At 37.8% G+C, this 122500-nt stretch overlaps 6 protein-coding genes, 1 long non-coding RNA gene and 2 pseudogenes across 21 annotated transcripts; 5 read left to right on the top strand and 4 right to left on the bottom strand.

Annotated features, from left to right (window-relative positions):
• Positions 1 to 513: 513 nt before the first annotated feature.
• Positions 514 to 4192, bottom strand: LOC149050878 (uncharacterized). 4 transcript variants are annotated; one of them, XM_089197898.1, is made up of 7 exons: positions 4068 to 4192; positions 3756 to 3865; positions 3322 to 3562; positions 2924 to 3016; positions 2698 to 2798; positions 2050 to 2480; positions 1929 to 1957 (listed from the first exon to the last, which is right to left on the bottom strand). In XM_089197898.1, the coding sequence occupies exons 3-6, from the start codon at positions 3452 to 3454 to the stop codon at positions 2409 to 2411; spliced, it is 399 nt and encodes a 132-aa protein (XP_089054024.1). In that variant the 5' UTR covers positions 3455 to 3562; positions 3756 to 3865; positions 4068 to 4192; the 3' UTR covers positions 1929 to 1957; positions 2050 to 2408. The 4 variants fall into 4 exon arrangements, with proteins under 4 accessions (XP_089054023.1, XP_089054026.1, XP_089054024.1 ...); XM_089197899.1 differs by lacking the exon at positions 1929 to 1957 and having other exon boundaries at positions 2050 to 2169; positions 2328 to 2480; XM_089197897.1 differs by lacking the exon at positions 2050 to 2480 and having other exon boundaries at positions 514 to 1957.
• A 17014-nt stretch (positions 4193 to 21206) lies between these two features.
• Positions 21207 to 28210, top strand: LOC113678540 (G protein-coupled receptor GRL101-like). 6 transcript variants are annotated; one of them, XR_016184111.1, is made up of 13 exons: positions 21207 to 21620; positions 23150 to 23221; positions 23335 to 23406; positions 23785 to 23856; positions 23981 to 24052; positions 25322 to 25393; positions 25657 to 26656; positions 26920 to 27004; positions 27275 to 27343; positions 27480 to 27527; positions 27627 to 27686; positions 27976 to 28044; positions 28150 to 28210. XR_016184111.1 is itself a non-coding variant. In XM_089197892.1 (10 exons), the coding sequence occupies exons 1-10, from the start codon at positions 21532 to 21534 to the stop codon at positions 27551 to 27553; spliced, it is 1677 nt and encodes a 558-aa protein (XP_089054018.1). In that variant the 5' UTR covers positions 21207 to 21531; the 3' UTR covers positions 27554 to 27922. The 6 variants fall into 6 exon arrangements, 4 of the variants coding, with proteins under 4 accessions (XP_089054018.1, XP_089054020.1, XP_089054019.1 ...); XR_016184110.1 differs by having other exon boundaries at positions 27480 to 27686; XM_089197892.1 differs by lacking the exons at positions 27976 to 28044; positions 28150 to 28210 and having other exon boundaries at positions 27480 to 27922.
• LOC149050877 (uncharacterized) lies at positions 28011 to 35432 on the top strand. Its single transcript, XR_016182827.1, has 4 exons — positions 28011 to 28044; positions 28687 to 28749; positions 33504 to 33564; positions 34128 to 35432. It is a non-coding gene; the product is annotated as an uncharacterized LOC149050877 (long non-coding RNA).
• Positions 35433 to 43136: 7704 nt separating this feature from the next.
• LOC113680416 (alpha-1A adrenergic receptor) lies at positions 43137 to 49106 on the bottom strand. Of its 2 annotated transcripts, none has more exons than XM_089197890.1 (2): positions 47409 to 49106; positions 43137 to 44070 (listed from the first exon to the last, which is right to left on the bottom strand). In XM_089197890.1, exons 1-2 carry the CDS (start codon positions 48309 to 48311, stop codon positions 44062 to 44064), a joined length of 912 nt encoding a protein of 303 aa, XP_089054016.1. In that variant the 5' UTR covers positions 48312 to 49106; the 3' UTR covers positions 43137 to 44061. The 2 variants fall into 2 exon arrangements, with proteins under 2 accessions (XP_089054016.1, XP_089054017.1); XM_089197891.1 differs by having other exon boundaries at positions 43137 to 44036.
• Positions 49107 to 50966: 1860 nt separating this feature from the next.
• On the bottom strand, positions 50967 to 71358 carry LOC113680418 (phosphatidylinositide 4-phosphatase SAC2-like). Its single transcript, XM_089197889.1, has 25 exons — positions 71134 to 71358; positions 70945 to 71025; positions 67000 to 67136; positions 65845 to 65979; positions 64857 to 64913; positions 63751 to 63873; positions 63150 to 63206; positions 62592 to 62769; positions 60763 to 60830; positions 60495 to 60606; positions 59827 to 59894; positions 59476 to 59514; positions 58948 to 59033; positions 58635 to 58712; positions 57890 to 58010; positions 57173 to 57301; positions 56600 to 56670; positions 56427 to 56473; positions 55879 to 56074; positions 55393 to 55464; positions 55209 to 55282; positions 54496 to 54618; positions 53991 to 54078; positions 53449 to 53779; positions 50967 to 53040 (listed from the first exon to the last, which is right to left on the bottom strand). The coding sequence occupies exons 1-25, from the start codon at positions 71228 to 71230 to the stop codon at positions 51859 to 51861; spliced, it is 3750 nt and encodes a 1249-aa protein (XP_089054015.1). The 5' UTR covers positions 71231 to 71358; the 3' UTR covers positions 50967 to 51858.
• A 1526-nt stretch (positions 71359 to 72884) lies between these two features.
• On the top strand, positions 72885 to 79302 carry LOC113680417 (uncharacterized). 4 transcript variants are annotated; one of them, XM_027197451.2, is made up of 6 exons: positions 72885 to 72985; positions 74433 to 74547; positions 75114 to 75209; positions 75878 to 76191; positions 77465 to 77677; positions 78344 to 79302. In XM_027197451.2, exons 2-6 carry the CDS (start codon positions 74448 to 74450, stop codon positions 78671 to 78673), a joined length of 1053 nt encoding a protein of 350 aa, XP_027053252.2. In that variant the 5' UTR covers positions 72885 to 72985; positions 74433 to 74447; the 3' UTR covers positions 78674 to 79302. The 4 variants fall into 4 exon arrangements, with proteins under 4 accessions (XP_027053252.2, XP_027053251.2, XP_089054014.1 ...); XM_027197450.2 differs by having other exon boundaries at positions 75875 to 76191; XM_089197888.1 differs by lacking the exon at positions 72885 to 72985 and having other exon boundaries at positions 74438 to 74551.
• Positions 79303 to 88579: 9277 nt separating this feature from the next.
• Positions 88580 to 90733, top strand: LOC149050876 (uncharacterized). The gene has a single exon (XM_089193427.1). It carries the CDS (start codon positions 88667 to 88669, stop codon positions 90731 to 90733), a length of 2067 nt encoding a protein of 688 aa, XP_089049553.1. The 5' UTR covers positions 88580 to 88666.
• A 350-nt stretch (positions 90734 to 91083) lies between these two features.
• LOC149050875 (uncharacterized) lies at positions 91084 to 92118 on the bottom strand (annotated as a pseudogene). Its single transcript, XR_016183631.1, has 2 exons — positions 91773 to 92118; positions 91084 to 91510 (listed from the first exon to the last, which is right to left on the bottom strand). The product of XR_016183631.1 is annotated as an uncharacterized LOC149050875 (transcript).
• A 481-nt stretch (positions 92119 to 92599) lies between these two features.
• Positions 92600 to 114904, top strand: LOC149050874 (uncharacterized; annotated as a pseudogene). The gene is made up of 8 exons (XR_016184106.1): positions 92600 to 95579; positions 95877 to 95986; positions 99451 to 99560; positions 104219 to 111440; positions 111706 to 111809; positions 112337 to 112385; positions 112621 to 113646; positions 114077 to 114904. The product of XR_016184106.1 is annotated as an uncharacterized LOC149050874 (transcript).
• Positions 114905 to 122500: the final 7596 nt, after the last annotated feature.

Below are 122500 nucleotides of genomic sequence, written 5' to 3'. Positions count from 1 at the left end.
TTTATAATTAACCAGAAATCCGATTTCAATCGTTACACGAAGGCGCGCTATAAAAAGAGAGGTGCCTTGGGTACCTCTGGATCATTTGTCAATCAACCGTCGTGGCAGAGGCGCATTTCTCGATAAATTTCTACGTTTTCATCACAATGGAAGAATTTTTTGAGGTTTGTATTACCTTCCTCCGATCGAGACCTTCTTCATTTGTAGCGGTAAATTTGAAATTCGAAATAATTCGCTTCGCCATCGCCTAAAATTGCCATGGCGTAATTTCACGTCTGTTCTTAAATACTGGATGTAGATGACCGTTAGAATAAAAAGAAAAGATGAAGAAATGTTCAAGGCATTTCTTCAATAATGCCAAGGGGAAGTGCTGTTAACCCAACGGAAGAAAAATAAAAGCAGAGTGACCATTGCAGGCGAAGTTCTGGAGCGCGCGAGTGAACCGCCGCCAACCACCGATTCACTTGGACATGTCCAGGCATCGATGTCGCCAAATGAATCATCTGTACGGGCTTCCTCCACAAATGGTGCGATTTCTTTTTCTTTTTTTTTATCTAACTAAGTATAATATGATTACAGCAATACTGAATGATCTTTAACCTTTGGAACAATACATTAGAAAGGTAACTTAGGACTACAGTTCGATACCAACAATCACTGTGATAATGTATCACCAAGATTGAAACACTCGCGTAACGCAATAATTTTCTAGAAGTAACTAATTGCATATTTTTTTCTAACTAGGAAATACTAGTTAGAATATACTTGCAAACCACATATTTTTTCGTATGATGCGACAGTTCATGTCTAACACTGCTTCCTTTTGATGCCTTCATTTTCCGAAATGCAGCCTTGCGTGACACCTACGAAACGTTTTGTCCTGCCTGAGAATGTTTTGTCCCGCCTAAGAATGTTTTGTCCTGCCCAAGAATATTTTGAAAGGAGTTATTTCTTTAGAACTACAAGTTATATTTATTGCGATATTTTATGCTACACCATGGGCAAACGTGTCAATTAAACATGAAAAATGTACATAAAAATTGTCCAAAATAAAATGTAGGCGGGAAGACTAGTTGTACGATCATATCAGACTTCATAACCGTTCAGTTGCGCTTTCGCTCTAACCGTTATCTCACTTTGTCTCCACAATAGCTGATGTAAGAGGGGACGAAGTTCTAAATGTGTATTTACTGTCGGCAAACGCCATGTGTAACGACCGACAGTCGCGAATACCTTGGCTATCGCGAAGCACATATTCAAAATCACGTGCGACGTAGAAAAGATTACAAGACGTACTGGAGAACATCGAACAAATGTGGGCTTTGGAAAGACCCTGTTTACCAGGCTAAAAAAGTCGAACTGGGGGACCGCGTTAATGCAGTGCTGGAAAGGATGCCCAATTGTGTTATAAAAGATGTGAGGTCAAGGTTTCCTAACCCTCCTGGTATTCCCTATATGGGGCATAAAAGGGAATAATAAAATTCTCACACAATTGCCCACGTCAAAGAGAGCCCAAGTACCCAATTTTTTTATGGTCCATTTTACAATGTCGACACAGCAAATTATAGTGACTTTCCTATAGGTTAGGAAAAGATATACAGTGCAAAGAAAAGTAACAGGAGGAAACAGAGAATGAGTCTGCTTGGAACTACCTTGTGTCAAACCTAATACTCATGTTTTCATTGCTTGATACCAGCAGTTGTTAGAATTGGTCCTCCCTAATGACCTCACATATTTTACAAAACGTTTGGGCTCCTAGTTGTAATTATCACAGAAACTGTGGTGCAATGGAAAACAGAAGAGACATCATTTGTCTATATTAAAAAAAGGTAGACCAGATAGTTTCTCTGAAATTAAATGTCTTTGAAGTAAGCACCCTGGTCTCTGCCATGCAGTTTGGATGCCTGGTATGTTGGTGCATCTGTAGAGACGATGCTTCTCGATTCACATTTTCATTCTGTAAGACAAATGAGTCAATGAGCAAGAGAAGGCAGTGAATCCAAAAAGTGCCAAAGTAATTGAGCAGAATTAACAACATAAGTTTCTTACCCAATCAAGAATGGCTAACTCCATGCACATGTTGTATGTGTCATCCCCATAATGAATCCGCTTTGAAGCATAAATGAGCATCACTGAATGGAGAGACTCAATCCAATATGCTTCCCTGCACTGAAGAAGGCAACAAATTATGGGTGATTTTTCTTTAACTGGAAAATGAATTTGTTCAACTCATTTATGGCCCTTACCTCAACATCATTGATTTGGAAGAAGAGATAAACTTCTTCATGCAAAGAAACATAAACGTACAGCATGCGTCAATTAATTACCCGCATGTAGTCCGATGCATGCCTATAAATTGAAGTGCCCATAATGGCTTCCCTGCGTGCAGCTATTACTTCAGGTTTAGTTTAAAGTTTTTTGCTCATCACATAGCCATTCTGCTTGCACCGTGACTCCGCATGGCATCTGACATGATTTCCCTGAGTGATAAATACACCAAGTAATAGGAAAATAGATTAATAAATCAGTAGTAATAATTGTAGTAAGTATAATGTCTCTTGTTCACCATTATTAAAGAAATATGTGCAATCTTTGAGGTTATGATCATGTCATATCTTACTAGAATAACACAACAAAAGGTACTTACAGAAATGAAAACAAAATACTATGTTCTCAATAAACAGTCACTCAAATTACCTGGTAATGGTCAACTACATTCAACAGTGTACCCTGAAATTCTTCTTCATTGGGTGGACTGTTTTTCATGCAGAAGTATACAAGAGTCCTTGTACTTTTCACTGTAAAATATTCAGAATTATTATATTCCATTATAGTCATCTTATATCAAGAAGGAATTTGACATCTGCAGGTAATTGTGGAGAGAAAGTAGCTTTTGATGACTCTCATAAGAGAGATATCTTACCTTTGTCTAACAATTCAAAAAACCACTTTGAGCCCTTATCCCTCTGTGGTCCTGAGGCAACTTTCTTCATTGCTTTAGTCACAGACTTTGCACCTGAAAATAAACAAAAAATTTAATACCAATAAAATGCTAACTTTTAAGAAATAGTCATAATCATCAAGACAAAATGAACTAAAAAATACAAGTGTGGATTGAGTACCATGCCAAGAGTCAAAGGAATTAAGCATTCCTTTTGACAAGATCCATGTTTTTAGCTGAAATACAAAGTCATATGCCACCTCTGCAACATGGAACCTGGAAAAATAATTACTTTAGCTGCATTATAAAAGATACTTCTAACCTCCATATCTGTATTACATATGCGATATGATATTATTAAGGATGCAAATTTATCATACCTTGTGTCTCAGAGAGATAAGTCAGGAGCTCTTTTGTCAGAGGGACCTCACGGCTTACTGCTGAAGTTTCATTGGCCCTACTCCAGTTGACAACTGCTAACACCTTGTGTTGAACATACCAGAGGTTCAACATATCATACAAAGAGATCAAGTAGAAACCATCTTACCAGAAAGAAAGGGCTGACACTGTTGTGTGTGCTGTTGCTCGACTGGAATCATGCCTTGCATCTGTTATAACTCACTGCAGGAAGAAATGGTAGAAATCAAAACATAAAAATGGTCACATTTCTCTACTCACATATATTTTCAAGGTTTACAATCTGATATAAGATTTTATATTTTTGTATGTGCCAGTCTACATAATATATTCCGAGTATGGCAGGTGTATAAGTATGTGGCCAAAGACAAAATGAAATTAAAATGACAACTTGTACCTCTCCATTCACAGCATATGCAGGGTTACTCTTCACTTGTTCTTGAGTAGCCAACATCGACTCATTGGAGACCCTCTTCATGACTGTCAAGTAACTGAGCTTTTTCAAGACTGTTGAAGTGATTAAAAATAGAAGTATTTTAGAATTGCATCTGGTAAGGCACAAACCAAAGAAGGAACAGTTCAGTCAGTTTGAGCTATCTTGGTAGAACATTCATGATTTAGCAACCTGCAAACTGCTGTTGACTGCCTTCTCCTTGCAAGGAGAAAGACTACATGATTTTCAGAGCATCTGCGCATGTGCATTGCTAACCTGTGTCGGAGGTCTTTTCTCCCTCTGACCCGATGTTGGCTGCTTGACAGAAACTTGTGTATTATGTCTCTCTCAAGCCACAGGACAATACTCCATGAATCAATCTATGAAAGAGAGACAGAGAAGTGACCAGTTCCAAAAAACAAAAACTGTAAAATACCGAGATAACAAATTTCTGTAAATTTCGAGCTAAAATAAAAGAGTGCTCACCTCAAAGTTACACATTACTTTGGAGGAGATCCTCCCATGATAGGGGAGGAGAGACACTTGAAAGAATCTCCACCAACACATGAAATTATTACTGACACTACATGACTTTGTCGATTGAAGACAAGTGACTCACAAGGGAGGGGTTTTCCACAATAACAACATGATGTCGTAGCGTATTAGAGAAAAAAGAAAACAGAGTTCGCGGAGATTCTTCACTGCAGTGATTCTTCACTGCAGAGATATATGGAGTCGTTCTCTGCTGAAGATGCAGTGATTTGCATTCTTTGTGGCGTACGTTCAGCTTGTGGAGGAGAAATTGGAGAAAAAGGATCAGCAAAAGGCAAAGAAATACGCGAAGATGGAGTGGAAGAAGCTGAAGGAATTGAAAACCGTGCAGTTGTGGATGGTGTATTTCGGACTTCCCGTTGATGATAAGCTCAGATCGCTCGATGTCAGTCATTTCCTCTCAATTTTCTCCTCAAAAGCTGACAGAAGAGCTTCCATCAAATCTGCATTCTGTGTGCTTGTCGTCGCTTTTGTAAGATTCAACGAGCCTTTGGCCATCTTTATGCGGTCTTTGATGCCGAGAAGTCAGCTCTCCTGAGTTCGAGGAACTTCTATGTTGAACGAGAACTGTGGACCTCGATCCTTTGGATGCTTTTTCTTGGGTACAGATGGCTTATTTCCCTCAGCCATAACGAATAAATTTCTCAATAAATATATCTTTCGAGCAGTGACAGCCAAGACTATTCTCCAAACTGAACTAAAGTTGTGAAATTCTGTCTCAAAACTTACTTGTGAAATCATCCCTACTTTAGAGGTTTTATCACAGAATTGTCACAGATAACAATAGTCTGAGCATTGCGCATAGAATGTATCATGAATCCGCTAGTTTCACTGGGAATAATCTGAAGGCTCGATGAACCAGTTTGTATCAGGGGCTTGGGACATAAGCCGAAGTTACACGGCTCGAATTTTGAAAAGAACTGTGCGAGTGTCTCTTCGACCGCAGATAGCGCTTTGAGCGGCCGAACGATAAGTTAGTGCCAATTAATATCAAAATGAGTTCAATTATGGGAATGAGAGTCAACAAGACGCAATATCTTCTAATTTATTGACACAAAAAAACACTTAAAGTGTGTCTTCCATGCAGACCGTTTCACTCATGGTGGGAACTTTGGTCGCCATATTGGATGATTTTTGCATTTGAGCTGAAGCAAAGGGGAGGAGCCAACCTATTTATAACGCGCCTTCGTGTTAAAATTCACCTTTCACAAAGCCTTTCATGGAGCCTTTCTCCCAACGCAAGCAATCATCAGGAAAAAATAATCAATTCGGACTTTTTTCCATAAAATGAATGTTCAAAATTAACATTCCCACTTCCCCCCTCCCACTTAGAGAACACACTGTTTGGTCAAAAAGAGATATTTTTTTATTAAACTTGAATCATCAACAAACAGTATTATGTCAAAACTAAGGTTCTCTTCTTTGCGCAAGTATAGGCTGTGTATTTTTTTTAAAAAATTAATTTCTTTGGAGCTGCCGATGTAAATTTAAAGAAAGGCACCATTCTCGCAGGCGAGCCGCAATTTTAAACCAAATCCTCTGACTCTTCCCTTCCGGCCTCTTAAGCGATAAATGATGACCGGTAACTAAGGTCTCGAAGGATTTGGCCGAAATTCCAAGGGTCTCCCTCAGTAGAAGAGGAGTCTGGAAAGAAGTTAAGAATTAATTTCTATTCCTACAGATGTACTTTGCAAACTCTGTAAGTCTTAAAACTTCATGAGATGATTAATTTGCTTTATTGTCTTTCTTAATATCGTTTACGTAGGAACTTAGGAGACAATCAGATAGCAGAGCTACCACGTGGAGTCTTCAGCTACAACACCAAGTTGATTGAACTGTAAGTAAACAACATTTATTGCTTATCACATGAGACTGATTTTTAAGAAGCTTATACAGACCCAGTCACACGTGTAAACTATAGCATTGGTAATGTTGGGACTCAAATCCAATTTCTCAGCTCATGTACTTACTAAACCTTGGTTTCAAATTTCAATTGCCCTTAAGTCCATGCGTTGCAGAGGGGCCAGTTTACACTCCATAATGGCAGGATCCAAATCCTATATCCCAACTGGCATATTTGCCAAGACCCCGTTTCAAATTTTAATAAAAATCCCATCGCCGTTGTTATTAGTGGGAGTGAGATTCAGTTTCTATTAAAATTTTATTAATCCCACTAGCTTCAAAACGGGTTCAGAGAGACGCAATTTACCGAAAGATGGAGAGTTTAAAACTCAGCCAGTCGAAAAGAAATTTGAAGTTAACAAGAATAGCAAAATCAACAAATTCCAACCTCCTCCTTCCCACTTCCTCCCTCCCACTTTGAGAACATGTTGTTAGTTCGTAATATTCAGATCAAAATCGAACAAATCACATCGTGTATTTGCCAAAACTCGGTTCTAAATTTTATTGCCCACTGGCCCATGCGATCGGCCGCATTGAAAATCCGATTTCAATCGTTACTAATCCCATTTAAATTCACATTTCATGGAGCCTTTCTCCTAACGTAAGCATTTATCAGGAAAAAATAATCAATTCGGACTTTTTTTCATACAATGACTGTTCAAAATAAACATTCCCCCTCCCACTTTGAGAACACATGGTTAGGTCAGACAGGGATATTTTGTTTATTACACTTCAATCATTTACAAACAGTATATTGTCAAAACAAAGGTTCTCTTTTTTGCGCAAGTTTAAGCTGTGTATTTGTAAAAAAGAAAGACATGATCCTTGCAGGTGAGCTGCAATTTTACCAATTGCAGAAAAGGAAGAATAAGAAAAATTCAGGCTCGGACGGGATTTGAACCCAGGCCTTCCAGAATATTACTGCCAACTGAGCTACAGAAGTAAATGTTAACTCTTCCGCCCTTATGCCTACTTACTTTTATAGGACGCTCCATAGCCCCTGAATATTTGCTTCAGTTACATTCTGGTCATTGTGCTTCAAATGTTTTCTTAAGTGCGTATAACAAAACATTTAGAAACATTTGATTGTCGAAACGAAGGCTCATTTTACTGCGTGACTTTTCGATATGAATTTGTGATTAAATAAGTTAACTTTGACTTGCGGATTAAAATCAAATAAAGACATGATCCTCGCAGGTGAGCTGCAATTTTACTAATCACAGAAAAGTTGACTAAAACAAAAAGTTCAGTCTCGGACAAGATTTGAACCCAGGCCATTACATTTCAAGACTAATAGTGGAACAGAATTTTCCTAATTATCTTTTTTGTTTTTCTTGGACCTTAGCACTAAAAAAAACAAATAGTAGATGTGGACTTATGTTGCCGCACATTTCCAATACGCATCAGTAGATTCCCATGGGAAACGTAGTTTCTTGATAAAATAGGCAAAATTATATTCTTAAAGCCATAAAGCGAAACAGCTCATGTCAAGCGTGAATGACTTACAGCGACTTACGGCGTTTTATTTAAGGGACTTCACAATAATTTTTAAAAATTATTTAGACTCATTTCCACTTTAACTTATCCCACCAGATTAAAAAAAAGAAAAAATGATCAAATGAAAAACTCGTAATCATGTGTTGTTCAGAATAACAAAATTGACTTATCATCCTAAAGTCACGGTTCTGAAGGTTATTAGAAATCCGATCTCAATTGCCGTATATGTCAAGACTCATCAGAGGAATAGAAACTACCATCGTGACAACGAGAAAACGAGAAAATCCTGTAAACACGGCCCAAAAAATGGCAAGCAAAAGTTCAACCAAATAAGACGTAGAAGCGACAACAGAAGAAGTGCCAGGGTCAATTATCATATACAGAAGAAGAAATAAATACCTGTAATAGCGATGTTAACCTTTCAGTGCTTTCGCTTGGACGCTTCATTTCTTTCAGTTTTGCCACCAAAGGATAAAAGGTGTAAATTGTTTTCCTTGGGAAAGTTGGAAAAAAGATGTTAAAGATAAATGGCTTGGAAATTCAGTGAAATACCACTATAATCCTCAGGATAGTGAGAAGTTTGTTTAAAAAGTTTGAAAACAAATGTGAAACAAGCACAAGGTACAGATAAAGTTGTCGAAGATTCAAACGTGTACGACTGACCTTGATTGCTATTCGCTAACGCAGTAACAGTTCTGACAGTTGACTTTGAAATGGCTTTCAAACAATGTTATAACTGTTTTTTTTTTTATTTTCATTCTATTATGCGAGTCAAGGAAATCCTTTACCTGACTCGTGAATTCCGCGTTAAATTGCGCGCAAAAGCCGATATCAGGATTCATGCGATATCGGTTTTCGCGTGCAATTTAACGCGGAATTCACGAGTCAGGCAATGAATTTTCTTAAAAGTTGATTTAAAGTAGCCAAAAACGGTGAGCATTTTAAAATCACCTTGTTTTTAATAACCTTCTCTGACTCGTAGTCAAATAAGCGTTTTATTTTCCAGTCGGATACACTAAAAGAATTATTTTATGCTCAACCTCAATGATATTTTGCTACATTTTTATCATATGGAATTAAGGAGACAACCGGCCAGAGAGGCTACCACCTGGAGTCTACAATAGCAATACTGAGTTGACCGAATTATAAAAAAATAAAAGCATAAGTTCATGTTTGATAGTTAAAGAATGTATTCGTCTCTATTTGTGTTCAAACACCACTTACACATATTTTGTCAATTACCGAATGTGAGTTAAATTATATTCACACCGTTTGTAGTCAGTCTTGAAGCTAATTTATTGCCGGAATAAGGTTAAGGTTGCCTTATTATTTGCTTAAGATGTAATTATTTATTTCATCAATAAGAGACCAAATTCTCAAAAAACACATTTTCTAGGGTGATTTGGAGGAACAAGATTAAGAAGTTGCATGGTGATTTATTTACTCCATTGGTGAAGCTACGGACTCTGTAAGTCAGGAAGCTCACTTTTATAACGATCTACATTAACTTCAAAGGATATTAACTTGTTCTGTAGATTTTTCCACGCAAGTGACAAAAGGAATGGCCGTTTTTATGCTAGAGACGTTAAAGTTGTCTAAGACGTTAAAGTCGTCTCGAGAGCCAATGACTTACACTTCGCGCCCAACTCGCCCTTGCCTCCGTTCTACTAAAATCCCAAAAAGTCATGCCGATGATTTTGAAAACGATCGATACGCTAGAGAATGTAAGCCAACACCTTGAGTAGGAATTGGTTTCAAAAGTTATAGAAATTAACCACAGCGTTGCGTGAACATTGTGAAAACGCTAAGGGAAAAAAGTCCATGTTGATAAAATTGCCCTATGTACTGTGATTTGCGTTCTTAGTGTTCGTTTTTACCCGCCAAAGTCGTCAGGTTATTTTGGAAAACTAATGAAGCTGAATAGGGAGAGATCAGAGATGTCTTTAACGTACTGTATGGCAACTATACGCATCCTTTCGAACTTTTAAGAATGAAAAAAAGCCGATTAGTGTAGCCATCTTGAGTGAGAACTTTGCATCTTATTCTATCTTGTCTCTAAATTTGTCCCTTTTTTCGGTTTGTTTCACACTTATGCATTCGTTTAGTCGTTGGTGATATGATGTGCGATTTCTCAGGGGAGACTGATTTTTGAGCTTTTAGCGCAAAAACTATTGAATTGCGATGTAAAATAATTTCATCCTTTGAAAAATAAACAGTTTGCTTTAAATAGAGTTAGTAGTGTCCTCTTTTAACTGTGGTTTATACTCTTTTTGTACAATTCCATATTCGAGAAGAACGCGATCGCAAATTGAGACATTTAGCGTGCTTCACTAGCTCCATGACTCATTAAATGTATGCACTGAGACAATTGGATTCAAAATTATTCGTAAGGTTGTCCACGAGCATGAGCTAATAACTGCACTTTGTTAGGTTTCTTATGAATGAGAAATGCGAGTGTCGAGACTTAGAAGATGAACTTGCACTGCTTCCGCTTTCCTTCAAACAGTTTCTTCCGACTGCATGAGTTCACTTGAAATCTGAATAAACTGATTTTAGAATGAAGTTTCTGAAGAGAAAAAAAAATCGTGGAGCGCTTACCCGATCACAATCATTAATGCTTCGATGAAAAATTTTATGTGCTTTTAAAAATTAGTTGCCAGGCGCTTTACCAAATTTTCTTAATGTTTGTTTTCTCGATCTCAAATGCAGAACGCACAAAATTAATTTGTTAACGTGTGTGCTGCGGGCTAAATGCTCACCTAAAATATCGTTTTAATCTTCATATTGGGATTTGGGTCGCATTAGTTACATCAGCCTCCTGTAACTATTTGATCACGTATGTGATCCTGTCTAATCTTGGACCCAATTTTCACGCACATCCATAGATCGTTAAGCATAAACGATATCAAAAAGTTGTCTAATAACTTGTTTGCTGAATTATTCAACCTGCTAACTCTGTAATCTATTAGCTTTACTTCAACTTTTCCAGGATTTTACTAAAACACACGTTCCTACATGAATAATGAATATCACACAGTTTCTAGAACTCCAAGCTATTAGCATAGCAGGTGGCGTAATACACAAAACGATCGCAATGCTACATTATGTAACAGCTCAAGTTCAACATAAAGACAATTATCATCGGAAACATAGTGTTCTTAACAATATCAAGCAATCGGCATATAAAGGCACTTGTATTTAAAATAGCATAAAAGAAACGTCTAAACAACCCAAAGTGGATGGACGGAAAAACTCTTAAAATGATGCCCTTCCTCAGTAGAGAGAGAAACAACAACAATAAGGACCACAGGGACAAAAACGGCAAAAAAACATTAAATGCTCAATTAAATGATCTTTGTATTCTTCTTATTAGGATTTGAATTCTATCCAGTTTAATCACTTTTTTTTTTATATGCCTAATCTTTGTAGTGACTTGTCTGACAACCAAATAGAAAATCTACTACCTGGAGTCTTCACTAAAAACACCAAGTTGACTGGACTGTAAGTAAAACATTTGTAGCTTCATATTTGATACTATCCATGCTATTTTATTTCAAACTATAATAATTGTGTTTTGCACAACATTTATTGTTATATTTTGTAAGCAGCTAATGTTGGTTCCATCCCACCCATAATACAACACGAGTTAAACTGTGGAGATCTAAATTCAATTTATTCAGAACATAATTTTACCCAGTCCAGGGTAGTAACATTAAGAATCCCATCTCCAAAGTTATCACCCCCATTACTTGTCGAGAAGTACATGATTTATCTCTTATCTTTAAATCACCTTTCTAAACTTCACTAGAGATTAGTTCTCGATTGTTCCTCATCTCATTACATTTATCTAATTTTCTGTTTTGTCTTTCTTTGACATAAGCAGTTAAAAAAAAGAAAAATTAGATATCGACCTTTTGCCATACATTTCCAATACACACCAATGAGAAACGTAGTGTATTCTCAACACCCTCCAGCGGAAGTAAGACATGTTTGACGCGAAAGAGTACCGGAAGTCCAATTAAAATCAGCGAGTGCAGAAATGTTGTCCGATGGTATCCATCGATATCTATTTCTCGAATGGACTTTGACTTGAATATATACCTTGTTTTTCGAGCCTTTAAACAAACTAGCAATTCACGCCAGCAAATGCAGTATGCATGAAATATGGCCCATTCTTTAAGCCATAAAGCTAAACAACTCATTTCAAGTGCGGACAACGGAAAAACCTCGCTTTTTTACTTAAAACACAGTTAAATGCAGTGTACGTAGTCAATGCCTCGTTTTTTAAGGCAAAAAGCGAAACAGCTCATATCAAGCGCGAATGACTTAAAGCGACTAACGCTGCTTTACGTAGGCATATGCGGCAAGCGTGGTATATGGCTAAATATGCATCGATTTTAAAGTCAAAGTATATATTAAAGTCATGGAGAGGAACAGCCCATATCAAATGCAAATAATTTGAAAGATACCTTGTTTTCAAGCGCGGATGACTTAAAATCTCGTTCTTCAAGCTTTAAAGCGAAATACGCTTTACACAGAAATATAATGTACAGTATACGGGAAATATAGCTCGTTTTTAAATCCTTGAAGCAAAATAGCCCATTTCAAGCGCGGATGATGGCAAGCTTACGTAAAATATGCCTCGTTAGTAAAGTCATGAAACAAAAACGACTCATTTCAAAGGTTAATCACGTGAAATATACCGTGTTCTTCGACCCATGAAGTAAAACCGCGTTTTGCACTGGCATGTACAGTATATACGGAATATGCCTTTTTTCGCCAGGCCATGAAACGAGGCTATACTGAATTCGATAGAAGTGAAATCTGTTTTATTTTTTCATGAACCATGAAGTGAAACCGCGTTTTGCACTGGCATGTACAGTTTATACGGAATATGCCTTTTTTCGCCAGGCCATGAAACGAGGCTATACTGAATTCGATAGAAGTGAAATCTGTTTTATTTTTTCCCTTTCGAGGTGAACGAAGCTGGTAAACAGAAATATGATATTGCTTAATGTCAGTCACAAGAGATCGCTCTCTTAAAGTATGTCGGCAGTTTCCTGCATTCCTTCTATTTTTATGACAATCGATGTGTCGAATAGCTCGAGAGTGAAAAAAGGCCATCGAGTTACTCTTCCGAGTCAGCTGAGTGGAAGGTATTGTATGAAAAGAAAAAGAAAAAGAAAAAGAAAAAAGAAAAAGAAAAAGAAAAAGAAAAAGAAAAGAAAAAGAAAAAGAAAAAGAAAAAGAAAAAGAAAAAAGAAAAAGAAAAAGAAACAGAAAAGAAAAAGAAAAAGAAAAAGAAAAAGAAAAAGAAAAAGAAAAAGAAAAAGAAAAAGAAAAAGAAAAAGAAATAGAAAAAGAAAAAAAAAAACAAACCTTCATTTCTTCATTTGGTCAGTTTCACAGAATTCCGTCCATTCTACATACGCTACTATTCTGTTTCAAGTCTGGGAATTTGCCAAAATCGTACCACGGGCTATTGGTCTTTTTAACCTCTTGAGATCGCGACCCTTTTTGTCCTGGCTATGTCTCGCTTGTTTATTTCCTCTAAATGTTTCATGATAAGAAATTAACCACTTTATTGTTATTTCCTTAGACCATAGTACAAATGCGTTTGAAAACAGAGTTGAGTTGAAATAGGGTTTGGTTGTGAAGCGTCTTCAGCTGTCCCGCGGCAAAGATTTAGTCAAGTAATTATTGAGTCAGTACTATTTTTTTGGTTTATCGAATTTACGATAGCGTCAAATTCGTCACCACCCTACATCATTCAAGGTCATCATTTCATACTGCCCAGAAGCCCAGTGCGCTCGACTTTGCCTTCGTCTATCTTATTCTGAACAGACTTTTTATTTCAGTGCACATCGGTTTTGCACACTGGAGTTAATTAGTTAGTTAAAGGGAAGAATAGACGTACTTCATACTCACAAAAAGTATTGGAAAAATTGTTGTAATGTACGCCCTGAAAATGTTTCTCATTAGGGCCCGGTGATTTCCAAGGGTAAAGCTCAGAATTCAGATTCCGATGATTTTGAAACCGATCTATACACCAAAGAATGTCAGCCACCAGCTTGAGTAAGATTTGATTTCAAAAGTCGTATAAATCAATTACAGCGTTGCGTGATCATTGTGAAAACGCCAATGAAAGAAAAGCCCATGCTAATGAAATTGCCTTACGGAACTGTGATCTGCGTTCTCAGTTGTCGTTTATCCGCAAAAGTCGCTGGGTTATTTTGCAAAACTAATGAAGCTGAATAGCGAGAATTAAAAAACCATTAAGTCGCGGTGTAAAATTCTATCCTTAAAAGAAAAAAACAGCTTGGTTTAAACAGAGTTAGTACTCACCTCTCCTAAATATGGTGTATACTTTTGTGGTAATTCCATATTCGAGTAGAACGTGATCGCAACTTAGTGCCAGCTTCATGACTAAATAATTATTTTAAAATGTATGCAGTTAAAAGACTGCACGCGCGCAAAACGCAAACTGCGTGTGCTACACGCACTTGCAAGTCTGACTATGAGCTGAGTGTAAATTACACGAAATAAGTCAACTGCAACTCATTCAATGTGTTTACTGAGACAATTAGATACGAAATTATTTGAAAGATTTTGACGAGCATCAGCCAGTAACTGCACTTTGATGGGTTTCTTATTAATGGAAACTGTGAGTGCCGGATTTCCTGTTTGAGTGGTATGCACCATTTGAAGTTACGTGGCATTTTTTTCAGAGTCAGGTACTCGAGATTAAGAATGCCATCCCATAATTCTATAAATGTACATGTACCAAGTATCCCGAAGTTTGGAAAAAACACCATGGGAGACATTTTCAGTACAGAAAGACATCAGCTATGTAAGGAGGGAAAAATAGAATCCCCTCGCTTCTCCTGAGTGGAAAGCCACGACAAACCAACACGACAGCAATCATGGTGAACACCACCTACACTATTTCTGGGGTTTCTACTTAATTCAAAGCCTCGACCCGAATTATTCACTATTGTAAAAAAAAACAAGAATAAAAAGAAAATGGAAATAAAGGGAATAAAATAAAAGAAAGAGAAATAAAACATTTTCAGACAACCACAACACCAAACGAACTTAATAGTGAAGAGCTGATGTATCGAGCAAAGGAATGGAGTTGCATCACTGCAGCAGGAGTTTAAAAGTGTGATTTTAGAATTATCATTAAGTGAATTTTAAGGTAGCCTAAGCGGTGAGCGTTTAAAAATCCTATATCTTTTTATAACCTTTTCTAACTCGCAGTCAAATAAGCGTTTTAGCTGCCCGTCTGATACACTATAAGAATTATTTTATGCTCAACCTCGATGATATTTTGCCCCATTTTTATTATATGGGATATAGCAGACAACCAGCCAGAGAGGCTACCACCTGTAGTCTACAATAGCAATACTGAGTTGACCGAATTATAAAAAAAATCCAAAGCATAAGTTTATGTTTGATATTTAAAGAATGTATTCGTCTCTATTTGTGTTCAAACACCACTTACACATAATTTTGTCAATTACCGAATGTGAGTAAATTTATACTCTCACCGGTTGTCGTCAGTCTTGAAGCTAATTAATTGCCAGAATAAGGTTAAGGTTGCCGTATTTTTTGCTTAAGATGTAATTATTTATTCAATCATTAAGGGACCAGTTTCTCAAAAAACATTTATTTTCTAGGAAGCTTAGGAGGAACAAGATTAAGAAGTTGCATGGTGATTTATTTACTCCATTGGTGAAGCTACGGACTCTGTAAGTCAGGAAGCTCGCTTTTATAACGATCTACTTTAACTTGAAGGATATTAACTTTTGCTTTAGATTTTTCCACGGAAGTGACAAAAGGAATGACTTACACTTCGCGCCCAACTCGCGCTTGCCTCCGTTCTACTGAAATCCCTAAAAATCACGCCGATGATTTTGAAAACGATCGATACACTAGAGAATGTAAGCCAACTTCTTGAGTAGGATTTGGTTTCAAAAGTTTCAGAAATTAACTACAGCGTTGGGTGAACATTATAAAAACGCTAAGGGAAAAAAAAGCCCATGTTGATAAAATTGCTTTATGGAACTGTAATGCGTTTTACCCGCCGAGGTCGACAGGTTATTTTGGAAACTAATGAAGCTGAATAGGGAGAGATCAGAGATGTCTTTAACGTACTGTATGGCTTTTGAACTTTTAATGTGAAAAAAAGCCGATAAGTGTAGCCATCTTGAGTGAGAACTTTGCATCTTATTCTATCTTGTCTCTAAATTTGTCCCTTTTTTCGGTTTGTTTTACACTTATGCATTCGTTTAGTCGTTGGTGATATGATGTGCGATTTCTCAGGGGAGACTGATTTTTGAGCTTTTAGCGCAAAAACTATTGAATTGCGATGTAAAATAATTTCATCCTTTGAAAAATAAACAGTTTGCTTTAAATAGAGTTAGTAGTGTCCTCTTTTAACTGTGGTTTATACTCTTTTTGTACAATTCCATATTCGAGAAGAACGCGATCGCAAATTGAGACATTTAGCGTGCTTCACTAGCTCCATGACTCATTAAATGTATGCATTGAGACAATTGGATTCAAAATTATTCGTAAGGTTGTCCACGAGCATGAGCTAATAACTGCACTTTGTTAGGTTTCTTATGAATGAGAAATGCGAGTGTCGAGACTTAGAAGATGAACTTGCACTGCTTCCGCTTTCCTTCAAACAGTTTCTTCCGACTGCATGAGTTCACTTGAAATCTGAATAAACTGATTTTAGAATGAAGTTTCTGAAGAGAAAAAAAAATCGTGGAGCGCTTACCCGATCACAATCATTAAGAGAGAATTTTTCTGGAGACCGCGTGAAATCAAAAAAATGTGGCACATGCCTAGAAAAAGCCCTACCTTCACACTTCGCTCAAAGATACCTTAGGGTAAGTCTATAAACGTGGTATAATTTTTTCGTTCAGAACTGTTTTTATTTTCTAGAAAATCACCAAACACTGTATCGAGCCCCAACCGCCATAACAGTGGCCAAAATGAAGCCGACGAGTAGGGCAACAAAAACGTTATTCTTCAAAAGCGCAAAAGAAAGGAAATCTTTCCGAATATTATCTATTTGTATACGAGGTATTAACAAATGATTTGAACCTAATAACGGGATTATTGATATAACTATGAATTATTGGCGAATATTTGAAAATCGCCAAAAGTTGATTGATTAAAAAATTCATTTTGGAGCAGTTTGTTCAATAAAAATTTTTCCTACTCGGTATAACTCGGAATCACTTGAGATGAGCATTTCTGAAAATTGGAAACGATGTTCTTTTCAAGGATATAAAAATTAATTTGGGGCTCTTAATTACTGCGAAGAAATAGCCCGATCTATTTCGTGCAAATCGCAACGCCGCCGTGTAAACAACCGCAGATAATCCAATTATTCTTTTATTATCGAAGCCATAATTTCTGCAAAATCTTACCGCTTTGAGCTGTGCTTTATCAGAAACTCAATATGTTACCCTTACTTTCTGAAACCAGTGATTAAGGAATGATGTTTCCATTATTTTTGTTTCAAATCGCCATGTTCACTTGAAAAGTGTTTACAACGTCCGGCTTGACCATTTACAATACTCGAAGCTGTTTATAAATCATCGCAGACCATCGCACCTCTTGACTTATCTCTGCTTCCATACAACTCCAGTATATACAAAAGTCTTTTTTGCACGATAAACCAAGATGCTTTGATTGCTTACAGTTTCAGTTAAGAAACGTTTGGCTCCCCAAATGGCACAACGATGTTCACCAACGAAGTCGTGTGTCATCACTCATGTTTGTCACGCAATCACGCTAAACGTGCACAGGACACCCAGACAGGCATTCGTCTGCAGACATCGCTGTACCGAGTGCAGGGTCAACTAATATTTATTTCTTAGTCAGTGTTATATTTTAAACAAAAACCTGCGCGAATTCACTTAAAAAACGCTGTAGATCTCTTTTGAGTGTTTTGAATCAGTGCCATTCTGAAAAACTACTTTTTGACGTTTTCGTAAATTTAGTCACCCCCTGGTACTGACTATACATGCATTGTTATCGACTCTATTTCCACGACTTCGCACTTGCAAAGATTATATTTATCAATAAGCACTTTAAGTATGACGTTTAACGGCAAACGGCAAACGCAAGCTTGCCTTTCATTTGGTTACCTATTTATGGAATTCTTAAAAAAATCCTGCACAAAAAATAAAATAAAATAAAATAAAATAACACATTCACGACAAACACAAACCTACTTAATTCCGTGTACACACGCCTAAAGACAGACGACAGAAATTGAATTTTTGACGTTCGCGGGAAAAACAAACGTCATGCGTAACCTCTCAAATGACGAACTTCCCAGTTAACTAAAACAACTGGAAGTTAATTGTCTAGTGCTCCGTGATTATATACATCACCTACGTGTCCCTAGTGGATCGATAAGGTCTACCATGACCTTCAGTGGCAGGCAGACAGGTTCCACGGTGAGGCGTTCTTTTCTAATGACACTGGAAAAATTCTACCGACTATGTAAACAGAACAACAGACTAACAATTTGGTGCTTTATCTAAGCACTTTGAACGTTAAACTTCACTAAAAACGTAAATCTTCGAGTCACAAAGTCGGCCGCTTGTATCAGGCCGCGAGACAATACGTGTTATTTGACTGTAGGTCATTACAATTACATTTTTTAAAGCTTTGTACTTAGATAATCTCTGTTTTTTGTTTTTGTTGTTGTTTTTTTTTCTAAATTTTCCTTACGATAGCGTGCTCATCAATTTAAACCTTTCGATTTTGTACCTTGATTGCTACGATGATAATGGCCATCGCTAGAAACTTGACAGTTTTCTCAACTCGAACTCGGAAAAAGTTGTTTCCCGTCCCTTAATCAAACAATTAATCGGCCATTCTTTGAGATCCCGAATTCTCGACAAGACAGAGGCGGCGTACCCTCGGAGATTCAAGAAATCAGGAAGTTCCTCCATACCAGCTAACTGAATGGGTTTTATAAAGCAAAAAAAGAAAGAAAGAAAGAAAGAAAGGAAAAGAATACAGTGTCATATACTTTAGGTGTTTTCCTGGTCAATGAAACCAATATTCAAGCTACATGTAGTTCGTCACTGCTGACAGGTACAGCTAAAACAAAGGGCTTCGATCTTGCTCACGTAAGGCTGCTTACGATGAACGGAGATATCGCTGATATCAATGCTAAAAAATAAGCAAATATCCTTCAGCACTGAAATGGAAAAGCTCTTTAACTCGGACTTTGCTGCCATTTCACAAAGATTGTACGCATTATATGTGATAGGGTGTCTAAGCGCCAGTTCCTTTAAAGCCGCATTCGACAGCTCTTGCTTCACTTGCAGCGGCCTCCAAGTCGTCATCAGACAGTTCCTCGTCATCCTGGAGGGTCTTTTTCGCAGCCAGTCGGGAAAAGAAGGCAGCTATTTGATTTGCTGTAAGAAAATCGTCGCTTGTAAACAGGCGGTTACCACTCGCATCTTTGGCGCTTACCATCGCACGTGCAACTGATGCTGGGTCTGCTTTCTGCCCTGATTGTTCCCCCAGTTTAAATTTGGCAGTAAGATAGGCCTTCTGGCTGGAAGTAAATCTCTTTCGTGGGGCACCAGCCCTTAGTGCCCAACCCATTGGTACTTTTTTGCACGAATCTGGTATGATGTCAGGTCTACTGTTTGCAATAACCTCTGGTACTGAAGGGGTCTCTCCCTCCAGTTTCTCTCCATACATGTACACCTTAACAGCTCTGTCTGTTAAGGTCTCGCGCTCTAGAGCTCGCTCGTGTTTACCACAATCTAAGTGTCGCTGCATTAAAGAATACCTTAGGAATATCCGTGTGTGGTATCACGCTTAAAAAATGCAAACAACGGTAATTTTAAATTCTGGATTTAAAACTTTTTCCTGGAAATAAAAAATAGGGGATAAGAAAAAAAGAAAATAAGAGCGTATTGGTAACCGAGCCTCCTTTCGAGTGACATGTTATTGCGTGACACCATCGCAAAAAACGAACGTCAATGATTCACTTCATCTGTCAGGATGCTCTGACTCGTTCTATAAAAAACAAACTTCCATTCTTATTGTGAAAGGAAGACTTGTAAAATGTGAGTTTTCCAAGCTGAAATATGGTTTTAACTGTCCAGCAATGCGTAGTTTCCGGCATGAACCTTCGTGAGATGTTTTCACTGTGATTTGGTATACACCGCCTGTAGTGCTGTACTATCGAAGCTGTTGTCAAGTCTCTTTATAACAAGATTGAGGCAAGGAACCAATCTTAGAGAGGTGTTTTTCGCCAAGTGAGCTTAAGAAATCCAGTTTACAATCTAGTATAGGTCAAAGCGATAAGATTTTGTTGGAATTATAGCTTCGATAATAAAAAGCCTAATTAGATTATCTGCGGTTGTTTACATGGCGGCATTGCGATTTGCACGAAATAGACCGGGCTACTTCTTCGCAGTAATTAAGAGCCCCAAATTAATTTTTATATCCATGGAAAGAACATTCTTTCCACTTTTTAAAAATGCTCATCTCAAGTGATTCCGAGTTATACCAGGTAGGAAAAATTTTTATTGAAAAACTGCTCCAAAATGTAATTTTTAATCAATCAAATTTTGGCTATTTTCAAATATTCGCCAATAATTCATAGTTATGTCAACAAGCCCGTTATTAGATTCAAATCATTTTTTAATACCTCGTATACAAATAGGTAAAATTCAGAAAGACTTGCTTTCTTTTGCGCTTTTGAGGAATAAAGGTTTTGTTGCCCTACTCGTCGACTTCATTTCGGCCATTTTATGGCGGTTGGGGCTCGATACAGTGTTTGGTGATTTTCTAGAAAATAAAAACAGCTCTGAACAAAAAAATTATACCACGTTTATAGACTTACCCTAAGGTATCTCTGAGCGAAATATGAGGATAGTGATTTTTCCGATCATGTGCCACCTCCCACGCGGTGATAAAAAAAATTCGCTCTTAATGCTTCGATGAAAAATTTTATGTGCTTTTAAAAATTAGTTGCCAGGCGCTTTACCAAATTTTCTTAATGTTTGTTTTCTCGATCTCAAATGCAGAACGCACAAAATTAATTTGTTAACGTGTGTGCTGCGGGCTAAATGCTCACCTAAAATATCGTTTTAATCTTCATATTGGGATTTGGGTCGCATTAGTTACATCAGCCTCCTGTAACTATTTGATCACGTATGTGATCCTGTCTAATCTTGGACTCAATTTTCACACACATCCATAGATCGTTAAGCATAAACGATATCAAAAAGTTGTCTAATAACTTGTTTGCTGAATTATTCAACCTGCTAACTCTGTAATCTATTAGCTTTACTTTAACTTTTCCAGGATTTTACTAAAACACACGTTCCTACATGAATATTGAATATCACACAGTTTCTAGTACTCCAAGCTATTAGCATAGCAGGTGGCGTAATACACAAAACGATCGCAATGCTACATCATGTAACAACTCAAGTTCAACATAAAGACAATTATCATCGGAAACATAGTGTTCTTAACAATATCAAGCAATCGGCATATAAAGGCACTTGTATTTAAAATAGCATAAAAGAAACGTCTAAACAACCCAAAGTGGATGGACGGAAAAACTCTTAAAATGATGCCCTTCCTCAGTAGAGAGAGAAACAACAACAATAAGGACCACAGGGACAAAAACGGCAAAAAAACATTAAATGCTCAATTAAATGATCTTTGTATTCTTCTTATTAGGATTTGAATTCTATCCAGTTTAATCACGTTTTTTTTTTATATGCCTAATCTTTGTAGTGACTTGTCTGACAACCAAATAGAAAATCTACCACCTGGAGTCTTCACTAAAAACACCAAGTTGGCTGGACTGTAAGTAAAACATTTGTAGCTTCATATTTGATACTATCCATGCTATTTTATTTCAAACTATAATAATTGTGTTTTGCACAACATTTATTGTTATATTTTGTAAGCAGCTAATGTTGATTCCATCCCACCCATAATACAACACGAGTTAAACTGTGGAGATCTAAATTCAATTTATTCAGAACATATTTTTACCCAGTCCAGGGTAGTAACATTAAGAATCCCATCTCCAAAGTTATCACTCCCATTACTTTAACTGTAGCCATCTTGAGTGAGAACTTTGCATCTTATTCTATCTTGTCTCTAAATTTGTCCCTTTTTTTGGTTTGTTTCACACTTGTGCATTCGTTTAGTCGTTGGTGATGTGATGTGCGATTTCTCTGGGGAGACCGATTTTTGAGCTTTTAGCGCAAAAACCATTGAATTGCGATGTAAAATAATTTCACCCTTTGAAAAAAAAACAGCTTGGTTTAAACATAGTTAGTAGTACCCTCTTCTGACAGTGGTTTATTCGTTAGATTGTTGACGAGTATGAGCTAGTAACTGCACTTTGTTAGGTTTCTTATGAATTAGAGATGCGAGTGTCGAGACTTAGAAGATTAACTTGCACTGCTTCCGCTTTCCTTCAAACAGTTTCTTCCGACTGCACGAATTCACTTGAAATCTGAAAATACTAATTTTGTTATGGAGTTTTTGAAGAAAAAAAATCCGTTGCCTAACGCGTTACCATATTTTTCTTGATGTTTGTTTTCTAAATCTCAAATGCAGAACGCACAAAATTAATTTGCTTACGTGTATGCTGCGGGTTAAATGCTTACCTAAAATGTCGTTTTTGCTTCTTATTGGGATTTGGGTCGCATTAGTTACCTCAGCCTCCTGTAACTATTTGATCACGTATGTGATCCTGCTCTATCTTTAACCAAATTTTCATACACATCCATACATCGTTAAGCATAAACAATATCAAGAAGTTGTCTTATAATTTCTTTGCTGAATTATTTAACCTGCAAACCCTGTAGCCTATTAGCTTTACTTTAACTTTTCCAGGATTTTACTAGAAGACATGTTCCTACATGAATAATGAATATCACACAGTTTCTAGAACTCCAAGCTATTGGCATAGCAGGTGGCCCAATACACAAAACGATTGCAATGCTACGTCATGTAACAACTCAAGTTCGAGATAAAAAAAAAATAATAATAATAATTAATTGGAAACGCAAGTGTTCTTAACAATATCAAGCAATTGGCATATAAAGGCACTTGTATTGAAAAGAGCATCGGAGAAACGTCTAAACAACCCAAAGTGGATAACGATTGACGGAAAAAATCTTAATATGATGCCCTCGCCTCTGTAGAGAGAAAAACAACAACAATAAGGACAACAGGGACAAAAACAGCAAAAAAACGTTAAATGCTCATTTAAATGGTCTTTGTATTCTTCTTATAAGGATTTGAATTCTATCCAGTTCTTTAACCTACTGTAACTATATAATCACGTTTTTTTCTTTTCGTATGCCTAATCTTTGTAGTGACTTGTCTAACAACCAAATAGAAAATCTATCACCTGGAGTCTTCACTAACAACACCGATTTGGGAGAGCTGTAAGTAAAACATTTATAGCTTCGTAGTTGATACTATCGACTATCTTTTATATTTCAACGTTTTAATAAAAGAAAACTGGCCAAGAACATATCTCTGATTTGCAATTCAACAGAAAAATTAAACATAATAAGTTAAAGGAGCTGCATCCTAAACAGTTTCGGGGACTGGTAAAGCTGTCGGAGCTGTGAGTAGTTCATAGTCATTTATGTATTGCACAAGTTTTGAATCGAGGCATCTATCAAAAGTGAAAGTATACTATCGTGCTGGTAGCATAACTTGGCCTAACTGCTGAATTTGTTCATTATTACATGCGGAAAAATGCCTACTCCGATTTACCTTTCAATGTTTTTAAAACATTATTTTATTTCCCAGAATTCCTGATTTTCATTCATGATTTGGTCTGTTATTATTATCTTTCTTCAAAAATTTCTCGTCATTAAATATCAAGTTATTAGTGAGTATTCTCATAATCCCTTGGATTCTTACGGAAACGATTACTGATGTCCCGTTCTTTAATCCTGTATGTTCAACATTCATTTCATTTTCTTCCTTTGTTCACTAGCCATCTATCGGGAAACAAACTCAGCTACTTCCCACAAGGAATTTTTAAAGGCCTAAAGAATCTTTATACGATGTAAGTAGTCTATGAAATTCATTTGGTGAGTGACGTGTTTTTGTAATAACATGTTACGCGTTACTCCTTTAAATGATCATTTACACATCAATGTCGAAACATTGTTGCACTTTCTTTTTGTTAGAGACATTGATGAAAACGAAATGACTCATGTCTCCATCGACAACTTCAAAGAAATTAAACAATTAGGAGTTCTGTGAGTGTTATAATAAATCATGTGATGACCAAGTTGTGAATCAAACCTTGTTACCTTGAGGTGTCCAAATAATTGAATATAATAAAAACACTCAAAATCGATGCTTTTATGGTAAAAGCATCTTACCTTATCTGCAACTCACCGGAAAATGCTTTCCTGCCAGCAGAATGATTATTTGCTTGGTGGGAATAAGTTTGCAAAGAAACTTTGGTGGTGCGTCAGTGTGGGGTATTTCAAGACATTTGGTGTCGTTTTACATTTAAACTCTTATTGGTTGAGAGCGTACAGCCAATATACAAAAGCGTGTGAAGTATACATGATAACCGGATATCTACATCAGGTATTGGGTTATCACGTGGAGTTCAAAGTCTGACTAGTTGCCAAGCCCCTAGTCAGTGTAACGTTCTGAAACTTTTGCAAAGTCAGAGAGAAATGTCTTCTTTTGCAGAGTGTTTTAAAAATGTACAGTAAAACAGTTATCGATTTCGGTTTCTCGTGATATCATGGATTGTAAAACCTTGTGTCTGCTTTCTATGCCTCAGCCTTCGGCTTCGGCGGATAAATCAGACCTCAGCAATATGATAATATCACGGTCAATCTCATCCAATATTCAATTATTATCAACTGAGTTGGTGGTGTAAATTGGCCACCCTGAAAAGCCTCAAAAGCCAACGTCCGAGCATTAGCCCCTCTTCCAAGAATACAGGATATGCGAGTTGTAAGTAGTTTATAGCGGAGCTCGCAGAGCGTAGCCCCATAATTATAAAAAAATAGTAGTAGCCTATCGAGCTGAAAAAAATTGGATGTACGACCGTACGACCGTACGACCGTACGACCCAACGGCCCTACGACCTTACGACCGTACAAGGTGCTACTTTTAACATGCGTGTTCAACTGTACCGCGGGCACGCCAACGCCACGGCTTTGTTCCATGTTGTTTGTTAATCCGGTGGTCAGTGCATGGGGTTCCGAGTCGGACGACCCGGGTTCTAGTCCTGGCCGGGGCAAGGCTTTGCGCCCTTGAGGCGTGCGGGAAAAAAAATGCGAGCTCCGCTTTTAGGCTTGGCTAAATCTATGTATTATACAGGAAAATGACACTTCGCGACTAGAGGGAACCTGGTCACGTGATAAACACAAATAAATTTGTTAGATGAAAGACTTCCTTAACATTGTGGGATTAAGAGAGCCTATTTGAAAGATTAATTTATTTTTGTGGAGTTTTGTGGCTTTCGATTTTTACATTGTTATCTACTTATTTTTAATTTCCAGGTATATGCAGTACAACAAGATGAGGGAGATTCCATATGGTTTTTTCGATATGTTGGAGGACATAATGCGAGTGTAAGATTTTGATAAAATTTATTCGCAAATCATTAGCTTTTGAGCAAAGCTATATATTTTGAATAAACAACATCTTCGGGAAATTCAAGTATTTGCAAAAATAATGGAAGACTTGGATTCTTAAAAAAAACATTTTGTATAAGTCAATGGATAACTCCAGCCATCAGTTACTGATTTATTCTTAAAAGCAAGTTCTTGTCTACAAGGTCTGTGAAGTTTTAATGAAATAACTTCTCTGAGTGGATGATATTTTACAATTATAGGAGTCTCGACACAAATCTGATGTGTTGTCATGTGCGCAAGGAGATCGCTGACTGTGCTTACACATACAACGACGACTTTGCCAACTGTGAGAGTATGTTTAAGAATTCTGCCCCAAGGAAGAGTATCTGGGTGATAGGAGTATTTTCTTTGATTGGTGCAGTATTTGTTATTACTTGGCGAGTGATCTTTAAAGAAAAGAACGTGGTTCAGTCCATCATGTTGCTCCACTTAGCAGTGTCCGATGGTTTGATGGGTATTTACCTGATCTCTCTTGGCACTAAAGATCTGTTGTGGAGAGGAGAGTATTACTTGCATGACTTCCAGTGGAGGTCTGGTTTGTCTTGTCAAATAATTGGAGCTATCTCCCTTCTGTCAAGTGAGGTGTCGGTTATGATGATGACGATGATATCTGCAGATCGGCTTAAAAATATTGTGTTTCCTTACCAAGGTGCTTCTCTGAAACCAAAGGCAACACATATCCTGTGCATCATCATATGGGCAATCGGCTTCCTTATGGCCTTTTTGCCTATGTTTGGTATTCAGTATTTTGAAGACCCATTCAGGTACCATAGTTTCTATGGTAGAAGTGTGGTATGTCTGCCCTTGCAGCTTACTTCTGATAAGCCGGCAGGTTGGGAGTATTCTGTGGCTATCTTTCTCGCTTTGAATTTTGCTTTTTTCTTGTTCATCATGGGTGCTTATCTAATGATACTCGTCAAGTCTTACTTGTCTAGCCGGCGACTGGCCCGTCAGGGTACTGAAAGAGAGATTCAGGCCAGAAGAGCTAACTTTAGGAGGGAAACGGCTCTTGCTAGGCGGGTGTTCTTCATCATCCTGAGTGATTGTGTGTGCTGGATGCCGGTGATAGTGATTGGTATGAGGACCATCATCGAGAAGTCTTACGAAGCGCAAGGAGACCTCGCTGTCTGGATCGCTGTATTTGCCCTTCCGATCAACTCGGCCTTGAATCCTATCCTGTACACCTTGTCAACAGAACAGGTGCGTTATGCGCTTTTAATCCATTATAAGTAGTCAAGATAATAAAATCCGTAAGTAGACTTATAATGGCTAGGTACAGGAAGGGTAATGGTTTTCAACCGACTATAAGCAGTGTATAATATTGCTCAAGACTGCTCTGTTCACTTGCAATGAACACTGACAATGTTTCAAAAGCATTGGACAACAGAAATTCGTCAGTTTCTATTTTGTCATCGGAGCTCAGCTCAAGGCAGTGAGCGAAATCTCGATTATTTTGTATCCAGGTCAGAGGTATTCTGAAGAACAAAATGGAAAAAGTCTGGAACTACTTGAAGACCGTTTTCACCTGCTGTGGTCGGGATCAGGAAGGTGCGATATAATTATTAGCTCCTGATACGAAATAAACCGAAAAACGATGTAAACCAACAGATTGCTGCAAACAAAGTTTATTGATCTATTGATTTATTCATTCAGTTTCTCAGTAATAAATCAATTCATTCATGCATGCATAGAGGCATTCATTTAATCATTTACTCGCTCGTTCGGTCCATCGTTCTTTTATTGGTCAGTTCTTTTGTTGTACGAAATAAATATTTCTTGACTCGATCATTGAATTTTCTTCGTTGTTTTCTTTAAAAGGCCAAGGAGATGGGGAACAACCGAATCAACCGGGAGTAGAAGACAATGGACAACATGGCGGTGAGGAAGGTAAATCCTAACCCGTATTTCTAGAAATATCGTGAAAACTATAAACGAGGGAAATAAAGGGCAATCTGTGACTAAAAATATTTTTTTGTGTCTTCTCTCTTCTTTGTATGGTCCCTGTTTTTTTTTTTTCTTTAAGTTAACCAGCACGGATTGGAAGAAAATGGAGAACATGCGGGCGAGGGATGTAAAAACCTTTCAGATGTCAGTTAACATATCATACAAAGTTCAAATGAGGGCACAGGGTTAGTCTGTGTACATTTTTTATCTACTTTCTCTTTTCAAGGACAAATTGAGGGTGAAGTAATCGAACTGGCGAGTATTGGTGTGTATCATCCACAACAGGGTAAGGCTAGAGTTTCTAATTTAATGTCAAGTTTTCAATGCTATTCTGTTAGTTTATATTGTACCTGTTTTCCTCTATAACTGAAGGATGTATGACTTTAGGATATTTTCATACACACAAATAAATTTTATCATTATCATTTTAATTACTCAACCTTTCTTGTCTATTACGTTTTATTAGTTTGAAATTGTAGATCTCGTTCTGTGTTTGTCACAAAAAATCCTTCGTTCCATCACTTATTTGTTTCTTGGCTCGTTCACAAACTTTTTTCTTTGCTTTCTTTAAAAAGGCCAAGGAGATGGAGAACAACTGAACCCACAGGGCATGGAAGACATTGAACAACATTGCGGCTTGGGAGGTAAGACATTTTTTTCTTCTAGTGAACACAGTACGGACATGAAAACTGTGAATGACAATACAGTGCAATCTCTGACTATATTTTTTATTAACTATTTTTTTCAAGGGGAAGTCGAGGGTGTAGTTATCGAACTGGCTCATGTTGATGTGTGTCATCCACAACAGGGCAGGCTAAAGTTTCTCCTCTAATGTCATCTTTGTGTAGATAAAAGTTCCGTACTGAAGTTTTCGTTGCTGTTCTGTTAGCTTGTATTGCCAAGACTCCACAATATGTCGTATTAATGGTAGTTTTTATTCTGTTTTCTACTTCTGGAGGGATCTGGGTCAGATGGATATTTTCGTACAAACAAATCAATACAGTTCATTTACATAATTATAGTTATCCACCCCTCATCGTTCATTACGTTAGTTCTAAATTCTACGGATCTCGTGTTCTAACACAATTTTGTAAGGTTTAAAAGTTTTGAAAAATTTCTTTGTTATTTTGTCTCCAGTTGTTGTCATTATTTGAAATAAAGAAAAACAAAATAGTCTGACTTGATTCTCAAACAATCACTAATAATTAGATAATGGAAAATAAGGTACAGTATTGTTCATTAGTTTAAAATAGAAAGAATGACAGTGTTTACCTTTTTGTTTCAAGGAGTACTTGATGAAGCCGAAAGAATCGAACCGGCACCTATTGAGAATACTGATCTAAATCAAGGTAACTTGTCTTACCTTGAGACATAGTTTGAAGCTACACTGGTTTGCAGATTTAATGAATGTAACCGAAGAAGTTACAATTCATAGACCCAAACGTTTCGACACTCCTGTCTAGTGCCTTCATCAGGGGTGATCTAAACGCTGCAACAAGAGGTCCTTTTATATGATCACTAATTAGCGGCCTTTTTTCTGACGAGGTGTAAATAGGCGTCAGGAAGCAGACCGCCATCGTCACGATTTAAAGGAGCGTGGGCGGAGTTAATGTGCCAAGCCTCCAAACAAAGGCGCTGGTGGTAAAGCCGATTAGTAGTGATAATTTTAGAATTATCCCACCCAATTGTATGGTTGGTTAGGCAAGTATGCTCCGATAAAGCTGAATTTTCCTTTTTGCAAAGAAAAACCGCTTTTTGGTGCTCTTTTAACCGTGTACCAAACTGGCGTTTGGTCTGTCCGATGTATTCGTTATCACAGTCATTGCAAGGAATAGAATAAATGGCGTCGGTTCGTTGTTCTTTCGTGACAGGATCCTTAGGTTTGGCGAAAATATGCCCCAAAGTCTGAAAAGGTTTTTGAGCAACTTTAACGTTGTGGCTATTCAAAATTCTCTTGATGGGTTCAGTAACACCCTGTATGTAAGGAATAACAGCAAAACCAGTCGCTGGTTCCCTTTCATCAAGAGCGTTACTATTTGTAACTGGTTTTTGGCAGTTACGGAGAAAAGTTTTTGTATAGCCATTTGCCTTTAGGACATTGGAAACATATTTCCTCTCCTCAGCCTTCGAATCGAGTGATGATGGTAGACAATCAGCCCTCCTAAGTAAAGTTTTGGCTACAGACTTTTTATGGCAAATAGGATGGTGAGAATCGAAAGCGAGGTATTTGTCGGTGTGGGTGGGTTTACGGTAGACACTTGTCTCTAAATTACCCTGAACCCCTCTAGACACATTTAAATCAAGAAAGGGCAAATGTCTATCCTTTTCACGTTCAAGGGTAAATTGGATCGACGGCTCTACTGAATTCAAATGCGACAAGAGGCGCTCCGCTTCATTTCCGGATACCGCAGAAATAACATCATCGACATATCGTTTCCAGAGAAAGGGTTTAACCGGTGAAGTGGCTAAGGCCCTTTGTTCCACGTCTTCCATTACCATGTTAGTAATGACAGCAGAAACAGGCGAACCCATAGCTGTACCAAAAACTTGTTGATAGTATGTGCCGTTATATGTAAATTGCGTGGTTTTGAGGCAAAAAGACAGCAAATGAATAATATCCTCCACAGGCAAAGAAGTTCTTTGTCCTAGGGAAGCATCTTCTCTGAGTCTTTCCTCCGCAACCTTAACGGCAAGATCAACTGGGATTTTAGTGAAGAGCGAAACAACGTCGAAAGATACTAATTCTTCACAAGCGTCAAGAGTTTTATCTCTTATGAAATCCGTAAATTCGCAGGAATTTTTGACAGTGTAATCAGTATTCCCAACAACAGGCGACAAGTGTTGTCCTTATTGTTGTTGTTTTTCTCTCTACAGAGGCGAGGGCATCATATTAAGATTTTTTCCGTCAATCGTTATCCACTTTGGGTTGTTTAGACGTTTCTCCGATGCTCTTTTCAATACAAGTGCCTTTATATGCCAATTGCTTGATATTGTTAAGAACACTTGCATAGGCATTTGGTAAGAGCAGAAGTAAGTAGCGTACTCAGGCGTGCTAAACCTCCTCCCAAAAACATTCAAAAGGATGTTTTCAATGCGCTTATAACTCTCAAAAAGGATCCGGACAGGCTCGTATTATCTGCTGACAAGGGTAATTGTGTTGTGGTTATGGACAAACAGCAATATCACGACAAAGCTTTGTCTCTGCTCAATGACAAGAGTACGTATGCTGTCTTAAACTCTGATCCTACCAGTAAAACTCAAAGAAAGTTAAACAAAATGTTGCTTGATTTGAAAAAAGCTGGCAGAATTAGTGACTCTACGTACAAAATGTTATACAGTAGCGACGGCTTATGTCCACGTTTTTATGGCTTACCTAAAATTCATAAACCGGGAATTCCTTTGAGACCCATTGTCTCTTTTGTTAATTCTCCGACTTATGCAATTTCTGGTTATCTTGCGAGAATTTTGTCGCCTGTTGTTGGGAATACTGATTACACTGTCAAAAATTCCTGCGAATTTACGGATTTCATAAGAGATAAAACTCTTGACGCTTGTGAAGAATTAGTATCTTTCGACGTTGTTTCGCTCTTCACTAAAATCCCAGTTGATCTTGCCGTTAAGGTTGCGGAGGAAAGACTCAGAGAAGATGCTTCCATAGGACAAAGAACTTCTTTGCCTGTGGAGGATATTATTCATTTGCTGTCTTTTTGCCTCAAAACCACGCAATTTACATATAACGGCACATACTATCAACAAGTTTTTGGTACAGCTATGGGTTCGCCTGTTTCTGCTGTCATTGCTAACATGGTAATGGAAGACGTGGAACAAAGGGCCTTAGCCACTTCACCGGTTAAACCCTTTTTCTGGAAACGATATGTCGATGATGTTATTTCTGCGGTATCCGGAAATGAAGCGGAGCGCCTCTTGTCGCATTTGAATTCAGTAGAGCCGTCGATCCAATTTACCCTTGAACGTGAAAAGGATAGACATTTGCCCTTTCTTGATTTAAATGTGTCTAGAGGGGTTCAGGGTAATTTAGAGACAAGTGTCTACCGTAAACCCACCCACACCGACAAATACCTCGCTTTCGATTCTCACCATCCTATTTGCCATAAAAAGTCTGTAGCCAAAACTTTACTTAGGAGGGCTGATTGTCTACCATCATCACTCGATTCGAAGGCTGAGGAGAGGAAATATGTTTCCAATGTCCTAAAGGCAAATGGCTATACAAAAACTTTTCTCCGTAACTGCCAAAAACCAGTTACAAATAGTAACGCTCTTGATGAAAGGGAACCAGCGACTGGTTTTGCTGTTATTCCTTACATACAGGGTGTTACTGAACCCATCAAGAGAATTTTGAATAGCCACAACGTTAAAGTTGCTCAAAAACCTTTTCAGACTTTGGGGCATATTTTCGCCAAACCTAAGGATCCTGTCACGAAAGAACAACGAACCGACGCCATTTATTCTATTCCTTGCAATGACTGTGATAACGAATACATCGGACAGACCAAACGCCAGTTTGGTACACGGTTAAAAGAGCACCAAAAAGCGGTTTTTCTTTGCAAAAAGGAAAATTCAGCTTTATCGGAGCATACTTGCCTAACCAATCATACAATTGGGTGGGATAATTCTAAAATTATCACTACTAATCGGCTTTACCACCAGCGCCTTTGTTTGGAGGCTTGGCACATTAACTCCGCCCACGCTCCTTTAAATCGTGACGATGGCGGTCTGCTTCCTGACGCCTATTTACACCTCGTCAGAAAAAAGGCCGCTAATTAGTGATCATATAAAAGGACCTCTTGTTGCAGCGTTTAGATCACCCCTGATGAAGGCACTAGACAGGAGTGTCGAAACGTTGGGTCTATGAATTGTAACTTCTTCGGTTACATTCATTAAATCTGGAAACCAGTGTAGCTTCAAACTATGTCTGATTGTCCACCTGGTTGCCGTGTGAACTTTAATATATTGTCTTACCTTCTTTATTAAAAATGTATAGCTTACCTTGTTTTTTTTTAGAAAATTGGTCGCTATTCTTTGTTTGTTTGACAACTCATTCAGTGTTACTGTGGTAGAGATAGACAAACCTTCTAAGGTCTATTAAGCTCTCCTGCGTATCGATCAGTTCAGAGTCTCATTACCTCTCTTAGGTATTGCCAAGCTCTAAATGAAGTAAATTTTTAATTTCACAGTTGGCTTTCTTACCACTATAACTGGTGGTCAAATCAAAGAATATCAATTATCCTCAAACAGGACTAAGAGATGAAATTTTTCAATGAAAATGGGCGAAATTTGGGCGCAATAAATTAAGATTTTGCATAACAGGTGGCGGCCAAAATGAACGGCAATAAGTATGAAAACATCAAGTGGAGTATAGATTCACGTAATTCTCATTTGGGAGCTTTAACATTCTTATGCAATTCTTTCAAGAAAATTGCCAAGCAAAAGATAAAAAAGACCAAACACTTAAGAAATCCCAAAGTTTGACATAAATCTATTACGTGTAATATCACAAGTGTTTGATAACTGGTAATTGAAATGTCACGACCACGAAAGCAGGTTATTTCGGGTCTTTTCTCCGTTTTTAATTTAGCTTTGGGTTTGTTTCGCAAAAAGTGCAATGTTCTGTTGCGAATTTTGATGAGTCTCGATAGAAAAGAGAAGGCAATTAAATATACCCAATGCAAATTTCTTTGGCAAAAAAACAGTTTTTCATGTACTAATTACTTCCACTTTATTATTCTATCCTCTTTGTTTCGCCGACATTTTGCAAAAAAATTGTAATTTTTTCGTTATTATTTTTATTCATTTTTCCTTTATTTGCCGTTTCATCAAATAAACAAATTTTGTTGCGAATTTATTTGGAATACCTCGGAAAAAAAACAGCAACAACAAACAAACCAACAAAACAAAACGAAAGCAGCCAATTCGGTTTATTTCTCCAGAATTACCTCGCGGATTACCCTACTGTTATCTATTTATTTTGTGATTTTCTTACATTTAGAGTGTCGTTAACCAGTTTCATCAAGTTAAGCAGTTGCCACAGCGCATTAAGTATCTTATCAAATAGGTAATTTTTACTTTGTTTTTTTAATGTTAGGAGAACGGAACAAGATTTTGAAAAAAGGGGACGGTAAATTCAGGCATTCCACCGCAAAGAAGTAAGTGGTGAGAAGGGGGATATACATAGGTTCAAATTCCTCCAGAGATATAAACTGTCCGTTTAACAAAGTTGACGGACGTTGTCACTGACAAACTAACTGCTGAATTATTTGAATTACTGATTTATTTGCAAACTAGCTAGCTCCTTAACCTACAGGCTAAACGGTTGAAAGAGTGACTGTCGCTAGCGAACTTACCTCACTGAATAACTGACTCACTAACTTCCTTACTCACTGATTAACCAGCTGACGGACTGACTGACTGAATTACTGACAAAAATGACTGAGCAACTGATAAACCAACAAACTGACTACTTGACCGACTGACTGAATAAATGCTGAACAATCGCCAGAACAATTGAGTGCCCAACCTAGCAGCCAACCGAAAGATTGATTGATAGTTTATTTTATTGACTGATTGACCGACTGATTAAATGACAGAACGGGGCTTTGTACATAAATAATTCTTTTGCAAGATTATAGCGATTGAGCGTTCCTTTTCTTTTCCTTATTTTACTTTTGTTTTGTTTGTTTGTTTGTTTGTTTGTTTGTTTTTTTAACAGAAAAAGGGAAAAATCAAGATCAATGCGTCAAAAGTCACCTTCGGCTACCGAAGCTGTCGATGAAGAACACACTTTTGAAGAGGACAAAAAATTGTAGGCAGTTAAATTCGAGGAAATTATTATGAATTCTAAACAATCTAACGAGAAGAAATGGCAATTAGAAATCGATAATCTCGTCTTTGTTTTTTATTAGGCGTATGAGATACACGATAGAAAAAAACAGTTTTGTTAATTTTGCGTCTATTTAGAGGTAAACGAGGACTTAGTTATATTGAACCAATCTGTGTACGTTACTTAGTTAAACCAAATTTCACTCGATCTTTGGCTGTCTTTAAAAAAATCCCCAACAAAACGATTTTTTTTTCTAACGATAAGTTATAAGTTTTCTGATTTAGACAATTTAATTGATGTTTTAATGGTTTATGAGTTAGTGTTTCATATCCATGACTGATATGGTCTCCGTGGCCACTTCACATATCAGTGACATCATCTTATGGATCGTGTCTACAGTCACAAGAAGTTTCAACTTTCCCTCACCTAAACAAAAACACCCATGCGGTTGATTGGGATCCTTTAAGACACCTGCTATGAGGAGTCTTTTGAGGGCAAATTAAGACAGCTGGAGATGGGAAGCGCATTAAAGGTAGAATTAAATAATTGAATTGTGTTAATTGGCTTAAAACGAGAGGATGTAATACCAAGAATTGTTATGGGAAGTCATTATCAAATATTAACTTCTAGAATGCCCTTTCACGGTGACTTGGAGGTTATGTAACTATGATGCCATTCTACCAGAATTTTAGTGTTTTAGGCCGGCGGAATATTCTAAAATACGTTTCAAGAATTCAGTAATCTAGGAGTAATTATGCATTTCAAGCTAAACTGAGAGAGAGAGCCACTATCACGTACATCAAAGATTGTGCATTTAAAAGATATTGGGTAAAAACAGTGAGTTTGTGTCAGTGGAGAACTAAGGAACAGTCTGAAGTGGTTTGTAGAAGATAATCACAGTATCGCCAAAAGGAGTCGCTTCTTAGTAAGCATTTTTACGCATTGTTTAACAACGTAGTTCGGTTTGTAGTAGTGTAGGATTCTTTCTGTCTGTTAGAAAATACCGTGACATAAGATTCCAAAGTGGTTTTCGAGAGTTTTGATTTGATGCTTGCTCATTTTTCCTGCTTGATTATGTCCTTCATTATTAGAACAATACCAGGTTTTTCTTCATATTTTCTGCAGAGTTCAGAAAATGCATGCATTCTGACTCATTGGATTATGTAACATGTTGACCCTCATTAAAAACAAAAATAATAACCTATGTGCTTATACGAGATAAGAAAACTTTAATTAGTGAAGTTTTAGCAAATTGATCCATTGGCATATCAAAGAAGGTGCAAGTTATAATCGCACCATTCAGCTCATAGAGGTTGATTAAAAATTTTCGTTCTTAGTAATTAGATAATAATATAAATGCTGTATTCAATTGGATTATTACTGTCATTATTATGATAAAATAAAAATAACGAGAGGGATCAATAACACCTTGGCTATTTGAAGTTGTGTTTATTTTGTATACTTGGATATTTGATAGCGAGTGTTTACAAACAGAAAATCAGTATGCAACAACGATGGAGTTATTTCTATTTCAGAAGGATAGCGCTTGGAGCCAATACAGTATAGTTTTAACTCGGCATTGAACTTTGGCTATCGTCTGACAAGAGTTGAATAAGAACGCTAATTTACGTTATTATAACGTGATCCTCAAAGAGAAAAGTAAATGGGCAGTCCGAGTTTTGAAGGTTTTCATGTACGAAAACAAGAATCAAACACATTTAACACTCGTATAGTATGTATAGTTTCGTGTTCAAATAAAAAAATAACAGAACAAAACAAAACAGGAAAGATGAAAAACATAGTCAAATTAGCATAAATATAAAAATTCATACTAATTACGTTGGTGTCAGAGCGACTGCGATCATGCTTAGGTCACTCATTGCGATCTCCGCTCATCGCAAAGTAGAAAGGCTCAGAAGTTACATCGGCCGCCCTTTGAGTTAAAAAACGAAGAGCTTGCTCTCATACCTTTTCCAATTTCTAAAGGAAATTTTGTATTCTATTACCAAAAATGTATCATTGTGCGTGACTAGATTTTTTCGAAAATGGCCGTACGAAGAATATCAATTAATCTTTCCTAAGCATTTCAACTAGCTACGAAGCTTACCAAGAATCTCGATTTTAAAAATTCAATCACGTTTAACCAAGTTTGTTTTCTTTTGCTTTTTTACTTTTGCTGGTAGCGTTCTCAAAACAAAGAAACTGTGTTTCAGATATAGTTAGAAAACACTTCAAAAAAAAAATTAAAAATCTATTGTAATTGATAAAAGCATGCTGAAGCTTTGCGATGTAAAATTTTACTTAGGAAAATATGACGGATTTCATATTAAATAATGAAATTGTAACAAAATTCTTGAACGTGATTGGCTATCACCAGTCCGATTTGAGCTGATAGGACAGAGTAGGCGTCATGCTTGTAAATGTACAATGCAATAGGACAGTTAAAGGGACAGTTGACACGTCATGTCCGTGTAGGTTAACAGAACGCGTCGTGTGCGCGCGCTGTTATCTCGCATTTCGCCAAGTTAACTGTTGTTTCTTTTGAAAAACGTATAACCGATGTTTAGTTTCTTTCTAAAAGTTTGTAATTGTTTTGATTGATAGGTAACTGGACTGCATGTCGTCCAATTATGTCTGTAATCATACTCGTTAGTAACACATCGCTTCGCGGTCGTCCGATTTTGTTAATCACTCGTATGATTACAGACCGAATTGGACTCCACTCGGTCCTATTACTAGTATTAATCAGGACCGTCAAAATTTCCTTGAATGTGATTGCTGGATGAATTGCCCTTTTTTTAACTAATTTTTTGCAATGAATCCGATTTCATTTTCCGGCAAGTGACCGAATTGGACAAGAAATAAAATTAAAAATTTAACCTTTACAGAGTAACACTGAAGGCAACCATTTTAATTTCCACAGATTTCTAAGTGAAAGCTGTTGTATAATGTGGACGCAAAAAGGATACTGAAAGGAAAAAAAAGTAAATTGCAAAATTAAAAATACATTATGTATTCTCTTCCATAACAGAAAATCTCTCCCTGTTTATAAATTGTCCTACTTAAGATCCTGAAAATCGTCAAAAATGAAGAGATCCAATCAATCGGATTGTGGTTTTGGTATAAGTACCTTAATGTCTCACAATGACAAGCAGTCAACGGCTTTCTCTTCAGAATTTAAAGATGTCTAAATATTTAAAATAAGAGAAGAAATCCTTAAAGTAGGTGTGATTTAACAAAAAGTGTTGGTTTCGTATTGATCAACCCTTATCGTATCGATAGCGAAATTTGTTATTAATTAGTCTTGAAGTTCGCACGAAACAAAGTATGCATGCATCAAGATTATTTAGTGATGAGATGCCTGAGCTTGACATCTGTAATCCAACATTTTCATCATAGGTTACAGAGCAGACATGCGTGTCTGCATATACAAAGGCCGTCCGAGTATTTTGCTATAATTGAGCCAGCTTATTCTGAATAATTCTAACTTTAACGTGTCCAGAGCCAAGGTTTCGAACAGAAATCGCCAAAGCATGATCATAGTTCCTTTTCGCCTCCTCATCGTGACCCTGATCATTGTGTGCGTCACCAATATTTTTATAAGTTTCTCCAACTTTAAGATGATTACGTCCGAGCTGTTTTAGGCAAATGTCCAGTGCATGTACATGGTAGTCCATTGCTTGCTGGAAATCACTTACATTTCTGTATAGAGTACCCAGGTTATTGAAAGAATCTGCGACATCTACATGCTCAGGTCCGAGCTGTTTCAGACGAATGTCTAGTGCACGTGTATGGTAGTACTTTGCTTGCTGGAAATCAACTAGATCACTGTACACAGTACCCAGGTTATTGTAGGAAGATGCGACATTTCCATGCTCGGATCCAAGCTGTTTCAGACGAATGTCTAGTGCACGTGCATAGTTGTCCTTTGCTTTCTGGAAACAGCCTAGATCACTGTACACAGTACCCAGGTTATTGTAAGAAGCTGCCACACCTACATGCTCAGGTCCGGGCTGTTTCACACGAATGTCCAGTGCACGTGCGTGGTATTCCTTTCCTTTCTGAAAATCACCAAGATCACCGAATACAGTACCCAGGTTATTGTAAGAGGCTGCCACATCTACATGCTCAGGTCCGAGTTGTTTCAGATGAATGTCCAGTGCACGTACATAGTTGTCCTTTGCTTGCTGGAAATAACCTAGATCACTGTATACAGTACGCAGGTTATTGTAGGAATCTGCGACAACTACATACTCAGGTCCGAGCTGTTTCAGACGAATGTCCAGTGCACGCGCAAGGTAGACCTTTGCTTGGTGGAAATCACCTAGATCACCGTATACATTACCAAGGCTATTGTAAGAATTTGCTACATCTATATGTTAAGGTCCGAAATGTTTCAGACGGATGTCCAGTGCACGTGCATGGTAGTACTTTGCTTGGTGGAAATCACCTAGATCACTGTATAGTACCCAGGCTTTTGCAAGAAGTTGCAAAATCTACATGCTTAGGTCCGAGCTCTTTCAGATTAATGTCCAATCCACGTACATAGTAGTCCTTTGCTCGCTGGAAATCACCTAGATTTCTATATACAGTACCCAGATTATTGTATGAAGTTGCGACAGCTACATGCTTAGGTCGGAGCTGTTTCAGACGAATGTCTAGTGTACGTGCAAGGCAGTCCTTTGCGTGGCGGAAATCACCTAAACCACTGGATACATTACCTAGGTTATTGTAAGAAGTTGCGACATCTATATGCCAGGGTCCGATATGTCTCAGACGAATGTCCAGTGCACGTGCATGGTAGTCCTTTGCTTTCTGGAAATCACCTAGATCGCTATATACAGTACCCAGGTTATTGTACGAGGCTGCGACATCTACATGCACAGGTCCGAGCTGTTTCAGATAAATGTCTAGTGCACGTGCATGGTTGTCCTTTGCTTGCTGGAAATTACTTAGATGACTGTATACAGTACCCAGCTTATTGTAAGAATCTGCGACATCTACATGCTCAGGTCCGAGCTGTTTTAGACGAATTTCCAGTGCACGTACATGGTAGTCCTTCGCTCGGCGGAAATCACGGAGATTACTGTATATAGTACCCACGTTATTGTAAGAAGCTACGACATGAGTTTGCTCAGGTCCAAGCTGTTTAAGACGAATGTCCAGTGCACGTGCGTGGTAGTCCTTTGCTTTCTGGAAATCACCTAGATCACTATATACAATACCCAGGTTATTGTAAGAGGCTGCCACGTCTACATGTTCAGGTCCGAGCTGTTTCAGCTAAATGTCTGGTGCACGTGCATGGTTTTCTTTTGTTTTCTGGAAATCACCTAGATCACTGTATACAGTATCCAGGTTATTGTAAGAAGCTGCGACATATACATGCTCAGGTCCAAGCTGTTTCAGATGAATGTCCAGTGCATGCGCAGGAGAGTTCTTGGCTTACTCGAAGTTACCCTTACATTTGTGTGTGGTTCCCACAAGGAGATAGAGTTTTGCTTTTCCGAGAGCGTCGTTTGCATCACCTGAGTGTATAATTTTCAAGGCCACTTCGAAGTAGGTCATAGCAGCTTCGTATTCACAATGGTTGAGGCACATATTTCCTAGGATCAGAAGGTCATTAAGGTAATCTTGCAAGAGAATAACACCCATTTTGCTGACTTGAGATAATTCTTGCATAGAAAACAGAGATGGCTGGATTTTAGTCTCCGGTTACTAAGAACTCAGCTAGTATCCAGCCATCTAAACAGAACAAGCTTGGTCAATAACTCCAATTTATCGACCAGTAACACGGAGCTTGCGTACTAATTTTGCCGCTGTGTTATGGTTCATAAAAAAACGAACAGTATATGCGCAGAAGTTAGGGCATGACTTATATAGAATTTTCTCGTAAGGCAACCCCCAAACACTCATTTAGGACTTGTTTCGAAACTGCTTTTCAGACCAATAGATTTTGGCAAAGATTCTAACATGTTTTGTCCAGGCGTGTTATCTATCAGCCCTTTGAAACAGTTGTCGACCTAGTTCAACTTGTCTAATGGAAATTTGTTTCGTATGGCACATTTAGGCTTCGAAACGTTTTTATCATACTGCATTGAAGATTACAACGTTCAGGTATTAAGTTTGAGTGCAACCATATTTGATGGCTTTTCTCGCCTTTACGTAAAATGCTATAGGCTTACCCTGGCCATTCCTCCTGTTTTTCGGAACAGCTTCATTAACGAGTCGAAACGCAAGTTTCTCTGATGATTTGTCATTGTGTTCTTCGCATTATTCACCCGCTGATGAGTGAATAATGTTCATTAGCAGGGGAGGGCGCACCAATCAGTTACTGACATCAATAAAATAGCTAATTTTGTATGTACTGATTCAAGTCAATCACCTTTTTTTTTTCTTAGTTGTCATGTTATTAGCAGTTTATAAACTAAATATTGCTGTTTTAATGGGGGCCTTGTTTTGGCGTTGATCATTTCTATCCGGCTTGGGTCGAACAATAATCCAAAATGTCAAAGTTTCTTGTTTTGCTCCAGTTCTTCAAAATTCTAACAGCTTTTACTATTACTACTATTGAACAATATCGCAGATCTGATGAAAAGAATAATGTTTATTTTGTCGAGCATTTGAATAGAATGCTAAACATTGATCAACTGGCATCTTACAAAGTCTACGATTCAATGGCCTGTGGCCTTCACTGCATCCGACACGAACTTTGCATCTCTGTTAACTTTGCAGTTGAAGCGGATCTAACGGGACACTCCTGTGCACTGCTGAAAGCGGACAGATTTCGATATCCCAACAAACTTAACTGGAACAACTCTTATCATCACTACAGTTTAGCGGTAAGGAAAAAGTTTATTAACGCTAAAATAATACCTAAAAACTCATATCAGATATGTTTCAGATTAAAACCTCGAGGCGAATACTATTCAAACCGAAATTGAGGATTCCGTGGAATAAGCATACTTACAAAGAACAAAAGCAAAAACAAATATTTTAAGATGAATGTGTTACTTATAAAAGAAAGAACTAATCTGGTTGAAAATGAATGCGTCCTCACACAAGATTATTTTGCAAAAACAAAGAAACGGCAAAAATTAAGAAAACATCAAGAGTTTCAAAAACGGTTTCAAATATACGCTTTAATGACTATTCTGGACAGGAAAAATATGTGTTGCTCATACATATCCATGGTTAACGTAGAGCTGTAATTTTGTTGTTGTCGGGCGGCCTAGTTTTTTCTTTCATTGACTAGGAATACCGGGCTAACTTTGACATTGTTTTTTTTCTACACATCCAGTTCTTTCTATTGCTACCACTATCAGATTGAAAATATGAACCGACATGGTGCGTGCGCCTTCACGCGAAATAATTTAACTAGTGTTAAGTTCAACTGAGCAACAACTGATAAGTTCTTTTAAGTGCCTCCTGTTGCCATAGTGTCCTGACACTTAAACAGTAAAAAGGGGCACATGGTGTTTGGTCAAGCCGTCACCTATTGAATTAATCAGTAGCGTAAATCGTTTCCTATACAAAAAGAAATTATTAAGGATGGAAATTGGTAAAAATCGCAGTGAAAACAACTTTTCAAGCAATGGAGACTGTATGAAAAGATGACCGTAATAAGAACCTTTTGTGCAAAATTAATTTTAATTTTCCGACATTCGCTCCCTTCAAAGACATTAATAGCGGGATCTGGCTCCATGAAACAATTCCCCATAACACTGATTGGCAAACTTAAATTGGGAAAGATGCACATTATGATAAGATTTGTTTCGAGTAATACCTTCAAAAAAAAGAAAGAAAAAGTGAAACAACTTCTCGCATAAACAATGTATGGCCTGCATGCAAAGAAGCAATGCCGATTTCATTTCCTCTTTGTTTATTTTCATTCCATACCTCTTTATCATCGATTGTATAATTTTCTTTTCTTTTCCCGGTGAACCTACAAAAAACCCCTTCTATCGAGGTCTTCAAATACAGTACTTTACTTATCGAACTACTTCAATCATGCTAGTTCAATTTCTTGTGGAATAATCATGGCAGCCGATCAGAACAGAGGGCGATTTTACGGAAAGCCTCATCATTTACTTAACAACTATTCACGGAAGCATAGGTGGCTAATGAGTGATATTTACATAGGCGCACGACGGCGAGGTAAATATCCACTGCTCACCACCAATACTGAGATGTAATAGTATTAGTATATACTGAAACAGAGAGATAATATAGCACAAAAATATGATTTCAAAAGTGATTAGCAAAGGATAATCGGAATTTGAGTAGCCAATCAGAGCGCGCCTTTAACGCTATCCAGTGTTTCAGTATATAATAAATAGGAATACATGGGCGCGCATAGTGAAGAGAAATTCCATATGTAAAAGCAACCATGTATTATTTTGTTTATCATGCAAACACAATAGCCCTTTACTGACTAGAAAATAATACAGTAGGTTGGCTCACTCAAGAGTAAACATTCGTTGAATCACTACAGAAAAATATACAAATTCTCAGTTATTGACTTAGTCCCTACCAAAAGAAATCTTTCAGGTAAATGACCAAAATCGGCCCGTGGCAAATCTTCCAGTTATCTTTTTTCGTTCTCAGCCGCGAGAAATGACTTTACCAAAGGCCGAATACGTAACTTTTGGTTTTTATTTCCGTAGTTTGGTTTTCTTTCTCCTCAAGGGAAGTTTGAACATCACTGTCTTAAAGCTACGCGGATTTTTCAGTGTTTTAGCAGCCATAATCCAAAAACATTGCGACAAACTCGCGATGAATTATTCCTTTTTCAGAACTTATGCGACAACAAGCCTTGTGGTGGAATCAGATGCCGTCCGTTGTATGGATCAAACGGATATACATGTGAACGCACTTCAAGAATCATTGAAAAAGGTAACATTGCTTTCAATAAAATTTATTATCTTCCACATTATGATCTTACAGATAATAACACTGATAATAATAATTATTATTATTATGACTTTGATAATAATATTATCAATAATAATGGTAATTTGATTTGATATCTATAACACAAATTTAACCGTCAAGTCTCCAAAGCCGAGACTGCGTGGACTCAAATTTGAATAACATGAATATTAATGACACTGATATTAATAATACCAATAATACAATTGTAAAAATGATATTTATAATAATCTTCATGAGGTTTTTCAAAATAAAAGTTTATTTTTCTTAAGTCTAATTGGTTTCACACGGAAACATCACAGTCAACATGGAGGCCTGAGTTACAAGGCAGAGTTTATTTGGCCATCAGAATCTTTTCTTCCCATCTCTTTCTCTTTATTTTTTTCCCCTTGTTTTGTTTCCCCTTTTCCCGTTCAAGTGAAATGAAATCAGTATTGTAATCACGTATCAGTTTGAATCGAAGTCCGGTCCAGTTTCCTAATGAAGCCACTAACAATGATTTAAGCTCGCTGGGGTTGGTATCGCTGAACGATGTTATTCAACTGGTGAAAATAATTCAGCTTGATCTACATATAACTTATAATTGGATTTGGCTCAGTGACAAAAAGCGTCCGCGATAATAAGCTTTAGACGAAGTACCATTGGCAAAAACAGAACGAACAAGAGCAAGCGATCAACATCTCATATTTTATGCGTCTTTTCAGCTTTTCCTTGGCTCCAAGTCAACCCAAATAGAGTATGCTTCGGTGCTAAAGATGACTCCTATGGAGCATTCACTGTCCCTTACGATGGTAATGTCGTATCCTTGAGGCTGGTTTACATTTCAGGATTTGTCTCTTGCCAGTACCATACAATGCCTCAAGGAAGTCACTGGGGATGTGCAAAGGAAAGTCAATTAACAACCCTGGTGACAAATGAAAGAAACGAAGTGATTTTTCCACGCTACAATGCTCGTAGAATTTATTCCTTAGCTGGCTATAACTACAACTCGCCAGAATTGATATTCAAATTACTCTCTCCTCCTCTGAAAGTGTTCTCTGGATATAAATTTCGCATATGGTACAGGCAGGATTTACTCAACTCTTCCGAAAGTAGTATGCGCTGATGTGTATGTGCTGATGAATTAATTCAACAGAAGCCGAATTGCTCCTAAAATGCCATGACGTACCGATTGTGTTCTTAGGCAATGACGACAACATGCACTAAGACCAAAAAAAAACATATATAGATATATATAAACACATATATAAATGTGGGGGTAGAGTCTACCTTGGCATAAAGTGCTCAATGCTGTGGTAGCAGAGCTGTGTATATATAAGTGAAAGAATCAAAGAGGACGCATCGATTCTCTGTTACTCTGAGAACTCAGGGTAACAGAGAATCGATGCGTCCTCTTTGATTCTTTCACTTATATAAACACATATATAAATATTAAAAAAAACCAATGAGCAAAAAAAAATACAAACAAAAGCATCAAAAAGCACAAATTAAACAAACTGTAACAAAAATAATAACAAAAACTAAAGATAATTAAGACATACACAAAACAAAAGGAAAATGACAAGCATATAATGGTGTGCATGGATTTCTCTTCTGCGCAGTTTCTTGCATACTTGGAGACTCACAGCTCATGCTACCAGGTTGCATAGGTTAGTTGCAAAATTTTTATTTAAGGCCTATCTATGGTTTATCATCACGGACTTTTTTATAAAATTCCATGATATTTACTTTGTTGTGATACATGTATGTCAATGTGATTTTCATTAAGAAACTTTAGGTCCACGATCATTCAAATGCACTCCTTAAAAAAAATCCGAGGGAAAAAATTTGTATACACTAGAAATGAAATTATGGAAAAAAAAAATTCATCCACTCCGATGGAAATGATCTAGTTTGCATATTTAGCGCAAATCGATTCCATTTTTCCGTGTCCCGTTAATTATAGATCGCGAATACGCATGAAGTAAACATATCTTCATTTATTAATATATGTATGTATATATATATATATATATATATATATATATATTTTTTTTTTTTTTTTAAATTTGGTGGATCGCAAAAGAGCACACTTCAAATTGAACACGTTTAATAAAAGCTAAAGGTCCCATACATTTGAGAAAGGTTGCGGGAAAGGATGGGAAACGGTCTGGGTATCTTTTATTCTTTCAATTATTCTTCAAATGCTCCAAATCCCTTTCATTGTGTGTCTTGTGTTCCTGTATAAATGGGTCACAATGATGTACATATAGGAAGATCATTTATCAATTGTCAAAATCTTTCTTCCGCATTTTAGTTACATAATTTTTCACATGTTTTCTTTAATTAATTACTCTTTATTGTTCTATATTTTTTAAAAACATTTTTTCACTATTCTACTATTCTATTCGTGAATAGAATCATTCATCTTATCGTGGTTTCCCATTATTTGAAATGATAACTTAAGATTACCTTAAAAGTTCGGTTTGTCTTTTTAAGCCATTAACACGTGCAATGATATCAATCATTTCCAGAAAGAAAGTGAAATCAAGTTTGGTTCAAAAGTGTACATGAACCAATAACATTTGGGGGTCTTTCATATTAAGTAACTTTATCGCGCCACGATCAAAAAATTTGGTTTGCAGATAATGGCAACGGTGACCTATTAGACTATCTATTAATTTCACTTTGCACTTTGATCGAATTTTTTAAACATATTTCACCTTCGGGTCAGCGATAACATGAATATTGCATTCACATACTGTCATTAGAAAACTTACAGAAAAAAAATAAAGAAAGAATCTCGTATTGAAACGGTTCGTTTGAAAGTTTACGAAATATGATGCCTTTAGGAAAAAGTATTACATTCGCATACTGTCATAAGAGAACTGACAGAAACAAAAAATGAAATATGACAGAGTTTCGTATTGACACGGTTCGTTTGAAATTTCACGACATATGATGCCTTTAGAATGGTAAATATATATTACATTCACACTGTCATTAGAAGACTGACTGAAACAATAAAATAAAATGAAACAGAGTTTCGTATTAATACTATTTTGTGCTAAATTTCACGAAATATGATGCCTCTAAAATGGTGAAAAAAATAAATATTGCTTTCACGTACTGTCAATAGAAACTGACAAAAAAAATTAAAAATATAACAGAGTTTCGTATTTATACGGTTTGTTCAAAGTCTTACGAAATATGATGTCTTCAGAATGAAAAAAAAAAACAAATATTGCATTCACATACTGTCAGTAGAAACTAACAGAAAAAAATGAGACATTTGCATGGAACAGAGAGAGCAATACTCATCAGGGATGTGTAAATATATTTCTTTATTTTAGATAGATCCTCCCAGGATTACATTGAAATACGAGCCTTGAATCAGAACATATTAATTTGAGATTCTACTTAAAACGCATTGGGGTATTCAAGAGAAGGATAAAACAGCAAACCGTAACAATATAAGCATATTTGTAACTCGAAAGGAGAAGCTAATAGCCCCTAGTTCATCTCTGTATTAGAAGAAATAGCACTAGTTGTGCGTTAACAAGAAGAGCGTAAAAATATATTAGGGAATATTGAAGAAAACAGGAAGAGATCTCAAGGGTTCGTCTATGTTTCGAGACACTTGAAGAAAATGGTACCAAGAAGAGTAGTTTTGGTGCATGCGTGTGATAAACCTCTGAACATTTCTAAGCCCTCTCATGCGAAAAACTAATGAAATTATGAAATTTTGCTAAGTCAGAAAGCGAGAACCTCGATGGCAAATTGTTATTGTTTTTATTTCGAAGTCAACGCTGCTTCTCCTGAGGTCTGCTTTTTTCATGCAGTTAAACAAGTCGAGCTACTCGCAAAATTGCTGTTTGGAATATATATTGTTTTCTTTACACAGAAAATTGCTTCTAAAAAGAGAAGCAACCTCCCACTTTCTAAGAAAGAATCTCCAACATGGCTAGAGTAGGATTCTGACGAAACGAGATCGAAGATTGGTATTGAAAATCCTGATATCTATTTGATAAAATCCTTACGAAATGCTTAAGATACATAAGCCATCTTATCATGTCTCTTTTACGTTCTGGTGGCAGCCGTTGTTTGGAGTTCTTCTATGCTCTCGTTTCTACGCAACAGAAATCTTTTAATGCCGGCTCGAAATTGTCTGTTGATACCACTGTAAATAAGAGGGTTGAAGAGCGAATTACAGTATCGAAGAAAGAGAATAACATGATTAATAACTGTAAATGTCTTCGTTACCTGTAAAGACGTGTACGTGTAAACAAGATAAAAAACAAACAGCGGGCACCAGCAGAGAAAGTGGGTGCCCATTATGATGGTCAAAGTCTTTGCTCCTTTAAGTTCCCGCTTCAATCTTCTTTTGGAGTGTCCCGATCCCTCGGGATCACATTGCGTCGATTGAGAGTTAATTCTTCGCGCGTGCGAGCGAGCAACGATGAACATGTTCCAGTAAGCAAACGTCATCACACAAACTGGGCTAATGAAACTCGCTATCGTGATAAAGGTCACGTACCCGCGGCTTAAGAAAAAACACTGCAGCAGATTTTTGCTATTGTTGGAATTTCTGACCAAAGATAGGAAGGCGGTGCAAGAGACAATCGCTGAGTAAGTCCAGATAAAAACCATGCCAAAAATGGCTTTACGCTGAGTGACTATCGAATGGTAATGCAAGGAATATTTCACGGCCACGTAACGTTCCAGGCTGATCATGACAAGGCACAAAATGGACGCCGTACCGCACGCAATGTCCAGAACGATCTGGGAACGACAGAGTATGATGTTTTCCGGGGCTAACTGACTTGCAACAAATAAGGGGATCAGAACAGCAGCGATTACAACGTCCACGACAGCCAGGTTGATGACAAAGTAATGACTTATTAATCGGAGCTGACTGTACAAGTAGAACACAACACACACCAACGTATTCGTCCCGATAGACACGGATGCAATCAGAAGGAGAGGTATAATCAAGGACAGAGTGGCGCCATCTTGAACAGAAGTCTCTTCCGTTGGCCAACAAAGATCTACGAAGGACTTCCAACACCCACGATTGAAATCGGGCTCTGAAATATTATTCTCATCATCAATTTTAGCGCAGTTGTTGTAAGAAATGTTACATGCGAGGCTGACCTCTTCATCCATTTTTTCCCACTTGATTTGTCTTACCAAGAGAGAAGCGGAAAATTTTCTTCGAGCATTTCACACACTTTGAAGTGTAACACGAGACGCAAATGGCGCATTGTGAAGTTCTTCGGACGTGCAGGGCCTTAAACACGGTTATCGAACAGGAAATAAACAGAAATAATTAATGGAAGACTAAGTGTATTTGATCAGCTGATTGATTGCGGGAGGAAGGCTTTCGCGAGACATGTAGTATTTCGGTAACCTGTCAAATTCAAAGCCCATATGTCAAATTCTGAGGTTTTGTATCCGAAATGCTACAAATTAAACCAAAAGAGAGCAAAAGATATTTCAAAATTTACTTGTACTTTGTCGACTGTCCCTTAGTTGACTTAGATGAGCTTTACTGACAATAAATTCAAGGCGCATGTGTTTCCTCTGATGGCTGTCCCTTTAACACTCGCCTAGTCAAAAACATGAATAATTTCGCTCCGAAATATGTATTTAACATCTGCACGGTTTGGCAAGCTATCAATTACCGAAAAGTACGGTTGCTGTTTCACTTTTTAAGTTTTGACGACAAATCTTCCATTATTTCAAAAGAAATTTGAGAATACAAACTTAAAATTGGAATATTACGATTTCTCCAAGATATAAAGCAATTTCGTTTGATATATTTGTTTATGTTATGGTTTTTTCTGGTTAAGCAAATAGTTCACTTTTCCAGACCTTTTGCGCTTTCACTTTTGAATTGTTTAACGCATGTGTCGCAAACATTTCGCACACACTGACGGTGAAAATAATTAAAACCTTCATTGTCAGTTGTCAAACCTCACTATTCGAGCTCGAGACAACCAAACTAACGTTTGTTATTCATTTGAAGGAACTATTTGTTCTTCAAAGTGCCAATATGGCATACTCGCTTTGAAAAGGCCGAAATCATCCGAAATTACTCTCGGGGTTTGAATAAACGATCTACGTTACAGGAAGTATGAAATAATATTAAAACTTCATGATCGGCAATATCAACAAAAAAGTCAGAAAATCCAAAGGTACACGCATCTTCGCCGATTACAAATCTAGCGTCATTTGAAAGCCTTAAATGATTACCCTTTATCAATTCCCGCGAATTTGGCGCCAAGTTAAGCTTGTACTTTCTTCCGTAATAAATTCATTTTCTTTTATTGGCAAAGAAGCAAAATCGCGGTACTGGAATAAGACGAATAATAAGTTACAATTGTCTCCATATACTAATACGAGGAGTCGCCTCATTCACTTTTGTTTGCTTAGTTTGTATAGTCATCGGCAAAATTTGCTTCAAAAGGGTATCTCGTGTTGGTCTCCGTGCATTTAATGATGATATTGTGCTGTTACCTAGTAATGGATTGCGGGCTCAGATGAAGTAAAAGTAAGAAAATCTTTATACCTCATGGCACTAAATAATAATAATAATGCTAATAATAACAATTACAAAAAAGTTTAAACATTGGGTTCAACGTCTTCTCACACGAAACAAAACAGGAATATTTTTTGTTAATATAGACAGCAACTGTTGTCATCAGAACGCGTAAACATAGTCTCACATTTCAAGGGCATACTTAGTTTTTCCAAAAATCATTAACTCACTCAAGAAGAAAGATAGTAAACGCTAAAAGCATTTTTGTTTTCGTTAAATGCACTTCAAGCGATAAAGGTTTTCTCATCCCCTTATCTCGGGCTTCCTGGGTCACGCAACTATGGTAGTCCCTGGAACATTATCAAAACGTTTAGAGACAAAAATCGCACAGCGAAAAGGAAACAAATGAACGAAAAAACATTAAGTATGAAAAGATATCGACTTCGCTTAAGCTTTAGTCGTAATATCAACCTACCCTTTCCAAGACCTTGGCAGTTTATCTAGTTAACAGGTGCATAAATAACCTTGAGATGATTGAATAGGATGAGGATTAAACTTCATCAATTCAAACAAACAGCACCAGTTGTTTTTATAGCTCGAGCGCAGAAGCAGGGATTCTACCCTTAGCTACTTTGCCGATTGTAAACTAAAATAAAACACACTCCTCTCCATTGGAAAATTGCATTTCTATCTGTGTATTCCGTCGGCTGCAAATTTTTACTAATTTTTACAAGAAGGACTTCAATAAACAAAATTATCTAAAGGTCTCAAAAGCTCCAGGCATTTATTAATGATTCAAGGATTAGCAGGAGGGGAAGCTATGAGATGGTTCACTTATTACGTTTGTTCATCTGGGTTCTGCAGGCAAGATGTTTATCGATATCACGGGCTTGGGTGCCATAACTGCGGATACCAAACTGTTGCAAATAACATTGTTTTTACAGTGCTCTCAAAGGTATCTCCGAGACAAATTGTGGGTACAACTAGCAAAATCTACGTCCGAGACATATTCCTGTGACAACGTCTTGTGCTTGAGGTTTTCGCACATGAGCATTCTTCTTTCTAACGCTTTACACAACCCCAAGGGAAGGCCTCTATAATCGTACCTACTACGACTTTCTCCTCCGCAGAGTTCTCCTGAAGATATCCGCTGGACACCACGACTGTAGATGCAAACCAATGCCACAGCATCATCTGCGTTCAGTGGGCATATGGCGGAAGCGCTCTTCTAAGGCTCATGATTAGATTATATCGTGAGAACGAAGTAGAGACGCACAATATCTTGTGAAAAAGGTTCCTGTACATTTTATTTTCCCCTTTACGTTTAACAGCGTTGCTTTCTATTGAATTTTATTTCGCCAGCGCAGTTCAGCAACTTAAGTGTGTTGTTGTTATTAGGAACCTATTTTCTGGTAACAAAGAGCAGCAGCTATTTTCTTTCAAAGAAAAAAAATCTATTTGATTCTCAACTAGATGTAGATGCTACCAGCAATTTTTTAACATAATCTTCAACTAAAAAGAAAAATTGCTAGGTGAATTTAAACAATGTAAAACATAGCTAATTATTTCAAATTATGATTGATGAAACCTTTCGAATTTAACCTTATTTAGGAAAAATAATTACCCGACAAAAAATTTCAGAAGTTACCCTAAATTTAAAACAATTATATGCCAACGCAAATTTTATTTAAAAACAATTTTTATATTTTACAATTAAAAATTCAACCTTTTGGAATCATTTCCTAAAATCCATAAAAGCTCGCTGTTAAAGCCACTAAATTCTTATGTCCACCATTAACATTGTACAATATCAGTTACTATCATACAAGGAGGCAAAATAAAATCGACTGCAGCAATTAAATAGCTATCCAATGTTTCAACGAATCCTCTTAACTATGGTCAAGCTAACTTCATTCAAGGACGCTGTTGCATGAGGGTAAAAATTAAATTTCTGTACAAACAAAAACGATAGACTGTAGCAATTGAAAAACATTGTAGTTGCAATATACTATTTTCATGATAAAATTATCCTGAATGTGCAAATTATTGTTGTTAAAATTTGAGTATCAATTCAAGATCTTATAATTTGTGGTCTTTCGTCAGTGCCTTTTGGAATGAACATTATGAAAATTCTACCAATTAAAATATGCCCATTAAAAGCTACGCTTGACATCATAATTCAATAATTCGAGTGCGGCATTTCTTCCTTGTTTGTTTTTTATTACTATTCGATTCACTGTCTGAGCTCTGTCGGGGCTTGGGGTTTAGCCGCGGTGACCGTGAGCGAACCTGCTGAGAAAACGACGACAACTTGTTCCGCAGCTCAGGAATTAGAGTCCGCCCTCGCGCCTGCGCAGTGGCGAATATGTTCATTTTCGGAACGCGGTTTCCAACTGAAATATTCCGAAACCGAGCCCCGATGCGCCTTCGTTCCGGGCTCTTTTCGCCATTACTCTCTCCTTCGGTGGACGCCATCCTTCCCAACTCCACGCTGGAGTGGCTATGGCCGAATTTTAACTGAGACCCCGAGCCGTGGTAGCTGACTTGGAGTCCTTCAATGTTAGCTTCGCACCCTTCCGCTTGGACCTCTCCATTAGCCTGTTTTAACTCAGTCACGTCTTCTCGCCCAATGACGCTTTTCTTGGAACTGTTGACATGTTCTACAAAGTCTTCTCCCTTACCTTCAGATTCATTTGTTAGTTTACTTGGTTCATTTTGAATCAATTGGTTCTTGCTACTCGCTATTTCCATTGTTCTCGGTCCAAGAGATTCATATTCCTTCTCCTGCAAAGGATGACTTCCTTCACTTATCACTGCTGATGCATTAGCATCGTCATTCTCTTCATCATTGGCCTGTGATACATAACCGTTCGTAATTTCACCTTGTTCAATTGGATCAAGCTGATCTTTTATACCGATTATTTCCTCCCTTTCTAAACCAGTCAAATCATTTCCTTTCACATCTGTCAGGTGAAACCCCTCACTTTTCGCTCCTCCCTCAACGATACCGTCAAATCCTGCTAAAGGATTCTCTGTGAAGACGCTTCCTCCTTCCTCACCTTGACTATTTGGCCTTACATCTCTCTGCGCTTCTTCTTCTTCTACTTCTTCTACCTCTTCTTCTTCTTCGTTCTTTGTGTCGTCACCAACAAAAAACGTGGCTTCCGTTAATGATTTGTCTTCATTATTCAAGACCTCTGTTTCACAGCTTTCCCCTTTGGCCGATGCGTCTTCGTCTTCATTTTCTGTTTGGTAACTTCCGTTTTCACTCGTCGGCGATATCGTCGCTTCACTTTCAGCGACCTCACTTTTGATTTTCGGGTCAGCAACTTCCTTCTGAGAGGAACCTTCAGCCTGTAAGTAAAAGAGTTGAATTACTATGCTTTGTTTTATTTCCCTTTTTTCTTTTGGTTTTGCTACGACATATTTGGTTAATCATGCATCAAGAGCGTACACGCCAGTATTTCTAATTTTTCAGTTTGTTTTCATCACTTGAAAGCAGGAGATAACGTTACAGTCGGAATACATTTCGGCCTTACCGAGATACAACATTGTGTAAGATTGGAATGATTAAAATGATAAAAGTAGTCTGTTACCTGGTTATCTAGGATTTAAAAAAAAACGGGATAGGGAGAAAGAACTTCGCTGCCAGACCTCAGGCATGAAACTTTTAACACCATGCAGAGTAGATTACCATTTAAGATAATATTTTTGTCCTCCCATTGGCCGGCGTGTTTTTTGAGAATTTAAAACAAGACTGACCTCTGGGTCATAATAATCCATAGGGTCAGTTTCTCCAGACGTTTTATCGTCGTCCTCACTCCCCGAGCCGCTGGAACAGCTCTGCGGTGCACTGGCACTGGAAATGTTAAACTCTTCCACGTCATTTAGTCCTCTCTTGGCAAGGCACGAGTCCGAGAAAGATGTAGGTAAACTTCCAAGTCTGGTACGGCGAAAGGAAGCGAGGGAAAAGTCGTCTTTACTGTCATGAACAAATGATTTACTTCTCGGCTTGATGTATGGTTTGGACCAGGTACTTAAGCGAGACTTGGACGAAATTTGAATCACACCGGGTGCAATCTTGGTCTTTTTCCTGAATATCGACAAAAGTAGTCAAGAACAAACGAAGACACGAAATAGACCCAACTGGACTGGTGTTCCGAAGTTTGGGCACGCAAAGGCGATGAGCTTCAACTTCGAAAGGTTTGAGTCACAGAACGTGGAACACGAAATGCAAGATGATAGCGAACGTGAAATGGATTTTTCACATACAGGCTTGAACGAGATCACTGGAAATGACTCACCTGTCTAATCGACATTCAGTAACTTTTAATCCCAGATCTAACGATGCTCGTGCCGCGGCAAATGCGTCCGCAATACTAAGTAAAACACCTGAACGAAAAAAAAAAAACAGGTATAATCACTCGCGTAAATACAGATGTAGACTGTTTCGAGTCTGATTTGTTTGATGTGCCCTCAAGGCAAAGACTTGGATAGTCTCTTTCGCAGCCGTTTATTGGTTTTTGAACGTCATAAGCCAAGGAGAAAGCGTCTAACTTGACATGACGAGCAGCAACAGAAGAGATGGACCGAAAGGGGGGAGGGGGGGGAGACTGCGGGGGCTGTAGCAAACGCATGTGTTCGCTTTCCCTTAGCTAACATGTTTGTATGGCCGCAAGCGAGCGTTACGGTCAAGGGTATTGTCATTAACAGGGGAAACGGAGTCATCTTTGTAAATCTAACAGTTATTAGTAAATGCGACAGCAAAGTAGAGATCCATGTTTTCTACATTTTCAACACCTCACTTACTTCTGGCGTCTTCCGCCGTACGGTGCTGTATGGTCCGAAGAGTATGAAAGTAACCTGAAGTACCCTGATGCCGCCGATGTATTCGAATGAAAAGGTGTTTGGACTTGACAGCTGCCTCGAACCCTATAAAATAATGATTGTAAGCTACCGGAGTGATTGTGAAGCGTAATTTTATAAGATGAACAAAGCCTAAAGCGGAAGCCCCTCTAATGTAAAGAAAATTCTGGTCTTACATTTATGACAGTCATGGTATTTTTGCAGGCAGGTGTTGCGGAGCAGCGCCCACGAGGCAAGGGTTCTCAGATGTTCTTATCGGTACTTAACTTTATGTAACGTTAGCTTAAAATCTATCTGTTTCCTTTTTTCTTCGATATCTTTTTTTTTTCCCCCGAGGTTTGTGTTGACTTTAGTTTTAGAGTTATCTTAGCATACACAGACACATTGTCTTTAAACAATTGCTTTTATGCGTCAAATAACAGTACTGTTTATATCACGCTCAAAATAGTCGACAAGAACCTCTTCCCTCATTTAACGTTTCCTGTTTGAAGCTAAAAGATGACAGAAGACACCAAAATTTTGAGGGGGAGGGGGTGAATAGACTACCTTACCAAGGAAAACAGAGATGAAAAAGGAAGTAATAGGGAGTGGAAAAAGGTTAATGTGTCACAAATTTTGTCGCCGATTGTAGGTTCGCGAATGCGTAAATTCCTCACCAATCTCGATTTTTTCTAAGTCTTCAAGGGCAATGCGTTCATACTGGGTTATTCTCTCGGCTTCATCGTCATAGCTGCAAATTGAAAAAAAATAAATAATAATAAAAAATAAATGAAGAATTACTTCCTACAGAACGTGTCACTCCTCTAAGACAATCAATCGAACAACAAAAACGGCGCTTACCTAGCAACGTAATAGGCGTGGTATGTAAGTAAAAGAATAACGTCCTGATCTTGCGTGACTTCACTATCCGTGCTAAAACCGACAAAAAGGGAATACTTAGTTTGCTCAAAAATCTTAAAAAGAGTTAAACAGACAAACACTCTCCCTGTTTTGTCACGTTTTTCTGGTTATATTTATCTAAACTCCATTACTAAAAAGAGAGACTGACTGACAAGCAGCTTAGCTGTAATGGTGACGAGAATAGACATGTTGTCAGTTAGAAGATGAGAAAGGAGAAAGAAAAGGAAAAAACAAACAAACCGAGTGACAAAGTCTGGATAAGCTTTACCTTTACATTTGCGTTTTAAAGAAAGTGGTCCAAATTTTTACATCAAGTACACAACGAGGCACCTCAAAACCGAACACTATCCCCGATTATTTTCGAGTCTCAAATCAAAATTGCTCCAGGGTCGACGCTTTTATCAGTCACCGTAGTTTGCCATTCACCTGTTGAAGGGATCAACTAACGCCCAGCCACATATACACTCCTCTTCATCAGTCAGAAGTAACTGGTTACAATGCTGTATCAGCTGTGCAACACACTCCTCTCTCTCCATTGTCCACTGCTCTTCCTCAGGTCCTTTGTTCATGGCCGCTATCAAAGCTGCTATGTCCTCTGTGACTGGGTTTCCAAGCATTACATCTAAATGAGGATAAGAATAAAAATAAGATTTATAAAATTTAAAAAAAAAAAAAAAGTTGATATAAAGGAAAAGGCGGAATTTTAATTCTACAAGTACTCAGCTCTAAACTCAAAACATGCCAGCGCTCCTCGGCGGAGATCGAGAAGAAAGATAATTTTTTTAATACATGCTGGCAAGTGTTGATCAGTTTTCCACCTTCTTGTAACATTAACTCTGCAAGAGGAACTCCCATAAACAGTCTAGACTCCACAAGTAAGCAGATGTCATGATAGCGTAACACGATGTCCCTTTGGACGCTCTTATGAGTTATGGATGCTCTCTAAATATTGATGAGTGAGTTACAATACGTACCAATTAAGGTCTGCCTATAAGCAGCCTTAAATCTGTTCAGGTAATATCTAAAGGGAAAAACAGACACATTTGAATCGCAATTCTGTAAGTACACTAAAAATTGCGCAAACCCGATCATTCCTTACAGTCATATTGTAAGCTAACGACATATATAATAATCTAGTTAAGCAAACCTGTTGGCAGAGTTGTATCCATCTTTCATTACACCAGTAAACCTTCTCTCGCCTGTCCTTGTGAAGTCTCCCTAGAGGTATGGAAAAAAAGATGGGGTGTCCTTACTCTGCGCCATAGTTAAGGGAGCTTCAATGGTCGTGGCTTGTTGATATAAACCTTTTAAATGGTCAACTATTCAAATATTCGTTGTTTCACAAAACCCTGTCCTAAGCCATCTTCAATTTAGCCGAATCTTTATTCTGAAGATTTACTGAAGCTAATTGTGTAAGGACTTGTATTTAATTATATCAACCTTCTTATAGAGAATCCCTGATGCCCACTGTTTGCGTAAAACCGCGGTTTGGGTGAGACCCCGCGTAAATAACCGGCCCTTTAAGTGTGGCATATCCAATCAGTTGCAATTTTATGTTCTCCATTCTTCCTTACTCATTCGTATTTGGTTTATATTTCTTATTTTTGGCGTGCAAAACATGCACCTTGTGTCTTCCCCAACAAGAACGGTTTTTGCCGGTTGTACCAATAAAAGCAAAAAAACAAGCAAACAATCAAACAAACAAAAACAAACAGTATACCTTCATTGCCGCAGTGCCAGCGTATTGTCGACTGATTGCATCTCCATTACTGGCCCACATCTCCTGAAAAGCCGTCCTTATAGAAGAGGGAAGGATTTGGTCTGGAAGCTGTTTGCCCAACTTTTTCAGCTGAGTTGAAAAGAAATATGTTCACTACAAACGGCCGAACAGGCCAACAAACAAACGGAAGAACGAAAAAATGAACAAACAACGACAAAGGGACTGAGGGACAGAGGGACGGGGTAACGTCCGAAAGGGTGAAGAGACAAGATGACGGACGAACGGATACATGGACGGACAGACCGGTAACAGACGGACGAACCAAAGGGGGAGAGGACAGAGGGTCGGTGTAACAAATGGACGTACCAACGCCCAGAAGTAAGAAGGCATGGACGGAGAGAGGAAGAGACGGCAAAACCGGGGGTGATAGAGGCATGGAGGCACAGGCGCAAGGACGGAAGAAGGAAATTACGGGCCGAAGGAGCCACGTAGAGACGAGGAACGAAGAAACGAATGACCAAGAGGACTGAGGAAAGGAGGGAGGAAGGAAGGAACAAATAACGAAGGAAAGAAGTATTATTGTTCAGTTAGAATAGGTTACCCCACATCTCTTAACAATCTCGTTTCCTGGAGGCTAGCGTTTTCTTTATTTTACAACACCAGCCATTTCTAAAGTACTAAATCTAGCCACACCTGTACACCTGTTTTACCACTTACCTGTTGTTCCATTATATACCGTGCTAGAGCTGCTTGCACAACATTCGTCCGGTCGAGACAATCCATACAGTTGACACGAAACACACCTCTCTGGTCACAGATGATTCCCTTATCATCAGTCCTTCCAAACAAGAGCAAAGAATCTTCAAAAAACGTACCATGAAGGAAATAAACTGCTTTTATCCGAAGTAAACAGATAAATTTGTCAATAATGACATCAATTCAACGTGCATGGGCGGAGAGAGGAACGGTAAAGATACTTCTTTGGTTTTTCACCAGTAAGTTACTTTATCATTTCCTGTTTACTATTGGCCCAAGACACACAACGACAGAAATGGACTTGCATGGGTTTCTTCTTCTCCCTAAGTAGACTAGGGCCATCGTGTATATGACTGAAATTCAACCACAGGCCTCGAGATCCCAGATTAATTCAAGTATGTCCGCTTGGTTAATGGCATCGGGTTTGAAATATGAAGGTCTTAGACTTTCTGCCACTTAATTGGATCGGTGTCTCGAACACTCCAAGAAAAACCCTTCTGCTGCGCGTCGCAAAATTTATGGCCCCCTGATTTGCCTTCCACCAATAGAGATTTTCTAATTTATTAATCAGAGTTCTTGTAAGAGAATTTGCCTCGGTATATATAGTGTTCCAAATGGACACAGGAGCACTTATATATCAACTATGAATAAAGCTTAAAATTCTTCGAGGATTAATGAAGACGTTATGAAAAACCGTTTGCCATACCAGCAGTATCTCACTTCCTTAATAACTTCTAGAATGCTCTCCACCAAAACTGACACGTTCTCGAATTTCATTCCACGACTGCGACAAAAAGCAGAAAAGCATTTTAAGTTAACTTTAACAGCATTTTGTCAAATTCAATCATCACTGTGATACGAATCTTGAAGGATAGTTCAGAACGCCCTTGACAGTAAACTCTAGTTATCACCTTATTGAGACGGAAGTAAGAGTCATCTGATTTCTGGAGTATCTTCCCTCGTGAGGAAATTTTGTTCTTTACAAAAGAAATGAAGGAATTAAGCGCAAAATAACTTACCAATACTCATGAAAATCAAAAGTAATGTAGGTGAGGAAAGGACTGTTGTAGGCCAAGATGTTGTCCATGAAGACATCACTTATTATCTGGTAAAAGCATTGAGATAATTTAAGTTACACAGCAAACCTCTCGCAATAACGTGTGACACAGAAAAAATAAATTAAGGGCTTCTTTTACTAAGTACAAACAACATATTATTTGGCTTTAAATGGAAAAAAGCGGTAAATGTCGAAAGAAACTGATTTGCCGCTTCTGTGGGTGTATTACAAGATAATTCGGTTTTAACAACTGAGTTGATAATGTAAATTAGCCACCGTAGAGAGTTTCTAAAGCTGACGGTTTGAGCGTTAGCCCTTCTTCAGAGGATTTCACTTCATTTAAAACTGGGCGGAATCTAATTCCTCTGCAATTCATATTTTTTTTCTTCAGTGCGTGTTATTTATTCTTCAATTCAACAATTTAATATGTTTATCACAGTAAGTATCTATTCATTTAATCAAAGCGTGATTTACAATCGCTATCTCTTACCTTTTCCCTTCCTGATTGATCCACTAAATTTATAACCGCCTGATAGGAAATAGCACATAATTGATAACAGCACGATAACTCGCAAGCAATACAAAACATATGCAGCATACGAGGCGTCATTTTCTTTTTTACGTTATTCAGGTTAGCGGAGACCATGGCCAGGCGAGCGAGAGAGGCAAGACAAGACTACTTTCTTTGAGCTTTCGCTTGCCTTTGATTGTCTGGGAAATGCGAAATAGAGAACGACACCTGTTCCACAGGCTACGGACCAAGTAAGAGGTCATCTAAAGTGTTTCGGTCTGTTTAAAAGTGAACCAGAAAATTGTTGTTGAGATACAAAGCTCTACTTACCACACTCTTATAAAGTTCCAATTGATGATCAAAATGCTTTCTAAAGGCGAACTGAGTCTCCCCTTCATCTGCGTGGTAGAAGGATGTCCATATATCAAACAAACGAAAAAACGAAACAAAAGACTATTGTGTTAACAGATATGTTCAGGGCATGGTGTTGTGTACAAATTTTAACCGAAAAGGCCGCCTAAAACTTCCGCCTAAAAAGGTTTCAATATAGAGAGAGTAGTTGACGTTTTATTGTAATGTCCCTTAAGAAGTCAAAGTAATAAATTAAAATTTTCACACGAGTCCCAAGTAGAGTTGAGACATTTTTATTTCAATCACTTGTGGGAACAATTTGGCCACCAAAACGCCGATTTGGAAACATTTTAACAACACAGCGAAAAACAGTCCCGTTTTAAAGGTCTTTCTTTACTTGAAACATATCCCTGCTCGTAACCGGATAAATGATGGAAGTCTCGTTAGAAGCACTACACTCTGCTACGATTAGTTCACCTCATTATTCTATGAAGACTACAAGTGTACAGCCGTAGCGTTTCAATTGACACCGGAAGTGACTGCACCCTGACGAAAATAACTTCATAATTTTTTTTTCCAATTCTACGCGTGTACATGCCCGTCTCGAGTGTCTTTGCGATTCAACACCATAAGTTTCTCCTGTGTACCTCTGTCTAATCTTGGTGGTGGTCGGTATTTGTAACCCGGTTGACTCCAGTACACGGGTACAGAGCCCCTCACTTGTGCAAATGATACATTGTGGGTTGAAGTGCAAATTATCTGTAGAACAAAAACACTACGTCAGAAAAAAAAAAAAGAAAAAAAAAACAATAACATTCTAAGACTGTGAACAGCTAGAAAATATACATTTGACAAAGCTATGAAATCGACACAGTCGGACAACGTGACGGGCCGATAAGCGTATAATTCTCAAACCTGTTCTGTTTCGACAAAATTTGCAACATCTCCATTATCATCCACACCACGTCTCCTGTAACGAGTCCCTGGAACGAAAAAAAAGCGCAGAAGTAGAATCAGTGACAAAAGTGGTTTGCACTCAAAGCAACTTTCACTTGACTGTCGGAAGTACTCTGGGATTGCTTTGGTTCCACCTTAAATCAGTAAGTGACAGAACTCTTCCACTTACAAGATCTGAGGTTAATTCTCCCAACTGATACAGGGTAATTTAGAATCGTAAACTGAGCTAATAACGACAGAGGGTAATTTAGTATCATCAACTGAGTTGATACAGGGCGTGAAATTAAATTTTTTTTTCTGATAGCCACTTGGCTCCTGAATTCTTCAAAGTGGTAGCCAATTCAAAAAAAGTTGGTCGCCATTTTCAAAGACAAACAAAATCTTTCTTTACGCTGTCAGCGTTCTAGATAGACCCTCCAAAATTAAGTTAGGGAAAAGATCTTTGACGTGCTACAAAGTGGACACTAGGATGTATGATATACAACCTTCAGGCTCATCTAAATCCAAGATGGCGTTTAGTTATCGATCGAGATACATGTGCTACGTTTTGGAAACAAACTAAACGAGGAAGTTTGCCGCGGATTTATCTTTGCAACTTTATTTAATTCACTATATATCTTGGTAAGGTTATGATGAAACGTTGTAGTCGCCAATTTGGCGACTAACTTTCAGGATTTGGTCGCCAAAGTGAAAAATTTAGTCGCATTGGGGTTGTATCCTCGTGTACCGGTACACAAAAGAAGGAAACATTAACGAACTGCGTCATAACTCCATGTATGGTTATGAAAACAATAGGAATTCCCTCGTGTACCGGTACACCAGGACAGCCCCCGCATTGGCGCCTGTATTAGGCGCAATTTCACGCCCTGCTGGTAACGTAAATTGGTCACCGTAAAGAGTTTCAAAGCTGACGTTTCGAGCGTTTGCCCTTCGTCAAAGAGAATTAGAGGAAACCTTCCAAAGGCTAACCCTTGAAACGTCAGCTTTGAAACTCCTTACGGTGGCCAATTTACGTCATCAAATCTGATCGGTTGATAATAGTAAATTACCCTATTATACTCTCCCACCGACGCAGCACCACAGTTTCTTTAGGAACTTACCACCTTCATTCATGATGACTACACATTACTAATCGCCCAGTCTTGAGAATTTCGTGTTTCATCATTAGGAAAGGGTTAACACACTTAAATTATATGTTCAAAATTAATGCCGGGAACATGGCAGTTGTACAGTGTTCTAATATATGTGTTTCATTTTTTACCAGGTATATCATCTGACTTTACTTAATACTTTTGCACAAAAATGACTAATAACCACTTTAGGAAATTATTGAAGTTTGACTCAAGCCAATCACGTCCACAGTCTTTAACCTTGGCAACGGAGATTAACACTTTGTGTACTCTTGTTGTTGCTTTTTCGGAGTCGAGTCTTTGGGGTTTTTTTTATATTGCGGAGTCGGACTCTAGCCTCCCCTTCGTAAAACTATTTTTCAGAGGTAAACGAGGAGATACATTGAAATGAACACGTAAATTGAAACTAGTGACCTCGGTGATTCTCACGAAGTAAATTATTGTCATCTAGTCATAACGACACGACACTTGTCTCTTGAGACGAGACTCTTGTCTCACAACAAACAACAAGACGAATCATTCTCTTTGGAGTGTAACAGTGTGCACATCTCAAATGTACAAAGGTGTACATACATGTACATGCTAATGTGATATTGATATGTTACTGATATGTGTATGCTGCTCACAGCTAACATAGCTATACATACAAGACCTTACCAGCTCGATGAATACTCCTCCTGGATATCAGTACCAGCTGGAACTCCTCCGGCGGGAAAGGCGCTGTTTTCTTCTCGTCATTTTCATCAGCATCCTCATCTTGGAAGGTGTTTATACAGTGCTCTATCTTACAGTAGCCTTGGATTATTGGGGTCGCCCACTTACTGGCAAGAGGATCCTGTACAAAAAGAGAAGAACATTCCATCTGTTAAAAGCCGACGTCAGTGAATAATGCCTTCATTACAGACATAATCTCAAGTTTCTCTCATCATCAATAGATGTACTAAGAATACTGTAGTCAGTTATGCAAAGATTGATATGTAATTCAAAAGATAAACACAGCTTTTAGTTATGATGGCAGCCCTGAGAGCAGTGTAGCTTATTAGAGATGTACAACAAAGGCTTCTGTCTCACTGATGCATGCCCAATCAAGAATGAGTGTCTGAGATAATGCATACATAATAGTTATACCACACGTGTGCCATAAAACAAATAAATAAATAAATAAATACAAAATAGGTAAAACAAACTACATTGCCTCGACACACTGTTACTCACCTCACTGGTCAAAAGTTCTTTTACCATAAAGTGGTTCCAGAAAAACCTCTTGTCAAACTGAATATTAACAAAATATACATTAAAAAAAATACAAAAAAAATAATCTCCCATATAAAAATTACTAATGATAGCAAAATTAAACAAATGTAATGGATGCAGTCACTCAGCTAAGGACTTCACAGTTTAAGAATACACTAAACTTATGCTGTCTATTCATTATTAATCAATTCAAAAAGAGCTTTTTCCGTGCACTTACATGAAAACATCGACAAGTGTACATGGGGTATAGGTAAAAAAAATGGCCTCCTACTTGAGAAAAATGGTCCACACAATTTGCATTCAGGATGAGAGATAAAAGCAGGAGAATGGTGTACTGTATCTAAAGAATGAGCCACACACTGTTAACTGCACCTTGTGTGAATCAATTATAAACTGCAGGTCATGCCATCAACATTCAGTCTGAGAATTTCAGGTACTGTAGCAGCACCAGAATTCTCTGATATGTACATGCTCAAAGAACACCATGTTTTGTAGTTATAACCAATCCATCTATAAATTTGGCACATACTGGGGTGCATTTACAGGGGTGTACGTTGCTTACCCTCTTCCAAACTGGATCAGCCGCATTGTACTTTCCACTGAACTGTCTCTGTAGGGTGTTAGTCAGGTCCCCAGTTGGTGAGTAAAAGAAGGAGTCAGAGTCATTGAACATCTTCTGCAGCTCCTGGACGACGAGAAAATTATTTCATTTAATTGACATGTGACAGCAACACTGTGTAAAAATTTCCATGAAACCAAGTGGAGTGCACTAAATTGTACAGCCGCACCACACCAATTGTTCACCCAACTAATTTGACAAGAAAGGAAAAAAAAAAGGACCAAACTGACCCTAATAATGATGAAAAACAATTTTCCCTTAACAAAAGAAAACTCAATAAAGATACCTGAGGGAAAGCATGTCTACAATGTTACATATTATTCTTTAAAGTGCCTCCACGTATTTATGCGCACATCAGTATTTTAACCCTTGTTCATAACCCCTTCTGACAACCAGTGATAGACAAAATTGGATAACCAAGAAGCAAGAATCAATTTTGTTTACCAGGTGAGTGATTGCAGACAGAATTTGATAACAGAAAGTCATTTAACCAGTTGATCAACACATCAAACCCACAAATTAAACTTATCGCGACCGATCACTTTTGCTTGCGAGAAAATAAACCCACAACTCTTAGACACTGCACTGTCCTTAAGGCTAGCTTTAATACACTCACTATCCCATTGGCACCCAAATTTGGCTGCTGATGACCAGTCACATTCAAGAATTTTGCTACACATGGTTTGGGTTAATAATAATGCATCATTGTGTAACCATTGTATACAATGCAGTGTAATCCAAATAAATATAATGTAATCATTAACGTTGTCTGTCCCACGTGTTGTTTCTAAGATGTACCAGCAAAACTTCACTGCACTTCACACTTCACAATTTTGCACATTAATTAATTTTTTTCCAACTATCATTCCACTGTCAAGTCTATCACTTTGTCAGCTATGCTGTACTTTGCTCTGCTTTTTGTTTCAATTTGTTAGTTGTTCTTTTTAAAGATATTCAGTTAACTATGCACTTTCATTTCAGTGGCAACTGAATGCATAATATGCAATTGGAGAATAACCTAATAATGACTCCTCACAACAATTGCTTACCTCAACAAATCTTCTTTCTAACTTCTCTTTGTCTTTCAAGTCCCTGTCTTTGATGTTCTGTAAATAAAATTTGACAGACAACTAATCATAAGAAATATGCACATGTTCATGTACTGAGTCATCTATAAGTGAAAAGTCTATCTTAGGTTACAATTGTACAGTACATGTATGTTACAAGTCAGGCTCAAATTGTTTCATTTTTTAAATTTTTCACATCATTGTGAGTTTTATTTCTTTTTGCCTAGCACATTTTTTTAAAATTTTATATCAAACCCTTAAGCAAACAGAGATAAAAAAAAAAATAATTAAGAATGAAAAATATTTACACCCAAACAGAAAAAAAAAATTGAAATGCACTGTACAGCTCACATCATACTTCATCAAATCATGTGTCTAAGCTAGCCTGAGAGCCTATAAACGCCTTAGCTGAGTTGTTAAAACAAGATTACCCCTTTAACTCTCAAGAGTGACCAAGACAGAATTTCTCCTTACAATATCAGTACAATATCAACCAGATAAGTGATGAGAATAAAGAAAATATAAATTTGAGGACAATTACTGTGTAGTTGATCCAATACTAAATTCTCTGAGCTAATATTGTAAGGATTGTATGGCTGACACTAAGGAGAATTTAAATTTTTATCTGAGAGTTAAAGGGTATTAGTGTGCGATCTGATTTCAGATCTGAAAGCTTTAATAGAAAATTTAGTCAAATTCTTTATGTCTAGAATATGATTATTGGATGCTCCTAAAAGAATGCAAAAATTTTCCTAAAAAGGCTTTTAAATGAAGGAATACAGAAACGTAGATTAAAATTTAACCTTGGGTTTGTCCTAAGCAGCCTTCAAACAACTGGGTCCTTATCTACAATTAATTAATACATGTACATGCATATTGTTTTCTTCATTTATTTACCAGACTTTTTTTTATTTACATGCATTTATTCATTTTTTTGTTTGAAAAAACATTTGACCACACAGCCTTTCACCTTTTCTTTCAAAGTTGAAGCTGCAGTTTTCAGTTTGTTCCATGTTTGTCCCAGTCCTTTTTCTGTTCCTGCCAGTCCTCCTCCAACACTTATTATTTTCCGCGCCCGGCCACCACTTTGATGTTGTTCACAAGGCTACAATAACATAGAATAAAGAACTGTAATAAATAAAAGATTCCTTAATGTACTTACATAATGTGCAAGAAGCAAGATTACACAAACATCATGTACAAAAATCAACATGAAACTTTACCAACTAAAGCTTGAGAATACAAAGTACATGTAGTTGCTAGTTGACTGGCAATATTCAATTTATTAAAGATGTCTGTCTCTTTGCTTGTTTTTTTGTTTTTTGTTTGTCATTTAGGGGAAGTTATTATCTTGCCAAGCATCACAGTAAAATTTACAATTCTGCAATTGCAATCTTTTATAAATGCACAGATGTATGATAATTTTACTAATGTACACTTTTACCGAAACATTTTTCAGTTGAACACATCCTTTATTTTTGTACCATTAAAAAGCTAGGTCAACCAATATTAATCCTTCACATTCTAAGATCAGAATTCATATTCTCCATACTGTTCTCTCTATATTTACTAAGGAACTGACAAGGAGAATTTGTCTAACAGTCAAGAGTTTCTTTTGTTGATGATCATTTCCTTTATTCTCATGACAATGCATGATTCAGTGGTGATATAATTTGTAAGGAGAAATTAGATACAAGTCATTTTTACAGGTTAAAGGTTCAAGTCTCCAAACTGTTTTCTAAACATTTCCTTAGTTGTTGACAAGAAGAATCTATTAATCTATCAAGAGGTATTTTAGACCGAGATTGTTTCACTTATACTCATGAACCTTAATGTTTCATTCAAGGGTGATATTGTAAGGAGAACTTGGATACTAATCACTGCTGGGGATTTAAGGGTTAAATGAATAAATATATCAATAAAAGTAATGGTCAGCTATCTCCCTGAACATACATGTACTATAAGAATCTCAAATATTTGAAAATTGTCAGTGGAGAGCACCCAATGGTACATGAACCAATCCAAAACAAAATGATACAGAGTCACTGAAATGAACACAACCGCCTTCAATATTTTTTAAACATGAACACTATGTATTGAAAAATTTATATGCTGTAGTGCTTACATCAAGATCAAATTCTGGTGATTCACTGGAAGATAACGTCAGTGCTGCGATCCTGTCAATTCTGTAAACTTCATGACCCCCTGGTAAGTTACCAACATGTGTTTGCTTTGATATCACTATCAGTCTCCAATCAGCACCTGATGCCATGAAATACAACAGATTAATTAGGGCAGATACATGTACTAAGAAAAAAGACATGCAGAAAGGCAAGAAATGTAGAGCAAATAAAATTTACCCAATACTACCCCAATGTTTAACCAACATTCTGCATAAATCACCAAAAAATTATGTCACATCAATATGGAACTGATTTCAAATTCAATTTGGACAAGAAGCTGACCAGCCCGCAATATGGTTGTTGGTAGTACATGCTTTTGTAGCTCTCTTCAATAGTAAACATGCAAACTTGAAGGGAAAAACTTAATGACAATCAGATATTGTCATTGCAACCTGTTTCCAGGGATTACAAGTTGAAATATCAACTGCAGAATATCAGCCATTTGTATGAAATACCATATTCAATGTAAATTAGAGCTTGAAATACAGGTGTACATGTATTAATAGAACATTTAAGAATTTCAACCCTCTCGACAGTAATCACGGTGAGATGTTACATTTTTCTTGTGTAGTTTAAAGTCAGTGCACTTAACCCTTTAACTCCCAGATGTGATTCACAAATAACTTCTCCCTATAATATCCATGTACTTATAATCCAGCAAATTGGTAATGAGAATATTCAAATGTATCAGGTAGAAGTTGTTATCTTGATTGAACACCAAATTCTTGTAACTTATTCAAAAGGAAATGACTGTGTTGTAGCTAGAGGTGAGAATTAATAAGCAGATCTTGGGAGTTAAGGGGTTAAAAAACTCTTTAAAATATCAATCTAGCATAATTATTATGAATTTATAACTATTCAACGAATTCAACCAACTTCAACCCCACCACAACAAACTGATTGACATTGCATATTCAACTGGTAACAAATGTAAAAGAAATGACAATAAATTATTAACACAGCACTTAGCTGATGAAAAGGAAAATGTACTTATAAGTAAAAACCCAGCAAAAGGCCAATAAAACAGGGTTTCATTAAATCTTTAATACTAGCCTTCTAAAACAGCATAAAGAGCATCTTATTGCTCAATGTGAAGATTTAATTTACTAACTTTAACCCTCTAACTCCCAGATCAAATTTGTAATTCTCCTCACTGTCAACGGTATAATTTTTATAATGTTAGTTCAGAGAATTTAGTATTGGATCAACTAATTATCCCCAAATTGATATTTTTCTTTATTCTCATCACCTATCTGGTTGATATTGTATTGATATTGTAAGGAGAAATTCTTTCTTGGTCACTCATGGGAGTTAAAGGGTTAAAGAGGAGAAAAATGACAACAATAGACCCTTAATCCAAAACAGCCTCGCAGTTTCAGGTGACTTGCAGCACTGGGGACATGTACATGTATGTACAAGTCTGTAATTGCAAAACCACAAAATGAATTACTCAGTCCAAAGTAAACATAGTTAATGATATCAATATCCTGCTGAAGTAACAGCACAGTAAATTCAATGCCAAGTCCTAGGATTTCAAATCTCATGGCAAACAGTCATTCAATATTCCATGCTTAAAGACCATCAAAGCAAGATAAACACATTTAACTTGAATTTTGATCAATAAGGCTGAATACATTAATTGGGAACTTAATATTCTTTCTGTAATTTTGAGAACATGGTGATGACACAGTACTAGAAACAGTTTTAAGCATGAAGTCTTAGGGTTTAACCCTTTAACTCCCATGAGTGACCAAAACAGAATTTCTCCTTACAATATCAGTACAATATCAATCAGACAAGTGATGAGAATAAAGAAAAATATGTTTGAGGATTTTCTAGTTCATCCAGTACCAAATTCTCAGAACTAGCATCATAAGAATTGTATGGCAGACAGTAAGGAGAATCACCAATGAGATCTTGGGCATTAAAAGGTTAAATGCTACATTTACCAAATTACGCAAAGAAAAAATTATGCAGTATAGAAGCACAGTACAGTACAGATACAATTACTGGCATCAGAAAAAATATCTCACCATAAAACATTGATGTGCAAATGACAGTGAACAGTACACGTGAAAGAGTGTGTTCCAGGGAATAGAAACATTTTCAAGCCCATAATTTCATTGTTATGTTAGATAAATATGAAAGGACTCTAGTGAACAACCAAAATGGTTAAGTCAGCATCAGATGCAGGAGATCTCACTTACTCAAGCCTGTTCTCCTGATGTTAAAAGCATGAAGTGACTTGGATGAATTTTCAAGTCACCTGAGGGATTTTAGGTGGCGATATTAATTACATGTGGTGGATTTTATAGGTTATCACATCAAACGGAGTTCAGCACTCTGTAACCACCAATAGATAATTTAAATATTTCAAATACACTACACAAAAAGGGAGGAAAATACAGAAATGAGAAAACAAAGATAACCGAGGTCATGACAGAAATTAATTAATTATGCCTCATCTAACCATGAAGATGTAGTCATGTGTGCTGATGAAACCTTTAACAATCAAAAATCTGTAATTTTTAGAGTTCGCAATGTCAAGAAATAAAAGAGAAATTCCCATCAGGTAAGTACTAAGAAACACATCATTAAAAGTCTGACATGCTCAGTGTGAATTGCCAAAAAAAATTATTAGTGGTGGTTGAGGAGTGAGACACATAGATAAACTGGGTACATTCCATTCATTTATATTTTATATGCTTTGAATTTTGATGTAATATTAAGATATGTGTTTTTTGTGAATGTTTCACAATCAATAAGGCAAGGATGACCAAACATTTAAAAATCAAATGATAATCGGTCACACAACAACCTTCATTGAAATGTACCAGTACTTTTCCCAGAAAATAACATAATTATGTAATCCGACTAAATCTAGTAAATTTCTGGATGTTTTATAAAAAATTTCAAACATAAAGAAAAGTCAATGTTCAACAAATGGAATAAAATTGAAAGCTGCTGAATCTAATTAGACTGTACGATTTTATTCATTCGTGTTAGCCTTTGAGTAAAATAAAAATCAACATCTGGTGTCTGGAAATTCCGGTGTAACAGAACATATGCGTGCAGCTCACATCTAGGCTTAAAAATAAAAAAAAACCACAATCAAGCCTCGTTTGACAGAAATAATGATCAAAGAAAGCATTTTCACAATCTTCTGAAGAAAATCTCGCAAAATACTTTGAGTGCAAACGCCGGAAAAAGTAAATGCACGAATAGATGGGAATTATTATTTGAATCACGAATCGAATGGCATCCCAACAAGTTCTCGATTTGCAGTTTATAAATATGGAATCATTTCAGAAACCAAACAACTTCGATTTCCTACACACTTGAAAAAGCAGAGAATTCGACTAAATATCGAATTATATGTGTTCATCTTAATAGAATTTCCAAAAACCGTTTGTAAATAAACACTACGCTTTGTTAGCCTTCTGTGATGATTAATGAGCTTCCTAACAAATTGATTGTGAGCAGAAAAAAAAAAACTACTATTTAGCATAACTCCTTCTGGAGTTGTCTACTTCAGCAAAGTTGTATTAAGGTAAATAAATCATTGTAGCGCTGAAACAATAATAATTAAAATAACGATAGAGAAAAATTTTGATGTAAAAATATTTGATGTAAGCTTTTTAGGCCGGAAAATATTTTACCGGCAATTTCAATCCAACCGGTAATTTGTACTAAATGCTTGCTCCACCTTATCACCAGTAGATCGTCCAAGATCGACACAAGAAACAACAAAAAACCGGTGAAATATTAGTATCAGCCGTGTCTTAAAAGTAAAGTTAATGAAATTTTAAAAAGTTGAACTAATTTTCTCCACACGCATATGGAATGCGCTGTACATGAATGTAGCTTAATCCTTATCAAAGATTTACCTGGGAAAAATTGTATTTTGCCAATGACCCCATACACAATTCCACGGCATTTCAATGACCAGGCCTCGCCCAAATCAACTCCTGTGGTAAATAAAACTCACATTACTTTTGTATTTGGTACACCGAGTAACAATCGATCATGGAAAGGTTTCGCCCAAACACCGGTCGACAGTCAAAACGAGGCCTTACCAAAGCGTGGCTGAAGGCGGCCGTCAAGCCTGTTACACCACAAACTATCAGGTCCATTTAGAATGATGAAGTTGTCCTGAGCTTGGAATAGTTCCATCTTTTAACCAGGAGCGAGGGACGAACTATAAATCCCATCTGCGAGCATTATCCCGACTTCCGAGTTTCTCTGTCAATGTTTCCTAGCCGCCATGTTGTGTTTTGGCTGAAGTGCCTTTGTTACCCACAACTCCCAGCGGACTTGGCAAGCTCTGTGCGCACGAGATCTCATTGTCTTCCGAGACAGCGTGCTGTTGTTTAGTTTGAGCTGCTCTCTAGGATCGTTTTCCTCCTCTAAGTAGTTTTTCCACGATGAACTGATGGATCAAATACCCTGTATCCCGTTGCTGTGTGTGAAAATTGTTTCAATCAGAATTAAAAATAGACTGGTTTTGTGACATGATATTTTTTCTTTTTTTTCGGGGGGGGGAGGTAATGTGCGGGGGGGATTCCTTTAGAGTACACTGAAATTATTCCCCCTCAAAGGCACCCCCCTATATCGAAGGTTGTTTTAAGTTTTAAGTTTTTAGTACAGAGATCGATCGATCTGTCAAACCTTTAAACAAAGCGAGAAGAGGGAATCTAGATCATTCTGGTACATTTGTAAGTTTTTACATCCCTTATCTTCGTTTCTCTGAAGCAATGATTGCTCGAAGATTGCGTCATATCTCGCTGTAATCATGTAATCACCGCTCACGAGGTGATTGTAGTAGGAAACTTGAAAATAATCAATCTTAGAGACCAAGAAAGTCATGACTCTGGTAATCTTCTGGTAAATTGAAATATGAAAAATAGGTGCCTACTTCAAATGATTAAGACATCATGAGAGCTCTTTTAAATTCCTCCGCTGAAAAGGACCGCAAGACTGAACAACTGAATTGTATCGAGACATCACGTGCAAAAAGAATAAGAAAGGACGTCCCATACCCCCCCCCCCCCCCCCCCACATTCGCAAAAAGGAAACAGTTGATATGGCAACGCACTTGTATTCTGACCTTTTACGGGTACACTCTTTTCTTCAAATAATTCTTTCTCTTTTCTTTTAGAAGATTAAAATTAATTGCACAGCAATCAGAATTTTAAATGAAGGCAATTACCGAAGCGCAAAGTTTGTCTTTCCTTTCCCTAGTTTTGAAAAAAATGGGAGGTCTTAATCATTTCAGAGAGTAGAGGTTTTCGACGATCGAACAATAACAAGATTTATACAGAAAGCCTGTAAATACTGCTTGCATATCGCCCTTGACGGGATATTTATACGAGCGCCTAGGTTGCGCAAAATGTGCGCAAACCTTATGTACCCAGTCTAAATTTCTGCCCCTCTTTCATCTATTAGTAAAATATGCTTATCTCGGCTCTTAGCTATCAGTTTCTAGACAGACCGTTATATTTTTGACCAACACTCGTCTGTCAGCTGAGCCCCGCGCAAGAATTGAATATGTCAAACCTTTCGACGGAAGTCAGTTGACTTACCAAAAAATAAGCGAAGAATGGTGCGGGGGAGGATATGGAGCCATTTAGTGATGGATAGATGAAGGGAGTTTCGGGTCCTAATCACAACTTAGAAATGATTTTCAGCTAATTTCCGAATTAAATTTGAAATGACATCTACAAATATTATAACAAGTAAATGAATTTCGTGAAGAAGAGTGTTTCGTGCATAATTATGATAAAAGGGACAACCATTTAAAAGTGATTACCATGGCCACAGCTGACCTAATTCCTTTCAGTAGCCTTCGCGTTGCATAGAGATCACTTGCTTAGCTGACTTGTTCACTTGAGTTTGGGAAATAAGGTGTTAATAACGAGCCGTTCTCAGGTATGATAAGTATCGTATTTTACACCAAGGCTTTCTCGTTCATTGCTCTGTGGTTACGCCGCCTGATATCTTTTTGTTAAAGGCCTTAGGCCAACACTTTACCCTGGGGTGATATCTGAGAGCGCAACAAAAAGGATACATTTGTTTCCCCTTTTCCGTAAAAGTGTTCTACGCCGCAGGCGCTCGCTGTTTCTTTAGAAAGCCGCTGAAATTGAAAGAAAGTTTGTAATTGTGAGTAAAGGATCTCATTTCATTGCAAATTTGACGAACTAAGCAGGATTGAAGTAATAGATGTTGTTTGTTTATACTCATCAAATGCATTTAACAATAATCTGTGTTGCGCACGACTTCTGAGACGAGGGGGTTTTATTTCACACAAGAAATAACATCATTTTCGAGGAAACCAAAAAAAGATTGTTCTACCTAAAGAAAAAGAAATTATCCACAGCTCTAGGTGCACGTCGCATTTTATGAGAACTATAATAAAAAAGCTGCGTGTGGCATTTTGAATACGAACATCGTAATGGCCTATTACATCCTAGAGCTCTCTGTAACCCAGTGGTAGAGCACTGAATCGTACATAGAGTCTGCGGTTTTATACCTCACGAGGACTCAGAGATTTTTCGTTGTTTTTCTTTCTCATAAATTTTGAGATATTTTAAGATATTTTTCAGTGATCTCTCGTTACATAATGAAATTAACATTGTTGCTTAGTTATGTGACAACTTTGTTAATAACGTTGCGAAATATTTGGGAGGATACGAAGAACTGCTCTTCCATTTGCAGTAATTAGTTGTTTAACCCTCCGGAAAATGCAGATAAATGAATTGACACGTACGGTAAAGGTTTCTGTAATAGCCTTTGTCTCCTTCCGATTTTGACGGTTGACGGCTTTAAGCCTTGGAGTGCCCCTGAGACTGGTTGACGGTTATAAGGATGACATTTTTTACAATAATTTTTAAAGCATATTGATTTTTTTCTTTTATATGAATCATTAAATTATATTCAATTTTATTAAGTATTTCCCCTAGTTCCCAATATGATAGTTAGAATTAGCATTAGCGCCAGACCTCTCGCCATACTGGCGCAGACTTGCTTTGCTTAAGGCCCTTAATTCATTCCATCTCCTTCTCCTTCTCCTTCTCCTTCTCCTTCTCCTTCTCCTTCTCCTTCTCCTTCTCCTTCTCCTTCTCCTTCTCCTTCTCCTTCTCCTTCTCCTTCTCCTTCTCCTTCTCCTTCTCCTTCTCCTTCTCCTTCTCCTTCTCCTTCTTCTTCTCCTTCTCTTTCCCTTCTTCCTTCTTCTTTTAATTTGTCTTCTTTTTCGTTTTCTTTTTCTTCATCTTCGTCTTCGTCTTCGTCTTTTTCATAAGCAATATCTTATTGCGTGCAAATAATAGTGGCTCCTGATCAAGGCACGACATTGATACCGCTTATCGGATTGTTGCAGGAAACCAACGAAGGAATGCGGGTCAGTTCTTTAAGCCGTCGTCACTTCTTCTTTATTTTAACCATTGGAGGAATCGCAATCTTCGCGTTTACAAACATGAGGAGTAAAAATCTTGGTGGGTAGGTTTAAATTTCGTGCGCATTTGCATACCACGAAAATTGTTCAGAATGTATATCAACAAAAAAGTTATCACTTCAGTCATATAACTTTTTAAAGAAGGAGTTGGAGGTAAAGGTTATCTCGTAGCTATTCCTTCCGTGGCCTAGAAGGCAGGATCTGTGTACGATATTTAATTTCTCCGAAAAAGGTTTACCCAGAGCGAAGTTTATTTTTCAAGTTGTTCATCTGAGTTGAAAATTAGCTTCTGTTTGTGTACTTGCGTGTCTTATCCAGTCTTGTCCTGAACTCACCAAGTTCGAAACGAGCGGAAGTCTGGATACGAATTGCTACCGCAAAGTCGCTATGGACCCTTTTATGGGAAAGTACTGCCACAGAATCCTCAACGACCCTCCGATACGGTAGAAGCAAGCAGTCCTCGCTAAAAAGGAAGCGATGAAATACTCTCAGCTTACTTCGAAGGCGGAGGGAAATGAAAAAGAACCCATCTGCCCTGGATAGATTGTTTTTAGAACAATATCGACAGCTGATGAAAATTGTACATTTTATTTTTGTCTTTCACAGTCACCATTTCGACCGTTCAAGAGCTAATTTCGAGTCCTGAATTAAACCAAGTTATGACACAAATTGCGCGAACAGATGGAAATGGAACTACCCCAGGTAACTAACTTAACTTCATTTTTGTTCCAATTTCATTTACAAGGCAGTCAAATCATTCAGCCTCGAATCAAGGAAGACATTTAGTTTGCCTGAACATGTTGCGCAAAGGGGCATTTTTTCCCTCTGCAAACCCTAATGAAGAGCATATGGAACTGTCATCCGTCAATTACTTCTACAAGTCTATTTTTTTATCACGTTTACAAAAGTCTGCCAAAATTTAAATTTGAAGTAAGCTGTCAATGGGTACGAAAACAGTGAACCAATCCGCCTCGCTTACAATTGACCAATCAACGCTGGATGGAAATCATTACTTTAGTATTCATGGGTAAAGTAGATTGGATCAATATCAGTATCTGGGCAACTGCCCATCTACCCCTCCCCTAACCCAACATTAACTTTAACTTGTTGTCAATTGACTGTTGTTGAGTTAGGGGACGGGTAGGTGGGAAGTTGCCCAGATACTGATATTGATCCAGTAGTTTAAAGCTAGAAGGGATGATTATGCAAATGACCAAACAAATATTTCCCTATCGATATCACAAAATGGGTTCATTGGAGCTTCCATCTCAAAGATACTTAATTTCCCCATGATCTTCCAAATCCAAAGAGATCCTGTCAGGTCGGGGGGCGTTTTGTTTTACCTATGCATTTTCTTATCTTATTAGCAGAAAAAGATGAGTACAAGACCATTGATACGCTGCTGTTTTTTGTTGGCTATCCAAGAAGTCGTCACACCTTAATGGCATCTCTGCTGGATGCCCACCCTCACATGATCGTGGCTAACGAAAATAACCTGTTTTACCGGTTGAAGAATGGTAAAAAGTATGAAAGGAGCCAGATGTTTGATACATTAATTGAAGGTTCCAAAGGTTTTCTAAAAGGAGGCAAAGGAATAGTGATGAAGGGAAACCTTCAAAACACTTCTCACTTTGGATTCTGGATGGAAGGTTACTGGCAGGGGAGTTATGATAAGTACATTAAGGTGAGGCTTTAGAACATGACTCGTTCTCGTGTTGTTAATTGGTGGTGATGAGAAGGCCTGGTACCGACACACCGGCGAAATGAGTGCGTATGCTCCGCTACTCGAGCCATTTGAACGTTCAGGACTGCAGTTCTTCTTCTGCAAACATAACCTGACACGAGTTTGTTCGCCAAGACATCGGGTATTTTCTCTAGAGGCTTGCTTACTGAGGAGACAATGATAAAAAGCGCTAACGCAATGACAGCTGCTACGAACTCCGTAGCCACGTTACAGCTGCTCAATTTTAGTCCCTAAATTCACACTTGTCATCAAAACGCTTTTTATGTTGAGTGAAAATGTTGGATGTGAGAAGGTTGGACAGAAACTTTTCTGAAAATGGCAACCTTATCTATTTTTGTTTAGTCTTATCTCTTCCGAAATGAAACAAACAACGGGAATGTTAAAAATGCTGCCATTTTTCCTTAATAGTGTTACTATGGAAATATTGTCGTTCTCATTCCTTTGCACGTGAAATTTCTCGCAAATTACAAGTAAACACACTCATTTTGTCGATGTGTCCCCGGTAGCGACTTCCTCCGACACATGCGTTCCAGATCTCGACCGCACCCAAGATCCTATTGGCCTTGGGTGGAAATCACTTGAGATCCGCTGGTGTGTTGTGTGGTTAAGTACCTGCCTTTACAGCCTACAAAAACCAGATTTTTTGATAATATTTAAATTGTGAAGCTTATTTTAAAGTACTTAATTCATGATTTTGCTTATTTTAATTACAATTGCCACCGTCAAACCCACTATGGGGATGTGCCAATGAATTTGATTGTTCTTTGTTCAAGCAAAGGTTCTTTGTCATCATTTTAATGCACCGAGACGCTATAACAGAGTGAACATCAAGGGTTTTTTTTTATTACTAGGACTGTTTATACTTTGTACTCTATTTTTCATTTCCATTATTGACGAAGTTATATAACAAGAAATCCTCCAAAACGTATCGAAATAGCAATTTGGTTATATTATGCCACCGTAGTAAGTGCATTGGGTAGGGGTTTCTGCAAAGTCAAACTTCCTGTAAACTGCTTGGAAAGGAAAGTTGAATGCGATGCTTTTGTCCAATGGTGATATAGATGAAGATGATCAATATGAACCCTCGTTACTTAAGTGAAAGATTCAGAAAGATGATGTTATTCAGTGAATGACACAGGCACACTTGGAGAAAATGAAACAAAATTACTGCAGTTATTCCTCTCCATTGTTTTTTTTTAAAATTCGTATCTAGGTCATTGGCGACAAGACTGCGTGGATGAATTCTGGAGTATTTCGGAGCACTACCCCTGAAGACCTAACAAAATTAGTGGATGACATCGAGAAGAAATACAGAGTCAAAGTAAAGTTCATCCACATGAAGAGGAATCCGTTTGACATTGTGTCAACAATAGTTTTACGCAACACCAAGGAGAAAGGCGGCAGGTTTAAAGACCATTCCCAAAAAGTAAGGAATGTACTGTATTTCCTCGAATATGCACCCACGCTCCAATAAGCGCCCCAATAAGCACCCCGCCTATAATAGGGAACGCCGAAGTTAAAAGTTCTCAATCCTAATGCTCACTAAACCATTTTTTTCGGCAAAGTTTGGTTAAAATATTTAAACGTCTTCTTCACCGTTGATAATTAGCGTCAAAGCGCGCAAGAATTAGCCTTATTCTTCTTTTAGTCGTCGTCTGCTCATCAAAATCGTTTCTGCTTAAATTATCTTAAGTCAAACAAGCACCCCTTTCGAATAGCCCGCCCCCCCTCCATCATCCTTCCTTAAACAGTTGGGTGTTACTAAATTATTGGAGCTTCGTATCATGGAGTTGTCTTTTAATTCGTATTACGTGAGTCCGCTGTCGCGATATTCAGGTAACGGAGATAGACCTGGATCAAAACTGCGTACTAAGAGGTTAGAGTAAGGGAAGGGAAGAAAGAGCAGGGGTATGAGGTGGGGGATATTTTGGTTGGGATAACTGACCTCGACCGCGAGTACGTTGAACCTTCAAAATTTTCAAACCAACCGTTCCACCACCTCGCCGAATGACCTTAGACTTAAGAGTCTGCTTTGATGTTTGGTTTAATTTTGTTAGTAAGAGTTGATTCTCTTTGCATTTTTCATCCCAAGGTCGATGACCCAAAACTGTTGGAAGAAAGCATGGAGAGATTTTTCAACTGGGCTCAGGGAAGTGCTATCGCCAGAGAAGTCTTAGGAGACAAGCTCCTTGACGTGGACGGTCTTAAACTCGTGAACAAACCCATAGAGTACATGTCCAAAGTGTGTCAATTTATTGAAATCGCGTGTTCTGACGAATACCTCATGGCATGCGCAGAGGTTGTGGATTCCACACCATCTACAACTAGAGATTGGGTAGTTTGGAGCAAAGAACATAAGAACAGAATGTATTCTGAGTTCGAAAAGTATCCCTTTTTAGCTCATTATTCATTTGATGATTAACTGTATACCAATAGATTAGAAACTATATAAAATTTATAATTTATAAACAAATTATAAATTAATGGTCGTCGTTGCCAAGTTAATATGTAGAAGTTGTATGATATAATAGCCATATTAAAACATCAGAGATCTTGCAATGAGAATTTTCTCTTTCCTTTTGATTCACGAAACTTTGTCTGCAGAATTCTAGAAAACATTTCACATGCAAAATTGCACGTCCGAACGCCAGGGAAATATATGCATTTTTATCTTAAATCCCCAGTATCTTTAGACTTCTCAGTGGAATAAAAGAAATGTTTGAAAATCACAATTGTGACGCAGAGGGAAATTCCTCATCTTTTTTCCTCACCATCAAGAAGAAACTGAAATAATAATAAAAATTTTAACATTATTAATTATCATGAATAATGATTGTTAGGATAATTATAGCAGTAGCGGTGGTTACTGGATAATTTCGCCAAGATAATAAAATTGCTTCTGGAAACTCTTGAGCAGCGATTGAACAACTTCTGAACAAGTGATAGTTTATGTAATTTTAGGAGTTCTCCGCGCCTCTACCAACATATTATAATTTATGTGTCCCTGAGCTATTTAGTAAACATCTTGTAGATTAAACTTACAGCTGAGAATTGTAACCTTGGTAAAATTTGAAGAAGCCACTTCTTTCAAGTAAATTTAATTCGCTAAGGTCTCCAAATTATAAACGAGATTTTAAATGCTGTAGTCTCTTTGCAAGTATGAGGTTTTTCTTACATTAGGAAACTTGGAACTATACTTCTCAAAGTAGTGATTAATACAAATGTTCTATTAGATTCATTCATTGAATGGCAAATATTCTGCAGTACCAAGTAACTAACAGGAATAATTCAGAAGTATTCGCGACATCATTCCTTTGCTATAAACCCTTTCCTTCTACGACGAATTGTTCGATTTTATGGCTTTGCTTCTGTCAAATCTAAATGCAATACTTTTTGTCAGAACCGAAGAACATATCGAATTCCTCCGTAGTCCACAGCCTCTTGAAGAAGCTTGAATATTCGATTTGTTCTCAATCTGACCAGCTCCGTCAACGTTACGCTGTCCTCAGTCTTTTGGGAAATTTATTAGTACATGTAGCAGTCTATAATGCTATAAAAAGGCAAGACGGAACACGCTAAAATTGAATCTCTATTTTACCTTGTCCTTTGCGTGAGAAATGTGGTGAGGAGCTTGAGTAACACTACTGTTAAGAGTACGAGGAACGTAAATTGGCCACCGTAAAGAGTTTAAAAACTGACGTTTCGAGCGTTAGCCCTTCGTAGAGCGATTGACGAAGAGCTAACTCTCTGACGAAGGGCTAACGCTAACGATCTTCATGTATTTGAGTGCGTCCGTCCTTCAATATATAAATGATACGTAAAAAATAGTCAAAATGCCAGTCAGTTCAGCTTATTATATAAAGGCTTTTATAAAACGATTCTCACATCAATTGTAGATCTTCGACTAGGGTGCCTACGTCAGTGTCACTGCACAGCTCGTTTCAAAACAATCCCCCCCCCCTCTCCACTACCTCTCACCCCACCCCCCACCCCCCTTATCAGTAAAAAACGTCCCAGAGATTTCTCGAAGGAAAAAAGTGTGTCTTGAGATTTTTAAACAGCTACAAGACAGTCATTCAGCTTGTCGCTCCCTTCAATATTTTTTAATCAGTCCGTTCATTTGGTTTCTTTTTTCCCAAGTTGATAAACAATTTGCCAGCTAGGCCAGAGAGAATATTGGCCTCGGTCTCTGATAAAGACCACCTCTACGTTCAAATGTCTCTCTTCAACTTCTGTGCGCGGTTTAAGAAGCTACCGAGCGAAAACCGGACACGAGAGAGCGGCGGAAAATCGAGTCTAGGTTTTTGGAGTTATATCAAAAATGTAAATATTTGTTGAAATCATTGCTTCGTCTTGTGGGCCTCGCTTCTTCGAAAAATCTTTCAACCTTAATTATATATTCTTTTTTTTAAATCTAAATGCTATGTTTTTTTTAAAACTTGCTGCAGAAGACTGGCTCCTTCATCGGCTTTCATCCTTCTTCGCCTCGACTGTTGTGTAAATGTGTGTTTTTCATTTGTCCTCGACTCGATCAACACTGTAAACGTTGCACTGTCGTACGAAAACAAGGAAAGGAATTAATAGTTATAAGTTTATAATGCTAAGAAATGGTATAAAGGAACGCTCTGCATTTGAAAATTCGCGCTTTCCCAAAAAAAAAGGGGAAAAAAACCAACCAATATCTAGAAAATAAAAATAAAAAAATAAAACAGTGGGAATATTCAAAGAGGAAGAAGGAGTAAGAATTGTTGAGGGTGGAGAGGATTGTCTGTTGGTTTGTTTTTTGTTTGTTTATTTATCAAATCATGACGAAGCCGTCTACAAAACTTGACAGATGAAATACTTCAGTTAAATTCTCGTTCTTTTACCTGTTGTACTGAACGATAAAAATTTCTTTAATATCCGACTACCCCACCTGATGTTTCCTTGCAAGCCTCTCCCGTCACTTTTTTGGGCTCCTGCTTGAATTTCTGGAGATTGTCCTTCTTTTTACGAAACATTTTATTCACGACATCGCGAACCTAAGAACATCAACGAAAAAAGGTTGATTATAAATAATAAATCCTCTCTTATTTCATTTCGCATAGAGGTAAATTATCTTTATTTTAAATATCGTTCAATCATAATCGAACTTAGCTGATAGTGAAAATATGCCAAATTTTAGTTAACGATTTATCAAAAGACTCGGTTGCAAAGAAAATAAAGACACCGAGACAATATGTAATACTCAATTAAAAAAAAAAAAAGCATTTAAAAATTCAAGTCGTTTAGTATTGAATTTAACATATGGGACCGACTGAGGTAATGTCAAATCAAGAGTACACGACCAGTCGACTGATCATTATTTATCGAAAGGGGTCGGAAGATTTTGTTTATGGGGGAGGGGAGGGTGGGGATCTCATGGGGTTTTTAGGGGAAGCAAGGGGAGGATCAGTCCGGCACTCCATCACATCCCCCCACCCCTCCCTTCTCGGGCGATGAAATGAATAATGACCGGTCCTTAACCCTTTCACTCCCAAGATCTCCTTAGTAATTCTCTTTACTGACTGCTATACAATCATTATGATTTAATTCTGAGAATTTGTTACTGGATCAACTGAAAATCCCCTAATTGATATTTCTCTTTATTCTCATCACTTGTCTGCTTGAAATTGTATGGATATTGTAGGGAGAAATTCTGTCTTGGTCACTCAATGGGGTTAAAGGGTTAAGCAATGGGAATGGATGACGGTCGATTTTAACCTTTTTTTTTCACTCCTACACCCTAGTCCCAAGTTGAAAACGATAGGTTTAATCTTGTTACATTTAGGTTTCTCGCTTTTACTAGTTACTGTATCTTATTATAGAAGTTCAAAAGTAATCCTGGCCTGCATTATCTTTTTAGCTACTTGGCTCCATCTCACATCGTTTTCTCTATCTGTTAGATTTAGAAGTATATCCAATTCAGAAATTCACCGACGTTTTCTCGCACTTTTACAATTTTGCGTATTCTTGTACTGGGTTCTAATAGGTTCTCTATGCATTCCTTCATTTTGAATATATATATATTTATATATATGTATGTATATAATTGCTTTTGTGTTTTTTCAACCCTAAGCTGGAATTCGCTCAAGATTCAGCGACTTGAAAATAAAATTAGACTGGAATTAATGTCAGTGTTTACACCCACTTCATCATCATGTACACAGTGGAAAAAAAAAAGAGCAGAACACCCTGATAAATTAAAAAGAATGCAGTTAGAGTATTCTGCAGGGAAAACGAGGGCCTAACTTAATGAAGAAGCTCTGTTATGTCGTAACGTTACCATACTTTCCTATGAGAGGGCATTAGGTACTCTCCTTCCTGTAAAGCTGATTGGTTTGTTTGAACAATTTCATGGGGATTAATTTGTAAAATTCATTTTTATCTGGATCTAGAATAACCATGGATTGACTTTTTTTTCTATTTCACCCTTGTCCTACATAATTATTCTTGACTGTCTTTCACTCTAGATTGCTGCATCTCCTTAATTTTGCTTTTCATCCACATTTCTGACCAAGAAGTCACGTGAAAAGCAGCCACATCAACAACGATACACTTTAATTGCGTCACGCAGTTTACTTGGATGGAATTCAATAGCACGTAAGAATATCCCACAGCAACATGAAAATCAACAAAGAAGTTCAGCAAAAAACGTTACACCCAGCAATGGAAGCAAAGCGAAGATAGCTTTTAGTCATTTCCTGAAAAGAGCAAGAGTATTTCATAATTCCTTCAATTATATTCTGATAAATATCCTCTGAGTTACCAGGCATGAGAGTCTTCTGTCTCTTAAAAATGATACGATTTAAAACACTTTAATTTTGGAAAAGTTTTTGAAAGGCTTCAGGTTCCCGTAAATCAACGATTTCTGGCATTGTACTGTGGATCTTGTGTAAAGTAAGTGAAAGTAAACGTTTCCGAACTAAAATGCACAAGGGTAGATGCAATGAAGGGTAAAACATTGCGTTGCTAACATCATTATAATTTTCTTGACTTGAGAGCAGGGCAAACGTAATTTTCGCGGGCGAGTGCTTAGTAATTATGGTTGCCATCTTTGATTTTTACAGCAGCGTAAGACTGGGAATAAAAGCGAAGTTGTACCAGGGGGGTGGGTGATGGTCAAAAAGAACAAGAGAGGAGAGGCTAAGGTTTTTTCCCCGCATGGTCCACTACATCACACATGGCCCGTCAAATAGACAATCGCGAGCCCCTTAAAATTAACTCGCCCTCATAAGACGCCTCAGGCTATTTTGACCGCTGGATGTGTAATTTAAAAGCTTTTACAGGATCTGATGAGTCATTATGAATCTTTCTTCAGAATTTTTAAGCGGCATAGTCGTAAATTTGATCTCCATATTCAAACCGATACCCTCTTCTAACTTAGATTGACGAATCTCAGCCAAAAATAGCCCAGATCGGCGGGTCATAAAAACTCCTTTGTTCGTGGAACAGTACGTGCTGCACTGAATGCTTCACTGACGGAACTGATAAAGAGGTCAAGTCATATCATTTACTAATCTTAAATCACTTCAAGGAAAACAGTGCACTTTCAGCTAACCTTCTTTTAATAATTGCTCCTGTGTTACAACCGCCAGAGGAGACAACTTCTTCCAGATCGCAAAATAAAGTGGATTATATGTATGACCTTTCGCTGCGTGATCTTTCCCTAAGGACGCTCTTGCGTTTAGAATTGAAAATCCTCATCTAAATATTGTAAAAAATATTATCATAGAATATTTTCAATGATGATCATGGCACAACGCAGATAGAGAAAATATAATAGGTGAGACAAGTCACGGATTATCCTTGTCGACAAAAGTAATATCGCCTGCTACATTATATTCAAACTTAATCTCCGTCCAATCGAGGTAATGAACAATTTTTTTATCAATTACCATATTAGAAATAACAATATATCGCTTAAACTCTGAACGTAACTGCGTTAAATTTATTTCATCAGAAATCCAGAAGATTTCCGGTGTTTTAAAATCCTCCTTTTGACAGATTTCGTGAAGATGTCATTACGTTGTAGTTGTGATCGGCCATCCGTGAAAAGGAGGCGTCAAATGTATTTTGTGGAATCTGTCATATAGGTTAGCAACGGAAAAAAATGCAAATATCTTAACGCTAATACAAAGTCATGAGCGAAAACGAAGTAAGTGTTCCTTTCTACTCTATTTTGCGGCTCTAAAATGCGAAATAGGGCCTTCATGAAAAACATTGGGCGAGCTCGGATTTCGTCATCAGAAATCTACCCGAGATGACCTCTGGTATTGTAACATCCTCCTTTTGACAGATTTCGTGGAGGTGTTACTATGTTGTAGTTGTAATCGGCCATCCGTGAAAAGGAGGCATCGCAAAAATTTATTGGAGTCTGTAATATAGGTAAGCAACGGAAAAAAATGCAAATATCTTAAGGCTAATACGAAGTCATGAGCGAAAACGAAGCACGTGTTCGTTTCTACTCTGTTTTGCGGGTCTAATAATTATGCTAAATAGGGCCTTCATCGCGAAGACAACATCGGGCGAGCTCGGATTTCGTAATAGGAAATCTACCCGAGATGACCTCCTTCTGACGGATGTCGGAGTGCGCTTTCCCAAAATGCTTTACTTTACTCAAAAATTGCTTCGGAAACCGCTTTAACACATGCAAATGCACATAGAGCAGGGCAAACGTAATTTTCGCGGGCGAGTGCTTAGTAATTATGGTTGCCATCTTTGATTTTTACAGCAGCGTAAGACTGGGAATAAAAGCGAAGTTGTACCAGGGGGGTGGGTGATGGTCAAAAAGAACAAGAGAGGAGAGGCTAAGGTTTTTTCCCCGCATGGTCCACTACATCACACATGGCCCGTCAAATAGACAATCGCGAGCCCCTTAAAATTAACTCGCCCTCATAAGACGCCTCAGGCTATTTTGACCGCTGGATGTGAATAATTGCTCCTGTGTTACAACCGCCAGAGGAGACAACTTCTTCCAGATCGCAAAATAAAGTGGATTATATGTATGACCTTTCGCTGCGTGCTCTATGTGCATTTGCATGTGTTAAAGCGGTTTCCGAAGCAATTTTTGTTGGACCTAGAAATCCTCGCACTCTGCACTTGGGATTCGAGATGGAGGACGAAGTGGCTAGAAACTACGGTTGACGGTCGACTAAAAACATGGCGTTTTCCCGAAATTTTTCTTGGGTTTTAAAAATGGCGTCATATTGAGAACTACTTAGCAGTATTTGGGCTGTTTTTCCACCAAGTTTGGAACCGATTTATTGGCTTCAATGGCTCCTATTTTTGCACTATAAATGAAGTTTAGCATGTGAACAAATCAGTTCGATCTGGAAGAACATTCCTCTGAACCCGTGAAGTGGGTTGGTTTTCGACAATTTATGCTACCTTCGGACAGGTCCAACAAAAATTGCGGTTACGTTCAGAGTTTAAGCGATATATTGTTATTTCTAATATGGTAATTGATAAAAAAAATTGTACATTACCTCGATTGGACGGAGATTAAGTTTGAATATAATGTAGCAGGCGATATTACTTTTGTCGACAAGGATAATCCGTGACTTGTCTCACCTATTATATTTTCTCTATCTGCGTTGTGCCATGATCATCATTGAAAATATTCTATGATAATATTTTTTACAATATTTAGATGAGGATTTTCAATTCTAAACGCAAGAGCGTACTTAGGGAAAGATCTATAAGAAACAGTTTCTCATGAATACATTTTAAAAATTCTTTTAGCTGACTTCCACATAGATAAAAAATTACTACACATATATATTTCACTTCGACGATTATCTTAATAAACAACTAATGGGAAGTTCTGAGAATCAGTTTTTAATACTACATGTTAAATTAATGGTTATTTTTCTCTTCCTGCTTAAGGGCTCTTTCGCCAGTTTGCACTTGAATCTTCCAAAATAATTGTTGAATTGCATTTCCTGTGAAAAAACTCCTTGCAGCTACAACATTTCACACAACGAGAAGGAGACTTCGAGTCTGACTCTTCCCTCGGCATTCTACACTCGCACATTACCGAGACCTCTTGAACAAAAAGTGGCCTCCTGTCTCGACACTCGGGTACTTTAGAGAGGGGAAAGGGGTCGAATGATCCACTCTCCAGGCTCTTTAAAAGATGTTGTCTTATCAGCTTCCTGTCAAATGTCAGATTAGAAGGATTGAGGCCATGTAGTAGCGAAACCAGAAAAGCAATAGCATAAACTCCACAGTCATCGGAATTGTTCTGGTGTTGCACATTTGGTACAATGACCTTAAAACTGGTTCCTTCCTCGTATATGATTGATGCAATCTGTTTCTGCAAGAGGGCTGCAATTCTTCCCGAAAACAGGCTGTCGTACAGATAAACTACAGAAGGAGTGTAGCATCCTACAGTAGATACCAACACCCAATGATGGCTGCCAGTATTCAGGATTTGTGAAAATTGGCCTTTTTGAACAGAAAAATTAAAAATAGGCCCCAAAATTGTATTTTCCAATCCTCTTGCGTGAGGGAACTGTTCCCTCAGAACAGACTAAGCTGCACCTACAATATGGTCGGTGAGCCAGTCTCCAGTTGAAATGGTGCTAATGTCCTGTTCCGAGAGATGGAATTTACCGGCCTTTGAGGCGCTTCTGTGAGAGGTCTTTACAAATTCTACTTCATCATCTTTTTTATTTTGCTGGGCCAGGTTTGTGTTCGTTGTCGCGTTTACTGTAAGGATGATGCATGTGTTTGCAGTGCTGGTTGTGCTCGAGGTTGTGTTAATGGAGGAGATGGTGTTTGCGTTTGCGGTGCTGGTGATGCATGTGGTCGTGTTTGGTGTGTAAGGGGTGCTTGCCTTTACAGTTTGATTGGCGTTTGAATTTGAACCATTAGAGTTATTCACGTTCACACTGCGGTTTATGTTTACTTGAGCCTCGGCGCTTGAGTTGGCATTCTTGATGTGTGCGAGTTTCGGCTGTTTGGCAGGCTGGCGTTCTATATCGTTTAAGCTGACGTTATACCCCCTTTTCATGTTGTTTGCTCTTTCCCCTACACGTCCAGTGAAAGGATTTTTCTTCTGAGATACTGGCAGCCTTTTATAGTCCACTTTTTTTTCATCCTGCGCGAATTCTTTTTCCTAGTAGACTTCAGGAGAGACCTGACCTTTCAGACAACTTTCTCTCAAACAATGAACTCACTTCTTGACAAGTTAATTTACGTGCCATCATAGAATTGGAAATTTTGTTCAGAAAGCGAAATTATCGATTGGAATACGGCCGAACGCTGAATACGAATTGAGTGAGCAAACAGATACTTTGATATCTCGCACGATAACAAATTTCCCGCCTTTGCTAGTTTGGACCATTCAATTGTCTGGGAGTTAATCGACCGTATCATTTATCTTTCCTCTCCATTTCCGGTGTTTTAAAATCCTCCTTTTGACAGATTTCGTGGAGGTGTTACTATGTTGTAGTTGTAATCGGCCATCCGTGAAAAGGAGGCATCGTAAAAATTTTGTGGAGTCTGTAATAAAGGTAAGCAACGAAAAAAAAAAGCAATATCTTACGCCTAATACGAAGTCATGAGCGAAAACGAAGCACGTGTTCGTTTCTACTCTGTTTTGCGGGTCTAATATGCTAAATAGGGCCTTCATCACGAAGACAACATCGGGCGAGCTCGGATTTCGTAATCGGAAATCTACCCGAGATGACCTCCTTCTGACGGATGTCGGAGTGTGCTTTCCCTTTACTTGACCTATGTAACCGTGCCTTTAATAAATTGTGCAATGGCGTTACACAATCTCCGAAAACTTTCAAGTAAAATGAGCGACGAATTTAGTCAATGTTGCTCGCGTTTTAAGGATGCAATCAAATTCACTCAACCGGAATTAAGATATGAGGCGAGGGAAAAAGAGAAAAGAGTGCTTTTTACTTTGGAAATTCCTTACGCTCTTTTAAGAGAATGGCATAAAATTGTTCAAGAACGAAACGTTCTGTCGCGTGACACTTCCGGTCAAGATTTGTCAAGCGGATGTGAAGAGATAGAAGCAAATTCTCCTTCTACAAGCGCAGCAGAAAACTCACCCACGGCAAAAAGGTTCAGCTACATAGATTTGGTGGAAAAGTGCACATTCGGGCAATGCTTTGCCTTAAGCGATGATGAAAATATACGAGATGGAATTGATGAAGCTTTGTTAAATATTGCTTATAAAATTTCATTAGATTACAAAAAAACTAAGGGCAGGGCAAGAAAAGAGTTGGATAATCGAGTCCGAAAGTTTCATGTTATGGAGGGTCAAACAAAACCTGTACATGAACTCTAGCAAGAAATTGAAAACATACAAAATGAGCTACAAGATTGGAAAAAGGCCTATGAAGATTTAGAGTTGGAGAAGGAAAGAATCTATGAGGAAATGGTGCTGGCAGTGAACCAAAAGGAAAATGAAACCCAAGTTTTGCAGAAAACAAACAAAGAGCTTGAAGATTATATTGCATCATTGGAAAATTCAGTGGGAGTTAGTTCATACCAGGGAAAACCTCTTTCAACTGTGAAAAATAAGTTCAGGACCTTGAAAACTTTTATTTCACGAGCTGAAGCTCCTCTCTGGTTCTGCTCTTCCTTTGGTGTTGAACAACTAGGGTTAACTGTCAAAGAATCAGACAGTAATGTGGTTCACAACATAACAAGTAAACCCAACTGTCAAGATTTAGCCACTCAAGCAGAAGGAGAAAAAAAGTATAGTACCTTGTTCACACATGAAAAAGAGAATGTTGAAAAAATCCTTTTCTTATTGGACAAATTTTGTGTGGGGGATTCATTTTACCACGAAATTTCCATGATCACTGATAGTCTACCAAGGTCCTACTTGGTCAAACAATGCCGTGATGAACTGAACAAAATGTGCAAAATTGAACCACTAAATGCTAAGTTTGAAGGGGCCAAAGTAACTTCCATTGAAACAGTGTTTAAAATACATATCTCTGATTTCCTGAAACAAAACAGTGACTTTGACCCCAACACTGATAAAATCAAAATCAATGGTGATGGTGCCAGAATGACAAGAAATTCAAATTTTATTTTACTTTCATTTTCCACTCTGCAAACAGAGGAGTCTGTAATGTCTGCAAAAGGAAACAGAACTCTTGGCATAGTCAATGGAACCGAGAGTTACCACACAATAAGAGAGTCATTCCAGAGTTTATTCAATGAGGTAAATGACTTGACTGCCAAAGGTAAAATGAATGTGGATGGCCAAGAGATTAAAACTGAATTATATCTTGGTGGTGATTATAAATTTATTTTACTGATGCTTGGACTGAAGGGGGCAACATCTAATTATGCTTGTGCCTGGTATAAAACACACAAAAATGATCGCTGGAGAATCAACAATGACGATACAAGTTATAACACTCCCCCCTTAGCAAGAACACTGAAAGAAATGTTTGAAATGTCTAAAAAATCTAGAGGTAATTACTGTTGTGATAAACAACCTATACTAAATATCCCACTGGATCGTATAGTGGTAGACGAGCTGCACTTAATGCTGAGAATCACAGATATTTTGATTGGAAATCTAGTGCAGGAGTGCCTTGACTGGGATAAAGATGATGACTTAGACCATAAAAAGGGGGCAGCAACAGGGTTACACCTAAAAAGCCTTATTAGGGTAATCAAATCTTGTGGCGTTTCTTTTGATGTGTGGGAACAAAGAAATGCAGATGGGAAAGGTAGCGGGAAACATGACTGGACAAGTCTCCTTGGAAAAGACAAAAAGATCCTTTTAGCTGACCTTCCCAGTAAGCTACATAGCATTCTCCACCCAGAAACAGCATCAACTGTGGTTGCAGTCTGGACAGAGTTTGCAGAAATTTACAAAGTTATCAATGACTGGAACCCTGAGAAAAACCCCACAGAATTTTTCATGAAAGCCAAAGAGTGGATTTCTCTTTTTGTCAGTCTAAATGGCAAAAGAGAAGGGTATGAGAAAGCCAGAGTTACTCCATACATGCACATTATGGTTGCACACATTCCCAAGTTCTTTGAGCTCCACCACTCAGTAAAAATATTTACAGGGCAAGGAGTTGAAAAGAACAATGATGTAGCAAGTGCAATAATTCTGAGAAAGTCCAACAAGTGGGATTCTGCAGGAGATGTTCTGCAACAAGAGCAACATCAGTGGGAGCTTAAAGAACAGGAGCGGGAAGTACACAATTACATGAAGCGCAAGGAGAGCTACTGGGATGTTGAAATTAAAGAAAACCGAAAAAAGGCACGAGTAAATTTAAGTCAAGATCCTCTCCAGCAATCTATTGAAGCTCAAAATGAACATCCCCTCCCTGAGTCCACTACCACTGACACTAGCTGTTCTCATATGACAGTGAAGCAATTGAAAGAAGAATTAAAGAAGAGAAATGCGAGAGGATTCAGCAACAAAACCAAGGCTGAACTAATTAAACAACTGGAAGAAATTTGTCAATGAGAAAATATGGAATATTTAGTATTCTGGGAGCATGAAATGGCTTTAGTTTCTCTAAGGGGGGACTCCCTTACACATTCAAAATTATATAAACAAACTCACATGAAAAGCTACATGACAAGCAAAGAGTGCAGTGAAAACACATCAACTTGACAAAATTATAATTAACTTTGTAAAAAGCAATTTCAAGCAAACTCATACTGTGGATTAAGCCTAAGGTTATTAGATAGGGGCCATGTATATTTTGTACATTCAACTCACTTGTTGGTCATATTCTTAGCAGCTTTTGCATTCAAGTGGAACCCCTTACAGTCCCTAAAGCCATTACAGTTAATTTCAATTTCAGTTTCTGTTTATAACATCTGTGATTGAATAGTTACAGGTTGGCGACTGAAATCAATTGATAGTTTCTCAATTAACATTCTCTGATCTTCTTGAATTTTCCCATTTATAATAGAATATGTTTTTGGTGATTTTGCTAAAAACAATCTAATTTTAAATGGATATTTAACCCTTACCCCATCCCCATTACAATCAATAACCCTATCCCAGTTTTCCAGTAAATCACATTTTTTAAAATCATCCTTATCTAACAAAGTATACCCCTTCTCCCTTCCCTCCCTTCCTTTACCATAAAACAAAAAACGAAAACAATCATGATCAAAGTCCAAAATAGCATTAGACCTTGATTTACTTCTTAATTTAAAGAGGACTGATAATCTCAGGTTATCAACGTTTCGAGTTAGCCCCTCTTTATCAACAATTGGCTTGTCATAAGTTCTGTAAGAAAAATAATGAAAATGGAAACATTGTAAGAGGGGTTGTCTATGAACAAGTAATACTGAAAGCACTGCAAAGGCAGAAGAAAAAGAAAAGCAGCATTCATTGCGTGTATTATTGGTGAAAAAAAATTAGTTAAGTATAAACCTTTCTATGAATGAGCTTATACGAGTGCATCTCTCTTGTTAATTCCGTATTTCAGCATGTTCAATTGTAATGGTAATTTAAGTACAGTTTGAAAAAATGATACAACAATAAATACCTAATAAGATCGGTAGTCAAGTTATCTTCATCTTCCCAACTATTATGAAACGCGCTGTATCCCTTTCATTTCACCAAATATTGAACCTGAAGATTTTAATTATAAAACTTTAGCATGTAAGAAAATTAATGACATACATCGTAGACCAGGGCAAATTGTGAACTCACCGTTCCATGTGATGCCCTCCTCGAGACTAACCTTTCCACGGCAAAATAATCAGAAGAAACATTAGCTTTCCTTTTTCTACTTTTTTTTCATCCCAAAGAAGGTCCGCGGAAGAAACATTGCGTAATTGAAGAAATAAACCGCGGCTATTCTTGCTCGAATCCCTTACGCCGCTCGCCATAACCATAATCTGATGCAAGAACGCATGCGTAGTAGGAATTTTTTTGGATACACGAGCCCCCGTTTCAAACCGCTGACTGTCACAGATTTCTGGCCACGCGTAAATAATTCACGCTCAGAAGCGAAACTGAAGCATTTACAGCGAAACCATTAAATGGCATCGCTATGATGATTACTGCAACTAATTTAGAAGCATCTATGGATTTTCAAAGCTGATAAAGCTCATTTCGGCGTAATACTCATCAAACAAACGATTTCTAACTAAAGGTAGCAAACGAAAACATAAAATCGCTATTCAATGATTGAATTCATGTTTCGAGTGATTTAAACTGCATACCTGCTGTTTCAGCATTTATTTACTGAAGGAAGCAAGTGGTGAATACTAGCTAACTGAATCAAGCAACAGAGTCTTCCGCCAAAACAGTGATAAACAAGGACACAAGAGGCACATTCAATCAGGTATATGATTTCATGATTGCTTAGTTTAATTAGCTGCATGCAAAGAATATCAGTGTAAAGAGGTCGTAAAATATAATGTGCGCGTGACTCAATATAATGTTATTGAGCAAGTGCAATGAATAAGACAAACTTCTCCTGTTGTTCTCCATCCTGAACTGAAGACAGTTACGAGTTGTCGTTATCCGTTCCTCGAAGTGCACTGATGTTCAAGCACTTCTTTATTGGAGAACCTTACGCCTCTCGAAACTGCTTTTATATGCAGACCAGTAAGAGTGCATATTTTCGCACCAGATTTTTCCCACTGCCTATTTTGTCATGATAGTAAAGAAATTCAAGAGGCGAAAGAAAGCTGGACTCTAAAAGGAATCACCGAATAAAATATACAAAGGACAATTTAGAATAAACAAAAAGGATTGTACATTCGACCCATGGCTTTCCATACCTGAAATCTCTCATGTCTAAATAAACCTAAATTCTTGCCACTAGTTCTTGTGACAGCAGCATTATTTCGAAGTTTCCGAATAAATTTAGTACTTTTGCCCTTGAAACATGTTCGAAGAAAAATCCTTCCACATCTAAGAACATAATATTTTGATTATCAAATCAATCAATTATATTTCTTGACTCTCATCAACAAATACCGGACTAGTTCAATCCTGAAACCAAGCACCATGAGACTAAAATCCTATTGCGAGATCCGTTCAAACATTCAAAGTCCTAATGGAAGATTTGCAATTTCTTAGGTCATTTAAGTCCCTTTCTGTGCCCATTTAAAGGCAAAAAGACGGGCACTGATGTTTACTGTCACGAGATGAATATAACCCTCTGGGAAATAAAGATTGGTTTCACTTTCATGTTGCTATTTGAGTTCAAACAACAGCATGTAAACAACGAGATGCTATGAATAAAAAAAATTCAAAGTTAACAATTGAATGTGGTTTTTCCATGGACTTTGAAAATTGTTCATAACTAAGTAATTCGTTCCAATTAGAGTGAAAGATTGATCTTCGTCGATCAGGGACAAATGCTGTCTGTTCTGTCGTTTTCTGTCGCTAAAAAAATAAACAGAGGTACACGCAATGCAAATGAAGAAATCATTAGAACGGCTGTCGAGGATAAATTAGAAAAACAGTAAACAGAGTGGTCAGTAAAACAGGAAAAGCTCCTATGATTCATCGTTTTATGGCATCGCTTCCCGGTTAAAAAGCACATGATTGTGCTTCCGTCAAAACTGCTGCAGTTGAAATTCAGAGTTATTTATAATCCATGGAATGTAACAGTAGATCTTTCAAGGAACTTACTTTCAAAACAAGGTCGCTAAAGGACAGGAAACTCAAACTCAACTGATGAGAGCTAAGTTGTAGGAGATACAATGTAAAGGGACCGTAAAATATGATGTGCGTGCATGACTCCGTATAGCGTTATTAACCAAGTGTAATGAATATTACAAACTTCTTCCGTTGTTATCCATCCTAGAGACAGTTGCGAAATGTCGTTATCAGTTCCTCGAAGTGCACTAATTTTCAAGCTCTTCCTTACTGGAAAACCTTTCGCTTCTCGAAACAGCTTATGTGGGCAGACAAGTCAGAGAGCATATTGACTAAATTTATTCCTTTCGCTCCTGTAATTTGTAAGGAGATAAATCCTTCCACATCTAAGAACATAATGTTTTGATTATTAAATCAATCAGTTATGTTTCTTGAGTCTTATCAACAAATACCGGACAAGCTCAACCCTGAAACCAAGCAGCATGAGACTAAAATTCTATTCTGAAGATCTGTTCAAACATTCAAACTCCTAATGGAAGGTTTGCAATTTCTTAGGTAATTTTGAATCCCCTTCTGTGCCTATTTGAAGGCACAAAAACAGGCACTGATACTACTGTCAAGAGATGGAAAACCTCTCTAGGAACCAAAGATTAGTTTCACTTTCCTAGTGTTGCTATTTGAGTTCAAATAACAGCTTGAAAACAACAAAACACGGGTCGAGATGCTAAAGAAGAATTCAAAGTTAACAAATCAGATCATGAAATGGGATTTTTCCATGGACTTTGAAAATTGTTCTTATATTAGAAATTTGTTCCAGTTAGAATGAAAGATTGATTTCCGTCGATCAGGTGTCTGTTTTGTAGTTTTCTGTCTTTAAAAGAAAAAGTTCACCAAGGTCCACGCAATACAAATGAAAAGGAGTAGTAAGCAGAACAGTAAACAGAGTAGTCAGTAAAACAGTAAAAGCTTTTTTAATATATAATTTTTTTGACTGTGCTTCCGTCAAAACTGCTGCAGTTAAAATTGAGAGTTATTTATCTTTTAAGGAACTTGCTTTCAAAACAAGGTCGCTCAAGGACAGCAAACTTAAACTCAACTGATGACAACTAATTTGAAGGAACTCATTAATCAGGTTTTACACAGTTTTTACATCGCGCAATACTAAAACAGCAGCGTGTATTAAAAACGAGCACTATGCCATAGGAAGAAAAAACAAAAACAAAACATGCGTGATGTTCAGTAAAATCTTATCAAACGAGATGTGCATTCTTCATCTGTCTCAGGCTATTTTGAACACTGGATGAGAAATTTATAAGCTTTTACAGGATCCGATGAGTCATTATATGGATCTTTCTCCAGAATTTTCAAGCGGCATAATCGTACATTTGCTCTCCATATTCAAACTGATACCTTCTTCTGACTAAGATGGATAGATTTGAGCCAAAAATAGCCCAGATCGGAAGATCATAAAAAAAATTCCTATATTCGTGGAACAGTACGTGCTGTACTGAATGCTTCGCTGACATAACTGACAAATGGGTCAAGTCATATCATTTAACCGCAGTCTTAGACAGCACAAAAATAAACATTTTGAAAAGAAGCCGCGCCGCTTCGTAACAAAACCCTGTTTCACTTTCATGTAGATGTCGTTGATTACGGAATGTGACTTTATTGTTGCTTTTTAAATGAAGTTATCCATGTCTGCTACTATATTTTTCCAGAAGCTCTTAAAACGGTTAGTTTAAAAATTAATATTCTATATTTCAATCACAAATGTTTAACGCTCAGGAGCGGAAACTGAATATTTACTGGACAAGCGAAACTATTTCACAATGGTATCATTATGATAATTACTGCAACTAATTTAGAAGCACCTCTGGATTTTCAAAGCTGGTAAAGCTCATTTCGGCGTAATACTCATTAAACAAACGATTTCTTTCTTAAGGTAGCAAGCTAAAACGTAAAATCGTTATTCAGAGATTGAATTAATGTTTCGAGTGATTTAAAGTTAAATGCATGCTTGCTGTTTCAGCATTCATTTACTGAAGGAAGCAAGAGGTGATTATTAGCTGATTGAATCAAGGAACAGAGTCTTCCGTCAAAACAGAGATAAACAAGGACACAAGAGGCACACTCAATCAGGTATATGACTGGGTTGTGATTCGTGATTTTGTGATTGCTTAGTTTAATAGTTCCACGCAAAGACAGCGTCATTAAGCAAGTGCAATGAATGGGAAAAAGTTCTTCCGTTGTTATCCATCCTGAAGACAATTACGAGTTGTCGTTATCCGTTCCTCGAAGTGCACCGATTTTCAAGCACTTCTTTATTAGAGAACTATTCGTTCTTCGTAACAGCTAATGTGTGCAGACAAGTGAGAGAGCATATTTTTGCGCCAGGTTTTTCCCACTGCTTATTTTGTCATAATAGTAAAGTAGTTCAAGGGGCGAAAGCTGGACTCTAAAAGGAAGAAAGGAATAGAAGATACAAAGGACAATTTAGAAAAAGCATGGAATATAATTGTAAATTTGACCTATGGCACTCCATACCTGAAATTTCTTATGGGGTAATAAATCTTAATTCTCCTCACCAGTCAGTTCTCGTAACAGCAGCATTATTTCGAAGGTTCCGTCTAAATTTATTGCTTTTGCCCCTGTAGTATGAAATGAGATAAATCCCTCCGCATTCAAGAACATAATGTTTTGATTATTAACGCAAAACAAGATGATAGTAAAATCATAATAAAAGTAATGTTGATTAACCCACAGGCATACGAAACTGATGAAGAATTAGGAAGAACAAAAACAAAACAAAACGATTTAGCAGAAAAAAGAAAATTCCTACTATGGCTAAACTTATCGATGTTCGTGATTTCTCTTCCGTAAATCACATCAATGACAAAGAAACTTGATTAAAAGCAGACAAACCTCTTCCACAATATGCCGTCCTGAGGTCAGGATTTTGATGTATTTAGTCAAGCTGAAGTTTATTTGGTCCGAAACGTGTGTTGACGGCAAAATGAAAGTTTTCTTTTTCTCTACCTGAAGCAAGATTCGTACAAATTCACCTTTTCTAAAGACGTGCGTGATGTTCAGTAAAATCTTATCAAACGAGAGGTACATTCTTCATCTGTCTCAGGCTATTTCCGTTGTAATCCATCCTGAAGACAGTTACGAGTTGTCGTTATCCGTCCCTCGAAGTGCACTGATTGTCAAGCACTTCTTTATTAAAAAACTGTTTACTCTTCGTAACAGCTCATGTGTGCAGACAAGTAAGAGAGCATATTTTCACGCCAGATTTAGCTTGCTGTCTATTTTGTCATGATAGTAAAGCAGTTCAAGGGGCGAAAGCTGGACTATAAAAGGAATCAGCAAATAAAATCTAGAAAGGAAAATTTCGAAAAAACAAGAAGTATAAATGCAAATTCAACCTATGGCTCTCCATACCTGAAATTTCTCATGTGGTAATAAATCTTAATTCTCCTCACTAGTAAGTTCTTGTTACATCAGCATTATTTCGAAGGTTCCGTCTAAATTCATTGCTTTTTCCTCTATATTCATTTTTGTAATGACATGGATCCTACCACATTCAAGAACACAGTGTTTGATCATTGAAGCAATCAATTATGTTTCTTGAGTCTTATCAACAAATACTGGACTAGCTCAACCCTGAAACTAAGCACTATGAGGCTAAAATTATATTTTTAAGATCCATTCAAACATTCAAACTCCTAATAGAAGATTTGCTGTTTACAGCTTGTAAACAACAAAACACGGGTCGAGATGCTATGAATAAAGAAGAATTCAAAGTTAGCAAACAAGATTATTGAATGTGGTTTTTCCATGGATTTTGAAAATTGTTCATATATAAGTAATTCGTTCCAATTAGAGTAAAAGATTGATTTTCGTCGATCAGGGAGAAAGACTTCTGTTCTGTCGTTTTCTGTCGCTAAAAAAAAGTTAACCTAGGTCCACGCGATGCAAATGAGGAAATAAGTGAAACATATGTCGAGGAGTAGTCAGTCAAAAAGTAAACAGCGTAGTCAGTAAAACAGTAAAAGCTTCCTTAATTTGTCGTTTTTTGCATAGCTTCCCGGTTAAAGAGCACATGATTGTGCTTCCGTCAAAACTGTTGCAGTTAAAATTGAGCGTTATTTATCTTTCAAGGAACTTACTTTCGAAACAAGGTCGCTCAAGGACAGGAAACTCGAACTCAGCTGAAAACAACTAAGTTGAAGGATCTCATTAACCGGGTTTAAACAGTTTTGACATCGCGCATTAATGAAAGAGCGGCGTGTATTAGAAACAAGTACTATGCCATAGGAAGAAAAAACAAAAAACGACAAAACAAAACAAAAGAAATGTAAAACAAGATGGTAGTAAAATCATAGTAAAAGCAAAGTCTCTCACTACTGTCACCACGCTGAATAGGAGTGATTAACCCACAGACCTACCAAAAACTGATAAAGAATTAGGAAGAAACAAAACAAAACGATTAAACAGAAAATAACAAAAACAAAAATAAATTCCTACTATAGCTAAACCTATTGATGCTCGTGACCTGTTGTTCACAAGTCGTATCAGTGACAAAGAAACTTATTAAAGCAGACAAACCTCTTCCATCCTAAGCCGCCCTGAGGTTAGGATTTTCATGAATTTATTCTCTTGCGTTTGGTCAAGCTGGATTTTATTCCGTCCGAAACGTGTTTTGACGGCAAAATAAAGTCTTCTTTTTCTCTTTTTCGTAGAAATTCACCTTTTCTAAAGACGTGATGTTCATTAAAATCTTATCAAACGAAATGTGCATTCTTCATCTGTCTCAGGCTATTTTGAACACTGGATGTGAAATTTATAAGCTTTTACAGGATCCGATGAGTCATTATGAATCTCTCTCCAGAATTTTCAAGCGGCATAATCGTACATTTGTTCTCCACATTCAAACTTATACCTTCTTCTGACTCCGATGGATAGATTTGAGCTAAAAATAGCCCAGATCGGCAGAGCATAAAAAATTCCTATATTCGTGGAATAGTCCGTGCTGCACTGAATGCTTGACTGACATAACTGACAAATGAGTCAAGTCATATCATTTACCCGCAGTCTTAGACAGCACAAAAATAAACATTTTGAATAGAAGCCGCGCCGCTTCGTAACAAAACCCTGTTTCACTGTAAATGTAGATGTCGTTGATTGCGGAATGTGACTTTATTGTTGCTTTCTAAATGAAACTATCCATGCCTGCTACTATATTTTTCGATTCTATTTCGATTTTTCTGACTCAGATGGATAGATTTGAGCCAAAAGTAGCCCAGATCGGCAGATCATAAAAAATTCCTATATTGGTGGAACAGTACGTGCTGCACTGAATGCTTCACTGACATAACTGACAAAGGGGTCAAGTCATATCATTTACTAGTCTTAGAAAGCAAAAATAAACATTTTGAAAAGAAGCCGCACCGCTTAAAAGCTGGTAAAGCTCATTTCGGCGTAATACTCATTAAACAAACGATTTCTTTCTCAAGGTATCAAACTAAAACGTAGAATCTTTATTCAATGATTGAATTAATGTTTCGAGTGATTAAGAGTTAAGTGCATACTTGCTGTTTCAGCATTCATTTACTGAAGGAAGCAAGAGGTGATTATTAGCTGATTGAATCAAGGAACAGAGTCTTCCGTCAAAACAGAGATAAACAAGGACACAAGAGGCACACTCAATCAGGTATATGACTGGTTTGTGATTCATGATTTTATTATTGCTTAGTTTAAAGGCAACCCTCGCTAAGAGCGGTCCTCTCGACTTCCCGACAGAAAAAAAGTTTTCTTTTATTTTTTGCCCATGAAAAGGGTTTAGGACACATGTTTCAAAAATAGTTTAGTTGTTCTCCAATTCTCTTTTTTTGCGTCGCCACAAGTCAAAAACGATTTTTGGCCAGTACACCCGTATGGACAGCGATCGAAAGTGTAAATTTCACAGATTTTGTCCAGCGCGCAGCGACTGCAATAATATAGCTCACAGAATTCTAAAAGTTACAAGGTGCTTTCGATAAGTTCACAGACAAATTATTGAAACTTCAGCTGAAATATTTTTCATACAAGCGTGGTCAGAGGAGAGTCTTCTCTTCGACCTTTATTTGCATATCAAAATTCACCTATTTGTACGAAAGAAATCTCAAAATGCAGGCGTTAATCGGGCTAAAAAGCATATCAGTGTATAGTTTATACACCAATGAGGTCACTGATTGCCTCAAACCCGCGGGTATATCTGTAGCTCTTATCCACCAACATCTTAAGAACAACGCAAATCCATGTGTTTGCTCAATTGCGCTCGTGCCAATGATCATTTGACCGTTCAAACTTTGTTTGTTTATCCTCTACGTTAAGGATTTCAGGTTTTCATAACATCTGAATGGAGAATAGATGCCGATTTGTCCTTAAACGTTGCGTAAACGTATCGAAGTTTTGCAATTGCTCGGGTCATTTTGAATTCCCTCTGTGCCTATTTGAAGGCACAAAAACAGGCACTGATGCTTATTGTCACGAGACGAATAAACCCATCTTAGAATCAAAGATTGGTTTCACTTTCATGCTGCTATTTGAGTTCAAACAACAGATTGTAAACAACAAAACACGGTCGAGATGCTACGAATAAAGAAGAATTCAAAGTTAGCAAATCAGATGATTCAATGTGGTTTTTCCATAGACTTTGAAAACTGTTCATAACGAAGTAATTAGTTCCAATTAGAGTGGAAGGTTGATTTTCGTCGGTCAGGGACGAATGCTGTCTGTTCTGTCCTTTTCGGTCGCTAAAAAAAAAGTTAACGAAGGTCCACGCAATGCAAATGAAGAAATCAGTGAAACGTATGACGAGTAGTAAGTAGAACAGTAAACAGAGTAGTCAGTAAAACAGTTAAAGCTTCTTTAATTTATCGTTTTTTGCATAGCTTCCCGGTTAAAGAGCATGTGATTGTGCTTGCGTCAAAACTATTGCCGTTAAAATTGAGTTATTTATCTTTTAAGGAACTTGCTTTCAAAACAAGATCGCTCAAGGACAGGGAACTCGAACTCAACTGATGACAACTAAGTTGAAGGATCTCGTTAATCAGGTTTTTTAAACAGTTTTGGCATCGCGCAATACTAAAACAGCAGCGTGTATTAAAAACGAGCACTATGCCACAGGAAGAAAAAACAAAAAACAAGAAAAAAAACAAACAAAAAAATGCAAAACAAGATGGTAGTAAAATCATAATAAAAGCAATGTCTGTCACTACTGTCAACACGCTGAATGGGAGTGATTAACCCACAGGCATAAGAAACTGATAAAGAATTAGGAAGGAAAAAAAAAAAGACAAAAAACAGAGGTCCACGCAATGCAAATGAAGAAATCAGTAGAATGGATTTCGAGGATTAGTCAGTAAAACAGTAAAAGTTTCTTTGATTATAGTTTTTTTTTTTGTTGTTTTTTTTTGTGCTTCCGTCAAAACTGTTGAAATTAAGAATTATTCACTATCCATGGAATGTAACAGTGGATCTTTCAAGAAACTTACTTTCAAAACAAGCTCGTTCAAGGATAGGATACTCGAACTCAACTGATAACAGCTAAGTTGAAGGATCATAGTAATCAGGTTTGGACAGTTTTTACATCGCGGGGTGAATTAAAAACAAGAACTATGCCATAGAAAGGAAAAAAAGAAATTAAAAGCAAGACGACAGTAGAATCATAATAAAAGCAATGTTCCTCACTGCTGTCACCACGCTGAATGAGAGTGATTAACCCAAGTACAGGTGTACGAAACTGATGTAGAATTAGGAAGCAAAAAACAAAACCGCCTACGACAAAACAAAATAAAGCATTCAAGTAAACAGAGAAAAAGGAAATTCCTACTATGGCTAAAACCTCTTCCATCATAAACCGCCCTGAGGTCAGAATTTTGATGCATTTATCCTCTTGTGTTAAGTCAAGCTAGATTTTAATTCGTCCGAAACGTGTGTTGACGGTAAAATGAAAGTTTTCTTTTTCTGTACCTATATCAAGATTCGTATAAATTAACCTTTTCTAAAGACGTGCGTGATGTTTGATCAAACCAGATGTGTTATTCTTCAACTGCCTCATGCTATTTTGGACGCTGGATGTAAAATTTATAAGCTTTTACAGGATCCGATGAGTCAATATGAATGTCTCCCAAGTATTTTCAAGCGGCATTATCGTACATTTGTTCTCCACATTCAAACTGATACCTTCTTCTGACTCAGATGGATAGATTTGAGCCAAAAAGCCCAGATCGGCAGATCATAAAATAACTCCTTTATTCATGGAGCAGTACGTGTGGTACTGAATGCTTCACTGACATAACTGACATAGGGATCAAGTAGTATCATTCACCAGTCTCTGACAGCACAAAAATAAACGTTTTGAAAAGAAGCCGCGCCGCTTCGTAACAAAACCCGGTTTCACTTTCATGTTAATGTCGTTGATTGCTGAATGTGTCTTTGTTGCTGCTTTTTTATGAAACTAGAAACGTCTGCTGCTATAAGTCCAGAAGCTCTCAAAACGGTTAGTTTAAAAGTTGATATTCTAGATTTCAATTACAAATATTTTACGCTCGGAAGCGATAACTAAAACATTTGCAACGAAACTATTTCGCAATGGCATCGCTATGATGCCGCCATTAATCCATTCAACAATTTTTCTTCAATTTGATCGTAAACAATACTTTGAAGCGAATAAACAACTGCACTCGAAGGTTTACTCGCCATAAATTGTTTGATGCAAACCAGCATATTCTAGTGAAACGGTGTGGCTGTTTTTATTTTTTATTTTACTTGTTTTTTTTTTTCATTGACGAGAGAAATGGCTTCGCAAAAGCCTCTATTACTGACGTAAATATGAGTTGATATTTGCGCACTCTATATCCTCCAAACGACAATCCGTGAGCGAAGCTACCGTTGATGCTATCGAAGATGCTTTTTCCAGACACTTAAGTGCCTCGTCGAAAACGGAATCGAAACTAGCAACTTTTTCATCAACATAGTTTGCCATCTTTCTCTTTCTCTTTCTTAAATGACACATTCGGCTTGAGATTCGGCTGGAGCTTAACCGCACCAATCAGGAACTCCGTTTGTGGACGAACGGAGTTTTGTAAAATAACAATGACCCCAGGTAGGCGCAAACTTCACTCCCCCCCCTCCCTCCTTATTTTGACCGTTGACCCCCTCCTGGTATAAATTTCTTTCTATTCCCAGCCTTCCGCTGTCATTAAAATAAAAGATGGCGGCCATACTTTTCGCTAAGAAAATACTGAGCACTCGCTCGTCGGTGCTGCCATTTACCATCTCATATCCAACGCACGCTCACGGAATAATTGTCAACCGACTATTGACCTCCAGGGAACACGCGCGGGAATTTAATCAGCTCAAATCATCTATTTGAGCTATGTTATCTTAATCTTTTAGTACATACTAAAACAGCTGTTCATCTTCTTGTCGGCACTCGCCGCCTCCCTCGCCTATCTACCACTAGCCTCCTTCACTTCGGTGAATTGTTGTTAACATACTACAGCCTACTAAAAGAAATATGTTTGAAGTGGGAGCTAGCAGTTCCTCAAAAAACGACTGTGAAAAAAAAGAAGTCAGTCGTGGCTATCAACTCAACTAACGTCAATGCTCAACTAAGCAATGTCAAGCTTCGAGCCTCCAGCCCCTATCGTTAACTAAACTGCGGTTACCTTTCTTATGTTTGTAGTTCTTTAGCGCAAAACAACAAATCAAAAGATGACATCGCAGGATCTGACATCGAATGTCAAAGTCTGAAAGTAGCATGAAAACAAACACCTTGCTAAGGAAATAAAAAAAACAGTTCCCAAATAAATAAGAATGGCTGAAGCATGGGGAGTCAACCAATATATGGATCAACAAGTAAATGAATGAATATATAAGTGATGAGATAATCTAGTAAGAATTTATGGTTTCGCTCTAGTGGTTTTATGTCCCTGAATGATTCAAATTGAATAACTAACAAATTTCTGTAATGCAATGCAGTTCTGTTTACACATTGCAAGAGAAGGCCATTCAGCGTGAGAGCTAGGGCCCGAGTAGCAATTTTGTATCCCTTAGCTTATAGTTAGCTCTATTGTGATGTTTTTCAGTTGTCATCGTAATTCAATTTTGAATCCAGTAATCAATCTCTCCATTCCTTGCAACTGTTTTAAAATTGCTATGGTCGAAACGTTTTCCACAGCGGTTCTTTTAGGCTATCTCGCCCTCCATTAAAGGATCATGCTTTCTGGTGGGTAACGTAACACTCTCCAGAACGGCTGCGAAACAGACTGGTAATGACTGGGTGAATGAGCTAACAATGGACAAAATTGTGATTTTTTGTAGGGGCTGACTGAAAATGGCCACTGCACTGAAATACTCTTCAGAGCAATTAAACTACTACAGAATTTGCTATGTTGTCACCGATGTACTAACAGAGGGCTTGCGAATAATTTTTAAACAAGAATGGGACAACCGCTACCGGAGAACACGGGGAGAATGGAAAGATCAACCTAACAATGGACTGGACTTTTGGAATGGCGAATCCTCTCGTAAGAGGAGCCGAAACGCTCGTCTGCTGACAACCATGAAAAACGGTGACACAGCTGAATGGGATTGCACCATGCTGTTTTACGCCATTCTTTATTCAGACTGCATCCATGGCCTGAATCCAACTGTCCAATCACACGTGGATGACCTCAGGAAGTTGCGTAATGAAGACTTTGCGCATATGCCACGAGGACACCTTTTGGAAAAAGATTTCCAAAGTGTGATTTTAAAAGTTAAAAGTGCATTTCTGTCACTCGGTCTTCCCATACAGAAAATCCAAGATATTCAAAGTCAAACAAGTTTCCCAACGGAAGAATTGACAAATATCTTAAAGACGGTTGACGATCTTAATCAAGACGTTCAAGAGAAAAAAAGAAAACTTCAGGACAAAGATAATGAGCTTCTCAAGAGGGGTAAGGAGCTGCTAGAAAAAGAGGAGCAGCGACAGGTCCTTGAGCAGCAGCTTCTTACAAGTGTGTTTCCATTTTGTGTTCTTCCCCTAAAACCTACGCACGACGTCACAGGCCGCGATTCTGAGGTTAGTAAAATTGCCCAACAGCTCAGAGCCCTCAAATATGCTAATGATGATGCTATAAGCACCTTGTATGTATCTGGAAATCCGGGAAGTGGAAAATCGCAGCTGGCTCGTTTGGTAGCCAAGCAATTCTACGACGAAGTCAAAGAAAATCCTTTTAAGACTTCATTTGTTATGACCCTGAATGCTGAAAATTCAGAAACGCTTTTGGAATCCTATGTCGTTTTCGCTCGACACTGTAAATGTCCGGAGTATGCAGTTACAAACACTCTCAACTCCAAAAACCTATGTGTAGACGAAAAGATTACAAGTCTTAAGACGCTGGTAGGCGCGAGAATTTCTTACTATACGTCATGGCTCCTTGTAGTCGATAACGTCAGTAATGTGTCTCAAATACATGGACACTTACCAGATGCAGGAGACGAACAGTGGGTAAGAGGTCAGTTGCTGATAACAACACAAGACGCTTTTTCTATCCCTTTGACAAATTCTCTTATCCAACATGTCTCAGTCAGCAAAGGAATGCATCCAGATGATGCCCGCTCTTCGTTAACACTCCTGTCAGGGGTGAATGACCGTGAAATGGAAGATGAAGTTGCACAGGCATTAGACTATCAACCTCTTGCCTTAGCGAGTGCCTCCATTTATGTGCGAGAAGTTCGGCAGAGTAAAGTATCTGTCAACTTTGGCTGGGGCGACTATCTGGAGAAACTTTTAGGCGGTCAACGAAATACGACAGAGACTATTCTTGCTGAGACAAATCCAAGCTACAAGAAGTCCATGACAACAGCAATAACACTTGCAGTGGAAAAAGTGATGACGACCGAAAGAGTTATCAATCACCTGTTCACTTTTCTCGCTCTTTGTTCACCTCACCCAATACCTCAAGACGTCGCTGTCAATTATATCATGGAAATGGATGAAGAACTTGGTGATAAAGAGTGGATCGCATCGAGGATAAATCGATGTTCCTTGTTATTATCTGAAGAAGAAGGAGACAGAGTCTATATCCGAGTGCATGGAGTTGTTCGATTTGTACTTGATTTTTTGAAAACAGATTATGCAAAGGATTTGTACATGAAAGCCGTTGTTGGAGCTGTTGCATCATTTGCCAAGGTCGATGACTTTGATACCTTTATCATCGGCTCAAAAGTTGTTCCCCACCTAAGAAAATTGATCCTGGAGGATAAATATCTATTTCCTATACAAGAATTATCTCAAGTCAGCACAATGGGTGTTATTCTCCTACAAGATTATCTTAATGGCCTTCCGATCCTCGGACAAATGTGTCTAGATCATTGTGAATACAAAGCTGCAATGAACTACTTCGAAGTAGCCTTGGAAATCCACCACTCATGTAGCGCAAACGACACTCTAGAAAAAGCAAACCTGTACCTCTGTGTGGGAACCACACACAACCATATGGGTAACTTAGAACAAGCGAAGAAGTTCAATGAAAGTGCACTGAACATTCTTCTGAAACAGTTCGGACCTGACCATGTAGATGTCGCAACTTCTTACAATAACCTGGGTACTGTGTACACAAATCTAGGTGATTTCCAGCAAGCAAAGGACAGCCATGCACGTGCACTGGACATTTATGTGAAACAGCTCGGACCTGAGCATGTAGATGTCGCAACTTCTTATGATAACCTGGGTATTGTATACAGAAATCTAGGTGATTTCCAGCAAGCAAAGGACAGCCATGCACGTGCACTGGACATTCGTCTGAAACAGCTCGGACCTGAGCATGTACATGTCGCAACTTCTTATGATAACCTGGGTGCTGTGTACATAAAGGTAGGTGATTTCCAGCAAGCAAAGGACAGCCATGCACGTGCTCTGGACATTTGCGTGAAACTGCTCGGACCTGAGCATGTACATGTCGCAACTTCTTACAATAACCTGGGTACTGTGTACCAAAATCTAGGTGATTTCCAGCAAGCAAAGGAAAGTTATGCACGTGCTCTGGACATTTACGTGAAACAGCTCGGACCTGAGCATGTAGATGTCGCAACTTCTTATAGTAACCTGGGTACTGCACGCAGAAATCTAGGTGATTTCCAGCAAGCAAAGGACAGTCATGCACGTGCACTGGACATTCGTCTGAAACAGCTCAAACCTGAGCATGTTAGTGTCGCAACTTCTTATGAAAAGCTGGGTATGGTGTACACAGATCTAGGTGATTTCCAGCAAGCAAAGGACAACTATGCACGTGCACTGGACATTCGTCTGAAGCAGCTCGGACCGGAGCATGTAGATGTCGCAACTTCTTATGATAACCTGGGTATTGTATACAGAAATCTAGATGATTTCCAGCAAGCAAAGGACAGCCATGCACGTGCACTGGACATTCGTCTGAAACAGCTCGGACCTGAGCATGTACATGTCGCAACTTCTTATGATAACCTGGGTATTGTGTACATAAAGCTAGGTGATTTCCAGCAAGCAAAGGACAGCCATGCACGTGCACTAGACATTCGTCTGAAACAGCTCGGACCTGAGCATGTACATGTCGCAACTTCTTACAATAACCTGGGCACTGTATATACAAGTCAAGATGATTTCCACCAAGCAAAGGACAGCCATGCTCGTGCACTGGACATTTATGTGAAACAGCTCGGACCTGAGCATGTACATGTCGCAACTTCTTACAATAACCTGGGTATTGTGTACACAAATCGAGGTGATTTCCAGAAAGCAAAGGACAACTATGCACGTGCACTGGACATTTATGTGAAACAGCTTGGACCTGAGCATGTACATGTAGCAACTTCTTATGATAACCTGGGTATTGTATACAGAAATCTAGGTGATTTCCAGCAAGCAAAGGACAGCCATGCACGTGCACTGGACATTCGTCTGAAACAGCTCGGACCTGAGCATGTAGATGTCGCAACTTCTTATGATAACCTGGGTATTGTGTACATAAAGCTAGGTGATTTCCAGCAAGCAAAGGACAACTATGCACGTGCACTGGACATTTCTGTGAAACGGCTCGGACTTGAGCATGTAGATGTGGCAACTTCTTACGATAACCTGGGTACTGTATACATAAATCTAGGTGATTTCCAGCAAGCAAAGGACAGTCATGCACGTGCACTGGACATTCGATTGAAACAGCTGGGACCTGAGCATGTAGATGTCGCAACTTCTTACGATAACCTAGGTACTGTATACAGACGTCTAGGTGATTTCCAGCAAGCAAAGGACAACTATGCACGTGCACTGGAAATTTATGTGAAACAGCTCGGACCTAAGCATGAACATGTCGCAACTTCTTACGATAACCTGGGTATTGTATACAAAAATCTAGGTGATTTCCAGCAAGCAAAGGACAGCCATGAACGTGCACTGGACATTCGTCTGAAACGAATGTGAATTATTAATGTGAAAAAACGAATTGATGTGAGACCGCTCGGACCTGAGCACGTACATGTCGCAACTTCATACAATAACCTGGGTATTGCATATATAAATCTAGGTGATTTCCAGCAAGCAAAGGACAACTGTGCACTTGCACTGGACATTTATGTGAGACAGCTTGGACCTTAGCATGTACATGTCGCAACTTCTTACAATAACCTGGGTACTGTATACAGAAGTCTAGGTGATTTCCAGCAAGCAAAGGACAGCCATGCTCGTGCACTGGACATTCGTCTGAAACAGCTCGAACCTGAGCATGTATATGTCGCAACTCCTTACAATAACCTGGGTATTCTGTACAAAAATCTAGGTGATTTCCAGCAAGCAAAGGACAACTATGCACGTACACTGGACATTTATGTGAAACAGCTCGTACCTGAGCGAGTAGAAGTCGCAAGTTCTTACAATTACCTGGGTATTGTGTACAGAAATCTAGGTGATTTCCGGCAAGCAAAGGACAACTATGCACGTGCACTGGACATTCATGTGAAACAGCTCGGACCTGAGCATGTACATGTCGCAACTTCTTACGATAACCTAGGTACTGTATACAGAAGCCTAAGTGATTTGCAGCAAGCAAAGGAAAGCCATGCTCGTGCACTGGACATTCGTCTGAAACAGCTCGGACCTGAACATGTACATGTCGCACCTTCTTACAATAACCTGGGTATCGTGTACATAAATCTAGGTGATTTCCAGCAAGCAAAGGACAACTATGCACGTGCACTGGACATCGTCTGAAACAGCTCGGAACTGAGCATGTACATGTCGCAACTTCTTAGAATAACCTGGGTATTGTATACGAAGATCTAGGTGATTTCCAGCAAGCACAGGACAACTATGCACGTGCACTGGACATTTTGTGAGACAGCTCGGACCTGAACAGGCACATGTTGCAACTTCATACAATAACCTGGGTATTGCATACAGAAATCTAGGTGATTTCCAGCATGCAAAGGACACCCATGCAAGTGCACTGGACATTCGTCTGGAACAGCTCGGACCTGACCATGTCGATGTCGCAACTTCTTATAATAACTTGGGTATTGTATACATAAATTTAGGTGATTTCCAGGAAGCAAAGGAAAGCCATGCACGTGCACTGAACAATTATGTGAAACAGCTAAGACCTGATCAACTTGAAGTTGGAAAAATGTATGAAAATAAAGGTGACGCACACAATAAACCGGGTCATGGGTTTAGGGTTAGTGTTAGGGTTACGGTTAGGGGAGGCGAAAAGAAATTATGATCGTGCTTTGGCGATATATGTTTGAAGCCTTGGGCCTGAACATGTTGTTGGAATTATTTAGAATAAGCTGGCTCAACTACTGCAGAATACTCGGATGGCCTTTGTAGATGTAGACACGCGTGTTTGTTCTGTTGCCTGTTCAATGTTTTCAATGTATTAGATTTCAGATGACACGCATGTGTACGTTCTTACGTACGAACTTTAAGACTTATTATTATTATTAATAACAAATTTCGTTAAGGATACAATAAGGTTAATTAATGGGTAACGAATATTTTTTTAGAATCAATCTCAGTTTAATCGCTTACGACCGTCACTATTGCTAAGGGTTTCTTCTCTTATTTTAAGCGTTTAGACATATTTGAATTCTGAAGAGGAAGAAGTTTACTCATTGTGAGACACTCTGGTACTTATTCCAAAACCACAATCCGATTGATCAGATCTCTTCATTTTCGTGAGTTTTACATCCTGATAATTTTAAAAATCATTTTTAAATATGAAATCCGTCATGTTTTTTTAGGTAAAATCTTACAGCGCTAAGCTACATTATGCTTGTATCACTTACCATAAACATAGCAATTTTTCTTGCGGTGTTTGCTCACTCTGGAACACAGTTCCTTTGTTTTGAAAACGTTACCAGCAAAACTGAAAAAAAAAAACACTAAAAGCGATTCTTGGTAAGCTTCGTAGCAAATTAAAATGGTTTAAAAAAGTTTAAATGATGGATCCACCCTACTCAACATCGCCATTTCTGAGAATCGCGCCATCGAGAGTAAACAAACAAACAAACAAACACACGATAAATCATTCAAATATCTAAGTTTCTGGTTGTAGTGAAATTGTATTATCGGATTATTTTATTCAGCGGTTTGTCAATAGAGATATTAGAAGGAAAAAGCGTTCGGGACTCAAATATGAATATTCCTGTTCCTTCTAAGAACGCAGAAGGCCTCGAGGACCTAGTGAAGAAGTAGCACCGAAAAAAAAAACCGGTAAATTTGAGTTTAGCCGGCGACTACTCCAACATAATTGAATGCGTTTATTTTACGAAGTTCGACAGACAAACATTATAATTTATGAATATTCATGCGGTCGTTCCCGCGCAAAGAAAATTAATTTCGCTTTGAAAATAGCTGCCGTTCGAGGAGAAGTCGACGATCTCCCCGCGAGGTGCATCTCTCTGCTACAAGAAGTTAAAGATCTCATTAAGGCATATAACAGCGGTCATGAAAATGCGGACGAAACAGCTGCTTTCACGTTAAGCGAAAGACAGGCTCGGCCATCGTGTACAGTGCAACAACATCAGGGAAATGCCACCCATAGGAGAGTGATGCAGAATTTTCGATTACTCTGCGCTCCTTATTCAGCCGCCTGTTCCTCTTCTGCCTCTACAAGACCTTGAGCGGCTAAAAAAAACCCGGATCTTTCAAGTCAAAGAGACCTGAACTCGCAACTTTTTTGCCTTGGGTCCACACAAGCTACTTCTGTCCCTTCACGTGCGCAAAAAAATTGTGTTGCAGAGTGCTCAGGGCTTGGACGCCGGAAAGTGTTTTTTTTTCGTTTAAGGGAACTGCACTTGATGTAAAAACCAGACTTGAAAGCGTGTACCCAAAATTGTCAGCCAGTGGTGGGTTTGAATTGCTGAGAAGTGGGTCACCTAGCTCGAAGCTTTCTTAAATCACCACTCCGCCTGGAGGATACTTAAAGTAGCATTCCTGCGCGACGCTGCCGGACTTGGCCGAGGACTGACCTACATCAGGCCACTCCAAAAGGATTTAGACATGTTAGAGAATCCAAGCATTGAACAGGTAAGTGGATACAAGACCAGTTTAATTAAAACCCCCACCCCCTGAATTAGTTTTACTATAGTTGCAAAGGGGGTAAGGGGCTTCCCCTACGAATGTAAAATTTCATGAACCCTACAAGCTGTGGGTGGTTTGTAGTTTTTGAGTAGTGTTGCATGAAATTAAAACTACCTAGTGAATAATTCATGTCTGTACTACAGCTACCTCCAAGCTATTTCTTTAAGTCATCTGAAGTTACTAGTTTGATAACAAGAGCTTTTGTTTAAAGGTCAAAGGTGAAAATGTGTTTAGTGTCAAGGGTCTGGAGTGTGGAGAAGATGTGGCTTTGGCCACCTTTAGGCAGCACCAGGCCCAAGGCATTATCAGAACGCAGTAAGTTATACTTGCATTCTTACATGTCATTGTACTGTTTACAGCTTTATATACTAATCTAAAGATAGAAATTGTAAGTAGACAGTTACTTGAGTTTCACACAGAATGCAATCATCAGACTGTTCTGTTAGTGGCAGTGGAAATTAATTTAGACTAGACTCAGGGTACAGTCTGATATGCTTTGTGCGTGAAAATCTGGTAACTGTCAAGTTACAATTTCTATCTTTAAATTAGTATTTCATGCTGCATGTATTTGTATTGTGCACCCCTATGATTGTGTGAAACCATTTGCATTTTTCTTTGGTTCAAACTTTATTTTTCTTTGTTTTTGGTATGGTAATGTATGATAACAAGTTTAAAACAAAGCAAAACAAAATTTGAACTGAGGATAACATGGAACCACAACTTGAGCAATAAAAAATATAATAGTGTTAATTGCAAATTAAATGCCAAAAGTGTTATCATGGTAAAAAACCTACATTTACATTCTTATGGAATGTTTACACTGTGTCCTTTCATGTGTGAAGGGAGCCTGAAACCCTGGCAGCAACTGAAAAGTCTCTGGGATTGGTGTAGGTTAGTAACAATTTTTCACTCAACAAAAATTAATTTAAGATGTAACTTTTCCCTGGCACACCTTTACATGTATCACAAGTTCAACTGATAACGCTGCTTTCCAATACCATACAACAAGTTTAAAATGCAAATTGAAGCTAACACCTTAATTTTTTGATATAAAATAATATTAACTTTATCAGTGTACATGTTGCTGTAGATCAGAATTCACACTGTTATATGTTTCAAATGCCAGGGTACCTCTTCTGATGGTGGTAAACTAAATAAGGAATGTGATATGCTGAACACAATTTCAGAAGGTGAGTATTTAAAAGGAAGACAGTTTTAGAACATAAATTGATCTGTAGTGTATATTTTTGTTGTTTGGCAACCACTTTCAATGCAGCAAACTTAACTTACCAGAATTTGGGTACTTTTGTCATTTTAAAATAGAGCAAGTTTGGAGAGTCAATTGATGGAAATTTTTCCTGGAGAGACTTCAGAAAAAATTCAATATATGCACTTCTGCAGGGAAGTCTGGATCTTTCTGGTGCAATTGATAATCTATTGAATGGAGTGATGGATATAAGAAAGAATAGAATGAAAAAAAGTGAATGACGAAAATGAATGTTGATGTAGGTTTATATACAGGAACTTGTATGTTTGCTCAAATGCACCTGAACATACATAATAGGGAATGTTGGGAGAAGACTTGAAAAGCTTGTATTAATCACAAACCACAGACATAAGTTAATAACACAATTGAACTCAGATATTTCAGCCTATTAAGCTAAGTACTCAGATAAGATATTATTGAACTAGTTGTTTTCTTTCAAGGCTTTCTGTGATAAATTGAACTATTTGTTACTGCTTAGTTGATAGTTTCCTTTGTTGATGATGAAAGTCAGAACTATCACTGAAAATATGTTAATATTTATGTACTTCATCTCCTAACTAAGATGTTATTATTTTTTAATATTCAGTTCTTTTAATACTTAGAAGGCCAAAGCTGCACATTTAACATTTAACATTAAACACTCAAGTTAAGGAATAAATCACAGTGCTGAAGTAAAGATTAGGGATCTATATCAGAATCCAGCTCCTTCTTTAAGTCCTTGTTGGCAAGATGATTGTGCATTCTTTTACAAATTAATGCAAAGGCGTGGAAGGTATCTTACCAGCTGTCATCAGCTTCATAATAAGTGGTAGCCAAGACACTGCCTTGGAACATCTGGTTCTCAAAGATATCCCAGGTCCCTGTCTGCTTCAAATTCTTGGAGAGGTAAATTATTATGACAGATGAGATTTACAGTGCATACATGTGTTGAATTACAAGTAGACTATATTTTGTCACTTGTGAGATGAAAAAATGTGAAATTTGTAATTTTTAAACCCAAAAATATAAGAACTTATTTAGCTAAGTAAGATTAAGCAGGTTCTTGTATGTGGGTTACAGATAAATAAATTATTAAGTTAAAAATTGTAGCCAAGGAGTTTGACTTCCAGATTGCACATTTACTTGTATATTATTTTTTACTACACAACTCTTATTGTAGAGATAATGCTGCGTGCATTCTGTAACCAGATTTCTTAGGCTTATCATGACAGTTGTGAATAATTACTGTTAAGGCCCAAACCCAAGTTTGGTCATTTTTCTGGTAAAAAAGAGAAAGTGTAAAGTTTTATGTCTTGTTTTCTTATTTTTTTTTTAGCTAAGATGGCTCAAAAGATGAAGAAACACTGCGGGGCTGACTTGCAATTGTGGACTGGTTGGCCCTTCCCTCCAATCATTGAAGAAAAGTTGGCAGTTGCCTTTCTTGCAAAGACACCAAACAAAGTTTTGGCAGAAGCAGGCACCTGTTCTAAGGTGTTGAAGATACCAAAATACCACACAGAGTATGACAATGTTTTGAAATATATGGATCTTTCCATTTCATATGGTAAAGTCGGGTTTGGAAAGATCTAGATACATGTTCAGTAGTTTCTGAAGGACAGTGTTCTTTGATTAATTTTTTGTTTGGTTTATATTTATATTACAATCAAATCCATGGAAATACTCTGTTAATTTTAATAGTACACATTTAACTGACTAGTTTTCCATGATTGGTTTTAACTTCACTGTAGCTTATATTTTCAATCTGAAATCATTGTTTTTTTTCCCATCATTTTTGTGGAAGTTTGTATGTTACTTCTTTGGCTTAACTGGTTATGTTTCATGCTACATGTTGAAATTAATTCCAGTTCATATTTACCCTTCATATTATAGCATGTATCCACAAATTCCTGCTGATTTATTATTCTTTTGAACAGTGGTACTTTTGCAAGTGTGTGCAAAGTTCCAAATAATTTTATATTGCTAATATACATACAAACAGTCAATCAGCAGCCATAGATTAATGTTATTTACTCATGTCGATTTCACTAAAAACAAGAATTTAAAGCTCAAAGGTTTTAGAAATAAATTAAAAGGAGTTTAACTTTTAACTTCAAAAACCATAACTATTCTTTTCGTTTATTAATAAAAGTGAAATGTGCAAATTCTCATTTAAATGTAATATCATTTGGTTATTATATGTGATAGGCCAGGCCCAGGCACTGTTACAACCAAATGAGTGTTTTTAGACCACTTTTACTTTCACAAGCTCCAGAAGCAGTGCTGATCAATTAATGATTAACTCGGAATCTGCAACACTTCTGCATAAATGACAACACCATAGACTTCTGAATCTCGTAGAGGATTTACGGTTCTCAGCTGTTGTTGAGCCTCTGAGGTGATGGCCATTTGTCAGTGGCACCTCCACAGATGAATGAATTGCTCAAGTCCTTGTTATTCCTACATTCTTTAAAATCAAATTAATTTGATTTACCTCTGGGTTTTAAAACTCCAATGTCGCTAGTCCCTGGGACTGTGCCGAACCCAACCTACCACAAATCCAAAGATGTTTTGGAAAGCACTCCCTTTCTGTGCTAAACCTTTTAACTCCCAGATCAAATTTGTAACTCTCCTTACTGTCAACCTTACAATTCTTATAATGTTAGTTCAGAGAATTTAGTATTGGATCAACTAATTGTCCCCAAATTGATATTTTTCGCTTTTCTCATCACTTCTTTGGTTGATATTGTAGAGATATTGTAAGGAGAATTCTGTCTTGATCACTCGTGGGAGTTAAAGAATTAAAGGAGCTCTATTATATGCCTCTTGAAACATCTGAAGATTCCTGTTGATTCTTGGCAGAAAGTCAGACACACGGTGCAAAGCAAACAGATTGCAAACAAATAAAAGTGATTTTTTAATTGAAATGTTCTGACGTAATGACTTCAATCGGGGTCACTCGCCATAAAAATGTAGAGGGGGGGGGGGGGGAAGGGCAGGGGGTATGAACCTCCCGCTTCAAGTACCTTTGACTCTCACTTCCCATCCCTTTCCTGCAGTGGTTCCATTCTCTTTTCCCCAAAATGTTTCTCAAATTTTCAAGGTTCCCTCAACCTTGGGACTTCTCCTTCCCACCCTCCCTTTTCCTACCCCTTTCCAAGGGCTCCCACCCTCCTGTCCTTACCAACCCCGGCCGTTGCTTTGGAAATAATAGGCCAAGACTAACCGTTAGAAGTTTTGACATTCAGCTTTCTGGTTGGAAGAGTTTCAACATTTGTCATGTTTAGTGCATATTTTTTCTTTGTCCCAAGCACGCGACAAAAAAATTAATTATTAATTTTTTGCGAAAAAGAAGCGGTTTTTTAAAACATTTAACGATAAAAAATTTCGATAAAACATTTCGTAGAAGCATATTAAAAACGTGTTGACGACGTTTCGAAGTATGGCCAAAGTCATTATTAAGTCAAAGAATGAAAGATAAAAATGTTTAAGAGCGACGGTCAGGAAATATCGACCATTGAGTGGCAAGAGTTGAAAAATGAATTTCGCTTATTTTCCGACTATAAAAAGCTACTAAGAATAGAAGAAATTTAATGTATTTCTTTTTCTTCCGGAGCGCTTTAATTCTGAGAAAACTGAGAAAAACAAATTTGACCCGCGACGATCCCGAAAGGTCCCGCAAGCAAGTGTGAAATTGATATTTTAAACTGACTTTTGGTCTTCAAGGAAAAACGATTCAAAGAATCATGACACCGAATTTTGATAGAGTGAGTGCCGTACTTTCCCAGAAACTATATGACTTATCTTTATTGTTGTTCATAAATAGCAAACAACGCGCAGGAAAGTGCTGTATTTTCAAACGTGAAAAATCCCGCAAATACCTCCTTAATTCACATGTTTTTTTTTACTATGTGGTATAATTCAGATATTCCTTTTAACTATGTCATTAGAGGGATTTAAGGTTGTCCTTGATAATATGTTAGAATCAGCACGGGTTTTCTTTACAGTGCCTCACGCGAAGGTTTTAAAATGACAGTAATTCATTCAAATTTTTTACAACGGCTGAGTAAACAATTCTTGTTGCGTGACCGTAACGTCAAGCGGAGTTTTTACACAGCAGGCCGGAATATACACGAAAGCGTACTGAAAACGATTCTGGTGTGAGTTTTTCGTCCTTTTTTATTGAAAAAAGGTAATCGGCCAAAGATAGGTTATTTTTTCTCATTGTTAAGGTGGAAGTTTTCCTTTTCAGTGTAAGATGTTTTCCCTGATAAATATCAGGATGTAATTTGATTAGCTCTCGGCTAACCTGTTTAACTTTTATACTTGTTTTTTCCGCTTCCTTTGGTTTCAGAAGAATCGGAACAGAAACAAAAAAATCATAGATGCTTTTTTAAATTGATATTTTCTTCAATTGAGAGGATTCATTTCTATTATTTGTTGAAGAAATGACAGAGTTGGCTAAAGCTCGAAGCATTTTATTAGCCGTAGTAAATTGAATTAGTCAATTTAATGCAAAGAGGAAATATTTAATTAGCGAAGTTGGGGTGAATTTGTTTTGCCAGTTTTGAGTCATCAGGGACGTTAAGTGCTCTTTTAGCTCCTTAGTCGGCGGTTCTTGCTCTTATGACCCCAGAGATAGGAGCAGATCAACTGAGGTTATTCCATTTCTGAACTGCAAAAGAGACATCGCGGGTCATAAGTCTTCCTTGTCAATAACTGACGTAGAAACCGAAATCGAACTTATTTTGGGAAGAGTATCTACATCCTTTTCTTCGGAGTTAGACCTTTCGGAATTAACGATTTGTCCCCGACACAGCTCATCCCTTGGTATTAGGTGGCGTCGAGGATCGAATCTGTGCTGAGTTCCTCCGCCAATCTCGAAGCACGGCGGACAAGCCCAAAAAACGCAAAGGCAGAAAGAGGACTTGGCAAAAGTGCTTGTTATTTGATATGGAAGAAACTGGGAATTTTTATTCCAGTTGGTTCAGGTATGTATACATCATTTTTCATCTTTTTCAACCAAACAGACCAGCTCTAAAATGGCGGTCCAATCTGACACTTCAATTAAAGCACTTTGTAAGCACTTTTCTTTTTGTTTTGTTTTGACTTTTTCAATAATTAAGTAGCCGTGAAGGTCGCAAATTCAATAGCCTTTGTTTATTTAGTGTTTCTTTTCCTTTCATTATTCTAACATTTTATATTAGTGATTGTAGCAGCAAAAAGGTAAATTTAGAAGCCTTCACCGGACTTCTAAAATTACAGCTTTTTAAAGCAGATTCCCTGATGGCCTATAGATAGTTACAGGGAGACTCAGCCCTTTATCAGGCTTCAGGTATATCAAAGGGTAGGGAATTGAAGAGTTGAAGTGTAGGAAATGGCAGGAAAATCTATCATTTAAGTTTTTTAAAACAGGTTCCCTTACTTGTGTATGATTAAGACCGTAGTTGTTCAGAATAGTGATTATATCGTATCAGCAAAAACCTGCATTTTCCATCGATTCACTCAACAGGCATTTGTCGCAACTGCTGGGTTAAACTTGACATGCAGAAAATAGGGGAGCTGCCCACAAAGCTTCCGGAGACCAAGAACCTTTCTTACGAGGAAACTGAGACCATTGAGACTTCTGTAAGTCCTGAACTGGCACTCAATGGAAATAGTGTTATTAACAGTGGCACCAAACAAGGCCCGCGGGGCAAAAAAGATTAAAAAAAAAAAATGGATAGGGACCTTATCATCACAAAATCTGCTTGAGCGGGCCCCGTTTCCTTACTGCCTTTCCTTGAAATGTAACGAATAGGGATAGAAAGCACAAATTAACCGATTTCGTAGACCTCAGACTGTGTGCTCTTATCCAAGAAAACAATGCCATATGCTTATTTTGTGCCTTCTACGTCAGTTTTTCCTGAGTTCCGCAGATAATGAAGAGGTTTAATACCCCGTGCATTTTATGTCGCCCTTGCGTCTGCACATAGTTTAAATTTATTCAGCGGATTTTCTATTTTTATTCTCACCAAAATCTGAGAACTTGAAGCAGTCGCAACAAGTTAAAGACCACGTAGTCCGCGATGGTAAGCTGAGGCCAAATTGTTCTTTTAAGAATAAAGGGTTCATTTAAAAAAAACTGCATTTTTGCTTCCACTTGCCCCCACCTACACACACGCATCCCTCCACCTTATACCGCCAGGGATACGAGTTCATGTGATTTTCTCAAGGTTAAGGATACGGTGAATAACGCCCAGAAAAACGTTTCGGGTTTCCAATATACCACTCCGGGTTCCTTTACTACTCGCTTTAAAGTTCGTACTTATTTGTCATAATGAAAGGTATTTTATGTAATAAATTAGGCATTTTTTATCATAAACGAAGGCAGCAAAAAAGGTTTTATTTTTAGTCCATAATAAAAGCAACAAAGATCAGGAGGGATTATTGATCTTTGTCTAAGTGTTGGTTAACTTTGATAATTATGTACCCAATTAATTTTTTTTAATACAGTTTACGTTATATTTATTTTGCATCCTTGTCTGGGGCGTGATGTGTAACCTTCCAAATGCTGCAAGTACTCCTTGTTCGGTGGTAGCACATGACTTACTATAGCAAGAAACGTCATTATATTTACCATCAACCCTCCTAGAAGAAACCGAGACAAGCACTACAGGAATGAAGTCGGAAGAACCTAATGACCACCTTAGCGCAAAGCCAAGCAAGCGGTTTCAGCTGTTCTTGGTGAAATAACGCCTAATGATCTAGATCTTCTCTGGGAATTTATTATGTCCTCAAAACAAAATGAAACTGGAAATCACACTTGTTCTAGTGGTTTGGATAAAGAATTGATGTACACGCTGGCAAACTGCTACAAAAATGCAAACGAAAGGGATTCTCGCAGGCAGATATTGTCCATAATGGCTGATAAGGTTAGCTTGGCAACAATTCAACAGTGAATCCAAGGCCTGACAAGTTATCGGTTTAAGGTCGCCAGGCAGCATGATGCAGTCCATGGCAGTGGAAAACTGGTGCCTACCAATGCACCAACGAAGTTATTCATACCTGAAGCAAAATTAGCGCATTTCCTAGACTTTATCACAAGCTCCCATGTAATTCAAGATCTTCCATTCGGAGCCAAGACAATAACATTGTCAACTAACGAGGTCGTCCAGGTTCCAAATGTGTTACGGAACATGATACCTGAACGAATGGTTCGCCAGTACCAAAAATATTCTGCCGAGCATGATTTCACACCCATGAGTCGCAGTACACTGCTAAGAATTCTGCATGTTTGTTCCGCTTCGACTCGCAAGTCATTGCAAGGGTTAGATTTCGTAAGCTGTTCTGGTGCGCAGGCATTTGAAGATCTTGTGAACGTTGTGTACCAGCTCGGGGAAAACGGAATGGGTCTTACATGGGCAAAAACACAAAAGGAAGCTTTAAAGGAGGCAAAGCGGTACCTCAAGACTGATTTCAAGGTAAAATAAGAAAGTGGAAAAGGGAAATAACTTTGTTGCGCGCCTGGCGTAGGTGTATTATGAATGTTACTCGACTGCCTACTACATGAGTGCTCTCTAATTGATTACTGCTCGCGTCTAGGTAGGTGAAAAAGGGTGGATTCCCACTGTCGCGTAAATTTCACGTGCATACATACGTAGCTTTTAGGCGCGTAATTTAAATAGAGGCAATGTTTGAAAGGTCGCACGTAAACGTAAAAGTTGAGCGAGGTTTAGCTTTTACGTTTACTCGTGGCATTCCATACGTTCTTCTATTTTATTCACACCCTTAACCCTATTTAGACCGGGAAAGGTTTGAAGCCCCCTTTGCTTAAAAGTTGATCAATTTCGAAACCACTCAAGCTTTGAGCACCAAACCCAGCGACTTTTCCTAAAAATCATCTGGGGACATTTTAAAGTCGTCGTGACTTGTACGTCAGCATTGACGTTACCATGGCAAACGAGTTTTGAGAGCCATATTTTCCAAAACTTGCTGTTTTACTCATTCAATTATACCCTTACACTGTTCTCATACGCCGTCAAGAAATGCATTGTTATTATTGTGATTCCGTGAGTAATCGACTCCCCAATATCACGTTTAGTCACGAAACAAAGAGTTTAGCGTTTCAAAATGGCCAAAACTCACCCAGTTTGGCTTTTCTATCTCACTCTTTAAGTAGAAACGCAACTTTGCAACTGTAAAACCTACAAGGATTAAGAAAAATGAGTATTTGGGGATCAAATATCCACTTTCATGGATTTCGAAACTGGAAGTGTTTACACAATTACCGCCGACCCACCATGAAAATTCCTTAACTTCGATACCGCCTTATAGAGATTTCCTTCAATAGCCCAAGCTAATTCCCAGGTATGTTTTAGATGTATGTCTAAATGTGGGATTTAACTAGAATGAAGTCAATTTGGAGTTATACCACATGTGCAATATTGCCGTCGAAAATCAATAACAAAACGGAGTTTTTGTTATCCATAAAACCTATTCCTCATTTTTGAATAATTTCTGCTCGGCGAGTGTCGCTTTTGCTCTAAAAGAATCTTCTAGTAAAAGAAGAACAGTGATTCTGTTGAAATAAAGTGTCCAAATTTCTCCGTGCGACTTTATTTGCGAACGAGAGGCAAGTTGATGTATGCAAATTTCACGTAAATGATTAGCCAATTTTGTGACTCCGACCACAAAAATTGATATTCTTATTTTTCTAAAAAATAAAAAGCTTTTGGCGGGAACAATCCACATCAGGTATCTTATCTACCTAAAAGCTACTTATGGACAAAAAACGAAAGAAAGCGATTTTTCAACTCTTGCCACGAAATTAAGATTTTGGTCGATATTTCCTGACCGTCGCTCTTAAATACTAAAAAGACAATAGGTAATGGAATGTTAAACAACTAGTTTTGCGTGAATGGAATCAGTATTGCGCGGTCGTATAACTACCGACCTCTGTTAATACGACAGCACCACTCCATCGATGTTGAAAGGCACGTGCTCTTGCGCCACAAAAAACATCGGATTAGTATCTTTTTGTGAACTGAGCAATACAAGTTTTACTATTTCATATAAACTGACCTACTCTTAAACCGTTCAAACAGTTACGTAAAGTGATGCATTATTTCAAAGAGGAAGTTAAGACAATTTTTTCCGATTAAGCAAACAGCATATTTTGCGAGTTCCAATAATCAAACAATTAACTAATTTCAAGAAGGTCTGTACATCACTCAGCATTTACTTGTGAAATTCATGCCAAACGAATATGAAAAGATAAAAGAAAACTTCAGCTTTATTCCAAGCAAACTGATCTGAGGTAACACACTTTTAAAAGCTTCAAAGAATGCAACGTTTCTTTAGGATTTCGTCTGTAATTAAGCATATTTAATGCTTCGGTTACTTTTGATCAGGCGTTTCCATGTTGAACGGAAGTTCATTTGTCAAAGACTTTGATATGCATTTGTTTGAGTTCTTAACGGTTGATAAAAACTTGGGTCATGTTTCAGGAAAATTATTGCCTAATGCTTCTAATTAATTTCTCGTTTCTTGTCTAATTTTTAATTTTGTAAATCGTTTTGCCTTCGTTTGCGTAACATTTCCTTTCTCCCGTCGAGTTTAGAGACGTCCCCACTTCCTTGGAGCCAGTGCACCTGTTGTGTTTGACTGAAAACAGCGGTTGTATCAAGGGTAATCCTGTTTTTCCTTTATTTTGTTGACATTTTTTGTACCGCACGTTGTGCAACAAATAAAAATAAAGATAAGGAGACCTAACACGTTATAT

This window comes from Pocillopora damicornis, chromosome 2 (genome assembly GCF_964200805.1).
Source record: "Pocillopora damicornis chromosome 2, jaPocDami1.2, whole genome shotgun sequence".
Lineage (NCBI taxonomy): Eukaryota > Metazoa > Cnidaria > Anthozoa > Scleractinia > Pocilloporidae > Pocillopora > Pocillopora damicornis.
Note: the sequence above shows the minus strand (reverse complement) of the source record. Positions and strands in the feature narration are given on the sequence as shown.

Coding starts and splice junctions, on each gene's coding strand:
- LOC113680417 (XM_027197450.2), top strand. CDS start 74,448: ATGCGGGTCAGTTCTTTAAGCCGTCGTCACTTCTTCTTTATTTTAACC. Junction 74,548..75,113: donor CATGAGGAGTAAAAATCTTG/GTGGGTAGGTTT, acceptor TGTCTTTCACAG/TCACCATTTCGACCGTTCAA. Junction 75,210..75,874: donor TGGAAATGGAACTACCCCAG/GTAACTAACTTA, acceptor TTATCTTATTAG/CAGAAAAAGATGAGTACAAG.
- LOC113680418 (XM_089197889.1), bottom strand. CDS start 71,230: ATGGAACTATTCCAAGCTCAGGACAACTTCATCATTCTAAATGGACCT. Junction 56,671..57,172: donor CTGGCACTGCGGCAATGAAG/GTATACTGTTTG, acceptor CCATACCTCTAG/GGAGACTTCACAAGGACAGG. Junction 56,075..56,426: donor TTATAGGCAGACCTTAATTG/GTACGTATTGTA, acceptor ATCCTCATTTAG/ATGTAATGCTTGGAAACCCA.
- LOC113678540 (XM_089197892.1), top strand. CDS start 21,532: ATGCCTAATCTTTGTAGTGACTTGTCTGACAACCAAATAGAAAATCTA. Junction 25,394..25,656: donor TTGGAGGACATAATGCGAGT/GTAAGATTTTGA, acceptor TTACAATTATAG/GAGTCTCGACACAAATCTGA. Junction 27,344..27,479: donor ACAACATGGCGGTGAGGAAG/GTAAATCCTAAC, acceptor TTTTTCTTTAAG/TTAACCAGCACGGATTGGAA.
- LOC149050878 (XM_089197897.1), bottom strand. CDS start 3,454: ATGTTGAACCTCTGGTATGTTCAACACAAGGTGTTAGCAGTTGTCAAC. Junction 3,017..3,321: donor TTATCTCTCTGAGACACAAG/GTATGATAAATT, acceptor GTTTATTTTCAG/GTGCAAAGTCTGTGACTAAA. Junction 1,958..2,697: donor ATGTAGTTGACCATTACCAG/GTAATTTGAGTG, acceptor TTTGTCTTACAG/AATGAAAATGTGAATCGAGA.
- LOC113680416 (XM_089197890.1), bottom strand. CDS start 48,311: ATGGATGAAGAGGTCAGCCTCGCATGTAACATTTCTTACAACAACTGC.
- LOC149050876 (XM_089193427.1), top strand. CDS start 88,667: ATGGTGCTGGCAGTGAACCAAAAGGAAAATGAAACCCAAGTTTTGCAG.